This window comes from Somniosus microcephalus, chromosome 5, assembly GCF_052327205.1.
Source record: "Somniosus microcephalus isolate GS21.2 chromosome 5, FLI_Smic_1.0, whole genome shotgun sequence".
NCBI classification, from domain to species: domain Eukaryota; kingdom Metazoa; phylum Chordata; class Chondrichthyes; order Squaliformes; family Somniosidae; genus Somniosus; species Somniosus microcephalus.
In genome coordinates, this window is record NC_140991.1 from 261,658,013 (window position 1) to 261,769,691 (window position 111,679).

The 111,679-nt window shown below is 48.7% G+C and overlaps 1 protein-coding gene across 1 annotated transcript; it reads left to right on the plus strand.

Moving 5' to 3' along the window:
- The first annotated feature begins 37,064 nt into the window (after window positions 1-37,064).
- LOC147117690 (N-acetyllactosaminide beta-1,6-N-acetylglucosaminyl-transferase-like) lies at window positions 37,065-91,205 on the plus strand. Its single transcript, XM_085988889.1, has 3 exons — window positions 37,065-38,378; window positions 45,292-45,381; window positions 84,016-91,205. Exons 1-3 carry the CDS (start codon window positions 37,418-37,420, stop codon window positions 84,201-84,203), a joined length of 1,239 nt encoding a protein of 412 aa, XP_085845015.1. The 5' UTR covers window positions 37,065-37,417; the 3' UTR covers window positions 84,204-91,205.
- Window positions 91,206-111,679: the final 20,474 nt, after the last annotated feature.

The window sequence follows — 111,679 nt, forward strand, 5'->3', positions numbered from 1 at the left end:
TCAGCCCGACCGAAAGAGAGCAGGTGAGCGGTGGCGGCGGTCCAGAGCGGGAGCCGCCACGCACGGGGGCTCTGGGTCACCAAGGCCGGGCTCTGAGTCCTACCCCTTCCCCACAGTCTCAACCGCGCGGCCCGGGGGGCTCGGGGTGTGTGAGAGAGACTTGGCGCCATTCCCTCCTTCCTCCCCACCCCCAGCCAATCACCCCCCACACACCCGGGGGGGGGGGGGCTGGGCTCAGCTCACACTCAGTGTGAAAGACGAGGAGGAGGCCGGGGGTCCTCGGCCTACCGCCTCAACGTCAATCCCCGAGATCAGAGCTTTAGCAAAGCGCAGAGAGAGAGAGAGACTCACCTCAGATGGTGTCCGGCGGGGCTGCGGAGAGTCTCCTCACACAACACACACACAGCTCGAGCGATCAGAACCTCTGGCTTCACCTACATCTCCTATCTCTGGATCCTTTTAAAAACATTTTAAACCCACAATCTCGCCTTCTTCCTTCCTTCCTTCCTTCCTTCGGCTGCCGCGATTCAAACTTCCCGCCGACCTCACCAAATGGCGGCCGCCCTTCTTCACCCACCGGGCTCTGAGTCCAGCCCCTTCCTGATGCGCTATCAATTACTCATAAAAGACAGAGAGTTAGGAGAGTAACTAAAAGGCTTTTATTAACAAAGAACAGAGCATGCCTCTCGTGGTTGACTGGTTTCCAAAAAGGCAGGGGGCTGCAGAGCAGTCACCTTTATACCTGGGCGTGTGGGTGGAGCCAGGGGCGGAGCCAGCTGAGGCATGCATAGATACAACAGTGTGCAACAACAACAACAACGGTGAACAACAATAACAGTGGTTTACCACATTCACCACTTGTTTAAAATTGAGTCCGGCGGGGTGAAGTGTACTAAAGGTTCATGTAAGTAAGTCTATCAGGTGGCCTTGTATGCCGTCCTGATCGTCGTGGTGGCGGCGGTGATGGTGCAGCATCCAACGTTGAATCTGGTGTCTCATTGAGTGGTTGGGTGGTCAATGACGGGCCCTGGGGCTGCGGCATGCCATCTACAGGGGTTGGGTTGTGGGTAGTGGTGGATGGCAATGGTAGTGTTTCAGGGGCACCCGAAGGTGCGAGGTCTCGTATGGAGACTGTGTCCTCCCGCCCATCCGGGTACGCCACGTAAGCATACTGGGGGTTGGCGTGGAGGAGGCTCACCCTCTCGACCAGGGGGTCCATTTTATGGGACCTCACGTGCTTCCGCAGTAGGACGGGTCCTGGAGACGTCAGCCATGTTGGTAGCGAGGTCCCCGATGTGGACTTCCTGGGGAAAGTGAACATTTTTTCATGGGGGGTGGCATTGGTGGCCGTACAAAGCAGTGACCGAATGGAGTGGAGCGCCGCAGGGAGGACCTCCTGCCAGCGAGAGGTCGGGAGGCCCTTAGATTTTAAGTTTAAGAGGACGGCCTTCCAAACCGTCGCGTTCTCTCTTTCCACCTGGCTGTTCCCCCGGGGGTTGTAGCTGGTGGTTCTGCTTGTAGCAATACCTCTCATAAGCAGGTACTGACGGAGTTCGTCGCTCATAAAGGATGAGCCCCGGTCGCTATGGATATAGCTAGGGAAGCCAAACAAGGCGAAAAGGTCATTCAGACCTTTAATGACCGTGGTACTGGTCATGTCTGGGCAAGGGATGGCAAACGGGAAACGGGAGTACTCATCAATTGTGTTGAGGAAGTACACGTTGCAGTCAGAGGAGGGGAGGGGCCCTTTAAAATCGACGCTCAGGCGCTCGAAGGGGCGAGTGGCCTTGATCAGGTTTGCTCTGTCTGGCCTATAAAAATGCGGTTTGCAGTCGGCACGGATTTGGCAGTTCCTGGTCATGGTCCTGACCTCCTCGATGGAGTAGGGCAGGTTACGGGATTTGATGAAATGGAAGAACCTGGTGACCCCCGGGTGGCAGAGGTCATTGTGGAGTGTCTGCAGTCTATCAACCTGCGCGTTGGCGCATGTACCACGTGATAGGGCATCTGGGGGCTCATTGAGTTTCCCGGGCCGGTACAAGATATCGTAATTGTAGGTGGAGAGTTCAATTCTCCACCTCAAGATCTTGTCGTTCTTGATTTTGCCCCTCTGCTTATTGTTAAACATAAAAGCTACTGAACGCTGGTCAGTGAGCAGGGTAAATCGTTTTCCGGCCAGGTAATGCCTCCAATGTCGCACCGCTTCCACAATGGCCTGGGCCTCCTTTTCGACAGAGGAGTGTCGAATCTCGGGGCCCTGGAGGGTCCTTGAGAAAAAGGCCACGGGTCTCCCCGCCTGGTTATGGGTTGCAGCTAGGGCGAAGTCGGATGCGTCGCTCTCCACTTGGAAAGGGATGGACTCATCCACTGCGTGCATTGTGGCCTTCGCAATATCTCTTTTTATGAGAGTGAAGGCTGCACATGCCTCTGCTGTCAGGGGGAAGGAGGTGGACTTGATGAGGGGTCTGGCTTTGTCCGCATAGTTGGGCACCCACTGACCATAGTAAGAGAAAAACCCTAGGCATCTCTTCAGTGCTTTTTGGCAGTGGGGGAGGGGGAGCTCCATAAGGGGGCGCATTCTGTCGGGGTCGGGGCCGATGACTCCGTTCTCCACTACGCAGCCAAGAATGGCGAGGCGCATGGTGCGAAACATGCATTTGTCCTTGTTCTATGTTAGATTCAGCCGCTGGGCCGTACGGAGGAATTTCTCTAGGTTAACGTCATGGTCCTGCTCGTCGTGGCCGCAGATGGTGACGTTGTCTAGATAGGGGAAGGTGGCCTGCAGCGCGTTCTGGTCAACCATTCGGTCCATCTCCCTTTGGAAGACCGAAACCCCGTTGGTGACGCCGAAGGGGACTCTGAGGAAGTGGTAGAGATGACCGTCAGCTTCAAAAGCTGTGTACTGGCGGTCCTCAGCCCTGATGGGGAGCTGGTGGTATGCCGACTTCAGATCACTCGTCGAGAACACCCGGTATTGTGCTATCTGATTGACCATGTCAGATATGCGGGGGAGTGGGTATGCATCTAACTGGGTGTAGCGATTGATCGTCTGGCTGTAGTCAATAACTAGGCGCTGTTTTTCGCCAGTCTTCACTACCACCACTTGTGCTCGCCATGGGCTAGTGCTACCCTCAATAATCCCTTCCTTCAGGAGTCTTGCTACTTCGGATTTAATGAAGCTCCTATCCCCGGCACTGTACCGCCTGCTTTTGGTAGCGATGGGCTTACAGTCGCAGGTGAGGTTAGCGAACAAGGGGGGGGGAGACTTTAAGCGTGGAGAGGCTGCAAATGGTGCGCGGCGGGCGATTTAAAAGCCGCTGGCTGCAGACTGTGAGTGGGGGGAGGGGTCCGCTGTACGCTAATGTGACACTTTTAAGGTGGCACTGAAAATCCAACCCCAGTAGAACGGCAGCGCAGAGATGGGGCAGGACAAGAAGTTTAAAATTTTTGTATTCTGTGCCCCTTACTGAAAGGGTCAGTAACAGTAGCCACCGACGTCTGCTGAATGGGATTTGGAAGCCATAGAGATCCGATGGCGTGTTGGCAGGACCGGGAGAGAGTAACTGCGCACCGTGTCGGGGTGGATAAAGCTCTCCGTGCTCCCGCTGTCGAAAAGGCAGGTAGTGGCGCGGCCGTTTACCGTAATGTCCATCATGGACTTGGACAGTTGGTGAGGGAGAGATTGGTCCAGCGTCACGGAGGCCAGCGTATGGTCGAGCGAGTCGCTGTGGTCGTCAGCTGAGGCGGTGGTTGAGTCCGGGTCACCCGCGATTGGAGTTGGAGGCGTCCAAGATGGCGGACAAAATGGCTGCGCCCATGATCCCGATCCCCACGCGGCTGGAGGTGTCCAAGATGGCGGACAAGATGGCTGCCCCCATGGTTCACACGCGGCGCTGCTGGCGTTAGCGGTTTTACCTTTGCAGGCGCTGACGTAGTGTCCTTTCTTCCCGCAGCCAGAGCAGGTAGCGTTTTTCGCCGGGCAGCGTGCTCTGGGGTGTTTTGCCTGTCCACAAAAGTAACATTTCGGGCCCTTGGACATCGCTGCAGCAGTTGGTGCCGGGGGTGGCGGTCCCATGACCCAAGGTTGCGGCGTCCACGGTGCGGAGCGGTTAGGGGAGAATGCGTCCATATTCCGGTGGGCCGCATCTAGCGAGAGCGCGAGGGACACTGCCTTCTTCAGGTCGATTTCGCCCTTCTCCAGCAGTCTCTGCCGGGAGTAGTCGGACTTGAGGCCCGCAACAAAAGCATCTCGGATCAGTCCCTCCGTGTGTGTCGCGGCCGATACCTCTTTACAATCGCAGGCTCGGTCGAGTATCTGTAGTGACCGTAGGAATGCCTCCACCGATTCCCCGGACTGCTGTTTGCGGGATCTCAGGAGGTGTCTGGCATAAACCGTATTTACCGGGCGTGTGTATTGTCCTTTTAGCAGATCGATAGCCACCGCGTAGGTAGTCGCGTCCTGGATGAGCGTGTAGACTTGGTGGCCCATCTTGGAGGCCAGGATTTTTAGTTTGTTTCCATCTAGTGTCACGGCTGAGGCTTCCAGGTAAGCTTCGAAGCAACGCAGCCATTGTGCGAACTTGGTAGACGAACCCGCCTCTTGAGGGTCTAGGTCCAGGCATGTTGGTCTGAGGGCATGCAGCAGCGCCTGCTGCTCAGCGTTTGGTGCCGTCATTTGCTGCAGCGCCTGCTGCTCAGCGTTTGGTGCCGACATTTTGTTTTTGTTAATAAAATTGATGCGCTATCAATTACTCATAAAAGACGGAGAGTTAGGAGAGTAACTAAAAGGCTTTTATTAACAAAGAACAGAGCATGCCTCTCGTGGTTGACTGGTTTCCAAAAAGGCAGGGGGCTGCAGAGCAGTCACCTTTATACCTGGGCATGTGGGTGGAGCCAGGGGCGGAGCCAGCTGAGGCATGCATAGATACAACAGTGTGCAACAACAACAACAACGGTGAACAACAATAACAGTGGTTTACCACACTTCCCCAGGGTGCCTTCCTCTCTTCTCTATCTCCTTCCCTCACTCTCTCCTTCCCTCTCGCTCTCCTTCCCTCTCTCTCTCTCTCTCCTTCCCTCTCTGTCTCTCTCTCCTTCCCTCTCTCTCTCGCTCCTCTCTCTGTCTCTCTCCTTCCCTCTCTGTCTCTCTCTCCTTCCCCATCTCTCTCTCCTTTCCCCTCTCTCTCACCTTCCCCCTCTCTCTCGCTCCTTCCCCTCTCTCTCTCTCTCTCTCTCTCGTTCCCCCTCTCTCTCTTGCCGTGAGTGCGGGACCGGGAAAACAGATACACTGAGCGGGAGCTCAGCTGCGGTGAGTCGGGCCAGCCCTGAGGCGCTAGGCCGCGCACGGCGGCTCCGGGTCACCACGGCCAGGCTCTGAGTCCAACCCCTTCCCCGGGGTGTCTTCCTCTCATCTCTATCTCCTTCACTAACTCTCTCCTTCCCTCTCTCTCTGTCTCTCTCTCCTTCCCCCCCTCTCTCTCTCTCTCTCTCTCCTTCCCCTCTCTCTCTCTCTCCTTCCCCCCCTCTCTCTCTCCTTCCCCCCTCTCTCTCTCCTTCCCTCTCTCTCTCTCCTTCCCTCTCTCTCTCCTTCCCTCTCTCTCTCTCCTTCCCTCTCTCTCTCCTTCCCTCTCTCTCTCCTTCCCTCTCTCTCTCTCCTTCCCCCTCTCTCTCTCTCTCCTTCCCCCTCTCTCTCTCTCTCCTTCCCCCTCTCTCTCTCCTTCCCCCCTCTCTCTCTCTCTCCTTCCCCCCTCTCTCTCTCTCCTTCCCCCCTCTCTCTCTATTTCTCCTTCCCCCCCTCTCTCTCTCCTTCCCCCCTCTCTCTATCTCTCCTTCCCCCTCTCTCTCTCTCTATCTCTCCTTCCCCCTCTCTCTCTCTCTCTCTCCTTCCCCCCCTCTCTCTCTCTCTCCTTCCCCCTCTCTCTCTCTCTCTCCTTCCCCCCTCTCCCCTTCCCCCTCTCTCCCTCTCTCCTTCCCCCTCTCTCTCTCTCTCTCCTTCCCCCCTCTCTCTCTCTCTCCTTCCCCCTCTCTCTCTCTCCTTCCCCCTCTCTCTCTCTCTCCTTCCCCCCCTCTCCTTCCCCCTCTCTCTCTCTCCTTCCCCCTCTCTCTCTCCTTCCCCCCTCTCTCTCTTTTTCTCTCTCTCTCTCCTTCCCCCTCTCTCTCCTTCCCCCCTCTCTCTCCTTCTCCCTCCCTCTCTCTCCTTCCCCCCTCTCTCTCTCCTTCCCCCTCTCTCTCTCTCCTTCCCCCTCTCTCTCTCTCCTTCCCCCTCTCTCTCTCCTTCCCCCTCTCTCTCTCCTTCCCCCTCTCTCTCTCTCCTTCCCCCTCTCTCTCTCTCCTTCCCCCCCTCTCTCTCTCCTTCCTCCTCTCTCTCTCTCTCCTTCCCCCCCTCTCTCTCTCTCTCTCTCTCCTTCCCCCCCTCTCTCTCTCTCTCCTTCCCCCTCTCTCTCTCTCTCTCCTTCCCCCCTCTCCCTCTCTCCTTCCCCCTCTCTCCCTCTCTCCTTCCCCCTCTCTCTCTCTCTCTCCTTCCCCCCTCTCTCTCTCTCTCCTTCCCCCTCTCTCTCTCTCCTTCCCCCTCTCTCTCTCTCTCCTTCCCCCCCTCTCCTTCCCCCTCTCTCTCTCTCCTTCCCCCTCTCTCTCTCTCTCCTTCCCCCCTCTCTCTCTTTTTCTCTCTCTCTCTCCTTCCCCCTCTCTCTCCTTCCCCCCTCTCTCTCCTTCCCCCTCTCTCTCTCTCTCCTTCTCCCTCCCTCTCTCTCCTTCCCCCCTCTCTCTCTCCTTCCCCCTCTCTCTCTCTCCTTCCCCCTCTCTCTCTCTCCTTCCCCCTCTCTCTCTCCTTCCCCCTCTCTCTCTCCTTCCCCCTCTCTCTCTCTCCTTCCCCCTCTCTCTCTCTCCTTCCCCCCCTCTCTCTCTCCTTCCTCCTCTCTCTCTCTCTCCTTCCCCCTCTCTCTCTCTCTCTCTCCTTCCCCCTCTCTCTCTCTCTCTCCTTCCCCCTCTCTCTCTCTCTCTCTCCTTCCCCCTCTCTCTCTCTCTCTCCTTCCCCCCTCTCTCTCTCTCTCTCTCCCCTTCCCTCTCTCTCCTTCCCTCTCCATTAAAAAAAAACAAAGTTAAAGAACCACCTCCTGGGTGCTTAGGAAGAGTTCTTCAATCCCAACAGTTTCATAAACAGTTTTATAAACATGGCAGAGGTTTCTTCATTTCCCTCGGCAATGCCGGGTACTCCAGCTAGTATATACTTATAAAAACACCTTGGGATTTTCCTTTATTTTGCCCGCCAGTGTTCTTTCATGCCCCCTCTTCACTCTCCTAATTTCTTTTTTAAGTACCCCCCTGCACTTTCTAGACTCCTGTCGGGCTTCCATTGTTTTTAGTCCTTTGTATCTGCCAAAAGCCTCCCTTTTTTCCCAACCCATTCTTGTATATCCCTTGACATCCAGGGTTCTCTGGACTTGTTAGTCCCACCCTTGACCTTTACGGGAACATGTTGGCGCTGTACTCTATTTCCTTTCTGAATGACTCCCACTGCTCTGATGTGGATTTTCCTACAAGTAGTTGATCCCAGTCCACTTTGGCCAGATCCTGCCTTATCATATTAAAATCGGCCTTCCCCCAATTTAGAACCTTTATTTCTGGTCCATCTTTGTCCTTTTCCATGACTACCTTAAATCTCACTGAATTATGGTCACTGTCACTTCTACCACTTGCCCGGCTACATTCCCTAGAATTAGGTCCAGTACTGCCCCCTCTCTTGTAGGACCTTCTACATGCTGGCTCAAAATGCTCTCCTGGATGCACTTTAAGAATTCCGCACTCTCTAAGCCTTTCACACTCTGACTATCCCAGTTAATATTGGGGAAGTTGAAATCCCCTACTATTATTACCCTATTATTTCTACACTTCTCTGAGATTTGCCTACATATCTGTTCCTCTATCTTCCCCTGACTGTTTGGGGGCCTATAGTACACTCCCAGCAAAGTGCTTGCCCCCTTTTTGTTTTTAAGTTCTACCCATATGGCCTCATTAGTGGAACCTGCTAAGATATCATCCCTCCTTACTGCAGTAATTGACTCCTTGATTAATATTGCGACACCCCCTCCTCTTTTACACCTCACTCTGTCTCACCTGAAGATTCTATACCCCGGAATATTGAGCTGCCAGTCCTGCCCCTCCCTCAACCATGTCTATGTGATAGCAACAATATCATACTCCCATGTGTTCATCAACACCTTCAATTCATCTGCCTTACTCGTAAGACTCCTTGCATTAAAATAAATGCCATCCAGCCTTGCCATACTCCCTTGTGCCATTACATATTTGCTCTGACTTCCAGACTGACTTGTTTTTTCCTTTATATTTGGCTGTGCATCACCCCCTACTATAGCTCCACTCCATATCCCATCCCCCTGCCAAGTTATTTTAAACCCCTCCCAACAGCACTAGCAAACCTCCCCGCAAGGATGTTGATCCCGTTCCGGTTCAGGTGCAACCCGTCCAACTTGTACAGGTCCCACCTTCCTCAGAAACAGACCCAGTGATCCAGGAAACTAAAGCCCTCCCTCCTGCACCAACTCTTTAGCCATGCATTCATCTGCTCTATCCTCCTATTCCTATACTCACTAGCACGTGGCACTGGGAGTAATCCAGAGATTACAACCTTTGAGGTCCTACTTTTTAATCTGCTACCTAGCTCCCTAAATTCTTGTTGCAGGACCTCATCCCTCTTTCTACCTATGTCGTTGGTACCAATGTGAACCACGACCTCTGACTGTTCGCCCTCCCCCTTCAGAATGCCCTGCAGCCGTTCAGTGACATCCTTGACCCAGGCACCAGGGAGGCAACATACCATCCTGGAGTCACGTCTGCAGCTGCAGAAACGCCTGTCTGCACCACTCACTATTGAATCTCCTACCACTATTGACCTTCCACTCATACTCCTCCCCCCTTGTGCTGCTGAGCCACCCACAGTGCCGTGAACTTGACTCTGGCTGCACTCCCCAGAGGAACCGTCACTTTCACCGTTTTCCAACACAGAAAAATGGTTGTTGAGTGAGATGCACTCTGGGCCTTTCCTGACTACCTGCCTGCCCCCCTTCTTCTGACTGGTGGTCTCCCATTCCCTCTCTGACTGCACTTTCTTAAGCTGCAGGGTGACCATGTCTAAAAATGTGCTATCAACATAACTCTCAGCCTCGCGGATACACCGCAGTGCCTCCAGCAGACGCTCGAGCTCCGAAAACCGGATCCCAAGTCGGCCAAACCGTTGGCACTTACTGCACATGTGGTCATCCTGACTGCAAGAAGTGTCCAGTGGCAGGAGCGCTGATCACCAGGTACTCACTGGATCCTTGAGTCTTGGGGTGTTCTCAAGGCCATTACTGCTGCTCTCAAGACTTTCAGGCTTGCAGTAGATGGATTTCCACCCCTGATTCTCATAACAGGCATCTGCCAGGGGCAAGTTGGGCCCATGCTAATGACCTGAATCTGAAAATACAGGTGGGGTCAGGTCAAGCACATTGCATTTCTGGTGTACTCCAACTGACTAGTGCCCAGGCATAGGGAAGAGAGCAATATCTGGGCTGTTGGAACTGACAAAGGTATAAATTAAGGTTTCAATGGTGGTGGGGTTGAAGTAGAGATGAAGTTTGGCAATATTGTGAAGATGGAAATAGATGGTCTTGGTGATGGAGCTAATGTAGAGTTTGAAGCTCCGCATAGGAACGGTTGAGCAAACCATGGTTGTGTACTGTTGAGTCCAACCTTGATGAGTATCCACGAACAGCAATGGAATTGGGGGCCAAGGTGCAGAATTTCTAATGGGAGCTGAACATGATGGCTTCAGTCTTGCCAATATTGAGCTGAAGAAAGTTCTGGCTTATCCACAACAATTTTGAACTAGCTATTGGGCACCACAGCATCATTATGGAGTTGGGGTGGTGGCGGATTGTTAACTCTGAGTGTTTCTAGTGCACATATGGAAACGGATCCAATAGTTACAGGTGATGTTGCCAAAAGTGAGGCATTTCAATGAGCGGTCAGGACGGAATCTTGGGACATGCTATAAGTGACCCTGTGAACCTGACAGCAAAAGCCACTGCAGGCACCATTTTGCTTACATTAGAACAGGTAGGAATAGAAACTTAAAGGGTGGTGTTGCAGAGGTGAACTGTAGAGGAGAGGCGCCGTAGGAGGAGGATGAAGTAGTAGACCATATTGAAGACTGCAGAGAGGTTGAGGGAGGATAACATGCATAGTCACAGATGCACAGGCTATCACTGGCGACTTTAACCAGATCAGTATTAATGCAGTGATTTACACTGGAACCAGACTGAAGGGATCCAAGCAAGGAGTGGTGGGTGCACAGTTAGATGACAATGAGACATTTAAGGGCCTTGATGCAGAGAAGTAGGTTAAAGCTGAGTGGTAGTTGGAAATGATGGAACTTTTTATGAAGGGGATTATGATAGCAGTTTTAAAAGGGGGAGCAAAACCTAAGGAAAGGGTACTGACAATGTCAGCAAGCATGGGGTGAAGGAAAGATAGTTCAGTGGTTAAGAGTTGGATTGGGAGGGTGTTGTGTGTCTATGGAGCATGTGATGGGTCGCATGGAGGAGATGATGGGTGTAGGGAGAAATAGGGATGAAGCTACAGATTTAGAACAGAGGGAGATGGTGAGCAGAATGATATAAAAAGGATATAGAGGCATTGGTGAAGGTGCAAAAATGATTTACAAGAACGATACCAGAACTGAAAGGATATACTTATCAGGAAAGGCTGAACAGGCTCTTTGCTCTATGTAGTGTATGTACCTTTAAGAGAGAACTACTTTTACAGCTCCTGTATACTGTAGTACCAGCAGTGACCACACCTGTATATAAGCCTTGAGCATGCCTCTGTACCCCCAGTCTTGAGACTACCCTACTCCAGTAAATACCTGTTGATTGTTAAGTTACAGCATCCGTGTGGTTATTGAAAAACATCATACTCTCAGAATCACGGATCTAACAGTGGCGACGAGTGTCGATTCGAATCTACCTGCAACTCTGCATTTCCCTTCGAAGATTCGCCCCGGGAGGGCGGTGGAAGAAAGTTGAGGCCAGAAGCACGGGCGTCGACCACGAGCAACCGCCCAGTCATCCGGCAGAGAGTGAACATCGCAGGGGAGGCTGTGGAGAGCCGGGCTTGGTTCCCTAGCCACAATGATCAGCAACAGACTGACGACAGGTACAGCGCAGACCCTTCCCGGACAGCGGCGGCTGGAGCCGACCAACGGCGCAGAAAAAGCTGAGTAGCGTCGACGGGGTAAGATAGAGGGTGAAGCGCACAGGGCGCAGCCGGGGGTTGAAAACCGAGTGGCGTCGAGGAAAAACAAAACGGAGAGAGAGAGGGTAAAGCAGCAGCCAGGTTCAGGACTGAGCGGCGGAAACGGGAAAGGCGTACAGAAAAAAAACACGCAAAGCACAGCCAGGGCTCAAGGGCCGAACAGTGTCCACGGGGAGAAGAAGGGAGAGCGCGGGAGACGCCATTGAGCCGCGGAGAAGAAGGAAGAGCACGGGAGACGCCATTTTTAGAAGCCACAGCGGAGAAGAAGGGCGAGCGCGGGAAGAAAGGAAAGTGCGGGAGATGCCATTTTGTGCCAGCGGAGAAGAAGGGGAAGCGCGGGAGACGCCATTTTTGACAGTTAAATCACACCCAGGGATGCCGAAGAGTGGCAGTATCTCTACGTTCGACAATGAAGTCGAAGATTGGGCGACATATGTGGAACATATTGAGGTGTACTGCAAGGCGAATGAAGTGCCAGATGCTAGGAAAGCACTGGTTTTGTTAAATTCCATGGGTGCAAAAACTTATGGGTTACTGCGAAACCTAATAACCCCAGAGAAGCCTGTGAACAAGAATTTCAAAAGCCTAGTAGAAATCCTACAGGACCACTTAAACCCCACACCGCTGCTGATAGCAGAACGATTTAAGTTCCATAAAAGGAACCAACACAAAGACGAAAGCAATGCTGAGTACTTAACGGAACTGCGCAAGCTATCAAAACACTGCCAGTTTGGAGTGGGACTAGCAGATACGTTAAGGGACAAGTTTGTGTGTGGGCTACAAAGTGAAGGAACCCAGAAACGGCTTCTATCAGAAAAGGATCTTACGCTGGACAAGGCTTTCAGTATGGCAGTATCACACAAAGCAGCCGCAAGGGGCGCTGCAGAGATACAACGGAGACCGTAAGAATATGGCACCAATGAAATGTCCTATGGAACAGGGAAGTGTTATCGCTGCGGCAGAACAACACACGACCAGAAGGATTGTTGGTTCAAGGACCAAGTGTGCAGACAGTGTGGAAAAGCAGGACACATAGCAAGAGTCTGCAGGTCTGGGAAGAAAACCAACAGCAAGAAATCTCCACAGGAGAAGTACAAAAAGGTACACAAGGTGATGGACAGTAGTTCAGACGAACAGAAAAGTGACACAGACTCCGGAAGCAAGGAGCTGGGTTGTCTAAAATTACATAAGGTAACCAAAATGGAGGATCACCAGACTATCTGGGTTACACTCAAGATAGACGGAGTCCAAGTGAAAATGGAATTGGACACAGGATCAGCCCTAACAGTCATAAACCAAAGGGACTACAAGCGGCTATTTTCACACATACCCTTGAAAGCTACAGAGATTGTCTTGAAGACGTATACGGGGCAAAAAGTCTACCCCAAAGGAAAAATAAGGGTGAAAGTGATATACAAAGGCCAGGAAATACCTAAAATGGACATATATGTATTGCCAGATGGAGGACCACGACTGCTAGGACGTGAATGGATCCGGAAGATACAATTAGATTGGCATTCCATACAGGCACTGAAGGTTGAGGCCAAAAAGGATGATGACATCACACCTGGACGACTGTCAAAAATGCTAACTGACGCAAAAAAAGTGTTCCAGGAGGGACTCGGAACACTAAAAGGCATAACTGCAACGATTAAAATAGAGGAAAATGCAAGCCCAAAGTTTCTTAAGGCCAGACCAGTGCCTTATGCGATCAGACCAGCTGTCGAAGCAGAGCTGGAAGGGTTGGAACGTTCAGGAGTACTGTCCAAAGTAGACTGGAGCGAGTGGGCTACACCCATCGTTCCTGTAATGAAGAGGTCGTTGAGTAATACACCTGGGGAACCAAAGAGGGTCCGCATCTGTGGGGGTTTTAAGGTGACAGTGAACCCAGTCCTTCACACGGTACAATATCCGCTTCCACGAATTGAGGATATTTTCGCCTCGCTATCTGGAGGTAAATGCTTCACCAAAATTGATCTAGCCCAGGCGTACTTGCAAATGGAGGTAGAAGAAGCCTCGAAACAATACCTTACAATCAACACTCATAAAGGTCTCTATCAATACAACCGGCTGGTGTTCGGGGTAGCATCGGCTCCGGCTATTTGGCAAAGGGCGATGGATCAAGACCTGCAAGGGATTCCAGGGACCCAGTGTTATTTGGACGACATCCTGGTCACAAACGAAAATGACAGTGATCACCTCGCCAACTTGGAGAAGGTGCTCACCAGATTAAAGGAATATGGGCTACGAGCTAATCGCCACAAGTGCAAGTTTTTCCAGAAGCAGATCTCGTATTGTGGCCACGTCATCGATGAAGAGGGGCTACATAAGTCCCCTGAAAAGATTGAGGCAGTAGTCAAGGCTCCAGCACCGGAAAATGTGTCACAACTGAGGTCGTTCCTCGGGCTGGTAAACTACTACCATAAGTTCTTACCAAATTTGTCCACGGTATTACACCCACTGAACACCCTACTGCAAACAGGGGTACCATGGAAGTGGAATGACGAACGTAGATGAGCTTTCCAGAAGTGTAAAGAATTGATCACATCAAAAGAGGTGTTGGCCCATTTCAACCCAGCACTACCAATTCGTTTGGCATGTGATGCATCACCCTATGGTATTGGAGCGGTTCTGTCGCACAAATTCCCAGACGGGTTGGAGAGGCCAGTAGCCTTTGCGTCTCGGTCACTAACCTCAGCCGAGCGCAACTACGCCCAGATTGACAGGGAGGCCCTCAGCCTAGTATGGGGAGTAAAAAAATTCAACCACTATCTGCATGGGCAGAAGTTCACCTTGCTGACTGACCACCAACCACTTGTCTCCATCTTTAATCCTAAGAAGGGCGTTCCAGTGATGACTGCACAACGGTTACAAAGATGGTCCCTGTTTCTAGGGGCGAATCAATATGAAATAGAATATAAAGGCACGAAACAGCATGGAAACGCTGATAGGCTATCGCGCCTGCCACTGCCTACTGTGGAGGAAGCACCAGCAGTGGACCCTATCGAGATATTTTATTCGTCAATAATTGAACGATTGCCAGTAACGAACGCGGATATAGAGAAGGAGACCCGCAATGATCCGACGCTGTCTCGGGTATATGATTTGACGGTGAGGGGATGGCCAACACATGGCGACTCACTGTTGCCAGCATTCTCATCCAGAAGAGAACAGCTATCAGTATGCCAGCGGACAGTGATGTGTGGATCCAGAGTGGTGATTCCACCCAAGTTAAGAGAGAGAGTGCTAAATGAGCTTCATGAAGGTCATCTGGGGGGAGTGAAAATGAAAAGCCTTGCTAGGGCTTATGTGTGGTGGCCGGGAATCGATCAACAAATCGAAGACCTAACCAAGAGCTGCTCAGGATGCCAGAAGGTCCAAAATGCACCACCACATGCCCCTCTACACCCATGGGAGTGGCCCTCCTCTCCATGGCAACGGGTGCATATTGATTTCGCTGGTCCATTCATGGACTCAATGTTCTTAATAGCAGTGGATGCTCATTCGAAATGGCCTGAGGTGATAAAAAATGTATAATGGAGACTATGAAGGTATGAGAGTGGAATTGAGTAGAGTGGATTGGGAAAATAGATTAAAGGGTAAGACGATACATGATCAGTGGTGTACATTTAAGGAGTTATTTTACAACTTCCAAAAAATATATATTCCACTGAGAAGAAAAGAGTGTAAAAGAAAAGACAGCCATCCGTGGCTAAGTAAAGAAATTAAGGATAGTATTCGACTAAAAACAAGGGCATATAAGGTAGCCAAATCTAGTGGGAGGATAGAGGATTGGGAAAACTTTAAAAGACAGCAAAAAATAACAAAAAGATTGCTTAAGAAAGGGAAGATAGATTATGAAAGTAAATTAGCAAAAATATAAAAACAGATAGTAAGAGTTTTTATAGTTATATATAAAGAAAAAGTGTGGCTAAAGTAAATGTTGGTCCCTTAGAGGATGAGACCGGGAAATTAATGGTGGGAAATATGGAGATGGCAAAAACACAGAATGAATATTTTATATCAGTCTTTACAGTAGAAGACACTAAGAATATCCCAACACTGGACAAACAGGGGGCTAAAGGGGGGGAGGAGCTAAACACAATCAAAATCACTAAGGAAGTGGTACTCGGTAAAATAATGGGACTCAAGGCGGATAAATCACCTGGACCTGATGGCTTACATCCTAGGGTCTTGAGGGAAGTGGCGGTAGGGATTGTGGATGCATTGGTAATAATTTTCCAAAACTCCCTGGACTCGGCAAAGGTCTCGGCAGACTGGAAAACTGCTAATGTAACACCCTTATTTAAAAAGGGCAGTAGACAGAAGGCTGGAAACTATAGACCGGTTAGCCTAACATCTGTGGTAGGTAAAATTTTGGAGTCCATTATTAAGGAGACAGTAACAGGACATTTGGATAATCATAATTTAATAGGACAAAGTCAGCATGGTTTTATGAAGGGGAAGTCATGTTTGACAAATTTGCTGGAGTTCTTTGAGGAAGTAACATTTTGGGTGGATAAAGGGGAACCAGTGGACGTAGTTTATTTAGACTTCCAAAAGGCATTTAACAAGGTGCCACACATAAGATTATTGCTTAAGATAAAAAATCACGGGATTGGGGGTAATATTCTGGCATGGATAGAGGATTGGCTATCTAACAGAAGGCAGAGAGTTGGGATAAATGGTTCATTCTCAGACTGGCAATCAGTAACTAGTGGTGTTCCGCAGGGGTCAGTGCTGGGTCCCCAACTCTTTACAATCTATATTAACGATTTGGAGGAGGGGACCGAGTGTAACATATCAAAGTTTGCAGATGATACTAAGATGGGAGGGAAAGTAGTGAGTGAGGAGGACATAAAAAACCTGCAAGGGGACATAGACAGGCTAAGTAAGTGGGCAGGGATTTGGCAGATGGAATACAATACTGGAAAGTGTGAGGTTATGCACTTTGGCAGGAAAAAATCATAGAGCAAGTTATTATCTTAATGGCAAGAAACTGGAAAGTACTGAAGTACAAAGGGATCTGGGGGTCCTGGTGCACAAAACTCAAAAGGTTAGTATGCAGGTGCAGCAAGTGATTAAGAAGGCCAATGGAATGTTGGCTTTCATTGCTAGGGGGATAGAATATAAAAATAGGGAGGTATTGCTTCAGTTGTACAAGGTATTGGTGAGACCGCACCTTGAATACTGCATACAGTTTTGGTGTCCATACTTAAGAAAGGACATACTTGCTCTCGAGTCAGTACAAAGAAGGTTCACTCGGTTAATCCCGGGGATGAACATATGAGGAGAGGTTGAGTAGATTGGGACTCTACTCATTGGAGTTCAGAAGAATGAGAGGCGATCTTATTGAAACATATAAGATTGTGAAGGGGTTGGATCGGGTGGATGCGGGGAAGATGTTCCCGATGATGGGTGAAACTAGAACTAGGGGGCATAGTCTTAGAATAAGGGGCTGCTCTTTCAAAACTGAGATGAGGAGGAACTACTTCACTCAGAGGGTGGTAGGTCCATGGAATATGCTGCCCCAAAAAGCTGTAGAAGCTACATCATTACATAAATTTAAAACAGAAATAGACAGTTTCCTAGAAGTAAAGGGAATTAAGGGTTACGGGGAGCGGGCAGGAGTTTGGACATGAGTCTAAGTTCGGATCGGTCATGGCCCTGTGGGTAGCGGAGCGGGCCCAGGGGCCGTGTAGCCTGATCCTGCTCCTATTTCATGTGTCTAATTCTGTTAGATTCAGGAGATGGTTCTGTGATAGTGGATTGGCGGTTAGGATCAGATCAGCCATGATCTTATTGAATGGCGGAGCAGGCTCGAGGGGCCGATTGGCCTACTCCTGCTCCTATTTCTTATGTTCTTATGTCCTCAACCACTACAGAGAAAACGATTGCAGTCCTACGGACCATATTTGCCAGGAACGGCTTGCCAGAGCAGATTTGCTCTGATAATGGACCACAGTTTGTGTCCGAAGAGTTTCGAAAATTTATGAGAAGGAATGGGGTAAGGCATTACACATCCGCCCCGTATCATCCAGCCACAAATGGATTGGCTGAGAGGTTCGTACAAACCTTTAAGAAGGCGATAAAGGCCATGTGCGACGATGAAATTCCACTACAGCATAAGGTGGACAATTTCTTATTAGCCTACCGAAACACGACACATGCAGTTACCAACCAGACCCCGGCCATGATGTTCTTTAACCGAAGGTTGAGATCTCGTCTGGACTTCCTCAGACCAAATGTGCGAAGAAATGTTGAGGATAAACAATTCCAGCACATCAATGAGAAGCTGACAAGGAGCTTCAACATAGGACAACCAGTCTTGGCCCGTGACTACCGAACAGAGAAAAGGCAACCCGGAACAATATGCACAAGGCAGGGGCCATTAATGTACACAGTGGATGTCGGGGAGAACATTGTGAGACGCCACGTCGATCAGATCTTAGCGTCACAGGAACGAGTCAACCCCATGTCTCGCGTACCTGGGGATGAACCTGATATACCGGTAGCATTTACCTCCGAACCAGTAGGAATGGAAACCGATGAACTAACCGACGAAAAGGGGTCAGAATCGCCTCCGCACCAAGAACAAGAACCTCAGGAAAGGCGCTATCCCGAAAGGATCAGGAAGCCGCCCCAAAGACTGAATCTATAAATGGACTATTGTTGTTTAATGTACATGTTAAAGTGTTCATTGTTATTTGAATATTATGGGTTCTGCTAATCTAAAAGGGGAGGAATTGTAGTGTATGTACCTTTAAGAGAGAACTACTTTTACAGCTCCTGTATACTGTAGTACCAGCAGTGACCACACCTGTATATAAGCCTTGAGCATGCCTCTGTACCCCCAGTCTTGAGACTACCCTACTCCAGTAAATACCTGTTGATTGTTAAGTTACAGCATCCGTGTGGTTATTGAAAAACATCATACTCTCAGAATCATGGATCTAACACTCTAGAACATGGGTCGGGCACAAACGTAAATCGGGTGTGGACCTTTCCCCTGCTAAATTTGTCATTGTTACGCCCATTTTACGCCCATAAAAGGGGCTCAAGAATGTTGAATTTAGGCTCCTTAGAGTCAGGCCCCCTCGCGTCTAGTATCTAAATGTATTTTTGGGATGCTCTCCTTTAATACCAAAGTTACACTAAAAGGACAATGGCAAATAGTGTGGAATATGTCACATGGTTGCACAAGATACAGAAAGATTCCTGAGCGGTTATACAGTGATTCTGATTGCGGACATTTTATCGCGTTTCACACATAGTAGCTTCACGTAGGTTATAGAATGATGGGTACAGCTCTCTGCCGTCTATGGAATACAACCAAAGCAATTTGTGTGTGTCTATATGTGCACGTGTGTGTCCGTGTGTGCGCGTATGTGCACATGCATGTGTTGCTCACCACACGCGCATGTGTGTAAGTGCACGTGCGCGTGCATGTCTGCGTGTGTGATGAGCAACAAACAAACTGAGAACTGAAAAATATGATGTAACTGTTGGGGAACAGTTTCTTGTGGGACTGTGTGCTACTGAGATGCAACTGAAAATACAGATGAACTGTGAAAGAACCATGGCAAACTGCTGGTGCTTTCCTGCCTGACCAACCAAGCCCCTCTGAATATGCACTGTATACTAACAGACAAGGAAAGTAATCTGGCTCTTCTTTCAAAGTCATGATTCTGAACACAGGTCCCATCAAAGTCAATAGCACTTTTGCATTCAATGCCTGCCAACTATCCTATAATACAACTTGCCAACATCTTTATGCAATGAACTAGCGGTTATTACGGCACCCTTCAGCGCTCACAAGCAATTAGGATACATCATGTAAGCATTGGGGAACCAGTTATTCATTGTAACAGCTTAAGATGGAACAGGCTGCTAAAAACATTGGCCTAGAAATTCGACTACTTACCATCACCCATTACCAGCAGGTTACGGCGGCCGTCGCTCTAACGCCCGCCTCTGGCGCGGGATTCAGTGGCCGCCATTTTGGTGAGGACCATAGTGCTGCCTGGACATGCAAATTTGGAGAGTGTGATGTCAGTCGGCGTGCAATGCCGACTTAACACCAAGCTCTGTGAACTTGGACCTTTGTGCTGAGTTTGCGCCGGGCCCTAAGCTCGCTCTGAAAAGTGAGCATGCAGCAGACTTACAGAGACGCTGTCAGCACTTCTTAAAGAGACGCACACATCTCCAGGTAAGTTTGCATTTAAGCTTTTGGACTGGATATTTTATATTTTATTGAAGTAGTGGCTTAGTGCAATAGATGTTAAAAAGTTTTTTAAGTGTGCAGGTAGTGCGTGGAGTGCTGCTGGACACTTGCAAGGCCTTGGATGGTAAAGGAAGGCCTCTGAGAAGACAGAAAATGTTGGAAGTACTCAGCACGCCAGCCAGCATCTGTGGAGAAAGAAAAAGAGTTCATGTCTCAGATCGAGATGCTGTCTGACCTGCTGAGAATTTCCAGCATTTTCTGCTTTTATTTCAGATTTCCAGCATTCGCTTGCAGAGGGAAGAGGAAGACACAGAAGAGGAGGAAGCAGAAGAGGAGGAAGCAGAAGGAACGATGCAACCCAGACAGCCCCTTTCTGGCCGAGATATCCGGGATGGAATCATCCGCCTGTGGTACCAGTGACCACAACCCCAATTCCCCTTTCAACATTTGTCCCACACCTTACCTTCCCTCAGTTACTGACCATCACAGCGTCCTCTTGGCCACAATGCTGAAATAAAAGCCACCACAAAGCAAACTTTCCAATCCAGCTTTATACATCTATCCATCCAATATGATCAAGAAATCAACTCATCACCCTTATGCATTCCCTTAGTGACTGTCTTGTGTGTGCCTTTGCCTATCCTATTGATGTTACACAGTGCTACCCCAGTGGCTGCAGCATGGCTGGTGGAAGGCTGCTGACTTTCAGTGGGGGACACTGCAAATGGCCTTGCAGGTCGACCTTGAGAAGCTGGTGGCTGGGAGTGTAAAATCGAGTGACAGTGTTTTTTCTTCTTCACTCTCCACTGGCTGGGCAGGCTGCATTTCTTGGGTGTGTGAAATGAGGAAGGCACAAGGGTGGAGTTGTGGTGAGGGGAGGGTGGGAAAGCCAGCCTTACACAATAAGTTTAGCGCTGCGCTAATGTGCTGCCAGCGCCATTAATTTCGGCGGCCGTTAACTGCGGCCTGCTGTGCCACCGGCAGGTTTCCAGCGCTCTGGAATTTCCAGGCCAATGAGATTTACACAGGGAATGACATAATCAATCCAGGATGAGCTATTCTGAGCCTAAATGGAAATTCTCTGCTGCTAGATTCTGTACAAGTTCATAAGTACCCCATATAGTAACTCTATTACCACAATCAGCCTGATTCATTTGTAATAGTAGTGACGAACTACAAAAAGGTGTTGTCTTTATTGTAACATAGGCATAGAGCATAACCATAGATCGTAATGTGAACGGAGTGCATCGTAAACAGAGTGGGGAGTTGAGAATTTGGTGAGAGTGGGAATTTGGTCCACAGGAGGAAAGTGGTGCCTTTCACTCTTGTGGTGGTTTATGCAAGCTTGAGGCAGTAAGTATTTAAAACTAGGAACCTAGAACTAACACTTTATTAAATTAATAATTTAAACTAGTTAAATTAATTAGTTTAAAATAAAATAAACCAAGTGAATTAATTACAGTAAGCTTTAATTAATTAAATATATAAAACAAGGTTACATAGAGATGGCAGTGCAGGAGGTGTGCCGCATCTGCAGTATGTGGGAGTTTATGGAGAGCAGCGTGATCCCAGGCAACCATATCTGTAGTAAGTGTTTGGAACTTGAGCAACTTTGGGTCAGAGTTGTTGAGCTGGAGACTGAGGTGCAGATATTACGATGCATTAGGGAGGGGGAGAGTTACCTGGACATTCTGACCCAGGAGGCAGTCACACCCCTTAGGTTAGGTAGTGGTTTAGATTTGGTTAGTGGACAGGGACAGGTGGATGTGACTGCGACTCAGGCTGGTAAGGAGACTGCAGAGGCAGTGGTGGAGGAGCCTCAGCCTTTGCCATTGTTCAACAGGTACGAGGTACTTGCTACCGGTGAATGAGAACAAAGACTTCAGGGAGGATGGGCAAATTGACCATGGCACCATGGTACAGCAGCCCATTCAAGTGAGGGGGGGGGGGCGGTATGGAGCGAAAAGGAATGTGGTTGTATAGTATAGTCAGGGGGCTAGATACTGTTCTATGCAGCCACAACCAGGAGTCCCGAAGGCGGTGTTGCCTGCTCAATGCCAGGGTTAAGGACATTGCCTCACAGCGTCGGCGGGAATCTCGAGTGGCAGAGCGGGGCTATAAAAGGCCCCAGAGACCAGGTAAGGCCTCACAGCGTCGGCGGGAATCTCGAGCAGCAGAGCGGGGTTATAAAAGGCCCCAGAGACCAGGTAAGGCCTCACAGCGTCGGCGGGAAACTTGAGCGGCAGAGCGGGGCTATAAAAGGCCCCAGAGACCAGGTAAGGCCTACCAGTCTCCAAACTCAGAACTCGGAGGGAAAGAGAGAGGTAAAAAGTAATCCAAGTGTGACGTCACCAGAAAGCGGGTAAGTGATTGGATGGTAAGTATTTCTCTCTTTTTTAAGCTTAAACTCTGTGGTTTAATAGTTTCTAAGGTGCGATATTCATCATCTAGAATCGGGGCAGAGGGTATTTAAAAATAATATTAATAAATTTAATTAATTACATAGAATGGGAGATCAGGTGATGTGTTGCTGCTGCAATATGTGGGAGCTGGTGGACACCATTGATGCTCACGGTGATCACATTTGCAGTAAGTGTTGGCTGCTCGAGGAATTCCGGCTCCGTGTTGAAGAGCTGGAGTCCGAGCTTCAAACACTGAGACACATCAGGGAGGGGGAGAGTTACCTGGACTCTGTGTATCACGAGGTAGTCACACCAATTAGATTAATTAATTCAGATGTAGTCCGTGGCCAGGGTCAGGATGGTGTGACTAGAAGTGAGGCAGGTACGGGGATCCAGGAGGTAGTGTTGGAGGAGCCGCAGCCCTTGCTCTTGTCTAACAGGTTTGAGGCTCTTACTCCCTGTGAGGATGGGAACAGGGACTGCGGGATGAGCAACCTGGCCACAGCACTGTGGAGCGGGGGTCGATTCAAGTGGGGGGAGTTAAAAGAAATGTTGTAGTGGTAGGGGATAGTATCGTTAGGGGGATAGATAGAGTTCTTTGCAGCCGAGAGCGAGAGTCCCGAAGGCTGTGTTGCCTGCCCGGTGCCAGGGTTAAGGACATCTCCTCTGGGCTGGAGAGAAACTTGGAGTGGGAGTGGGAGTGGGAGGATCCAGTTGTCGTGGTCCATGTTGGTACCAATGACATAGATAGGACAAGGAAGGAGGTTCTGCTGAGGGAGTTTGAGCAGCTAGGGGCCAAATTAAAAAGCAGAACCACAAGGGTAATAATCTATGGATTACTACCTGAGCCACGTGCAAATATGGCTAGGGTAAATAAAATTAGAGAGTTAAACGCCTGGCTCAAAGACTGGTGTGGGAAAAATGGGTTTTGCTTCCTGGGACACTGGCATCAGTACTGGGACAGGAGAGAGCTGTTCCGTTGGGACGGACTTCACTTGGCCAGTGCTGGGACTAGAATCCTGGCGAATCGAATAACTAGGGCTGTAGAGAGGGCTTTAAACTAATTAGTTGGGGGGAGGTTTTAAGAGAGCGAAAAATAAAAATGACAGCGGAGAAGGCAATAGAGCAAGGTAGCAGTGGGGGAATTAAAAACCAGAGCATGTCAGGAAGGGACAGAATGTATAATGATAAAGGTAAAGTAGTAAAAGGGGTAAAAGCAGGAAAAAATTGTCAGAAAACATATTTGAAAGTTCTTTATCTGAATGCACGCAGCATTCGTAACAAAATTGACGAGTTGACGGTGCAAATAACTACACATGGGTATGATCTGGTGGCCATTACGGAAACATGGCTGCAAGATAATCATGACTGGGAACTAAACATACAAGGGTATTTGACAATTAGGAAGGACAGACAGGAAGGAAAGGGAGGTGGGGTTGCTATGTTAATCAAGGATGGAATCACTGCAATAGTCAGAAATGATATTGGGTCAAAGGATCAGGATAGTGAAACAGTTTGGGTGGAGATAAGGAATAATAAGGGGAAAAAGTCACTAGTGGGCGTAGTCTATAGGCCTCCTAACAGTTGCAACTCTATTGGTCGGAGTATAAATCAGGAAATAGTTGGGGCTTGTAATAAGGGAAGAGCTATAATCATGGGGGATTTTAACTTTCATATTGACTGGACTAATCAAATTGGGATTGGCAGCATTGAGGAAGAGTTCATAGAGTGTATTAGGGACGGGTTCCTTGAGCAGTATGTAACTGAACCAACCAGGGGGCAGGCAATCTTAGATCTGGTCCTGTGTAATGAGACAGGATTAATAAAAAATGTCCTAGTAAAGGATCCTCTTGGAATGAGTGACCATAATATGGTTGAATTCCAAATTCAGTTTGAGGGTGAGAGAGTTGGATCTCAAACCAGCGTACTAAGCTTAAATAAAGGAGACTATGAAGGTATGAGAGTAGAATTGACTAAAGTGGACTGGGAAAACAGATTAAAGTGTAAGACGGTACAAGAGCAGTGGTCTACACTCAAGGAGATATTTCACATCTTTCAAGATAAATATATTCCACTGAGGAAAAAGGGGAGTAAAAGAAAAGACAGCCATCCGTGGCTTAGTAAAGTAATAAAGGATAGTATTCGACTGAAAACAAGGGCATATAAATTAGCCAAATCTAGTGGGAGGATAGAAGATTGGGAAGCATTTAAAAGCCAGCAAACAATAACTAAAAGATTAATTAAGAAAGGGAAGATAGATTATGAATGTAAACTAGCAAAAAATATAAAAATAGATAGCAAGAGTTTCTACAGCTATATAAAAAGAAAAAGGGTGGCTAAAGTGAACGTTGGTCCCTTAGAGAATGGGACCGGGAAACTAGTGGTGGGGAACATGGAGATGGCAAAGACGCTGAACAAATATTTTGTATCAGTCTTTACAGTAGAGGACACTAAAAATATCCCAACACTGGACAAACAGGGGACAATGGGGGGGGAGGAGCTAAACACGATTAAAATCACTAAGGAGATGGTACTCAGTAAAATAATGGGACTTAAGGCGGATAAATCCCCCGAACCTGATGGCCTACATCCTAGGGTCTTGAGAGAAGTGACGGTAGGGATTGTGGATGCATTGGTGATCATTTTCCAGAACTCCCTGGACTCAGGAAAGGTCCCGGCAGATTGGAAAACTGCTAATGTAACACCCTTATTTAAGAAGGGAAGTAGACAAAAAGCTGGAAACTATAGACCAGTTAGCCTAACATCTGTGGTTGGCAAAATGTTGGAGTCCATTATTAAGGAAACAGTAACAGAGCATTTGGACAAACATAATTTAATAGGACAGAGTCAGCATGGTTTTACGAAGGGGAAGTCATGTTTGACAAATTTGCTCGAATTCTTTGAATATGCAACATACAGGGTGGATAAAGGGGAACCAGTGGATGTAGTGTATTTGGACTTCCAAAAGGCATTTGACAAGGTTCCACACAAAAGATTACTGATCAAGATAAAAAATCATGGGATTGGGGGTAATATACTGGCATGGGTGGAAGATTGGCTATCTAACAGAAAACAAAGAGTTGGGATAAATGGTTCATTCTCGGGCTGGCAATCAGTAACTAGTGGTGTTCCGCAGGGGTCAGTGCTGGGACCCCAACTCTTTACAATCTATATTAACGATTTGGAGGAAGGGACCGAGTGCAACATATCCAAGTTTGCCGACGATACAAAGATGGGAGGGAAAGCAGTGAGTGAGGAGGACATAAAAAAACCTGCAAGTGGACATAGACAGGCTAAGTGAGTGGGCAGAGATTTGGCAGATGCAATATAATGTTGGAAAGTGTGAGGTTATGCACTTTGGCAGAAAAAATCAAAGAGCAAGTTATTATCTAAATGGAGAGAAACTGCAAAGTGCTACAGTACAAAGGGATCTGGGGGTCCTGGTACATGAAACACAGAAGGTTGGTATGCAGGTGCAGCAGGTGATCAGGAAGGCCAATGGAATCTTGGCTTTTATTGCAAGGGGGATGGAGTATAAAAACAGGGAAGTCTTGCTGCAGTTATACAGGGTATTGGTGAGGCCACACCTGGAATACTGCGTGCAGTTTTGGTTTACATATTTAAGAAAAGATATACTTGCTCTCGAGGCGGTTCAGTGAAGGTTCACTCGGTTGATTCCAGAGATGAGGGGGTTGACATATGAGGAAAGGTTGAGTAGGTTGGGACTCTACTCATTGGAGTGCAGAAGAATGAGAGGCGATCTTATCGAAACATATAAGATTGTGAGGGGGCTTGATCAGGTGGATGCGGTGAGGATGTTTCCACTGATGGGTGAGACTAGAACTAGGGGGCATAATCTTAGAATAAGGGGCTGCCCTTTCAAAACTGAGATGAGGAGAAACTTCTTCACTCAGAGGGTAGTAAATCTATGGAATTTGCTACCCCAGAGAGCTGTGGAAGCTGCAACATTAAATAAATTTAAAATGGAGATAGACATTTTCCTAGCAGATAAGGGAATTAGGGGTTACGGGGAGAGGGCAGGGAACTGGACGTGAGTCTAGATTCAGATCAGCCATGATCCTATTGAATGGTGGAGCAGGCCCGAGGGGCCGTATGGCCTACTCCTGCTCTTATTTCTTATGTTCTTATGTTCTTACAGCTGGAGAATAACTTGGAGAAGGAGGGGGATTGGAGGGTGGCTAATGTTACCCCACTATTCAAAAAAGGTGGTAGAGAGAAAATGGGGAATTATAGACCGGCAAGCCTGACATCGGTAGTGGGGAAAATGCTAGAGTCCATTATAAAAGATGTAATAGCAGAGCACTTGGAAAACAGTGACAGGATCGGACAAAGTCAACATGGATTTACAAAAGGTAAATCGTGCTTGACTAATCCACTGGAATTTTTTGAGGATGTATCTGGTAGAATAGATAAGGGAGAACCAGTGGATGTGGTGTATTTGGACTTTCAGAAGGCTTTCAATAAGGTCCCGCATAAGAGATTAGCGTGTAAAGTTAAGGCACATGGGATTAGGGGCAAGGTACTGACTTGGATAAAGAACTGGTTGGCAGATAGGAAGCAAAGAGTTGGAATAAATGGCTCTTTTCCTGAGTGGCAGGCAGTGACTAGTGGGGTATCGCAGGGATCGGTCCTGGGACCCCAACTCTTCAGAATATATATAAATGATCTAGACGAGGGAACTAAATGTAATATCTCCAAGTTTACAGATGACACAAAGCTGCGTGGGCGTGTGTGCTGTGAGGAGGATGCTGAGAAACTCCAGTATGATTTGGACAGGTTGGGTGATTGGGCCGAAGCATGGCAGATGCTGTATAATGTGGATAAATGCGAGGTTATCCACTTTGGTGGCAAAAACAGGAAGGCAGATTATTATCTGAATGGCAATAGATTGGGAGAAGGGGAAGTGCAATGAGACCTGGGTGTCCTTGTGCACCAGTCGCTGAAGGTAAGCATGCAGGTGCAGCAGGCGGTTAAGAAGGCAAATGCTATGTTGGCCTTCGTAGCGAGAGGGTTCGAGTACAGGAACAAGGATGTCTTGCTGCAGTTGTACAGGGCCTTGGTGAGGCCACATCTTGAGTATTGTGTGCAGTTTTGGTCGCCTTATCTGAGGAAGGATGTTCTTGCCATGGAGGGAGTGCAGGGAAGATTCACCAGACTGATACCTGGGATGGCAGGAATGACATATGAGGAGAGATTGGGTCGATTGGGCTTATACTCGCTGGAGTTTAGAAGAATGAGAGGGGATCTCATTGAAACTTATAAAATTATAACAGGACTAGACAGACTAGATGCAGGAAGGATGTTCCTGATGGCCGGGGAGTCCAGAACCAGGGGTCATGTTCTAAGGATAAGTGGTAAGCCATTTAGGACAGAGATGAGGAGGAATTTCTTCACCCAGAGAGTGGTGAGCCTGTGGAATTCTCTACCACAGAAGGCAGTGGAGGCCAATTCATTAAATATATTCAAGAAGGAGTTAGATATATTTCTTAAGGCTAAAGGGATCAAGGGATATGGGGAGAAGGCAGGGACAGGGTACTGAATTTGGATGATCAGCCATGATTTCATTGAATGGCAGAGCAGGCTCGAGGGGCCGAATGGCGTACTCCTGCTCCTATCTTCTATGTGATCCAGTTGTTATGGTCCATGTAGGAACCAACAACATAGGTAGAACTAGGAATGAGGTTCTGCTGAGGGAGCTTGAGGAGCTAAGGTACAAATTAAAAAGCCAAATCTCAAAGGTAATAATCTTTGGATTGTTACCTGAGCCATGCACAAATTGGCATAGGGACAAGCAGATTAGAGGTTTAAATGCGTGGCTGAAAGAGTGGTGTGGGAGGCAGGGGTTTCAATTCATGGGGCACTGGCACCAGTACCCGTTGGGACAGATTCCACTTAAACCGGGCTGGGACCAGTGTCCTGGTGAATCGATTAACTGGGGCTTTAAACTAATAACTAACTGAGGGGGAGAAGTGGAAGCGCTTTGAGCAGAGTCCCCACTTCCATATCCCCTCTCACCATCATCCCTCTCATGGCCCACCCGCACTTTCCTGCTAGCAAGGAGCTGGAGATTACTTTGCTGCACATCAGTGGGGCGTTGAACAGCCATGTCTATCTTATGTTCATTAATAAATAGACATTCTTATTATGAACACAGCTAGCTTTTGCTAGACACTTTTATTGAGCACATGTGGACTAGGTACAGTATCTGTAGAGGCCTCCATCTTGACTGCTGCCTTGTGGGTAGCCTAGTGCCTCATGGGTAATGTAGTCTTAATATACATACAGCTGGGTAGTGTAGTCTTATACATACAGCTATATACAGCTCTACACAGCTCTACGGCTCCACCTAGTGTCCACTATAGAATGACATGTTATTGATCATTACATCCCCCTTTCTTTGAGGTTTAACAAAATCAATATCAATCAACTTTCAAGAAAACAATAAAGATAATATCAGTAACACTTTTGTTAGTGCTCTATAAACATAAACATTTTCAATACAGTCAACACATTTTCAAAGCTTTACATTGTACTCAAAGATGAAGTCTATCAGGCTTTTTTACTTCACGTGTGGATCTTCTCAACACGGATAAGTCTGATGTGTCTTCATGAGATTGTTCTGGCGGTGAATGACACGATGCAGTTGCGGCATTGTCATCAATCTGGTCTTGAATAGTCTCTTGTGTTTTTAGGAGGGAACGGCGGTTCCTCCTGAGAATCTGTCCTTCCTCAGTTCTAACAGTGTATGACCTTGGTCCTACTTCCTCAAGAACTGTAGCTTTCCTGTTCCATGCATCTGGATCCTCAATCCTGACAACATCATCCCTTGTCAATGGTTTTAGAGTTTTGGATGACTTGTCATAGTATGATTTCTGTTTCAGCTTTAACAGTTGAAGTCTCTGTCTTAGTTCCTCACTTTGCTGTTCTTTTGCACAGCAGGGTAGCGTGGTGCGCAACTTGCGACCCATTAGTAGTTCAGTAGGTGAAGAACCACAGTCTAAAGGTGAGGCTCGGTAGCTCAGCAGGGCGAGATAAGGATCAGACTTGCTTTCTGTCGCTTTCTTCAGTAGCTGCTTGAGAACTTGAACACCTTTCTCTGCCTTACCATTTGACTGAGCATACAAAGGACTGGATGTGATGTGCTGAAAGTCATAATGTGCTGCAAACTGTTGCCACTCCTTACAGTTGAAGCACGGACCATTGTCGCTAACGGCAATCCTGGGAATTCCATGTCTGGCGAAGATGGATTTCACATGCATTATGACATTGCTTGCTGTGGTGCTTGAGAGCAGCGCCATCTCAGGATAGTTAGAATAGTAGTCAATCACTATTAGATAGTCTTTACCATTTAAATGAAAAAGGTCCATACCAACCTTTTGCCATGGTGCTGTTGGTATGTCAGCTACTATCATTGGTTCCTTTGCTTGTTTGTTTTGGTGTTTCTGACATGTCTCACATTTGCCTATCATGTTCTCAATGTCCTTATTTATGCCAGGCCAATAAACAGTGTCTCTTGCTCTCCTTTTGCATTTTTCAATTCCGAGGTGTCCCTCATGAATCCTTTTGAGCATGTCTTGACGTAGAGCCTGTGGAATGACTATTCTGTTCTGTTTTAGTAATAGTCCACTTGCGACACTCAATTCTGACCTTATGTGAAAATATTTTGGACAGGAACCTTTTGGCCAACCATGATGAATGTTCTCTATTACTGTTTGTAATACTGTATCTTTTACTGTTTCTTCTGCTATTTGCTTTGATTTTGTGTCTGACACGGGCAGCGCAGCAGTGACCATACTCATATGAACATCCACGTCTTCTTCAGTAGAGCTCACATGACTCATTGTGGGTGCTCGGGATAGTGCATCTGCTAACACTATGTATTTGCCTGGTGTGTAGATCAGTTCAAAGTCATATCTTTGCAGCTTCATCATGAGTCGTTGAATCCTTGGAGACATCTCATTCAGGTTTTTTTTTATGATGGCAACCAGAGGGCTGTGGTCTGTCTCAACTGTGAAGGTGGGAAGTCCATATATGTAGCCATGAAACTTTTCTAGTCCAACTACCAAGCCTAGACATTCCTTTTCAATCTGGGCATATCGACACTCAGTATCAGTCATAGACCTGGAGGCATAGGCAACAGGCTTCCAATCTTCACCCTCTGCTTGTAGCAAGACCGCACCTAAGCCATCTTTTGATGCATCCGTTGACACTTTGATTCTTTTTGTTGGGTCAAAGAAGATGAGTACAGGTGTGGTTGTCAGCACTGTTTTGAGGTTTATCCACTCTTGTTCATGTCTTTCTGTCCATGCGAACTCATTTGTTTTATGTAGCAGGTCTCGCAGACAGGCTGTCTTGGCTGACAAGTTAGGAATGAACTTTCCAATGAAGTTTATCATCCCCATGATGCGTAGCACTCCTTTTTTGTCTGTGGGTCGGGGCATTTTGAGTATGGCGTTTACTTTTTCCATATCTGGCTCTATTCCTTTACCAGATAGATTATCTCCTAGGAAAGTGACTTCCTGGACGCCAAACTGACACTTGGCTTTGTTGAGCTTCAGTCCATTCCGGCGTATGCTCTGTAGCACTTTAGTCAGTCTCTCATTGTGTTCTTTCAGTGTGGAGCCCCAGATGATGATGTCATCAACATAGACCCGAACTCCTTCCAGACCTTCAATTATGTGTTCCATCGCTCTATGAAAGATTTCAGATGCAGATATTATCCCGAAAGGCATTCTGAGGAAACAATACCTGCCAAATGGTGTGTTGAAGGTACAGTATTTGGTGCTCTCTTCATCCAGTTTTAGTTGCCAAAATCCTTGTGAGGCATCAAGCTTTGTAAAGTATCTGGCACCTGACATTTCACTGGTGATTTCTTCTCGCTTGGGAATCTGGTAGTGTTCACGTTTTATGTTTGCATTTAAGTCCTTTGGATCCATGCATATTCTTAGATCATTGTTCTTTTTCTTTACACACACCATGGAGTTAACCCAGTCTGTTGGCTCTTCGACTTTCCTGATGACTCCTAGTGTGGTCATTCTGTCCAGTTCATTCTTGAGCCGGTCACGCAGCGGTGCTGGAACTCTTCGTGGAGCATGTACCACTGGCTGAGCATCCTCCTTTAGCTGGATCTTGTAAGTGAATGGTAGAACTCCAAATCCTTTGAACACATCCTGGAAATTATTCACTACAGAATCCACCAAGTCATGTGGTCTGCTTATGGCACAGTTTATACGGTAGACTCTCTTGACCAGTTCTAAGTCCTCACAAGCTTTGTCACCCAGTAGTGAATCAAGTCTTTCAGCCACAACAGAAAACATGAGATGATGCACTTTGTCTTTGGCTGTCACTTTAAGTCTGCATACACCTAAGCTATCTATTTTCTGTCCATTATAGTCCTTCAGTAGTACTGACTTTTTCTGTATTTTGGGCTTTTCTTTCATATTGGTAATGTCACTCATACTGATTAAGTTTGCTTTTGCCCCAGTGTCTAGTTTCAAGGTAACTAATGCTCCATTTACCTGCAGTGGGATCATCCATTTGTCCTCTTTTACTGCATTAACTTTATGTTCAGCATTGTCCATTTCTGAGGGCTGCACATTTTCTGTATCCTTTTTGATATTGTCACATGACACCATTCGTACAAAAAATGTCTCACTTAAATCAGTGTCCTCAATTACATTAACTCGTTGCCCTTTCTTAGTTTTTACTTTTGAAAAGCATTGTTTGGCAAAGTGATTCTTTCCATTACACTTTGTGCACATTTTTCCAAACGCTGGGCATTGTCTTAACTGGTGTTTGTAACCACAGCGTTTACAATTAAAAATTTCATCCTCCGATTGCTTTTCATTTCTGTTCTGCCCACGTTTCTTCCCCTTGTAGGACACAGCACCGACAGCAGCATTATCACTCATTACAATCGCATCATTATTGATTTCACTGACAGTCTTCACGTGCTTTCGAGCTAGCTCGCTGGCTTGGCATATTTTCACTGCATTTTCCAAATTTAGTTCGGTTTCTCTCAACAGACGTTCCCTGACTTTTTTATCATGAATACCAAACACAATCTGGTCACGAATCATGGATGCTTTGAGCTCAGAGAAATTACATGTCTGTGCTTTCAGTTTCAGATCAGTTATAAAGCTATCAAAAGTCTCATTTTGTTGCTGTGTCCGAGAACGGAAGATGTATCTTTCATAGGTCTCATTCTTTTTGGGAGAGCAATGTGCATCAAATTTTTTTAACACATCTTCTAATTTTTCTCTGTTCTCCTCTGGATTAAATACAAATGTATTAAATACCTCTATCGCCTGTGGGCCTGCAACCGTAAGCAGCAATGCTATCTTCCTTGCATCTGGCTTCGTACCGAATCCGATGGCTGCAATGTAGAGTTCGAATTGTTGTTTAAGAGTCTGCCAATTGTAGTCGATGTTTCCTGTGAGTTTCAAACGCTCTGGTGACTTCAAATTCTCCATGTCGCTTTTCACAATTTTCAGCAGATCTTCACCATCCTGGTACCATCTTATGTTCATTAATAAATAGACATTCTTATTATGAACACAGCTAGCTTTTGCTAGACACTTTTATTGAGCACATGTGGACTAGGTACAGTATCTGTAGAGGCCTCCATCTTGACTGCTGCCTTGTGGGTAGCCTAGTGCCTCATGGGTAATGTAGTCTTAATATACATACAGCTGGGTAGTGTAGTCTTATACATACAGCTCTACACAGCTCTACGGCTCCACCTAGTGTCCACTATAGAATGACATGTTATTGATCATTACAGTCTAGGTTTCTATCCATCCTCGATACAGCTGCAATCATAATCTGCAAGTTGTTGTTTACAGCAAGCATGCACTCATTCGACTGGTGCATTTGATGCTCCATGCAGGTCGCCACCCTTTCCATGGATGAACACATCATAACCATGGCCTGCGGTATCGTGCGGATCATGTTGGAGATGGACTCCCTAGAATTGAGCACATTGCGGCTGGAAAAGCTGCCAGAGCCTCCTGCATTTTCTGTTGCTCCTCAAGAATCATCCGCTTTGTCGACGGCCCCCGAGGTTCAGCAGCTTCAACCAGCTGAGCACTCCTTGGAGCGTTCTGTGCCCTCTGACAAAGACTTTCCACTGCTGTCCCTGTCTCCACCATCTGCTTTTGTTCACGTGATCTGTGAGACACCAGGTGACAACACTACTTTCTCTCTTACTGGACCCACCGATATGTGTGTATCTGCGATGGTGCTAGGTGTGCATGGGTTGTGTGATGGTGCACCCTCAGAGTCCGCGACCTCCTCGGAGGAGTCATCTTCCTCCTTTGGCTGGACAATGGCGGGGGGGGGGCACTTGATGGGCCTGTGGGAGAGTAAAGACATGAATTAGAGTTCTTATGATAAATATGTTTTAAGTTACCATTCTGCACATGATCATATTTCACTGGCTGCTGACATCAAGTCAACTTGAGTGACTGTTGTATGCCATGTGGCTGTGTGATATTTAATTCTGTCACCAGGTAGCTGGGAGATCCCCCTTCTCCATCTCCCACCGCCAGCAGCTCCGCAATGCGGCTCATCTCCAGGGCCTCCTCCTCTGCTGAAGTGAGCGGTGTTGTGATTGGAGGGCCACCACCAGTTCGCTGCCTCTCCCAGGTGTTCTGTGCTCTCTTCTCCTGGACCAGAGACCTTTGAGTGAGACTCATGGAGTGAGTGGAAGGGATGGATGGGCAACATCTGTTGAGAGTGACTATGAGGGAGAGGCATTACATGGCATTAAGATGAGGACGAGTGTCAATGGTAGATGGTCAGATAGGGATGTGAGTAAGTGCATCGACAGAGACAGCACCTGCAAGGTAGGTTGATGTGAGGACTGATGTGCAGGAGTAGGATTGGGAAGGCACAGTGAGGGGGTTGGTGTGACACGCACATCAGGATATAGGACAATGTAGCATTGTACTCACCTTTCCTGACCTCATGAGGTCATTAAAGCATTTCCGACCCTGGATTCAAGTCCTGCCAACAACACTCCTGCTGCTCACTTCGTCAGCAATCTGCAGCCATGCGTTTTTCATCTGAGCAGCTGGCCTCTTCCTTCCGTCAGCAGGGAAGAGGATGTCCCTGCGGGCCCTGACTCCTTGGAGTAATATCTCCAAGGAGGCATCACTTTGAGCCTGTATAATAAAGGTTTGAGTTTTACCAACTCACTTCTCTCACAACCTGGCTTCCACATCCATCAGCCTTCAAGTGACATCTGTGCATTGCTCCTTTAAATAGCTCAACTGAAGTAGAGTCCTCTGTGACGTCATCAGACCCGCTCCAGTTAATTGGTCGGGAAACCCAAAGTCTGACTCAATTCCCTTTCCAACTTCCAGGTTCCCGACGTGATCCACGCCCACTCCCCCCCATGAACCCCACCCCCCGCTACCATCCACACGCATAGGTAAAAATTCAGTCCTCTATCTCAGCCACAAATCAGAAATCATCATCAACTCCAACATCTGTATCTCTTTGCATTTATTTCTCATATTTACAACAGTCATTCATAAGATCTTTATTACCTCAAACTGTACATATCACTGGGATGATAATACAATGGCTGAAGCACGTCAGAAGTCTGCTGCCTGGAGACTTGGGCACAGCAGCTGAGGCCCACAACACATGCATGGGACCAGCTCTCAAGGGGAGGATGTTTGAATTTTTTTTAAATGGGCACTTCTGCCCTTTGCTTCTCGCCCCCACCCCCCTCGGCCCCATTTCTGGGGCCTCCCCAGCCACAGCAGGAAAGTGCCCAGAATGCAATCGGCAAGCCTTCACTGTCAGCAGGCACCCAACAATGTGCCCCCTGCCAACCAAGCAGCTCCTCCCAGCCATGCTGTCCTCCCCCAATCATACAGTTTCCCCCTAAGCAAGCGGCCCACCCCAAACATGCACCTCTCAACCAATGTGGCCCCCCCGAACATGCCCCCAAACCATGCTCCCCCAAACATGCGTCCCTCCACCATGCACCCCTCAACCATCCCTCCCCAAACATGCACCCCTCAACCATGCCCCCCCAAACATGCACCCCTCAACCATGCCCCCCAAACATGCACCCCTCAACCATGCCCCCCCAAACATGCACCCCTCAACCATGCCCCCCAAACATGCACCCCTCAACCATGCCCCTCAAACATGCACCCCTCAACCATGCCCCCCCAAACATGCACCCCTCAACCATGCACCCCAAACATGCACCCCTCAACCATGCCCCTCAAACATGCACCCCACAACCATGCCCCCCAAACATGCACCCCTCAACCATGCCCCTCAAACATGCACCCCACAACCATGCCCCCGCAAACATGCACCCCTCAACCATGCCCCTCAAACATGCACCCCACAACCATGCCCCCCAAACATGCACCCCTCAAACATGCCCCTCAAACATGCACCCCACAACCATGCCCCCCAAACATGCACCCCTCAAACATGCCCCCCAAACATGCACCCCTCAACCATGCCCCCCAAACATGCACCCCACAACCATGCCCCCCAAACATGCACCCCTCAAACATGCACCCCTCAACCATGCCCCCCAAACATGCCCCAAACATGCACCCCTCAACCATGCCCCCCAAACATGCCCCAAACATGCACCCCTCAACCATGCCCCCCAAACATGCACCCCTCAACCATGCCCCCCAAACATGTACCCCTCAACCATGCCCCCCAAACATGCACCCCTCAACCATGCCCCTCAACCATGCCCCCCTCAACCATGCCCCTCAACCATGCCCCCCTCAACCATGCCCCTCAACCATGCCCCCCTCAACCATGCCCCTCAACCATGCCCCCCTCAACCATGCCCCTCAACCATGCCCCCCTCAACCATGCCCCCCAAACATGCACCCCTCAACCATGCCCCCCAAACATGCACCCCTCAACCATGCCCCCCAAACATGCACCCCTCAACCATGCCCCTCAACCATGCCCCCCTCAACCATGCCCCTCAACCATGCCCCCCTCAACCATGCCCCTCAACCATGCCCCCCTCAACCATGCCCCCCTCAACCATGCCCCTCAACCATGCCCCCCTCAACCATGCCCCTCAACCATGCCCCCCTCAACCATACCCCCCAAACATGCACCCCTCAACCATACCCCCCAAACATGCACCCCTCAACCATGCCCCTCAAACATGCACCCCTCAACCATGCCCCCCTCAACCATGCCCCCCAAACATGCACCCCTCAACCATGCCCCTCAAACATGCACCCCTCAACCATGCCCCTCAACCATGCCCCCCCCAACCATGCCCCCCCAAACATGCACCCCTCAACCATGCCCCCCCAACCATGCCCCCCAACCATGCCCCCCCCAACCATGCCCCCCCAAAACATGCACCCCTCAACCATGCCCCCCAACCATGCCCCCCCAACCATGCCCCCCAACCATGCCCCCCCCAACCATGCCCCCCAAACATGCGATCAGCTCTCAATTTATGAAGGGTGAAGGAGGGCGGCCAGCCTGGAGAGCATTGGAATAGTCGAGTCTGGATGTTATTTTAATATTTATTTAAACCCTTACACTAGTAAAAGGCCGCGCGGCTGCTTTTACCGGGTGTAAGGGTTTCGTGGGCATTCGCTGGGCAGTAGTTGGGCAAATGACCCCACTCTGCAGCAGCGAATGTCCATTTCCTACGGATTCCTACGATCTGTCGAGCAGAAACTTGACAGATCGCAAGTTCCGGGTTTTCGCGCGTGTGCATCGCGTGCGGAAACCCGGAACTTGCGGGGCACTTACGACTGCTGTGAGTACACGGTCATAGGCCCCGGAAAATCCGGGCCTAAAAACTGCTTCTCGTCAACAAATATAATTACCAGACCCGCACACATTGAACAGTTTAAAAAACACTGTGGCCATTTCCCCTTCTCAGAACCCCACCTGTTCAGGGGCTGAAACAGGCAGTCTGGTTTTTTTAAGTGGGTGGGCTGTGTTGGCTTTTGCAAAATGTCAACCAGTCTGATTTTCAAAATAGGAGTCAATTTCCCCCACTTTGCTTCTATGTATAACCGTATGAATGCTTTACTTCTATTTTATATAATTTTATAAAACACCAGCATCAAGTCATGATCCCACTTCCGATTTTAGGGGTGGGGAAAAGTGTCCACTTTAAAAGTAACCAGCAGGTTAAATGATAGTTACCTCTGCACAAGTGTGTTTGGCTCCCGGAGTGGAAAGTGTTAAACTCTTAGAACTAGAAAGTAATGCGCTGTTCACTTACAGTGTGCTACAGTCTGTGCTGGGTGAGTGGGGCTCGCAGCTGCAGTGGGAAGAGTCGGCCTGAGACTCGCCTGGTGCGGGTCATTGGAGCGTCCCCTCCCGACCCAGGTCCGTCCAAATGCAGAAGAAACAGAAGTATAGAGGGGGCTCCTTTGCCGTCCATCGCCGCTTGGGCAGCAGCTGAAAAAGAGGGGGACTTTGAGGAATGGAGGTGAGACAGAGCATCCATGCCGCTTTCTTTACGCTGCTGTTGTTCGTTGTTGTGAGTTTCTACTGGTTTTATCGGATTCAGTCCAGCCGGAATTGGGAGAAATCCACGAATCCCACCAGACTCTCGCAAAGGGAGGGGTCTGGCTGGAAACCTATTTGCGACCCCTTCTTTCAAGGGAAGAAAGTGTTCCTTTGGAAAGGGAAGCCCCCGGCGGCTCTCCGGCTGAGCGATGGTTCGGAGCCCGAGTACTGCAGCGAGTTAGTGGCGCTGCTCCACTCTTCCAGAAGCTCGCTGAGCGCCGAGGAAATCAACTTCCCTCTGGCCTTCATCATCACCCTGCACAAGGAGTTCGAGACCTTCGAGAGTCTCTTCAGGGCCATTTACCGACCTCACAACCTCTACTGCATCCATGTGGACGAGAAGTCCCCCGGGCATTTCCAAAGGCAACTGCAGCAGCTACAGGGCTGCTTCCGAAATGTCTTCCTTGCCTCCAGGATGGAGCCCATCATCTACGGAGGGATGTCACGGGTGGAAGCGGACATCAGCTGCCTGACAGATCTCCTCAAGCTAAAGTCCAAGTGGAAGTATGTCCTTAACCTCTGCGGTCAGGATTACCCTCTGAAAACCAACCTGGAGATCATTCGTTACCTCAAAACCTTTAAAGGGAAGAACATTACCCCAGGCATTTTGCCTCCAGAACATGCCAAACTCCGCACCAAGTTTGTGTACAAGCAAGTTCTATCTGCCAGCAATTCCTATGTAATCAGAACTAAGAAGCATAAATCCTCTCCTCCCCATAACTTAACCATTTACTTTGGGTCTGCATATTATGCTTTGACAGCGGAATTCGTAGAATTTATTTTGAAAGACCAACGAGCCTTGGATTTGTTAAACTGGTCAAAAGACACATACAGTCCTGATGAACACTACTGGGTAACATTAAACAGGATACCAGGTATGTGCAACATCTGCATTTTCTACAAAAAAATTAGTGGGATTGAACTATGGGTTAGATTTCGCCTTTCGCCTCCTGAGAAGTGATTTCAAATCCAGGCCAGACTGATGGGATGAAAGTCTCCATGAGTGTTAGCCGTGGTTCAGTGGTAGCCCTCTAGCCTCTGAGTCAGAAGATTGTGGGTTAAATCCCACTCCAGAGATTTGAGCATAATCTAGACTACAGTGCAGTACTGAGGGAATACTGCGCTGTCGGAGGTGTCATCTTTCAGATGTGACGTTAAACCGAGGTCCAGTCTGCCCTCTCAGGTGGACATAAAAGAGCCCATGGCACTATTTCAAAGAAGAGCAGGGACGTTCTCTCCGGTGTCTTGGCCAATATTTATCCCTCAACCATCATCACTAAAAGACAGATTATCTGGTCATTATCATATGGCTGTTTGTGGGAGCTTGGTGTGAACATAAGAACATAAGAAGTAGGAGCAGGAGTAGGCCATTCGGCCCTTCGAGCCTGCTCCGCCATTCAGTAAGATCATGGCTGATCTTCTACCTCATCTCCTGCACTATCACCATATCCCTTGATTCCCTTAATATTCATAAAACTATCAATCTCTTTTGTGAATATACTCAACAACTGAAGCCTCCACAGTCCTCTGGGGTAGAGAATTCCAAAGATTCACCACCCTCTGAGTGAAGACATTTCTCCTCATCTCAGTCCTAAATGGCCAACCTCTTATTCTGAGACTGTGATTCCTATCCCTGGTTCTAGACTCCCCAACCAGGGAAACATCCTCCCTGCATCTACCCTGTCAAGTCCTGTAAGAATTTTGTATTTTTCAATGCGATCACCTCTCATTCTTCTAAACTCTAGAGAATATATGCCTAGTCTACTCAATCTCTCCTCCTAGGACAATCCTCCCATCCCAGGAACCAGTCTGGTGAACCTTCATTGCACTCCCTCTATGTCTTCTTCGTGAAGACAGACACAAAGTATTTGTTTAATTTCTCTGCCATTTCCTTATTCCCCATTATAATTTCTCCTGCCTCAGCCTGTAAAGGACCCACATTTATTTTTGCTAATCTTTTCCTTTTTACATACCTATAGAAGCTTTTACAGTCTGTTTTTTATGTCTCTCGCTAGTTTACACTCATTCTATTTTCTCTTTCTTTATCAATTTCTTGGTCCTCCTTTGCTGAATTCTAAAATCCTCCCAATCCTCAGGCTTACTGCTTTTTTTGGCAACATTATAAGCCTCTTCCTTTGATCTAAATCTTTAACTTCTCTAGTTAGCCACGGTTGGTACACTTTTCCAGTGGGGTTTTTGTGCCTTAAAGGAATGTATATTTGTTGTAAATTATGTATTAATTCTTTAAATGCTAGCCATTGCTTGTCTGTTGTCATACCTTTTAATGTTGCTTCCCAATCTACCATAGCCAACTCGTCCCTCATACCTATGTAGTTTGCTTTGTTTAGATTTAAGACCCTAGTTTCGGATTTAACTAGTACGATAGCAAAATACTGCAGATGCTGGAAATCCAAAGGGGGGAGGTATAGGGGCAGGTGTTACATCTCCTGCGCTTGCACAGGAAGGTGCCAGGCGAAGGGGAAGGGCTGTTTGGGGTGATGGAGGAGTGGACTAGGGTGTCTCGGAGGGAGCGGCCCCTATGGAATGCTGAAAGGGGAGGGGAAGATGCGTTTGGTGGTGGGATCACTTTGGAGGTAGCGGAAATGGCGGAGGATGATCCGTTGAATGTGGAGGCTGGTGGGGTGAAAGGTGAGGACAAGGGGAACCCTATCGTTGTTCTGGGAGGGAGGGGCAGGGGTGAGGGCAGAAGTGCGGGAAATAGAACGGACACGGTCGAGTGCCGTGTCAACCACGGTAGAGGGGAATCCTCGGTTGCGGAAAAAGGAAGACATGTCGGATTGGGTGACCGCTTAGCGGAACACCTCCGTTCAGTCCGTAAGGGTGACCCCGAGCTTCCGGTCGCCTGTCATTTTAATTCACCACTCCATTCCCACTCGAACCTCATCGTCCTTGGCCTCTTGCATTGTTCCACGGAAGCTCAACGTAAACTCGAGGAACAGCACCTCATCTTCCGATTAGGCACTTTGCAGCCTTCCGGATGAAATATCGAGTTCAACAATTTCAGATCATAACCTTGGCCCCTATTACTTTTTTACTTATAATTTTTTCCACCCCTTTGTTTTGGGTCTTCCTTCCCCCCCCCCCCCCCCCCCTTTCCTTTTGTTTCTCTCTCCCACCTGGCAGTTGTCTCCTATCCTGTCAGTACACTTCACACCTAATCTCAGCTGTCTTTTTTCTCCACTGGCCTATTACCATCTCGTCTGGTTTCGAATACCTTTTATTGTCTCTTTCTTTTACTTCTTTTGTTCGATCACAGCCCTGCCTTCGATCTATTTTATTTTATTTCCAGTTTTGAAGAAGGGTTTCAACCCGAAATGTCAACTCAAATTTCTCTCCACGGATGTTGCCTGACCTGCTGAGTTTTTCCAGCAATTTCTGTTGTTATTTTGGATTTAACTAAATCACTTTCAAACTCAATATAAAATTCTTCATGGTCACTCTTCCCTAAAAGTCCCTTTACTACAGGGTTATTAATTATCCCTTTCTCATTGCACAATACTAGATCTAAAATAGCCTGTTCCCCAGTTGGTTCCTCAAGAAAACAATCTTGCATAAATTCCATTAATTCGTCCTCCACACTATTACTGCAAATTTGGTTTGCTCAGACTACATGTAGATTAAAGTCCCCCATGATCACTACATTATCCTTGTTACATGCGCCTCTAATTTCCTGATTTATACTCTACCCTACATTACAACTACTGTTTGGGGGCCTATAAACAACTCCCACTAATGTTTTCTGCCCCTTGCTGTTTCTTAGTTGCACCCAAACTGATTTTACTTCTTGATTTTCAGAGCTAAGATCCTTTCTCTCTACTGTCTTTATCCCATCCTTTATTATCAGGGCTATCCCTCCTCCATTTCCATTTTGCCTCTCTCTTCTAAAAGTTAAGTATCCTGGAATATTAGTTTCCAACCTTGGCCACTTTGCAACTACATCTCTGTTATGGCTATTAGATCAAACCTGTTAATTACTATCTGCCCTATTAATTCATCTACTTTGTTGCAAATGCTTTGCAACATTCAGATATAGTGCCTTTAGCTTTGACTTATTTCTGATTTTCCCTGTCACCTTAGTCACTGATGCCTTACTACCTTTGTCACTCTCTCTGTCCCCTCCTGACCCACTCTGCTTATTTTTACCCAAAACTCTACTCTGCTCTAGAGCCTTGACATTTCCCTCGCTGCTTTTAAATTTACTCTTTCCTGAATCCTGCCCACCCCCCCACCTTCCTTAGTTTAAAGCACTGTCTACTGCCCTAGTTATTCGGTTCGCCAGGGCACTGGTCCCAGCCTGGTTTAAGCAGAGCCCGTCCCAATGGAACAGCTCCCTCTTTCCCCAGTACTGGTGCTAGTGCCCCATGAATTGAAACCCCTTCCTCTCGCACCACTCTTTGAGCCACGCATTTAAACCTCTAATCTGTTTGTCCCTATACCAATTTGCGTGTGACTCAGGTAACTATTACCTTTGAGGTTCTGCTTTTTAAGTTAGATCCTAGCTCCTCAAACTCCCTCAGCAGAACCTCATTCCTAGTTCTGCCTATGTTGTTGGTTCCTATGTGGACCACGACAACTGGATCCTCCCCCTCCCACTCCAAGTTCTTCTCCAGCCACGAGGAGATGTCTTTAACCCTGGCACTGGGCAGGCAACACAACCTTCAGAGTTCTCGGTCGCGGCTGCAGAGAACCGTATCTATTCTCCTGACTATACTGTCGCCCTGCTACAACTACATTCCCGTTCAGTCCTCCCACTTGAATGGCCTCCTGCACCATGGTGCCATGGTCAGCTTGCTTATCCATCCTGCAGGCTTTTCCCTCATCCACACAGGCAGCAAGAACCTCATACCTGTTGGACAAGGGCACAGGCAGAGGTTCCTCCAGTACTGCACCTTGGGTCCCCTTCCCTGCCTGAGTTGCAGTCACACCCTCCTCTCCCTGACCATGAACTAGACCTGTACCACTACCTAACCTAAGGGGTGAGAGTGTCCAGGTAACTCCTCCCCATCCTGATGCCCCGCAATGTCTGCACCTCAGACTCCAGCTCAAAAACTCTGAGCTGAAGTTCCTCAAGATGCAGGCATTTACTGCAAACACGGTTGTCTGGGATCACACTGCTCTCCACAAACTCCCACATGCTGCAGTTGCGGCACACCGCCTATATGACCTTGATTTATTTAATTAAATTTGTAATTAGGTTACTTAGTTTACAGTGTAGTTTCTTGACTACTTACTTGATCTAGATTAAGTTAAGGGTACTGAAATTAAATATCTACCTGTAACACACAGCACTACAAGTAGTTTCGGCAAAAAGCAACAACTCCTTCCCCCTCTTCTCCGAATTCTCACTCTTTCCAAATTCCCAAATAATTCCCTGTCCAAGTCCACTCCGTTTAATCCCACTCTGTGCAGACCGCATATTGGCTGCTGCATTTCCTACATTACAACAGTGACTACACTTCAAAAGTACTTCATTGGCTGTAAAGCACTTTGGGATGTCCTGAGGTTGTGAAAGGCGCTGTAGAAATGCAAGTCATTCATTCTTTCCTCTGTCTGTTGGCTGTGCAGGGATGCTATGCAAAGTGAGTTTGTGCAGTGTCATTCTAGTTTCTAGTGAGCATGGGCCTACAGTGCAAAACTGTCGGCACTAATCACACTCAAAAGGCCACAGGATGGCTAGTGTGGGAAATGGTGGTGGGGAGAGGAAATGTTACAGTGGTGCAGTAGTGTATGCTGTGAGACTGGTGTATGGATAGGGCTGAGACATGTTGGGCAGATTAAATAGCGCTTTACTCTCTTGATACTGATGCTGGGTGCTTCAGATAAGAATTCTATTCCCAGCACGAACACTCCTCACCTTACTGGCACACAAAAAACAAATAGGTGGGAGTAATGAGAGTCTCAGCAATGGGCTCAGGTGCTTTCATAAACCACAAGGGCCAAGTGCAGTAGGTGCTGTTGCATAAGATCCTCACTGTAGGATTAAACTTGCGAATTTGTAATTGGAATCTAATTCACTGCCGGTTACTGGAATATATTCTGAATGATTTTTATAAGTCATCTAAATCTAGAGTGCTGGGTCAAAGGTAAACAACAGCCAGAACTACATGAGGGAGTTGGCCAAGTTGTTTGGCAGGTTTTTCTACCCCTGTATTGAGTACATTTAAAATCGCCACCTATAGCCGTGTACCCAAAGAACGAAAAAAAGTCCAATAAGTGGAAGAGTCAATTCGAAGTGTGTTCCCGGTGCTCTAGCCAATATTTATCCATCAACCAATATCACTTAAAAACTGATTATTTGGTCATTTTATCTTATTGCTGTTTGTGGGACCTTACTGTGCGCAAATTGGCTGCCACATTTCCTGACATTACAATACACTTCATAAAAACTACTTAATTGGCTGTAAAGTGCTTTGGGATGTCTTGAGGTTGTGATGTCTTGAGGTTATAAATGTAGGTTGATTCTTTTAGCATACATGGATAACTGACTTTAAACTAGCTTGCTTCCGAATCTCTCTATTGGATGGTAAAAATTAACATGGTTGCTGAAGTGTAATTTTGGTCCACAGACTGTGGGTAAGGGTGAGAACATGTTCCATCGATTAGGAAGTAAGATTTCTTTGGATCAGGGTCTGCTGAATAAATAGAATCAATGCAATTTTCACAGCAACCTCCCAAGTTTCAAAAACATACGAGTTCTTGCAATGTGCCTTGTATTCCAGAGGCTTGCTACTCTCTGGGAAAGGAAGAACTGCCAGTCTATTCCTACTTGCATAATTTAAACTCGTGTCCCCTGCTGAATCCTCATTCTCTCTAAAATTACTTCTGTCTGGGTGTCCTTTTTATTATGTGCAATGCCTCCTTCTCTAAGATGAGTTTGTAAGTTGCGATTTTGCCTTTTGCCACATTGTGTATCAGTCTTTACCTTTCTCAATGACCATCTATTAATGGAAATAACTCTACAGTAATTGTATACCAGGAGCTTTCTGGGTCCCAGTAGACAGTTAGGTACCACCATAGTCCAGGAGGACCATAATCTGACCAGGTCAAAAATAAATCAAAATCCCTCGATGGGTACACAGTGGGGACCTTCCCAAAAAAATGAACATCAATTGTCCTTCCTATGAATTTGAGAACTTTGGAGACCTATAGCACCAAGCTTCTCCTCCAGTTCCACATCTCAAGCAGTGAGACATTCAAAATGTCTGTTCTTCCTCATCTACTTAGAGTCCAGTAAAGTCCATTCACAATTTTTATTAATAAAACTCCAGCCACACAATTCCATGGAAACTTCAGATTAATGGCTTCTGGCAATCCAATTAAAAAAAATCTAGGTCTTGTTCAGCTAGTTACTGTACTTTACTCTTGTCACAATTTATTTTACATGCTGCTACCAATATACAGCATGAAGGGTCAGCTTTAAGCCAATATGCTTCAATGCTTTATGAAGTGGTTAATGTGTCTGAATATTAATTCATCACCTCAAATTGCTACCATGATGATGACCACCAGTGAGAGTTCTACATGCTTCTTCGAGACACATATTTGGAAGAATAAAATCTATAATTGTACTGCTATTTTTATACTTTAAGTGGAAATTTCACACACACATCATGGCACTTTACAGAAAGTCAAGCGGAAGAAAGAATTTTGCACCACTGCTGTGAAAACTGAGTGAAATGCAAGTTTTTTTTTTTAAAGAGCTATGATTCATTTTCAATATTTTGTAACTGCTGTTATCAGTATTAATGCTAGATGTCCATCCTTCAGGTGTGCCTGGTTCAATGCCATCAGCAGCCTGGGAAGGGAGCTTGCGTGCCATAAAATGGAGTGATCAAAAAGACCATGATGGTTGCCACGGTAATTTATTTAAATTTAAACTTTGAACCTTACTGCACATTGCTTGACTGGGTAAAATTTACATGTATGCATTCTCATATTAACTGTAATAGCAGCTTTATTATTCTTGTATACTGAAGTGTAACTGCATCTGTTGATTGTATTTAAACATTAACTGTCCTGTACGTGTGCTCTAATTCCCTTCTTTGAATTATATTTTTCCACGTTGGTTATGTTATAGAGGTGAGAGCAGCCTTTCTTTTTGGGTCGATGTGCACATGACGCATTCCTTGTGCTTTCCTCCATCTGTTTTCTATTATGAGACAAATAATGTATTTATAAAAAGTAACGGAGTGAGTACTTACATCAAGAGCCATGTCAGAATGCCCAGCAGTTGCAGGGAAATTGTAGTGTTTGTTCTGATCAGATATCCATGTGATGTGTGCCCAAGTGTATTTGTTTTTCCTACTTCTGTTGGCATGAAGTTTTCAATAAGGCTCTTGAACATTGATGTCAGGTGTTATAAATTTATTAAGCATACTGTACATGCAATAGTACTTAAATGTACACTTCTCAGGTACTGTTCCTCCTCCTTCAAATCTGCCATCCTCACTCCTCTCCTCAAAAAAAACAACCCTTGACTCCATCTGTCCTTGCAAACTACCGCCCCACCTCCAAGCTTCCTTTCCTCTCAAGTCCTTGAACATGTTGTCACCTCCCAAATCTGTGCCCATTTACAAATCTAAATGGGGTAGAAGAGCAAAGGAGTACAAATACACAAATCACTAAAAGTAGCAACGCAGGTTAATAAGGCCGTAACAGAAGCAAACCAAGTACTAGGGTTTATTTCTAAAGGGATAGAGTTGAAAAGTACAGAAGTTATGCTAAATTTGTATCAAACTTTGGTTAGACCACACTTGGAGTACTACGTACAATTCTGGTCACCATATTATAAAAAGGATATAGAGGCACTGGAGAGGGTGCAGAGAAGATTTACAAGGATGATACCAGAAATGTGAGGGTATACCTATCAGAAAAGGATGAACAGGCTGGGTCTCTTCTCTCTTGAAAAGAGAAGGCTGAGGGGTGACCTAATAGAGGTCTTTAAAGTTATAAACGGTTTTGATAAAGTAGACAGAGAGAGTGTTGCCACTTGTGGGGAAGAGCAAAACCAGAGGCTATTAATATAAGATAGTCACCAAGAAATCAAATGGGGAGTTCTGAAGAAACTTCTTTACCCAGAGACTGGTGAGAATGTGGAACTTGCTACCACAGGGAGTGGTGGAAGCGAATAGTATCGATGCATTTAAGGGGAAGCTAGATAAGCATATGAGGGAGAAGGGAATAGAGGGTTATGATGACAGTTAGATGAGGAAAGACAGGAGGAGGCTCGAGTGGAGCATAAACGCCGGCATGGACTGGTTGGACCGCATGGCCTGTTTCAGTGCTGTATATCCTATGTAATCTTTCCCGGAACTCCATGTTTGAACCCCTCCAATCAGGTTTCTGCCCCGCCACAGTACTGAAATGGCTCTTATCAAAGTCACAAATGGCATCCTATGTGACTGAGACAAAGGTAAACTATTCCTCCTCGTCCTTCTTGATCTGTCTGCAGCCTTTGACACAGTTGACCACACCATCCTCCTCCACCATCGTCCAGCTGGATAGGACTGCATTTGCCTAGTTCCATTCTTATCTATCTAATCGTAGCCAGAGAATTCCCTGCAATGGCTTCTCTTTCTGCTCCCGCATTGTTACCTCTGGTGTCCCTCAAAGATCTATCCTTGGCCTCCTCCTATTTCTCATCTACATGCTGCTCCTCGGTGACATCATCTGAAAAGACAGCGTCTGTTTCCACATGTACACAGACAACACCCAGCTCTACCTCACCACCACCTCTCTTGACCCCTCCATTGTCACTAAATTACCAGACTGCTTGTCTGACATCCAGTATTGGATGAGCAAAAATTTCCTCCAATTAAATATTGGAAAGACTGAAGCCATTGTCTTCGGTCCCCATCACAAACTCCGTTCTCTTGCTACCGACTCCATCCATTTCCCTGGCAACTGTCTGTGGCTGAGCCAGACTGTTTGCAACCTTGGTGTCATGTTTGACCCTGAGATGAGCTTCCGACCACATATCCATGCCATAACTAAGACCGCCTATTTCCACCTCTGGAACATCGCCCAATTCCATGCCTGCTTCAGCTCATCTGCTGCTAAAACCCTCATCCATGCCTTTGTTACCTCCTAAACTTGACACTTCCAACGCACTTCTGGCTGACCTCCCACAGTCCACCTTCCATAAACTTGAGGTCATCCAAAACTCTGCTGCCCATGTCCTAACTCGCACCAAGTCCTGTTCACCCCTGTGTTCACTGACCTACATTGGCTCCCGGTTAAGCAACATCTCTTTTTTAATAAAAAAATGTTAATCCTTGTTTTCAAATCCCTCCATGGCCTTGCCCATCCCTTTCTCTGTAACTTCCTCCAGCCCCACAACCCTCTGAGATATCTGTGCTCCTCTAATTCTGGCCTCTTGAGTATCCCCGATTTTAATCGCTCCACCATTGGTGGCTGTGCCTTCAGCTGCCTAGGTCCTAAGCTCTGGAATTCCCTCCCTAAACCTCTCTGCCTTTCTACCTCTCTCTTTTCTCCTTTTAAGACGCTCCTTTAAAAACTACCTCTTTGACCAAGCTTTTGGTCATCTGCCCTAATATCTCCTTGTGTGGTCCAGTGTCAAATCTTGTTTTATAATGCTCCTGTGAAGTGCCTTGGGACGTTTTATTACATTAATGGTGCTTAAATACAAGTTATTATTGTTAATAAGGGTAGTACTTACAACCACACCTAAATGATGATTGGTTGGGGATTCAAATGTGTTACAGTTCTGAGCTCAGTATCTAGGGCCTTTATGAATCCAAATACTCATTACAAACGGACAGTTTTTATACATTTCTCTTACTCCCTCTACGTGACAGTTTATACAATTCTACATTGCGTAACTATATAAAAGTTTAATATGCAACTCCATATAAGGAGAATTTAATTGACATCCCTTATCAATAACTTTTATTTTCCTTACTTAACAAGCTCATAATTCATCGAGCTAACCAGTATAACTCCTTTATCTTTTTATCCTATCGATAGTTTAATTCTTGTTCCATATAATTGTTATTCTACCAAATGAAACCTTTAATTATAAGCCTGTCCTTGTTTCTGTATCGTTGGTGCCAATTAAAAAGGATGCTTTGCAGGTCTAACAGTTTTCCCACACTGCTATAACCAGTATGCAATCGCATCTCTTTAATTAAGTCTCATAACTTAATCCTGAAACTGCCCATTGCTGCAGGGTCAGTCCTGGCCCAATAGTCCAGTGGTACTTTAAATTGACTTGTAATTCCTTGCTTAACAGGCAAAGGCTAAAGATTGACGAATTAACCCTTTCCTTACACGTCAATGCACATTCATACAAATGTGTTCATTCACCAGATGGCTTCTACCTTTTTCATCTTTTCTTCAGAAACATTAATGTATTCACGATTTAAAAAAAAATGAAAATGGGTCAAAGCATCATGCGTGCACGTGTTCCTTTTCTGAAGTCTTCCCTGGTTTAGAACTGTATCCATTTTCCAGGATCTGTTCCCCTTAGAAATTGTGCAACAGTACTCCAGGTTAATGGAAAATACCTCTCTGACACCATTTCCTGGTGACTACTAGCAAGTGATAAACCGTAACTAATTCTGTTCTGAAAACCTATTATCTAATGACTCCTGATAAAGTTGAATGCATCGATGTTCTGCAAAGCACAGCATTGCCTGACTGATAATAAACCCAGGAAGTATAAAAAAGAGAGATGGGTTTGACGGGGGAGGGGGAAGAGAGAGACTGAGAAAATGGGACAGTGTTTTCCAAAGGCGTAACCACATAGAGATCAGGGGCCCAATTCTGTGATTTGGAGATGGGGACATATCCCATGTCAAAAAGTGTGTCAGTCAGATTTGGGTGGGAGGGGTGGGGTTGGAGAGGTGGAAGGAAAGGGGAGCACTTTCCCGTGCTAGTGTTTGCACCTATGCTGTGTCCTTTTAGTGATTAAAGTAACCAAACTCACTAATAACCAGTTGAATTTGAGGATTTGATTAAATGTGTCTGTTTGTCTCTGAAATTCAAGTCTGCTAAAGTCAGCATTTGGGGACTGCAATCTACCAAACAACATAACCATACTTTCTTTTGTGCCACTTTCCTTTGTGCTACCTTTCTTCAAAGCAAAATATTGTTGGTTTTGCTGTAGGAGCCAGTACAGTCAGAGCAACTTTCAACAATTCCAGTCACCTAAGCAATTAAGGTTTCAGTGATCTTAGTCTTATGGGTAGTAAGGCTTCTCCGTGCATTCCATTCCTTTTGTTCCTGGCATCATTCACAAGATTTCTTCAATAATGCTGGTAACTTTATACACGTAACTGAGAAAAATTTGGCTGTTAGACTATTGGAACGGAGTGCCAAACAGATCATAGTAATTCTGTACAGGCAGGGTCTTTAGCACGGGTGACCTCTCAAAAGTAGTTTGACAGCTTTGGGGTCAAAGGGACAGTGTCACCATCTTGGCTTTTACACAGGCTATCCCCTTGGGTTCAGTTAGTGAACACTGCTGTTATCAGACCTCTCACCTTCTATGATCCAGCGTGTCCTTTTCTCTGACCAATATCTAGATCAACAATAGCAAGACCCAGAGATTGTAACAGGAAACATTACGCCGCACACTAGCTACTGCAGTGTGAAAGGCCATGACTTGGGATGTAAACCAACTGATAATTTACTGTACTTAAATAAAACAGGTAAATGAGCGGTGTAAAACAGTGAATCATACACTTCACTATCCTCTTTGATTTTAAATAGAAAGAAAAAACTTGTCTTTCATGACCTCAGGACGTCCCAAAGTGCTTTACTGGCAATTAAGTACCTTTGAGCTTCAGTCACTGTTGTAATTTAGGAAAGGTAGCAGCCAATTTGCGCACAGCAAGGTCTCACAAACTGTAATGTGATAATGACCAAATAATCTGTTTTAATGATGTTGGTTGAGGGATAAAATTGGCTAGGATACCAGGGTGAACTCCCCTGCTCATCTTAAATAATGCTATGGTATCATTTACATCCACCTGAGAGGGCAGACGGGGCCTCATTTAACACCTCACCTGAATCTCTGACAGTGCAGCACTCCCTCAGGACTGCACTGGAATGCCAGCCTGAATTATGTGTTCACGTCCCTGGAGTGGGGTTTGAACCATTGCCCTTCATGACTCGGGGGCAAGAGTGCTACCACTGAGCCATGGCTGACACCAGCAAAGGAAAGCTATGTGACCATTGGTCAATACCCCATCCATGTTTGTTTCCAGCAATAAAAAAATACAAGTTTAATAATTCAATACAGACAAAAATCCATTTTTTTTGACAGTCTGTCACCATTGCATCTATCTTAAAAGCTTACACTATGGAGATGAAAAGGTTTTGTTTGTTAATATCAGGATAACAATTTCAGTCTCTTGGGGTGTGTGATTATTCAGCTATTCCCTTGTGTTCAAGCTTTGTTTCCTATGGGGTTGTTTCCCAGTTTAAAAGTTTTCATGTCAGTCCTTGCAGCTTAAGGAGAAAATTCAATTGGCTAAAGTATCCACTAGTATCCAGTTTCTTAAAAGGGGCCTGGAATCTTAAAGCAGTTCTCCTGTAACACCTACCTGAGACCTCTGTCTGGTTTATGTGTCAGCTGTGGCTCAGTGGGTAGCACACTTGCCTTTGAGTCAGAAGGTTGTGGGTTCAAGTCGCACTCTAGGGACTTGAGCAGAAAATCTCGGCTGACACTCCAGTGCAGTGCTGAGGGGAGTGCTGCACTGTTGGAGGTGCCGTCTTTCGGATGAGACGATAAACCGAGGCCCTGTCTGCTCTCTCAGGTGGACGTAAAAATTCCATGGCACTATTTCGAAGAAGAGCAGGGGAGTTATCCCCGGTGTCCTGGCTAATATTTATCCCTCAATCAACATAACAAAAAACAGATTATCTGGTTATTATCACATTACTGTTTGTGGGAGCTTGCTGTGTGGAAATTGGCTGCCGTGTTTCCTACATTACAACAGTGACTACACTTCAAAAGTACTTCATTGGCTGTAAAGTGCTTTGAGACGTCCGGTGGTTGTGAAAGGCGCTATATAAATGTAAGTCTTTTTTATTGTATATTGATGTTTGATCTATTTTAAGCTTCAGTTCGTGTGACTCACTAATAGATCTGTTTTATCGTAATCTGGTTACTGATGTATTAATCGTATGCTGATTTTAATTTTAGAAGGGGGCGGGGGAAATGATTTTGTAAGCACTTATATACCTTACATTTAACCTGAGTAACTGAGGACATCACAATTTGATGACTTTGCCATGCTACTTACAATTGTGCCCTTTTAATAATCGCATAGACACCAATCACAACTGAGCCACGGAGGAAGCTATATTTTCCATTTGCAAACTGTCACATGTTCAACATTATGCTCCAGTGAAATCCTACTTGGTGGGGGTGGTGATGAGAGAGGAGAGAGATGGCTTCTGTGTGACGCCACTAAAAATTCACACGCTATACTGCAACCTGAATGACAATGTTGTTAGAATTGCAGGCCCGCACAGTCTCTTAACTCTGACCATAACATTAAATGAGCTTTGTGCTGTTGGTGTCAGGCTTGGCTCAGTAGTAGCCCTCCCGTCTGAGTCGAAGTCATCGGTTCAAGTCTCACATGCAGGGATTTAAGCATATAATCCAGGTTGACTCTTTGGTGCAGGTCTGAGGGAGTGCTGCAGGTCTGAGGGAGTGCTGCACTGTTCAAGGTGCTGTTTTTTGAATGAGATGTTATGCATACTCAAGTGAATGTGCAGGATCCCATGGCACAATTCAAAGAAGAGTGGAGGAGTTCTCCCTCGTGTCCTACCCAAAATGTATACTTCAACAAACATCATGCAAACCAATTATCTAGTCATTTATCTCATTGTTATTTATGGGACCTTGTGTGCAAATTGGCTGCCACATTGGCCTAACTTGCAACAGTAACCACACTTCTAAAGTACTTAATTGGCTGTGAAGCACTGTGGGATGTCCTGAGGATGTGGAAGGTGCTATATAAATGTATTTGTTTGAACTTAATCATGGATAAATTTTGTATTTGGTATTTGAATAGGGCAAGATTTTCAAAAGCTGCATCATGATGTTTTGTATTTGATCCAACATATGGCTAAAGGGGTCATTAAAGCATCTCCTGGTGCTTTTTAGCTGGTTGAAAATCACTGGGGAAGATACAGGTGCTTCACCCAGTTCATGATGATATAAATAGTTCATAAATATTGAGAAGAGCGAAGCCATTGTCTTCAGTCCCTGCCACAAAATCCATTCCCCAGCCACGGACACCATCCTCTTCCTGGCTACTCTCTAAGGCTGAACTGGACTGTTCGCAACCTTGGCATGCTATTTGACCCTGAGCTGAGCTTCCCACCCCATATCCTCTCCATCAAGGCTGCTGACCTCCACCTCCGCAACATCGGCCATCAAATTTTGTTTGATAACGTTCCTGTGAAGCACCTTGGGACGTTTTGCTATGTTAAAGGCGCTATGTAAATGCAAGTTATTTTTGTTGTTGCTGGGCGTTACAAAGTGTTGCAAGCACAGAAACAGGCTATTCGGCAACAGATCCATGCCAGTGTTTATACTCCACACGAGCCTCGTCCCACCCTTCTTCATCTAACCCTATCAACATATCCTTCTTTTCCTTTCTCCCTTAAATGCATCTATGCTATTCACCTCAACTACTCCATGTGGTAGCAAGGTTCACATTCTAAACAGTCTCTGGGTCTTGCTTGCAAGTGGAAACATATTCTCTATGTCTACCCTTTCATAATCTTAAGGCCTCTATCCTGACGGTCACCCTAGAGTCTTTCTTTCTAGAGAAAAGAAACCCAGCCTGTTCAATATTTCCTGATAGGTATAACCTCTCAGTTCTGGTATCATTCTAGTAAATCTTTTTTGTACCTTCTTCAGTGCCTCTATATCCTTTTTATAATATGGAGACCAGAACAGTTTACAGTACTCCAGTGTGGTCTAACCAAGGTTCTATACAAGTTTAACATAATTTCTCTGCTTTTCAATTCTGTCCCTCTAGAAATGAATCCCAGTGCTTTGTTTGCTTTTTTTTATGGCCTTATTAACCTGCCTCACTACTTTTAGTGATTTGTGTATCTGTACCCCCGGATCCATCTGTTCCTCTACCCCATTTAGACACTTATTTTCCAAGGAGTAGGTGGCTGCCTTATTCCTACCAAAATATACTACCTCACACTTATCTATGTTGAATTTCATTTGCCAATTACAAGCCCATTCTGCAAGTTTATCAGTGTTTTCCTGTATTTTGTTGCAGTCCTCCTCTGTACCAAATGCACCCCCCAATTTGGTGTCATCTGCAAATTTTGAAATTGTACTTCCAATTCCCGAGTCCAAATCGTTCATGCAAATGGTGAACAACGGTGGTCCTAGCACCAATCCTTTTGGAACACCACTTCCCACCATTTCAACCTTTCACCCCTACTCTCTGTTTTCTGATTTGAAGCCAGCTTGCTATCCATTCTACTACTTGGCCCCTGACTCCACGTGTTCTGAGCTTAGTAATGACTATTGATAGTCACATCAAAATACTTCGATATTTTTGGCTTTGTCATTAGCGTTAGCTGGTAGCACTCTCACACAGGGCAGTTGAGGCCACTTCATTAAATATATTCAAGAAGGAGTTAGATATATTTCTTAAGGCTAAAGGGATCAAGGGATATGGGGAGAAAGCAGGGACAGGGTACTGAATTTGGATGATCAGCCATGATCTCATTAAATGGCGGAGTGGGCTCGAGGGGCCAAATGGCCTACTCCTGCTCCTATCTTCTATGTTTCTTCTGAGTCAGAAGGTTGTGGTTTCAAGTCCCACTCCAAAGAATGGAATACAAAATCTAGGCTGACGCTCGAGTGCTGTACTGTCTGTAGTGCTGTCTTTCGGCTGAGAAGTTAAATCGAGGCCCCCTTCTGTCCTCTCAGGTGGACATAAAAGATCCCATGGCGCTGTTTTGAAGAAGAGTAGAAGAGTTCTCCCCGGTGTCCTGGTCAATATTTATCCTTCAACCAACATCACTGTTGTATCTATGCTTTAATGCGTTCAATCAAGCATGTAGATACGTCGAATTAAATCCGAGTCAGGCAGACAGGCTTATAACTGCGATGTTCACTTTATTGCGTAAAATGGCCGACTGCCGTTTTCCCGGGTAATTCCCCTAATGCAATGCACATTACATTACCGTATTGACTGGTGTCAAACTCGCAATCAATACACGACATCCCCCTTTTCCTTGGAAGCAAACTTGCAGTTTACAAACAGTTGCTTACAATAACACTGCATAACTTATTTGGTTTATAAACTTTTTATAAACTTGTGTCTTACCACCCAACTAAATAATTCCCAGGTTTAAACATTTAACATCACCCATGCAGTTCTCGCACAGTTTATGTTGTGACATAATCAGACAGTCTTTGGGGTTTTCTTTTAACCCTTTGAGGTCTGGCTGTATTGGGTATATCTGACATGTTGGTGTCAGTTTGTATTGTCTGTGTCACAGTGGTATATGTGTCAGGGTCTACTATACTGTCCTCAGTCCCTTGTGTTTCCTACTGCTCATGGAGTGTCTCCTTTGGTCCATTGGTTCTGTATTTCTTCACAAACGTAGTGTTTCTCGAGTAGCGTGCTCCGTCTGGAGATTCTACTACTTGACTCCCTGTTTTACTCAAAACTTTGTGGGGTGTGGCATTAAAAGGAGTGGTGAACTTGTCCACTTTGTCCTGCCGTACCAGCACCATGTCGCCAACTTCCGCCTCTGAGTATTGTGTTCTCCGCTGTTCATCTGTGTACAGTTTGGACTTGCCTTTTTGTTCTGCGTCCCGGTCACGTACTTCCATGTCTGCACACGACTCTGTGATGTCTGGCAGCTTTCCTCTCATTTTCCGTTTAAAGAGCAGCTCTGCCGGGCTCTTTCCTGTCGTGGCATGGTCAATGCTCCTGTACACAGTCACATATTTTCTAAGTTCACGTTTCCAATCTAGTCCTTCTGACTGAGCAATTCTGATTCTCTTCATCAGCGATGCATTCTGGCACTCGACTTCTCCGTTAGCCTGAGCCCGTTTTGCTGTCGTTTTCAGGTGTTTGATCCCGTTGTTTTCACAGTATTCTTTGAATAATTCAGATCTGAATTGGGGACCATTATCAGATTTGCAGGTGATTAGCAAACCATGACGGCTGAAGATTGACTCTAAACTATCAATAACCTTCTCTGTTGTTGTGGAGGTCATGATGTCGTATTCATAGTAGCGACTATAATAATCAACTACCACAAGAATGGAGTGGTTGGATGGCAAGGGTCCCAGTAAGTCTATAGCTACATCCTGCCAGGGGCCCTCCGGTAATGGTGTTGATCTCAACGGTTCAGGTGGGTCGGGTCTGGCTGCTATCTGACAGCCGTGGCACGCTTTACAGTGTTTTTCAGCTGCCTTGTCCATGCCAGGCCACCAAACCTTGGTTCTGAGATGTTGCTTTGTTCCAACTATTCCCAAGTGTCCTTCATGTGCTAACACCAGGGCTCGTGCGTGTAACACTGTGGGTAGCACGATGTGTGTTCCCCGAAGAACTAGGTACCCCACTACGCACAGCTCGTTTGCAATTGCTGCATAAGCTTTACAGTTCTCAAAATGTCCGTTTGTGATTGCCTTCCGTACCTCAATCAGCTCTGGGTCGGTAGCAGAGGCTTCCTCCACCTCTGTAGTAGTGAGTGCTTTTGGTGTCTCACTCACAGCTACAAATCTCGCGTATTCTTCTGAGCCATGAGAATGTCTCTCCTGTTTTGCTGTCTCCCCCAGCAATCGTGACAGTGGGTCTGCAATGTTTTGCTTGCCTGGAATGTGTATCGCCATAAAATCATACGGCTGTAATCTAAGTACCCATCTCTCTATACGGGCACAGGGTTTAGAGTGTGGGCCGTATATCACTTGCAATGGCTTATGGTCAGTTACCAAGTTAAATTTTCGGCCATACACATATGGATGCAGCCTCTCACAAGCCCATACAAGAGCTAAGGCCTCTCTCTCTGTTTGAGAGTAATTCCTCTCAGTCTGTTAAACTACGACTTACATAGCATATTGGCACCTCTTGTCCCTGTTGGTCCTGAACTAGTACTGCGCCTAAACCTTCAGGACTGGCATCTGCTATCACCTTGGTTGGTGCGTCCTTATCAAAATATGCTAAAGTGCTGGCTCTGGCCAACTCTTCCTTGAGTGCACTGACTGACTGTCTCTGTTGTGATCCAAATTTAAATGGTGTGTCTTTTCTCGTCGGGCGTCGCAGTGGCTCTGATAGCGTTGCAAACTGCGGGATGAATCTGCTACTGTACCCAACAAGTCCCAAGAAACTCCTCACCTCTGTAGCATTCTCTGGTTCCTGAGCTTCTGCCACCGCTCGCACTCTCTCTGCTGTTGGTCCGATGCCCTTTTCAGACAACCGGATTCCCATGAAAATCAATCGGTCCATGTTGAATTGGCACTTCTCTGAGTTTAGTGTCAGTCCACTTTCCATTAGTCTGGTCATGACAGCGTGCAGGCGTCTGTCGTGTGTTTCCTGGTCGTGTGCATGCACGATAATGTCGTCTCAGATGTTTTCAACACCCTCTATTCCAGCTAAGGCATTAGCTATCTCATGCTGATATTGCTCACTAGCTGAAGATACACCGAATATCAGCCTCTTGTACCTGTATACACCGTTATGTACTGCAAACATTGTGATTTCTCGTGACTCGGGTCAGTTCTAGCTGGTGATAACCCCATTTCAGGTCTAGCTTACTAAACACCGTCGAGCCGTTCATACCTTGGAGTATCTATCTCATCAACGGTGGGGATTGGATATCGTTCCCTCTATTGCCTGGTTTGCTCGTCTCATGTCTAGGCATAACCTTACATCCTTATCTCATCTGCTTTTGGTACAATAACCACAGGATTAACCCATGGGGTGGGACCAGTTACAGGTTCGATAATGTCCATGTCCCTCAATTGTTTTATTTTGGCCTCTACTGCCCCCCTTAAGTTGAATGGTATACGCCTGAGTGGCTGGGCCACAGGCTTCACTTGTGGGTCGATATACAAATTGATCTGTTTTGTGTTCAGCCTTCCGACTCCCTGGAACACCTTTGGATACCGCTGTTCTAGTAGCTGTCTTACATCTACCACAGCTGAGACATCTGCACCTATTTTTAAAACTCCCAGTTTCATGGCTGTCTCCCTTCCTAGCAACAGCTCTCCATGGCCTTTAACCACAATGAACTCTGCCTGCTCAGTTCTCTTACCTATTGTAATCCCACATGTGAATACACCTTTAACTGACAGTGGTCGGCTAGAAGCATAAGATAATAACTTTCTCTCTGTCTTAGGGACATGTGACTGACACTTAATGTGTTCTGACTTTAATCCTTCCCATGTATTCTCATCTATCACATTACTAATTGCACCTGAATCAATTAACATTCTCAGGTTTACTCCCCCCACACAAAAGGTAAATCTCTGTCATGTTATTTCCAGTAACAGCAAATGCAAAGTCATTTTGTTCCTCTACATTGTTCACACTGTGTTTCTTTGTACCCTTTGTGCGGCATACTTTGGAGAAATGATCCTTTCCCTTGCACTTATGACATGTTTGTTCGCGTGCTGGGCATTTCGGATCTCTGCCCATGTGGTCTGTGTGTCCACATCTGTAACATTTCCTTTCGTTCCTATCGCCATTTCCCTTTGGTTTCTCTATCGAGCTTTTCACATAATACCCTCTTTTTTTTGTGTAACACGACGAACAGTATCTGTCTCCGCCTTCTCTGTGCATGACATGGCTGACATTTGCTCCTCGACGTTTTCACATTGTGAGGCCAATTGTAACGTGCGGGCGAGCGTTAGACCTTGCCCTTCCTCTAGCAATTTCCTCAGGATAGCATCTCTTATTTGATTATCCGCATCCCCCCCCAAAAGCACAGTCTTTAGCAGCCTGCCGCAAGTGAGTAGCAAATTGTTGCACAGTCTCGCCTGTCTTCTGGGACAACTTATAAAAAGTCTGTCTAGCAAAGGCTGCGTTGACCTGGGGCACGAAGTAGTGATTCAAAGCACTAACCGTCGCCGTGTAGTCTGCTGGCTCTCCTGAGTCCGGTAGAGTCGAAAAGATATCCTGGACATCTGGTCCTGCTAGGTGTAGAAGTAGAGCTCTTCTCCTCTGCTTTGTGGCACCTGTAGAGGTATCGTCGATAATGAGTCCTTTGCCATCGGCATAAAGCTCAAAAGACATTAACCACCTCGCCCATCTTGGACCCAACGTGGCTGGCTCGGCGAAGCATGCAAAATTTTGAATGCCGGTCTTCTCCATCCAAGCTAACTAAAACTTGGGCAACTACCTATCTAAAATGATTCCATTTGTTATCCTCGTCGCCAATGTTGTATCTATGCTTTAATGCATTCAATCAAGCATGTAGATACGTCGAATTAAATCAGAGTCAGGCAGACAGGCTTATAACTGCGATGTTCACTTTATTGCGTAAAATGGCCGACTGTCGTTTTCCCGGGTAATTCCCATAATGCAATGCACATTACATTACCGTATTGACTGGTGTCAAACTCGCAATCAATACACGACAATCACTAAAATCAATTATCTAGTCATTATCATATTGCTGTTTATGGGACCTTTACTGTGTGCACATTGGCTGCTGCGTTTCACTGTTCCTACATTTCAACAGTGACTATACTGCAAAAGTACTTCATTGACTCTAAAGCACTTTGAGACAGTCTGAGGTCGTGAAAGGCGCTATATAAATACAAGTCTTTCTTTTCTTCATGATTTTAAAAAGTATTATTGCCTTGACCTTAAAGCTCAAACCAATACTTTGATATTTTTGGCTTTGTCATAGTGTCCCACTTTTGTTTGGATGTAATTCAGCCTCCAAATACAAAATGAATTGAGCTTTTTAAAAAAAAAAAAAAAGCCCTGATGATTGAGGAAGGCCATACTGTAAGTAGATCACTGTAAATTGTTCCTCTTTTATTCAGACATTGTGTTTGAAGTTTGTAGTGTATGTACCTTTTTAAGAGCCCCTGTGTACTGTAATACCTGTAGTGACCACTCAGGCTATATAAGCCTGTATAGTGTCTTGTATATTTTAGTTCACCTCCAGACTTTGTTCAGTAAACACCTGTTAAACCAATTCCTGCATTCCGTGTCTCCATTAACACACGGATACAACAGTGGCGACGAATTGGAAATGGACTTCCCTGCAATTCGGCAGCACCTCAAAGAGATCGATTCCTTAGACGAAGGTCGAAGAAAAGAAAAAAAAAACTGTGGTTTCACCAGCTAGCCGGGCTGGTGGCAGGTACTGCACTAATCCTTCCTGGGCGGTGGGCTGGGGCTCGATCGGGTGGCTCTGCAGCGGGGCCGAGCAGCGAGTCGGAAGGCGGAGGCAAACCGAGACGCAGGGTGGAGCACTCTGGAGACGGCCGGCGCTGCAAAGCAGGTCGGCGTTCGGACCAAGCAGAGGGAGGGAAAATTCCCAGAGAGTCCGGCGGGAACGAGTCTCCAACTATTAAAAATATCTGTGTAAATAAAAACCGTGGAGAACAGCGTTGTCAGCAGCGGCGGGAAAGCGCGGGAGGCTCCATTTTTTCTCGGCAGGGAAGAAAGGAAAGCGCGGGAGGTGCCATTTTTGATTTTCAGGATGCCTAAGACTGGCAATACAGGTAGACTACCCTTTATCCGGACTTCCGAAAACCGAAGCCCTCTAAAAACCGAAGGTTTTTTCGTTCAGCGTAAGTCGTGCGTACGACTTACGCTGAACGAAAAAACCTTCGGTTTTTAGAGGGTTCCGGTTGCGGAAGTTCGGATAAAGGGTAAGTCGTGCGCACGACCCCCCGCCAGCCCCGACAACCGCCAACCCCGCCAGCCGATGACCCCGACAACCGCCGACCCCCCCCCGCGGACCCCGCCGGCCCCAACAACCGCCGACCCCGCCAGCCCCGACAACCGCCGACGACCCCGCCAGCCCCGACAACCGCCGACCCCGCCAGCCGCCGACCCCCCCCCCGCGGACCCCGCCAGCCCCGACAACCGCGGACCCCCCCCTCCGCGGACCCCGACAACCGCCGACCCCGCCAGCCCTGACAACCGCCGACCCCCCCCCCCCCCGCGTACCCCGCCGGCCCCGACTGACGCTGAGCGTCAGCGTAAGTCGTGCGCACGACCCCCCGCCGACCCACCATCCGAAATTCTCCTTTATCCGAAACTCGGCTGGTCCCGAGGTTTTCGGATAAAGGATAGTCTACCTGTATTACTGCTTTCGATAATGATATAGAGGATTGGACCACATGTGGAAAGAGTGGAGGTATATTGCACAGCGAATGAAGTAGAGGATGATAAAAAGGCATCGGTACTTCTAAATCTGATGGGCGCAAGGACATACGGGCTGTTACGAAACTTAATCACTCCAGCCAAACTGATGGACAAGAATTTTAAGGAGATTGTTGATACCCTACAGGAGCACTTAAACCCAACACCGCTGCTGATAGCGGAACGATTCAAATTCTTCAGGAGGAATCAGCACAAGAATGAAAGTAACGCTGATTACCTCACCGAATTAAGAAAGCTGTCAAAGCACTGCCAATTCGGGGCAGGACTGGCAGATTCTCTACGAGACAAATTCGTCTGCGGTCTCCTAAGTGAAGGAACACAGAAAAGGCTACTTTCTGAGAAAGATTTGACACTGGACAAGGCTTTCAGTGTGGCTGTATCATACGAAGCAGCAGCAAGAGGAGCTGCAGAGATGCAGCAAAAGCCACAGGACTTCGGCACCAATGAAATGACACGGGGTTTCGAGAGATGTTATCGCTGCGGCAGATCCACCCATGACCAGAGGGACTGCTGGTTCAAGGACAAAGCATACAGGCAATGCGGAAAGATGGGACACATTGCACGTGTATGCCGATCTGGAAACAAAAAATCCACTGACAGAAAAAAAATCAATAAGGAAAAGTACAGAAAGGTACAAATGATGACGGACAGTAGCTCCGAAGACCAGAAGAGCGATAGCGACTCCGGAAACAAGAGACTAAGCTGTCTCAAATTACATAATGTAATTGCCAAAGAAGATTACCAGACCATTTGGGTTACCCTCACGATAGCGGGGTCCCCAGTTAAAATGGAGCTAGATACAGGATCAGCTCTGACCGTCATGAGTCGACGGGATTACGAGCGGCTATTTCCGCATATACCTTTTGAAAGACACATCCATTATCGTGAAGACATATACGGGGCAGAAAGTATACCCCAGAGGGAAAATAAGGGTGCCTGTTGTATACAACGGCAAGGAAATACAGAAGTTGTATTTATACGTTCTGCAAGATGGTGGTCCACCGCTGTTGGGACGTGAATGGATCAGGAAGATACGTTTAGACTGGCACTCCATTCAGGCACTGACGGTGACCAGTAAGAGGAAAAAATGATGACGTCATACCTGAATGATTAAAAGACATCTTGGCCAATGCCAAAGAAGTGATTCAACAGGAACTAGGAACCTTGAAAGGTGTCACTGCCTCAATAAATTGGAAGATGCGGCAAGTCCCAAGTTTTTTAAGGCAAGGCCGGTGCCATACGCAATTCGTCCAGCAGTCGAGGCAGAGCTGGAGAATTTGGAAAAGGCAGGCGTGTTATCCAGGGTAGATTGGAGCGAGTGGGCAATACCCATCGTCCCGGTCATGAAGAAAATGTTGAATAATTATAAATCTGAAGAACAGAGAAAAATTCGCATCTGTGGGGACTTCAAGGTGACTGTAAACCCGGTCCTTCACACGGTACAGTATCCTCTTCCAAGGATAGAAGATATTTTCGCTTCACTATCCGGAGGGGAAACGTTTCACCAAAATTGACTTGGCACAGGCATATCTACAGATGGAGGTTGAGGAGGCCTCTAAAAAGTATCTCACGATAAACACACACAAAGGCCTGTACCAGTACAATCGACTGGTTTTCGGAGTAGCATCAGCTCCAGCTATCTGGCAAAGAGCTATGGAGCAAGTCCTGCAAGGGATTCCGGGGACTCAATGCTACCTAGACGACCTCCTTGTAACAGGAGAAAATGACAACGAGCACCTTGCCAATTTGGAGCAGGTGCTCACTAGGCTGAGAGAACGGGGCCTACGAGCAAATCGCCCCAAGTGCGAATTTTTCCAGAAACAAATATCATATTGTGGCCATATAATTAACGAAGAAGGGTTGCATAAGTCACCTGAAAAAATTGAAGCGGTCATAAAAGCCCCAGCACCTGAAAATGTCTCACAATTAAGGTCGGTCCTAGGATTGATAAATTACTATCATAAATTTTTACCGAACTTGTCAACTGTTCTGCACCCTCTTAACGCACTGCTACAAACGGGAGTAATTTGGAAATGGAGCGAAGACTGTAAACGTGTCTTCCATAAATGCAAAGGCTTGATCACATCCAAGGAAGTGTTGGCTCATTACAACCCATCACTGCCAATCAGACTGGCGTGCGATGCATCCCCTTACGGCGTAGGAGCGGTATTATCGCATACATTCCCTGATGGCTCGGAGCGGCCGATAGCTTTTGCGTCACGCTCATTGAACTCAGCTGAGCATAACTATGCCCAGATCGACAGGGAAGCACTCAGCCTGGTATGGGGAGTGAAGAAATTCAACCATTACCTACACTGACAAAAATTTACCTTGTTGACTGACCATCAACCCCTCGTCTCCATATTCAACCCTAAAAAGGGCGTTCCCATTATGACAGCGCAAAGGCTACAGAGGTGGTCCCTTTTCCTAGGGGCACACCAATATGACATGGAATACAAAGGATCAAAACAGCATGGGAATGCTGACGGTTTATCGCGCCTACCGTTGCCAACGGTAGAAGAGGCACCTATAGTGGACCCAGTGGAGATGTTCCACTCAACCATAGTGGAATGTCTACCAGTAACAAATTCTACCATTGAAAAGGAAACGAGAAATGACCCGACTCTCTCACGAGTCTATGATTTAACAGTGAAGGGATGGCCAGCACATGGCGAACCACTGTTGCCAGCATTCTCGCAAAGAAGAGAACAGCTGTCAGTGTGCCGAGGAACCTTGATGTGTGGATCCAGAGTGGTGATTCCACCCAAACTCCAGGATAAAGTGCTAAAGGAGCTTCATGAGGGGCATCTGGGTGGAGTGAAAATGAAGAACCTAGCCAGAGCGTTTGTGTGGTGGCCAGGTATCGATGGAGACATCGAAGAAATGACCAAGAGCTGTCTAGGATGCCAGAAGGTCCAAAACGCCCCGCCACAAGCCCCTCTACATCCATGGGAGTGGCCCTCCTCTCCATGGCAAAGGATACATATCGACTTTGCTGGTCCATTTATGGATTCAATGTTCTTAATCGCGGTTGATGCACACTCCAAGTGGCCGGAGGTAATAAAGATGTCCTCCACCACCACGGAAAAAACCATCACAGTATTAAGGACCATATTTGCCAGGAATGGGCTGCCTGAACAGATCTGTTCTGATAATGGACCGCAATTTGTGTCCGAAGAATTCAGGAAGTTCTTAAAAACAATGGGGTTAAGCACTACACGGCCGCCCCATACCATCCCGCCACCAATGGATTAGCTGAAAGGTTTGTCCAGACCTTCAAGAAGGCCATAAAGGCCATGGGTAATGAAGACATAAATCTACAACATAAGGTAGATAACTTCTTGTTTGCATACAGGAATGCAACACGTGGTTACAAACCAAACTCCCGCCATGATGTTTTTCAATAGAAGACTAAGATGCCGGCTGGATTTGATCAAGCCAAACATCAGAAGGGACGTAGAGAACCGGCAATTTCAAGGCATGAATGAAAGGCCAACTAGAACCTTCCAGATAGGTCAACAAGTTTTGGCCCGGGACTACCATACCGAGAAATGGCAGCCTGGACCTATTTTCACATGACTAGGACAGCTGATGTATACCATGGACATTGGAGAAAGCATAATAAGGCGCCAGGCTGACCAGATCAGAGTCATCCGAAAAAGGACAACCTACACCACAACTCTATACGCCTAATGATGAAGCAGAGATACTCATAGTATCTACCTCCGATCCGGTGGTACTGGAACCAGATGAACCCGACACTGGCATTCAAGCCGAATCAACCTTGCCAAAAGAACCTACTACACCACTGAGGCGTTATCCGGACCGAGTCAGGAAGCCTCCAGAGAGACTGACTTATAATTGATTAACTGCAGCAAATGTGTAGATTATTGTTCTTGTAAACATGTTAATTAATGATTACTTAAAATGTTATGTACTAATTATCTAAAAGGGGAGGAATTGTAGTTTATGTACCTTTTTGTAATACCGGTAGTGACCACTCGGGCTATATATCTTGTATCTTTTAGTTCACCTCCAGACTTTGTTCAGTAAACACCTGTTAAACCAACTCCTGCATTCTGTGTCTCCATTAACACACGGATACAACGAAGTTCACCTATTTACTTCTGTTTCCCGATAGAATTTTGTTCTTATTACCATTTTCGGTATTGGATCTTGTGTCAATTTGGTCCCATTGCTGCCGCACAGTCACAAACTGAAATGTGACACTTGAATGTTTTTTTGGGGAGGTCGGGGCGCGAGCGCGAGGGGGGAGGTCGAGGGGGGAGGTCGGGGCGCGAGGGGGGAGGGGGGAGGCCGGGGCGCGAGCGCGAGGGGGGAGGCCGGGGCGCGAGCGCGAGGGGGGAGGCCGGGGCGCGAGCGCGAGGGGGGAGGCCGGGGCGCGAGCGCGAGGGGGGAGGCCGGGGCGCGAGGGGGGAGGTCGGGGCGCGAGCGCGCGGTGGGAGGTCGGGGCGCGAGGGGGGAGGTCGGGGCGCGAGGGGGAGGTCGGGGCGCGAGGGGGAGGTCGGAGGGGGAGGTCGGGGTGTGAGGGTGCGAGCGTGAGGGGGAGGTCGGGGTGTGAGGGTGAGGTCGGGGCGTGAGGGGGAGGGGGAGGTCGGGGTAAGAGGTGCGGGTGAATGAGTGTGAGGAGGAGTGGGGTATGCCGTTGATACCAAAGCGCTGTACATGCAGCACTCCTCTATGTAGGCTTGTGGGGGAGTTGTTTGGTGGGCTAAGTGATTCAATTGGGCATCGTCATACAGTCCGAGTGAGGGGGAAGGGCAGGGCAGGGCAGAGACTTGCCTGCTGATCTGTGGTTCTGTGCTTGCACCATCATGCTATTTTGTGTTGCAACATTGCTGTACAACACCAGATTAACCTGAGTAGGCCACAGCTTGGTATTCCAATGGTAGGTCAGGAGTTCCTTGTAAAAGTAGGTTCCTGATGTCCTCAGCTGATTGGCGGTTGGGTCATTTACATTTGCCAGCATTAAAGTGCTTCCTCTGTTTTTAATGAGGAGGCTGAACGAAGGACCCATGATCACGTTTCAACGCTTCTCGTTATTTGGCATGCAAGGTTCTGGGTATGATTTATATTAAAAGGTTACTTTTAAGTTACGTTTACCTCCTTAAGGTGTGAAATGCTCTGAACAGGAGAGTAGGAAGATGTGTATTAATGTTTAACAATCCCATCTGGAGTACTGTTCCTTGTATGCCAATCCAGCCTGAGAAAATAAGATTCATTAATTTATCCCCGACAAAAGACTAGGGCCTAGAAATTCACTAGCCTTAGCGCCGCTTTTGAGGCGCTAGAGGGACTAGCGCCAGAGTTATGGCCATTTGAAAAATTGAGTGGGGCCCTAAAGCGGCGTTGCACCGGTAGCGCTGCGCCGGCACCGATGACGTCATCGGTGTGCGCAGCATCCCGGTTGCCGTGGTAACCCGCCCGAACTCCAAAATTGAGTTGCGGCCGCCTCGCCCGTGGCAGCCGCAAGCAACGTTCTGTAAAAGGTGCCTTGCTGAAGTTAGCGCCGGCGCATTAAGGTCGCGCGGCGGCCGGCCGCTTCCCCGGCGGCCGCCTGCCCGCACCTCCCTCCCCGGACTCCTCCAAGACCCCCCCGCGGCACAGATGCATGTGGGCCGCGAGCCCGGCACTTCTCCGAGGTGCCGGGCTCATTTTTATTCAGCCGTCAACGGCCAGCGGTCGGGTGCAGGCAGCTCCTCCTTAACGGAAGGAGGAGGCCTGCACTTCCCCAGCCTGCCGCACCGCATCGGGCGCCGCAGCGCCGGAACAGCGCTGCAATGGGGCAGGTAGCGCCCATTGGGAGGCGCTGAAACCCTCCAGTAGCGCCGGCAGCCGTTTGGGCGCGGCGCTACTGAATTTTTGGCGCGCGCAGGGGGACTTAGCGCCGGCACTAACTTCCGGCGCTAAAGCCCTGGCTGCGCCAAAACCCAATTTCTAGGCCTAGGTCATTAGGCTGTTGTGGCTTCTTTCCTGTGAGCCATTCAAGCTCATTATGTCTGGATTGTCTTATTAAATTGAGAAAAAGTAGGAGATAGTAGCCGGTTAATGAGCTGTTGTACTGGACAAAGAGAGTCAGAAGTCAAACTCTGGCTTCCTGTCCTGCTAGGAACCAAGGACACAAACAAATGGACTGAAGTCAGTTCTAGAAGGTATGCTGAGGGTTATAGGCGGGAGGGAAGTCTGCCTTAAGATTAGAGCTGACCTGACCCAGAGCAGACCTTGGTCAGAAAAGTGAAGTTTAGTCCATCAACAGATATGATGTGGCCTATTTCATTTGTTATGAGGAGTGATGCAGAATCAAGTAGCAGTGTGGTGAGATTTACTGCAGATGGTTTTCTCTTCATTTAGCAATTGAAAAATAACCAAGGAAGTTGATTTGCATATGACTAGATACTGGGCAGTTGAGGTAGACTCCCAATTTATTTTTACAGGAGAGACCAGAGCTGTTGAACTTGAGTGAATATCCAGAGCAGAGCTGAAATTTGTAAAATCCACCTATCCCTACAAAAATGGCTAATCCATTAGGAAATATTTACCTTTTGATATGATTTTCCTCATTGCAATTCTTGCCTCTTTCTAAGAGGTTCCTAACCTGGTCATCTTTCTGTGTTAGTTGGCCAGAAGGAGCCAGAGTTATGTCGAAGGGCTACTGTCACATTTTGGAATTTTTGATCTTTTTTTCATGGAAAGTATTTGGGAATGAGTTGCATGTGTTGTGTCATGTGTTTTAAAACAAAGTGAATTTGCACAGATTTGAAAAAGCCACCAAAAGACAGGGGTGGGGGTTATATGCTTGATGTGTTAATGAACCAACTGTTCTTGCTGTTTTCCATAACTTCTATGGGACATTAAACAATTTGTTATCTCATCGTGGAGGGCCTAACACAACATTCACACCTGTTATGGTGGGCATGATGCCATGATCTTGGTGTGAAGCGAAATCCTGACTAAATGCAATACAAAAGCACTCAGTTCTATAGAACAACAAATCCATTCAACTAAACTCCTGACCAATTAAACGAAGGGACAAACTTCATTGCTGTGACAAAAATGCTAACATTTAGCATGGAGTTGGTTTCTTTAATTCTACCTAGGTACATAAAGAGGAAAAATATATTCTGTTAAAAAACGAGACCAAGCTAAACACTAATGAGACACCATAGATGAATAAAGACTTGAGGGAAAACTTGAGGTTAAGGAAAGCAGCAGGGGAGAGCACGGCAAAGGAGAATACAAAGAGATTAGGAGAGAAGTGAAAAAAACAATTAGGAAGGCAAAGAGGAGCTATGAAATTAAATAATCAAGGAACATAAAACAAAACAGTAAAATATTCTGCAGGCACAAATGAAAAAGGAAACTCGGGATGGGAATAGGACTACTAAGGGATGAACAGGATAAAATAATAGGCAGCAATGGCGAAATTGCACAAGTATTAAATAATTACTTTGCTTCAGTATTTACCAGATCAGTTGGACATGACATCAGAAGATGAGATTAGAAATGAGATTTTTTTTATTCGTTCTGGGATATGGGCGTCGCTGGCAAGGCCAGCATTTATTACCCATCCCTAACTGCCCTTGAGAAGGTGGTGGTGAGCCGCCACCTTAAACCGCTGCAGTCCTTGTAGTGAAGGTGCTCCCACAGTGCTGTTAGGGAGGGAGTTCCAGGATTTTGTCCCAGCAACGATGAAGGAATGGTGATATATTTCCAAGCCAGGGTGGTGTGTAACTTGGAGGGGATCTTGCAGGTGATGGTGTTCCCATGCTCATACTGCCCATGTCCTTCTAGGTGCTGTGTCTCTATCTCTGATGCAAAAAGAGTTTTACCTTTTAAACTGTGGTTTTGTCTCTGCTGAATTGATTCTACTGGTTTTTCAGCTCTGCTGGTTGTAGGTAGCAGCTGCTGCTCCACTTGCTGTCTAGTGACTCGTTCTACCGGTTTTCAGCTTTGCTGATCGCTGGCTTGTGATTTTACTTTTTCTCCGCCGCTTTGATCTACGGTGACCTCCAACTTGCGTCAATTTAGCCATCATCTTTCTGCACCACTACCGACTCTCATAACTACAGCAACAACGTCCATCCTCGAACTCTCTACCCTTCAAATAGATTCGGGATTTCACTCACCTGCTTTAGACAGCAGTTTGTCGATGCACCGTACTGGCCCCATCCTGCTTACGTCGGCTTTGTCCTTCCATAGGACCTCTGACTTTGACCCTGGTCTCCCTACTATTGTCTCCAATCTATTCCCTGCTACCAGGAAATATGTATTCCATTAATCATTACATTTAAACAGGCCTTTGTAACCTGAGCTTTTCCCGTGTCCATTCGAGTGTGCACTTTGGCTGCCGCTCCAGACCCGAGCCATTTAATACCTTGCCACTTTTTTCCTGACTGCTCTTTCCTGTCGTCATGCCTCCTTTCATCTCTCCTCTCTCGGACACTCTGCTCTCCAAATCCCTACCCCAATCCTTCATTACTCTTCGACCTTCCTACTCTCCTGCCGCCATCCCAGGCTTGACTCCCTCTTCGATAAGCCTACAGCTTCCCTCTGTGCCTCTCTTGGTATCCTATGAAGTGCCCATCGAGGCACTCATCACTGCCGCCTTACGAGCAGCAACCCCAACTGTCCCATCCTACTCTCTCACCGACCTGCACGCCCACTGGGGGCAAATCTTGCCAATCTCCTCCCCATCCAACTCACCACCCCCCCCCCCCCCCCACCCCAGCGCTGACCCTGTGGACACTGGCAGTGGGGCAGGCATCACCGGCCCCCTCCGCATCACCCTTCAGAATGTCTGTTCACTTGTGAACAAGGCCCTTGCCATCCATGAGCTTATCGTGGATGATTGCATCGACATCACGGCCCTGACAGAAACTTGGTTGAGGGGTGATGACACCTTACCCTTAAATGAAGCCTCCCCGCCTGGCTATACCTTCCACCACTTGCCCTGCTCAGACCGCCGTGGTGACGATGTGGCTCTCATCACCAAATCACACCTTAGTCTGTCCCCCTACTCCTCTGTCACTTTCTCCTCCTTTGAGCATCTCGCGTTATTCCACGCCTCTCACCTCTCATTTAAAATTCTTGTTCACTACCGCCCACACAAGTACCATAAAAATTTTTATTACTGAGATATCTTCACTGCTTTCCTCCCTCAGCCTCTGCACTGAACGACTTCTCATCCTCGGTGATTTCAACCTCCATCTCAATTCATCATGCTCTCTCTCCTCTGAGTTCTCTAGTCTCCTATCCTCCCTTAATCTCTCCCTCCATGTAAACTCCCCAACCCATATTCACGGCCACCCCCTCGACCTTGCCATCTCTCATAGTACTGAAACGGCTCTCATCCAAGTCACTGTGACAAAGGTAAACTATCCCTCCTCGTCCTTCTTGACTTGTTTGCAGCCTTTGACACGATTGACATTTTCATCCTTCTCCAACACCTCTCCACCATCGTCCAGCTGGGTGGGACTGCACTCGCCTGGATCCATTCTTATCTATCTAATCGTAGCCAGAGAATCACCTGCAGCGGCTTCTCTTCCTGCTCCCGCATCGTTCCCTCTGGTGTCCCCCAAGGATCTATCCTTGGCCCCCTCCTATTTCTCATCTACATGTTGCGCCTTGGCAACATCATCCAAAAACACAGTCAGTTTCCACATGTACGCTGACGACACCCAGCTCTACCTCACTACCATTTCTCTCGACCCCTTCACGGTGTTTAAATTGTCAGACTGCTTCTCCGACATCCAGTTCTGGATGAACAGAAATGTTCTCCAGTTAAACATTGGGAAGAATGAAGCCATTGTTTTCAGTCCCCACCACAAACTCCGTTCCCTGGCCACTAACTCCATCCCTCTCCCTAACATTTGTCTGAGGCTGAACCACACTGTTCGCAACCTTGGTGTCATATTTGACCCTGAAATGAGCTTCCGACCACATATCCGCAGCAAAACTAAGATCGCCTATTTCCACCTCCGTAACATCGCCCGTCTCCGCCCTTTCCTCAGCTCATCCGTTGCTGAAACCATCATCCATGCCTTTGTTACCTCTAGACTTGACTATTCCAATGCACTCCTGGCTGGCCTCCCACGTTCTACCCTATGTAAACTTGAGGTCATCCAAAACCCGGCTGCCCATGTCGTAACTCGCACCAAGTCCTGTTCACCCATCACCCCTGTGCTCGCTGACCTACATTGGCTCCCCGTTAAGCAACGCCTCGATTTCAAAATTCTCATCCTTGTTTTCAAATCCCTCCATGGCCTCGCCCCTCCCTATCTGTAATCTCCTTCAGCCCCACCCCCAAGATATCTGCGTTCCTCTAATTCTGCCCTCTTGAGGATCCCTGATTATAATCGCTCAACCATTGGTGGCCGTGCCTTCTGTTGTTTAGGCCCTAAGCTCTGGAATTCCATGCCTAAACCTCTCCGCCTCGCTACCTCTCTTTCCTCCTTTAAGACACTCCTTGAAACCTACCTGTTTGACCAAGCTTTTGGTCACCTGCCCTAATTTCTCCTTATGTGGCTCGGTGTCAAATTTTTTGTCTTGTAATACTCCTGTGCAGTGCCTTGGGACATTTTACTACGTTAAAGACTATATAAATACAAGTTGTAGAAGTAGAAGTTGCGGGTTTGGGAGGTGCTGCCGAAGAAGCCTTGGTGAGTTGCTGCAGTGCATCTTGTAGATGGTACACACTGCAGCCACGGTGGTGGAGGGAGTGAATGTTTAAGGTGTTGGATGGGGTGCCAATCACGCGGGATGCTTTGTCCTAGATGGTGTCGAGCTTCTTGAGTGTTGTTGGAGCTGCACTCATCCAGGCAAGTGGAGAGTATTCCATCACGCGCCTTACTTGTGCCTTGTAGATGGTGGAAAGGCTTTGTGGAGTCAGGAGGTGAGACACTCGCCACAGAATACCTAGCCTCTGACCTGCTCTTGTAGCCACAGTATTTGTGTGGCTGGTCCAGTTAAGTTTCTGGTCAGTGGTGACCTCCAAGATATTGATGGTGGGGGGATTCGGCAATGGTAATGCCATTGAGTGTCAAGGGGCAGTGCTTAGGCGCCGCTTTCTGGAGATGGTCATTGCCTGGCACGAATGTTACCTTCAGCTGCGGCTTCATAGGGTCAGAAGTGGGATTGTTCGCTGATGATTGGACAGTGTTCAATTTCATTTACAGCTCCTCTGATAATGAAGGAGCAAGAACTGGACGACATTTCGTCTTGGGTTGATAAGTAGCAAGTAACCTTTGCACCATACAAGTGCCAGGCAATGACCATCTTCAACTAATCACCGCCCATTGACATTCAACAGCATTACCATTGCTGAATCCCCCACCAACATACTTTGGGTCACCATTGACCAGAAACCTAACTGGACCAGCCACATAAATACTGTGGCTACAAGAGCAGGTCAGAGGCTGATATTCTGTGGCAGGTGTCGTACTTCTTGACTCCCCAAAGCCTTTCCACCATCTACAAGGCACAAGTAAGGAGTGTGATAGAATACTCTCCACTTGCCAGGATGAGTGCAGCTCCAACAACACTCAAGAAGCTTGACGCCATCCAGGACAAAGCAGCCCGCTTGATTGGCGCCAGGTCCACCATCTTAAACATTCACTCCTTCCACCACCAGCGCACCATGGCTGCAGTGTGTACCATCTACAACAGGAGTGGGCAATTATTTGGGCTGGAGGGCCACTTAACAAGTTCTGGTGAGCTGTTGAGGGCTGCACGCCAATTTTCTCCTAAGGTGCGTAGCCGCACGATTGCGCACCAATTGCAAAGTCCCACTCAGGCCACGCACCAGCTCCTGCCGCTGGAAGAGAGACCGCACAGCAAATTTAAAGGGACAGTGCACATTGGTGAGAGCAAAGTGTTAAATTGATCATTTGAAATAGGCCAACCCATAGTGTTGATCGTTACTCCCACTTCTACCCTCCCAATAATTTATAAACATAAATTCAGATACTATCTGAAATACGCAATGTAATGTAAAATCTTCCGTTACTAAATGAATGAAATGATAGATCAATCAATAGAGAAAGTCTACATGGCTATTTGGCAGAGTGGCTCAAGTCTGCGGGGCTTCCGACGTGAGAGGTGTTCTCTTTTTAGTGTGCTGAGTACGGGAGCCTAAGGCTTCGCAAGGCCTGAACTACAATCGTGTACCGTTACCTGGTGCTCTGTTATCCACTCCTGTGTCGAAGACGGCGATGAGAACCCCCACCCCCTGCCGTCGTACTCTGGGTACCGAAGAGGAAAGACACCGCGCCGGTCTCTTTCTTTGGTAAGAGTCATTGAGATGAGCAGCCATGACTCGACTCCGAATAATGTGCAGCTCGAGTTCCGGCTCGCGTTCTATTGCTGTCCCATCCAGCAAGCGGTTAGAATGAACTGGCGGGCTATATTTTGCCCCGCACTGGGCTAGAAGCTCCCCCGCTCTTTACTGAGGAAACAGCAGGGACCCGACATAACTGGGTCTGTGCCAGAGTTACGCCGGGAGTCTGGTGGTACCCCCGCGGAATTCAGGCAACACCTTTCACCCAACTGCACCAACAAACAAAAACAGCATTTTATAGAATGAAATCAAGCCGAGGACTCATTTTGAATTGGTCGCTAAAATTCAAAACAGACGAGTTGAGACTAAAAGCTCGCTGCAAGTTTTTTAAAAAAGTTCTAATTAAACAATCTTCCAACCGATTCGATTGTGGCAGTTCTGAGTCATGCTGCCAATTGTGTCATTTTGTAGTAGTTTTTGTGCATTTATCTGGAAAGTTTGCACAGATTTATGGAAACTGAACCCACAAACTGTGAGTAACTCCGCTCTCGCGTTGCAATGACAGAGCAGAAACTGAGGTTTCGGTTGTGATAACGACGCATTGATGCAACGAATGGCAGACTCGATTTGCCTGCCTCTGTTTTTGGTTATGACTCTACTGCTGCCTCAGAGACAATGATCCGCCTCCTGATGTGCGTGGGGTGGGGTCAGGGCGGCAGATGTTCGGCCCTTGGCGGGCCGGATACAGGCTACATCCTGAAGTTGCGGTCAGTTTCAAAGGGGTAATAGCAGCGAATGCTGTTAGTTTGCTCTTATTGCCCACTGCAAATTCCAAGCCATTGTGAATTACTTCCATTTCTGACAGTAGGCAAGGTTTGTTATTATGGTAAATTGGTAACAAACTAGAAGAGACTTCAGGGCTTGTCATTTAAAAAAAAAAAAAAAAATGTGGCTCAGCCAGTTTACATAGAATTTTGCAACACAGAAACAGGTAATTTGCCTAACAGGTCTATGCTGAAGTTCATGTTCCAAACAAGCCTCCACCCACCTTACTTCATCTCGCCCTCTTTCTATTCTTTTCTGCCTCATGTGTTTATCTAACTTCCCCTTAAATGCATCTATGCTTATCGCCTCAATCATTCTATGTGGCAGCAAGTTGCACATTCTCGCCACTCTCTGAGTAAAGAAGTTTCTCCTGAAATCCTTTATTAGATTTATTAGTGATTATCTTGTATTTACGGCCTTTAGTTTTGGTCACTCCCATAAGTGGAAACATCTTCTCTACGTCTACCCCATCAAACCCCTTCATAATTGTGAAGACCTCTATCAGGTCATCTGTCTTTTTTCTAGAGCAAAGAGCTCCAGCCTGTTCAGCCTTTCCTGTTATTTGTACCCTCTTAGTTCTGGGATCATCCTTGTAAATCTTTATCGCACTGTCTCCAGAACCTCTCTATCCTTTTTGTAATATGGAGACCAGAACAGTGCACAGTACTCTTAAGTGTGGTCTAACTAAAGTTCTATATAGGTTTAACATAACTTCTGCTTTTGAATTCAATTCCTCTAGAAACAAACCCAAGTGCTTTGATCTAAAATTTTTTATGGCTTTGTTAACCTGCGTTGTTACTTTTAGGGAAGAATTTTAACAGGCAAGAACGGCTGGGTTGGGGTCGGGTTCATACTTAAAATCGGAGAAAAATGAAGCACGACCACAACCTGGCTCCAACATGCTGATTTCCGGGTTTAACTGAGGTGCATTTGGCTGCATCCGAGTAACATGCTCGCCGCAGTTGTGATCCTTATCACAGGCAATTAAGACACCATTTAATCTCATAATTACATGCAAATGAGGGGCCTTTGAAATTAATTTAACTTTCCTTTGGATTCAACGCCTCCAGCATGGGTTTTCCGGGGCTCAGGAAACTCGCCAGTGAAAAGCAGGCGAGTTCCAGGTGCGGTTCATCGGGATTTTAAACTTTCAGAATGCCTGATCTCAGTAAAGGCTCAGTTCGTATAGTTGCTTTGTCAGTTCCCTCTGGCAAACGTTTAGCAGAGAGTTCTTGTCAGCATAGAGGTTTTGGAGAAGTTTGGAGCTTATCGAACCGACACCAGCAGGGTGGGAGGCGTCATGTATATTTTTGACACTACATCAGAAGAGGAAGGGAATCCACGGCAGCGACGACGTGCTGTGGTGGGCTCAGCAGGTGCAGAGGAGAGAGGTGACCAACAGAGGCGCCGAGGTCGCAGGAGGCACTGCCCATGTAATGGGGTGTACAAACAGAGGCTCCGCTTTCTTAAGCTCTCGGAAGAGCAGTGCTTCTGCAGGCTGAGATTGTCATGCCAGGTGGCGACAGACATCTGCAGCCTCCTAGAAGAAAACTACCTGCTGGACCTGGGGGCCGTGCATTACTAGTGGTTGTGAAAGTGACCATCACCCTCAATATATTTGCCTCTGGTAACGCCCTGGAAGAAACCAGAGACACATCGAGGGTCTTGCAGTCCATTGCACATAAATGCATAAGGCAGGTGATGGATGGGTTGTTTGCCAGGGCTGTTGTGTAAACTTTCCCTGTGATGACAATAGCTAAAATGAGCGGGCACTGGGATTTGCCTTTCTGGCTGGCTTCCCATGGGTACAGGGTACCATTTATTGCACACATGTGACAATCCGAGCAGCACCACAGCAACTAGGAGTTTTTATCCACTGCAAGGAATGTTATTCCATCAATGTACAGCTGGTGTGCAACCAGAAGAAGAGGTTCATGCAGGTGTGCACCACATTCTCTGGGAGCTGCCGTGATGCTTTCACACGAGGCAGTCCAACAACACAGACCTTTTCGTTCCAGGAAGCAGGCTTCAAACTTGGTTCATGACACCTGTGAGGAATCAACCAATGAGGCGCAGGGGTGCTACAACGAATGCCACATGATCACCAGGTATGTCATAGAGCAAGCCATTGGAATGTTGAAGATGCGCTTCAGGTGCCCAGATAGGTCTCGAGGCGCTCTTCAGTAATCGCCAGCGAGGGTGTCCAGAATAATAGTGGTGTGCTGCGTCCTGCACAACATTGCACAAGAGAGGATTGCAGGTGGAGGAGGACAAAGAAGCTCATCAGGTACCTTTTGGATGAGGAGGAATATCAAGATGGGGCACTGATCGCTCGACCAACCACGTACATTGCTCATTGCTGCCAGGAATGCCCTCGGATAGCTAGAAGGTTCAGTTAATTATTGCGACGGGAACAAATACCACCACCAGCATCAAACACCCCCGCCACTTTGCATGAAACAGTCCTTCAACCGTGCATCCACCCACTAAATGCAGGAAGGATGTTCCCGATGGCGGTGGAGTCCAGAACCAGGGGTCACAGTCTAAGGATAAGGGGTAAGCCATTTAGGACTGAGATGAGGAGGAATTTCTTCACCCAGGGAGTGGTGAACCTGTGGAGTTCTCTACCACACAGGGCAGTTGAGGCCAATTCATTAAATATATTCAAGAAGGAGTTGGATATATTTCTTGAGGCTAAAGGGATATGGGGAGAAAGCTGCGACAGGGTACTGAATTTGGATGATCAGCCATGATCTCATTAAATGGCGGAGCGGGCTCAAGGGGCCGAATGGCCTACTCTTGCTCCTATCTTCTATGTTTCTATATACCACCCAATGGATTCTGTCCTGTATTGACAGTCATCATGAAAGAAGTGAAAGGGCCAGTTGGCACTCTGGACACAATAATGGGCAAGATGTGGCAGTGGTGCTAAATACATTTTATGTGACATTATGAAAAAAAAGAAGCATAACCCATTTTGTCAAACACCCATATGCATAACATTGGTGATTTACAATTGCCTTAATGTATGCTTCCTACTGCTTCTACATGGTGCAACCTCTGCAGCTTGAGCAGAGGTAGTGGCAGGCTGCTCCGATCCCTGCCCTGACAGCTGAGATGCGTTTGGCCTATGCCCTCTGGGTTTCAGAGCCCTGACAAAGATTGCTCCACCTGCACCTGTAGAGGCAGACTCGGACATCAGGAGACAAGGCAGCATGTTAGGTACCGGCCAGGGGGGCAGTGGGTGAGAAGTGGGAGCGCTTTGAGTGGAGTTCCCACTTCCATGTCCCTTTTTCCCCCATCATCCCTCTCCTAGGCCAGCACCACATCACCCCTACCACTCTGCTAAAGACCAGCTTGGTGAAGATCAGTGACTCGCTGTAAGGCCATGGATAAGGTATCTGTCATCCTGTTTAAGGTGAATAAACATGTTGGCATCTAATGTCTGCACAGTCATGGTCATGGCCTGTATGGACTCAATTGAGAGCCATGCTTGAAGCTCCATGCAGTTGGCCATTCTCCCCATGGCAAACATTCTTGCAATGACCTGCTCCACCAATCCACTAGTGTTCTGGTTGGACTCCTCCATCCTCTTGGCTATTGTGGAGAGTGTGTGTGGCACGTCTGTCAGTACTTTGCAATGCTGCTGATGCACCTCTAGCGTTTGCCTTCTCAACTATAGCCCCAGGGGTTCAGCATTTGTATCCAACCGAACAGAGCTTGGAGAGGATTGTGATGCCCAACATCGACTCTCCAGAGCTGTCCCTGCCACCAGTGTCTGCTTGTGCTCACTTGTGAAGTCTAAATCACAATGTGAAAACCCAACTAACTGTCTAACTGGACCCACTGAAGTGCAAGTAGTTGCATGGCTGTACGTCTTGTGACCGTGTGCCCACAGAAGGAATTAGGTCCACTGAGGAATGGTCCTGATGCATGTCCAGTGACACTTGCTGTACGCAAGGAGGCAAAAAAGGGATATGAATTAGTCATTACAAAGTAACGATCACCATACTCTGGCTTCTCATAGTTCAGTCATTGATGAAAGAAAGTAATTCTGTCACCAGCAATCTGCAAGTCCCCTGTCTCTCCATTTTTGACTGAGAGGGACGCAAATGTGCCATTTATCTCCAGGGTCACCTCCTCTGCATCTGAGCTGGACTATTTCTGGTGGCCCACCTCCAGTCCTCTCCCTTGGGTTTTGCGTGCCCTTCTCCTACAAGGGGTGAAAAATCAGACTGAGTGACTTATTCACCCAATGGATGCAGTGCATTCAGTGCGGATGACTGAGACAAATGCATCACAAAGCATAAGGATTGGGGTGAGTGGCAGCGGTGGATGGATACATAGGGAGCTGAGGAATTGCATAAAAGTGAAGGATGGATGTGAGGCGTGATGAGATGGAGAACACTTGGCAAGACAGAGTGAAAGGGGGGCAGGGTTACACCACAGGATGTAGGTGAATCAACAATTCCCTTTTCCACACCTGGTTAGGTTATTAAACCACTTCCTGGACTGTATCCAAGACCGGGGCACAATGCTCCTGCTGCTCACCACCTCAGCCACCTGCAACCACGCCGCCTTGGTGACAGCTGCAGGTTTCTTCCTCCCATTGCTGGGGGATGTCTCTCCTGCTCCTGACTGCACCCAGTAATTCAAGGGAAGCATAATTGAATCTGGGTGCTGCCCTTGCTCTATGTGCATCCATTCTAAACACCACCTGGCTCCTCCAAATTCCATTTCTGCATTGGCCCTTTAAATAGTGGACTTCAGATTGCATCATGCGGATATGCATCACACCCGCTGTGCAGCTTGGAGATGCAAAAGCTGGAAGGCAAAATTTATTGCCTCAATCAATCTGAAATCGCCCGCTGACTTCTTCCGGATTTCACACATGCGTTCAACCCCGCCATTACCCCCCCCCCTCAGAACCCGCCTTTACATTAATATTGACGCCTTAATGATTTGTGAATTAAAATCATTGAAGTAACTATGCAACTGTCAATCATGTAGACACTTTCGTGTGGGATCTGAAGCCTTCACACTGGTAGAATAACCTATTATTTTGTTCTCCACACCCTTTACGTACCAGGGTAACAGTTCAGCCATTGGTGAGAGCTTCTGTGGCAGAGCCACCAAGGGGTTCTTATATTGTTGTACATAATTGCCTGTAACAAAGTCAATCGGTATCTGTATTCGTTTGCTGCATGTTTACAGCGCGGTCTCTAAAGGGTTAAGACCAAGCGCGATGACGTCATCACATGGGTCACGTGACATTCCCAACGGCGGGAAATGTGATGACGTCATGACGTCAGACTGAGGGGCCTCCCCTCTCAGTCCTCGTGGAGCCAGCTTTAAGCAAAGACCTGTGTTTGAGTTCTCCTGTGTTTTTGAATGTTACTTCCACCAGTTTGCATTAAACATCGTTTTGGTTAGCTGATTGCCTTGCTCTTAGTAATTTCGTCAGGAATTCACGAATTCCTACAGTGGTGACCCCGATTCTTCGCGGACGATCTTCGTGGAGGAAGCGAGACGCAGTGACATGATGGAGGCCAACGCAGTGGCTTTGAAGCTCCCTCAGTTCTGGGAACAACAGGCGGCCTCCTGGTTTGTGCAAGTGGAGACTCAGTTCGAACTTTGGAACATAGTGCAGGATCAGACCCATTACCTCGACGTGGTCTCCGCACTCGACAGCTCCACGGCTTCGACGATCATCAGCCTGCTGGAAAATCCCCCCGGCCGACAGCAAGTACGACGCCCTTAAGGCGCGGCTTATCCAGGTATTCGGCCTCACAAAGTCGGAACGCGCCCGACGGTTACTCACGCTGCCCGGGTTAGGCGACTCCAAGCTGTCGGAGTTAATGAGCCAGATGCTCACACTCCTTGGTTCAGAACCGCAATGTTTCCTCTTTCGGGAATTGTTCCTGAGCCAATTGCCCGAGCAGGTGCAGGCAGCCCTCGCGAGGTCGGAAACTGCGGATTGTGTGGCGCTCGCGACCGAGGCTGACTAAATTTACGCCGTCATGCAACAATACTGCGCTGCCTCGAGGCCTCCCTCCCAGAAAGGCCCTGCCCTGCCGCCTCCACCATCCGGCTGGTGTTATTACCACGCCCGTTTCGGCCCGAAGGCCCGATGCTGCCGTCCTCCCTGCGGGTTCAAGCCTAAAGCAACGAAGAGACACCAGCACCAACTGCGCGACGGGAAGACCAAACCTGAAGTAGGCCCCATGGCCGCGATGGCGATTGGCGATTCCGGGAAGCTACTCTATGTCACCAATTCCATCTCAGGCCGGCAGTTTTTATGCGACATGGGAGCGCAGTGTAGCATCCTTCCCGCATCGGTCCTCGACATCCGGACTGGGAGGCGCGGTTGTCCACTCCAAGCTGCCAACGGCGGCGCTATTCATACATTTGGGAAACGGCGGGCCCAGGTGTGTTTCGGCAGTCAACGCTTCCAATGGGAGTTTATCACCACCAAGATTGCGCAAGCGATCCTCGGCGCCGACTTTTTATGTGCCAACAGCTTGTTAGTAGATTTGAAAAATCGTCGACTGATCAACGCCGCCACGTTCAACTCCATCCCGTGTTTTCAAGGTTCTGCCGCGTCGCACGCGGTTTCCTGCGCCTTGCCAGCGTCCAACGATTTCACCCGCCTCCTTGGGGAATTCCCAGAGTTAACCAGGCCCACCTTCTCTGCAACGACCGCCAAGCATGGGGTGGAGCACCATATTACGACGACCGGCTCCCCGGTTTACGCATGGGCTCGGCGATTGGAATCCAGCAAACTCGCGGCCGCGAAGGCCGAGTTCGCCACAATGGAGCGGTTGGGGATTATTCGCCGGTCGAATAGTCCCTGGTCCTCGCCGCTCCATATCGTCCCTAAACCCGGTGGCGGATGGCGGCCCTGCGGTGACTACCGACGGCTCAACGAGGTCACAACTCCTGATCGGTATCCCATACCACACATTCAGGATTTCTCTGCACATTTGGCCGCGAATTCGATTTTTTCCAAAGTCGACCTCATCCGTGGGTACATCAGGTGCCTGTGCACCCCCAGGACATCCCAAAGACGGCGGTTATTACCCCTTTCGGCCTATTTGAGTTTCTCCGAATGCCATTTGGGCTCAAGAATGTGGCACAGGCGTTTCAGCGCCTTATGGATTCGGTACTGCGGGACCTTAAGTTTTTATTTGTGTACCTCGATATTCTAATCACCAGCGCCACTAAAGAGGAACACATCACTCATCTGCGCTTACTCTTTCACCGCCTCCATCAACATGGCCTGATAATCAACCCGGCCAAATGCCAGTTCGGGCTGCAGCAGTTGGACTTTTTGGGCCACCGCATCACTTCGGAAGGGGGCGTTGCCACTTCCATCACAGGTGGAAACGATCGCAGCATTTACGTGGCCGCAGTCCGTCAAGGCCCTCCAGGAGTTCTTGGGTATGGTGAATTTTTATCATCGGTTTGTGCTCAGGGCCGCACAACTAATGCAGCCACTCTACGAGGCTCTCAGAGGAAAGCCGGGAAAGGGACCCGTGGTTTGGACGCCGGAGATGGATTGTGCCTTCGGGGACACGAAGCCCGCTCTCGCGAACGCAACGATGCTGGCACACCTGCCTGGCGCCACCATCGCCCTCACGACCGACGCTTCTGATTTCTCGATAGGAGCCGTGCAAGAGCAGTGGGTCAACGGTGCGTGGCAACCACTGGCGTTTTTTAGTCGCCAACTGCGCCGTAATGAGCGCAAGTACAGCACGTTCGACAGGGAGTTGTTGGCGTTGTTTCTGGCTATCCGCCATTTTCGTTTTCTTTTGGAAGGGCGCCATTTCACCGTGTTTGTGGACCACAAACCGCTGACGTTTGCTATGGCCAAGACTACCGAACCGTGGTCTGCTCGGCAGCAGCGGCAACTCACCTTTATTTCAGAGTTCACCACAGACATCCGTCATGTGGCCGGCAAGGACAACGTGGTGGCCGATTGCCTCTCGCTCCAGGCCGTCCAGCTGGGAATAGATTATTTACACATGGCTGCCGACCAAGCAGCTGACCCAGAAACTCAACTCAAGCTTTCCGTACCGACGACTCCTGCCTTCAGCCGACGGACGTACATTTCCACTCCGGCACCTCCTTTGCTCTGCGACGTCTCCATGGGGCCTCTCCGCCCGATCGTTCCGGTTTCCTGGCGTCGCAAAGTTTTTGACGCCATACATGGACTTTCACATCCTGGCGTGAGGGCGTCTCAGAAGTTACTGGCATCCAAATTCGTCTGGAGAGGGATGCGCACAGACGATCGTGACTGGGCTAATACCTGCGTCGTTTGCCAAGGTGCAACGTCATGTTAAAGCCCCCTTGGCCACCTTCGAAGTGCCGGAACCCCGTTTCGACCATGTCAACGTCGACCTCATTGGGCCACTTCCACCGTCACACGGTTTCACTCACCTCTTGACCATGGTCGACTGCACTACGAGATGGCTGGAGGCGGTTCCACTGATGTCCACTACCACCGTGGATGTCGCCAGGGCTTTTATTTCCTCGTGGGTGGCACGGTTCGGCGTCCCATCGGATATTTTGTCCAACCGCGGCCCACAATTCACGTCCGAGCTTTGGAATGCTGTGGCTATTGGTTTGGGCACCAAGCTCCATCGCACCACGGCCTACCACCCGCAGGCCAACAGGTTATGTGAGCGCTTTCATCGGTCGTTGAAGGCGGCGCTCAGAGCCAGCCTCCAGGGCACCGCATGGGTAGACAGGCTGCCTTGGGTTATGCTTGGTTTGCGTACGGCACCAAAAGAAGACCTGCAGTCGTCTGCCGTGGAACTGGTGTACGGCCAGACACTCCGGGTGCCAGGCAAGTTCCTGCCATCACCAACGCAGCCGTGGTCCGCAACCGAGCAACTCTATGCTGCCCGGATGTTCCAGCCGATTCCGACGTCACATCACGGTCTTCCGGCCTCCCATATTCCAGTGGAGCTAATGCGGGCCACGTTCGTTTTTGTTCATCACGATGCCCATCGCAGTCCACTCGAGCCTCCTTACGCGGGGCCTTTCCGAGTATTGCGGGTGGGTGCCAAGAGTTTTTTGGTCGACATCGGCGGCAAACCCGACCACATTTCAGTGGACCGCCTCAAGCCCGCGCACCTGGACCTCGAACAGCCAGTCAAAACCGCACAGCCGCTGCGTCGTAGTCGGCCGCCCGTCGCTGCCACGCCCGGCCAGATCGTTCCACCTGCCAGTTCATCAACTGCCCAGCACATTCCTCTCCTGGAATATAGGAGTCGTTCGAACAGGCTTGTCCGACCTCCTCTTCGATTGGCTGCCGTTGTTAAGGACAATTCTGGGGGGGCGCATGTGGCAGAGCCACCAAGGGGTTCTTATATTGTACATAATTGCCTGTAACAAAGTCAATCGGTATCTGTATTCGTTTGCTGCATGTTAACAGCGCGGTCTCTAAAGGGTTAAGACCAAGCGCGATGACATCATCACGTGGGTCACATGACGTTCCCAACGGCGGGAAATGTGATGACGTCATGACGTCAGACTGAGGGGCCTCCCCTCTCAGTCCTCGTGGAGCCAGCTTTAAGCAAAGACCTGTGTTTGAGTTCTCCTGTGTTTTTGAATGTTACTTCCACCAGTTTGCATTAAACATCGTTTTGGTTAGCTGATTGCCTTGCTCTTAGTAATTTCGTCAGGAATTCACGAATTCCTACACTTCCATTATTTATCAGTTGTGGCACTTTGCCATCTGCTGCATTTTTTAAACATGCAACAGCTGCTGATAATTCTGTCTGCTAACTTATTGCAGTTGTATTTAATTTGCTTGTATGTTTGAGGAATGTAATAATTGATTTTAAAACCAGGAACTTGCAGTTACTGTATTGGGGGAAAAACCTGAACTTGCTTACCCATGTATGGCACAATTGAGTGATTAATAAATGCCTTTCTACTGCAGTTGCGAACTTCTGTCAGACTGTAAATAATGGACTTTTGTATGTCTTGCAGGTCACTATGTCAGAAATATTTGTATTTATGGACCTGAGGATTTGAAGTGGTTGAGTGAAAAAAGCAGCTTGTTTGCTAATAAATTTGAACTCCATGCCTATCCACCAACTCTAGAATGCCTTGAATACCGGATCCTCAACCGAGCTCTGAATCAGAGCACCATTGCTCCGCGTTCAAATTTCTGGTAGCAACTTCAAATGGATTGTAAGCATCGCAGGACATGAGATCAAGAAAAATGCCATAAACTGAGACACGATCTGGGATAAACTTGATTTTTTTTTACTGCTTGAATATGTGTTTTTGTTTAAATGGGTTACATTCACATCTGTTTTTTCTTTTGACACCATGGAAATGTTGAGTATACCATTAAAAGTCCTGGGTAGGGATAAATTCAATAGTAAGAGAGCATTTGCCACCATCTGTAGCTGTATATGGTGAGTGTAACCAATTCCCTCACACTCCCATTTTATTTAAGAGAGGGGGGGGGGGGGGGCGCGGTTAACTCGTCAATTTGGGTTGCATAGAACTTAAGTTATAAACTTTATGTACTGTAAGAGATGCCAGTCGGTTGCGCACAGGCTGTGTTTGCACTTTCCGTGAACAGCTGCTCGTTGAATTGTAGGCACAGCATGAAAATGTCAAGCGATCTATCTTGTTGACATTTTATATGAAAGCCACCTACTCTTTTTTTTTTTGAATAGCAATATCTTTTACGCGGCTCTGATGCCGGCCTAGGGGCATCAAGTTGATGGGAGCGCCGGTCGGAAATGGGGCCTGTGACATTCAAGTCGTTTCTGTGCCCCCCTCGCACCAGGAGTGGGATATCCCAACATTACCCCCTTAACTACTGCGCGCCTTTCTTTTTAAATCTGATTTTTGAATTGAAGTACTGTAGCAAAATGAAGGTGTCTGGGAACTAAGCAAACTGCTTGAGAAGTGAAATAGTTCCACAAACAAAATGGCTGCCCTGCGTCTTAGAATTTTTGATGCTCAGACTTGCATGATCTGTTCAAGTAAATGTTTTTTTTAAAGGACCATAGGATTCTTGGAAATATTCTCAAATTTTATTTTTCCAAGAGTTCTCAAAGGCAATAGAGATCAAAAGAGTCTGGAAATGTTGGAAATCCGTACATTTAATTTCAGGTCGGTCAGCAGCTGAATGAAGAGAATAGGTTAATGTGTTGGGTGAGACTCTTCATGGCAACAGAGCGCTAATGAAGTATTCCACCTGAAGCACTAATCGGCCCTCCTCCTCTTCAAGATGCTGGTTTGACCTGCTGTGTCATTTTCAGGATTTTCTATTATTACTGAAGCAAATCAATCTTGTTTTTTGGTTGTGTTGAACATTAGACTACTGTAATTTTCGAGCTTTGTAACAATCATCGGTGACTGTTGCACACAAGAAGGCCCTATGGAGTAGTGAATCACTGTAAGCACAAGAGAAATGCAGTTCCTTAATGAGATAGAATAGACTAGGCACTATAGAAACAAAGAATAGCAGTAGGGACCAGTGTAGTGCGTTATTAAATTGCAATGTATATTTTATCAGTGCAAAGAATTTTCTCCTGGAAGTTTGTAATGGTTTAATTTAAGCTTGTAAATCAGACAATCTTTGTAACTATCTTTTTGTCACAGCCATCTTACTGACCTTATTGATTATACAACTAATTACATTTTACTAAATAGATCTATTCATGGTTCATTTAGGTGCAATATTCATGGTGGTCCCTTTAAGAAATAAAGAATGGTCTCAGGATTTTTTTAATGTCCTTTAAATATGTATGTAACCGTTGCATGTTTAATATTTGTTCTTCCAGAAATCTACTTTTTACAGTAAAATATTTCCCAAAGTTGGTCTTTGGCTAATTTTAGTGGGAAAATAACTTGAGAGTTTTAAAAAGTTTTGTAATGCAAATAATTTACCTATATTCAGGGCTGATCTGATCATTTACCCATCTCCAAAAAAAGGAGTTGGTTAATTGGGAGAGCGCCAAATTTTGCTTGCCAAGGCCAATAATGACCAGCTTGTGCAGTATTCCACAGCTACAGAATCGATTCTGAGAGCGAGAGCTACTGTTTCTGCAGAAATGTTGCTGAATTAGGAGTTCAAGTACCCATGTAAAGTCTTTTAATCAGAATGTCCATTCACTGGTGAACAAGGCCCTTGCCATCCATGACTTTACTGTGGACGATTGCATTCATATCATGGCTTTAATGGAAACTTGACCTTGCTCTTTTATAGAAGCCTCTCCACTGGGCTATACTTTCCTCCCCTGCTGCCATGGTGGGGGTGTGGCCTTTATCACCAAATCACACCTTGTTCTCTCCCCCTCTAGTAGCTTCTCTTTCGAGCACCTGACCTTGTTCTACCCCTCTTCCTTGTCCTCTACCTACCCCACAAGCTCACGCGGCGTTACTCAGAGATATCCTCCCTCCTCTTTCCTCAGCCTCTGTACAGAGCGATGACTCTGCCTTGTTGATTTCAATCTCCATCACATCTCACCTCGCCACTGTTGTGTATGTACCTTTAATAGAGAACTGACTTTATACTGTAGTACCGGCAGTGACCACACCTGTATATAAAGCCATTGCAGGCTTCTGTACTTACAGTTTAAGCTTACCCTCTGTTCAGTAAATACCTGTTATTATTGTTCTCCTGCAGTCCGTGTATTATTGATACGCGGACACTACACTGGCGACGAGCAGGTTCGAACTCACCTGCAGTACTGCATCACCTCACGGGGATCTTTCCCTGAAAAGAAGCTTCTTGGAGGTCGAAGTCAGAGCAACGGGCATCGACCGCGGGCAACCGCCCAAAGATCCATCGGAGTTCGGAGAATTGCAGGGGAGGCTGTGGAGAGCTGGGCTTGGCTCCCCAGTCAAGGTGTTCCAGCAAGTCGTGCTGGTAGCAGGTAGTGCACTGACCCTTCCAGACTGTGGCGGGCTCGAGCTCGATCGAGTGGCTCTGCAAAGGGGCCATGCAGCGTCGTCGGGAGGAAAAGAGAGAGAGAGCGAGAGGGTGGTGCTCAAGAACCGGGCAGCGTAGAGAAAATAAAACCAGGGGAAGGAAAAGTGAGACACGCCGAAGCCGCGGGTCGCTGCCATTACCCTGTAGAACGCTAGGAGCAGCGTGGCAGCAAGGGGAAGAAGGAAAAGCGCGGGAGGCGCCATTTTATTCCATTGGGGAAGAAGGAAAAGCGCGGGAGGCGCCATTTTAAACCACCCAAGATGCCAAAGAGTGGCAGTATCACTGCTTTCGACAACGAGGTAGAAGACTGGACCACGTATGTGGAAAGAATTTAAATGTACTGCAAGGCAAATGAGGTGGCCGATGGAAAGGCGGCGTCGGTATTATTAAATTTGATGGGCGCGAGAACGTACGGACTATTGCGGAATTTAATTACCCCAGCTAAACCAATGGAGAAAAGTTTTGAAGAGATTGTTAATATCTTACAGGAACACCTAAACCCTACACCGCTGCTGATAGCAGAAAGATTCAAGTTCCATAAAAGAAACCAGCACAAAGATGAGAACAATGCTGACTATCTTATGGAACTACGCAAGTTATCGAAGCACTGCCAGTTCGGAGCAGGACTGGCAGACACCTTTTAAGGGATAAGTTTGTCTGCGGGCTCCAGAGTGAAGGAACCCAGAAACGACTACTTTCTGAAAAGGACCTGACGCTAGAACAGGCTTGCAGCGTGGCAGTATCCTATGAAGCAGCAGCACGGGGAGCTGTGGAAACAACAGAAACCACAAGAATACAGCGCTAACGAAATGGCGTATGGAGCAGAAAAGTGCTATCGCTGCGGCAGAACAACCCATGATCAGAAGGACTGCTGGTTTAAGGACAAAGTATGCAGGCAATGTGGGAAAATGGGACACATAGCAAGAGTCTGCAGGTCGGGAAAGAAAACCAACACTAAAAGAACTACTAAGAAAAAGTACAAGAAAGTAAAAAAAATGACAGACAGTAGTTCAGAAGGTCAGGAGAGTGATAATGACTCCGGGAGCAGGAGACTAAGTTGTCTAAAGTTACACAACGTGATTGCAAAGGAGGATCACCGAACCATTTGGGTCACCCTCATAATAGCAGGGTCCCAAGTAAAGATGGAATTGGACACAGGATCAGCCCTAACTGTCATGAATCAACGAGACTATGAGCGGCTATTCTCACACATACCCTTGAAGGACACGTCCATTGTATTGAAGACATACACGGGGCAAAAAGTCTACCCCAGAGGAAAAATAAGGGTGCCCGTTAAATACAACGGCAAGGAAACACAGAAACTGTATCTATATATACTGCAAGATGGAAGACCACCATTATTGGGACGTGAATGGATCCGAAAAATACAATTGGATTGGCATTCCATTCAGGTGCTAACGGTGACTGACAAAAAGGATGACGACGTCACACCTGGACGACTGTCAAAAATTCTAACTGACGCGAAAGAGGTGTTCCAACAAGGACTTGGGACTCTAAAAGGAGTAACGGCAATGATAAAAATCGAATATAACGCAAACCCAAAATTTTTTAAGGCCAGACCGGTACCGTACGCGATCCGCCCAGCCGTTGAAGCAGAGCTGGAGAGTCTGGGTGTGCTGTCCAAGGTGGACTGGAGCGAGTGGGCCACACCCATCGTTCCTGTAATGAATAAATAGTTGAGCAGCACGCCTAGGGAGCCGAAGAAGGTTCGCATCTGTGGGGTCTTCAAGGTAACTGTGAACCCAGTCCTGCACACAGTACAATATCCACTTCCACGGATAGAAGATATTTTCGCCTCACTATCTGGAGGGAAACGCTTTACGAAGATTGATCTGGCCCAAGCGTATCTACAAATGGATGTGGAAGAAGCATCTAGGAAATACCTCACGATAAACACTCACAAAGGTCTTTACCAGTACAACCGACTGGTATTCGGGGTAGCATCAGCCCCGGCTATTTGGCAGAGGGCGATGGAACAAGTCCTGCAAGGGATCCCGGGGACCCAGTGTTATTTGGATGACATCCTGGTTACGGGCGAAAATGACAGTGAACACCTTGCCAACCTGGAGCAGGTGCTCACTAGATGACAAGAATATGGGCTACGAGCCAACCGCCCCAAATGCGAGTTCTTCAGGAGACAAATCTCATATTGTGGCCACATGATTGATGAGGAAGGGTTGCATAAGTCCCCAGACAAGATTGAGGCAGTAGTCAAGGCTCCAGCACTGGAAAATGTGTCGCAACTGAGGTCGTTCCTCGGGTTGGTGAACTACTACCATAAGTTCTTGCCGAATTTATCTACAATTCTGCACCCACTGAACGCCCTCCTTCAAGCTGGTGTAACATGGAAATGGAGTGATGAGTGTAAGCGTGCCTTTCAGGAATGTAAATGCCAATTACTCTGTCCGGGCAGAAATTCACCCTACTGACTGATCATCAGCCTCTGGTCTCCATTTTTAACCCAAAGAAGGGCGTTCCGGTGATGACGGTGCAACGGCTGCAAAGATGGTCACTTTTTTTCTAGGGGCACATCAGTACGACATAGAGTACAAGGGTACGAAACAGCATGGAAACGCTGATGGGCTGTCGCGCCTACTGTTGCCTATGGTGGAGGAAGCACCTGCAGTGGACCCTGTTGAGATATTCCATTCGACCATAGTCGAATGTCTACCTGTTACAAACTCAAGTATAGAGAAGGAAACCCGAAATGACCCGACACACTCTCGGGTCTATGATTTGACGGTGAAGGGATGGCCAGCACATGGTGACTCACTGTTGCCAGCATTCTCGCCAAGGAGAGAACAGCTGTCAGTGTGCCGGGGGACCTTGATGTGTGGATCCCGAGTGGTAATTCCACCCAAGTTAAGGGATAGAGTGCTCAATGAGCTTCATGAGGGTCATCTGGGAGGGGTAAAAATTAAGAGCCTAGCCAGGGCGTTTGTGTGGTGGCCGGGAATCGATAAAGAAATCGAGGATATGACCAAGAGATGCACAGGATGCCAGAAGGTCCAAAATGCTCCACCACAGGCCCCGCTACACCCATGGGAGTGGCCCTCATTTCCATGGCAACGGGTACACATTGATTTTGCTGGTCCATTTATGGACTCAATGTTTCTAATCGCCGTGGATGCCCATTCAAAATGGCCAGAGGTCATCAAAATGTCCCACCACCACCACGGAGAAAACTATTGCAGTCCTACAGACCATCTTCGCCAGGAATGGCTTGCCAGAACAGATTTGCTCTGACAATGGGCCACAGTTTGTGTCTGAGGATTTCCGGAGGTTTCTGAGGAATAATGGGGTGAAACATTACACATCTGCCCCATATCATCCAGCCACAAATGGATTGGCTGAGAGGTTTGTTCAGACCTTTAAAAAGGCAATAAAGGCGATGTATAACGACTACACACCACTACAACACAAGGTGGATAATTTCTTGTTTGCTTACCGGAATGCGACACATGCAGTCACCAACCAAGCTCCAGCCATAATGTTCTTCAACCGAAGGCTAAGATGTCGCCTGGATTTGCTCAAACCAAACATAAGACGAGATGTTGAGGTTAAGCAATTCCAGCCAACCAGGAGCTTCAAGATAGGGCAACCAGTCTTGGCCCGCGACTACCGAACAGAAAAATGGCAGCCAGGAACGATATGCACACAGCAGGGACCACTAATGTACACAGTGGACGTTGGAGAGAGCATCGTGAGACGCCACGCTGACCAGATTCTAGAGTCACAGGAACAAGCCAAACCCATATCACGAGCATATGCACCTGGTAATGAACCCGAAGTACAGATTGCGTCTACCTCAGAATCAGTGGTATTGGAAGCTGACGAACCAACCAATGACAATGAGCCAGCATCGACTCCGCCGCAAGAACAGGATACTCGAGAAAGGCGCTGTCCAGTCAGGATCAGGAAGCCTCCTCAAAGACTGAACTTATAAATGATTATTTCAGTTGATGTGTACATAGTACAGAGAAAATTGTAATTGTAATTAGTTATTATTTAATTGTTAAATGAATGTTATGTACTGTTGATCTAAAAGGGGAGGAATTGTTGTGTATGTACCTTTTTAATAGAGAACTGACTTTATACTGCAGTACCGGCAGTGACCACACCTGTATATAAAGCCATAGCAGGCTTCTGTACTTTCAGTTTAAGCTTACCCTCTGTTCAGTAAATACCTGTTATTATTGTTCTCCTGCAGTCCGTGTATTATTGATACGCGGACACTACAGCCACCACTCCTCTGAATTTACTGATCAAAGTCCTCTCTTAAACTCTCCCTTCATATAAACGCTTACAGCCGTCCCCTCAGCCTTGCCCTCTCTACTCACATGGTTTCAATCAAAGACAAGGCCACTTCTGACCACTTCCTTGTATTCCTTAGCACCCACAACCCCCAACCTCTTCCAACCCCATTTCCTTCTGCATCCACCCCTAGAATAAACTCCTCCCTTCCCCCCCCCCCCCCCCACCCACTCCCAAATGACTTGCAAAAGCACTTTGGCCTTCCGTTCATAACGATATTGATCTACTTAACCACTCCCTCTCTTCCACCTTTTGGACTCCTCCAACACTAAGGGCCATAACTACCTCTACCCTATTGAACCCTTTCATAATTTAAAGATCTCTATTTGGCCACCTCTGTTTTCTCTTTTCTAACGAAAAGAGCCTCCGCCTGTTCAATCTTTCCTGATAATTGTAACCTCTTAGTTCTGGGATCATCCTTGTAAATCTTTTTTGCACTTTCTCCAGTGCCTCTATATCCTTTCTTTATAATATGGAGACCAGAAATGTTCACAATACTCCAAGTGTGGTCTAAACAAGGTTCTATACAAATTTAACATAACTTCTCTGCTATTCAATTCTATTCCTTGAGAAATGAACCCCAGTGCTTTTGTTTTCATTTTTATGGCCTTGTTAACCTGCGGTGCGACATTTAATGATTTGTGAATCTGAACCCCGAGATCCCTTTGCACCTTCATCCCATTTAGACTCTTACTTTCCAATGAGTATGTGGCCGCCTTATTTCTCCTACTAAAATGCACCACTTCGTACTGGCCTACATTGAAATTCATTTGCCAATTACCCGCCCATTCTGCAGGTTAGTTAACTTCCTCTTGTATCCCTCTAGAGATGAACCCCACGTTTTCTACGGTGATCCAATTCCATGTGGTTAAAGAGGTGGACTTCCTCAGTGGCCCTGATGGACTTGTTCTGTTACTGCTTTATCCACAGGCCTTGGTCTTTAACCATTTTTACCACCTTCTCACAGGCCTTTCAATGTTAATTCCTACATTGTGCCTCCACCATGATCACATTAAAAGGTGGTGGTTTTGTCTCCCAATCATCGCAAGTGGGCTAACCACCATCTTCAGCTGCAGTCTGTTGGTGCTTCTGCCATCACCCTACTCCTGCCTACCCACCCCTCCCCACACCCCATTCATAGGAACAGGAGTAGGCCATTCAGGCCCTTGCGCCTGTTCTGCCAATCAATTAAATCAAAGCCCCATTTACCCGCCTCTGATCCATATCCCTTAATATCCTTTCCTAACCAGGTCTACCAATCTCTGTTTCAATTGCCCCAGTATCCGCAGCCTTTTGGGAGAGAGAGAGTTCCAGATTTCTACAAACCAATTACTGATCCATGTCACAAAGTTGCCTCCAATTCCTTGCACTTCCATTTTTGCTAATGTCTTGTGCGGAACCTTATCAAATGCCTTCTGAAAGTCCATATAGACACCATCCATGGATATTCCCCTTGTGCCCTCAAAAAATTCACCTAGATTAGTCGGACACGTCTTGCCCTTCACAAATCCACGCTGACTCTCCCTGATCAGCTCAAATTTTTCCAAGTCTGTAACGTGCTTTGAGGGCATGATTGGCACTATATAAGTAGAATTTCTTTTCCTTCTTTTCAGCTCTGATGCAGAGTTACACATGCAACACGTTAATCTCATGAACCTGCTATGTCTTACCAATATTTTATTGGCTATGAACTAGTTGGCTTTGGCCGCTCCTCAACTACATACCTGCACCATATTCTAGCATGAAATTCAGGATAACGAGGCAACCATTTTCAAAGCTTTTAGGTAAAAATGGCCCTAGGGAGGGATGGAAATCAGGCAGGGTTCCTTATCCTGGTTGCATTTCAATGACAATGGACGGGCAGGGATGATGGAGGCTGGTGTGTGGAAAGTGCTCAAGTATGGACATTGGATGAGACAGCATCCGGGGTTGCATATGGTGCTTCCATGTTTGGATCTTGCCAACACTCACTTTCTAGGCTGTTGACCAGTGTATCAAGAGGGATGCTGATGCCCTGTGGAGCTGCCTTCAGGAAAGGAGGGAAGAAAATTGAGGACGGTTAAAGCCATCAAGGGGACCTCACAGCTGACATCATTTGGCTACAGGTGGCTCCTTACCACCATCTAGTGGTTAATTATTTTATTACCGTGGATTTATTTTTCCACAGTAGTGAAAAAGGATTCTTCTCTATGCTGAACACTGTTTCCTGCCATCAGTGAACTGGTGACTGAGTGGATATTAACTGAGTTACTTTCTTCACCTGCACATGCTTGTTGTCAGGAAGCAAACACTCTTATGGATCCCTTTTTCCACTCACAAGGATGTTGCCTCAGGAAAGCTGGAGCAGCAGTGGCCCCTGTGGAGCACAAGCTTGAGGAATTGATTTGCAAGCTTAAAATTGGTGTCTGCACGAAGGTTAATGCAGTACCGACTAGCAAAGTGGTGAGTGTTGTGTATGTACCTTTAAGAGAATAACTGGTCTCAGACTGCAGTACCGGCAGTGACCACCCCTGTATAAAAGGCGCTAGTGAGCCTCTGTTGTTTTCAGTTTCACTATTGACTTCCATCAGTAAAGACGTGTTTTGTTCAACTCCTGCTGTCCGTGTCTCAATCATTCACGGACGTAATACTGGCGACGAGCAGATACGAACCTACCTACAGTCTGCACCACCTCCTGGGATCCATTCCTACAGCGAAGTGAGCAGAGGTCGAGGCCAGAAAGAAAAGAAAGTAAGAGGCAGTAGAAACGGGCGTCGACCGTGGGCATCCACCCCTGTGTTGCGGAGTTGAAGATTGCTGGAGAAGCTGTCGGAAGCGGGACCTGGTACCTGTCGACGGTGCTTCAGCTAATCGGGCTGGTGGCAGGTAGTGCACTGATCCTTCCTGGGCTGCGGCGGTCGCGAACTCGAGCGGGTGGTTTGCAACGGGGCCGAGCAGCGTTGTCGGGAAGAAGAGAGAGAGAGGGTGGAGTACACAGGGCGCGGCCGGTGCTACGAAGCCGGGCTGCATATAGACCCGCGAAGAGGGAGGCAAGAGTCCCACAGGGTTGTTCCACGACGGGAAAATAACAAAAAAAGAAGAAATATTAAACGCGCAAGAAACCGCGAGGAGCTGCAGGTTGCAACGGGAACCGCGGAAAGCAGCGCTAGCAATAGCGGGGAAGAAGGCAAAGCGCGGGAGGCGCCATCTTAATCAGCGGGGAAGAAGGCAAAGCGCAGGAGGCGCCATTTTGTTAAATCGGGGAAGAAGGCAAAGCGCGGGAGGCGCCATTTTAGATTTGCAAGATGCCGAAGACTGGCTGTATCACTGCTTTTGATAATACAATAGAGGACTGGACCACGTATGTGGAAAGAGTCGAGGTATATTTCGAGGCAAACGAAATAGCGGAGGAAAAAAAGGCATCGATATTGCTAAACTTAATGGGCGCTAGAACGTACGTCCTATTACGGGACCTGATTACTCCAGCCAAACCGAAGGCGAAGAGTTTTAACGAAATTGTTTCTATCCTACAGGAACACCTAAACCCTGCACCGCTGTTGATAGCAGAAAGATTTAAATTCCACAGGAGAACTCAGCATAAAGATGAGAGCAATGCTGAGACCTTACGGAACTACGCAAGCTATCAAAGCATTGCCAGTTCGGAGCAGGACTGGCAGATACCCTACGGGACAAATTTGTCTGTGGACTCCTGAGTGAAGGAACCCAGAAGAAGTTACTCTCCGAGAAAGAGCTGACGCTAGATAAGGCTTTCAGCGTGGCAGTATCGTATGAAGCAGCAGCCAGGGGAGCTGCAGAAATTCAACAAAAACCACAGGAATATGGCACCCACAAAATGACACAAGGATTTGCAAAATGTTATCACTGCGGCAGAACTAACCATGACCAGAAGGACTGCTGGTCCAAAGACAAAATATACAGGCAATGCGGGAAGATGGGACACATTGCACGAGTTTGCAGGTCTGGGAAGAAGATCAGCGACAACAAAAAGGCTACTAAGGAACCATACAAGAAAGTACAAAAGATGACGGACAGTAGTTCCGAAGACCAGATGAGCGATAGTGAATCCGGGAACAGGAGACTAAGCTGTCTCAAACTTCACAATGTAATCGCAAAAGAGGATCACCGAACCATTTGGGTCACCCTCACGATAGCAGGGTCCCAAGTTAAAATGGAATTGGATACAGGATCAGCGCTAACCGTCATGAATCGACGAGACTACGAGTGGCTATTTTCTCACACACCCTTGAGAGAGACATCCATCGTCTTGACGACGTATACGGTGCAAAAAGTATACCCCAGAGGAAAAATAAGGGTGCCTGTCAAATACAACGGCAAGAAAATACAGAAATTGTATCTCTACATACTGCCAAATGGTGGACCACCGTTATTGGGACGGGAATGGATCAGGAAGATAAACTTAGATTGTCACTCCATTCATGCAATGATGGTGGACGGTAAAAAAGATGAAGATGTCACTCCTGGACGATTGTCAACAATCTTAGCTAACGCCAAGGAGGTATTTCAACAAGAACTGGGCACGCTTAAAGGCGTAACCGCCTCGATAAAAATTGAAGAGAATGCAGTTCCCAAGTTTTTCAAAGCAAGACCGGTACCATATGCAATTCGCCCAGCCGTCGAGGCAGAGCTGGAGAATCTGGAGAAGGCAGGCGGCGTGTTGTCTAAGGTCGACTGGAGCGAGTGGGCGACACCCATCGTTCCTGTCATGAAGAAAACGTTAAGCAATAAGTCCGGGGAGCCAAGGAAGATTCACATCTGTGGGGATTTCAAGGTGACGGTGAACCCAGTCCTTCACACAGTACAATATCCTCTTCCAAGGATAGAAGACATCTTCGCCTCACTGTCTGGAGGGAAGCATTTTACAAAAATTGACCTAGCACAAGCATATTTGCAGATGGAGGTTGAAGAGTCCTCTAGGAAGTATCTCACGATAAACACTCACAAAGGTCTTTACCAGTATCATCGATTGGTATTCGGAGTAGCATCGGCTCCGGCGATATGGCAAAGAGCGATGGAACAAGTCCTGCAAGGGATTCCGGGGACTCGGTGTTACTTGGACGACATCCTTGTGACAGGTGAAGATGACAGTGAACACCTTAACAACCTAGAACAGGTGCTCACTAGACTACGGGAACATGGGCTGCGAGCCAACCGCCCCAAGTGCGAATTTTCTAAGAAACAGATATCGTATTGTGGCCACGTGATTGATGAAGAGGGGTTACATAAGTCCCCTGACAAAATTGAAGCGGTTGTTAAGGCCCCAGCGCCTGAAAATTTGTCGCAACTGAGGTCATTCCTCGGATTGGTGAATTACTACCATAAGTTTTTGCCGAATTTGTCGACAATTCTGCACCCACTGAACGCCCTGCTGTGAACGGGGGTAGCATGGAAATGGAGCGATGATTGTAAGCGGGCCTTTCAGAAGAGTAAGGAGTAAATCACGTCAAGGGAAGTATTGGCTCACTACAACCCAGCACTGCCGATCAGACTGGCGTGTGATGCGTCTCCCTATGGCATTGGGGCGGTACTGTCACATAAATTCCTTGATGGTTTAGAGAGGCCGATAGCTTTTGCGTCACGCTCGTTAACTTCTGCCGAGCGTAACTACGCCCAGATTGACAGAGAGGCCCTCAGCCTAGTGTGGGGGGTGAAGAAGTTCAATCACTACCTGCACGGTCAAAAATTTACTCTACTAACCGATCATCAACCTCTTGTCTCCATTTTCAACCCTCAGAAGGGCGTACCGATAATGACAGCACAGAGGCTACAGAGGTGGTCCCTTTTCCTAGGGGCACACCAATATGACATCGAGTACAAAGGAACTAAACAGCATGGAAATGCTGATGGATTGTCACGCCTACCGTTGCCGACGGTGGAAGAAGAAGACCTTGCAGTGGATCCAATGGAGTTATTCCACTCGACCATAGCCAAGTGTCTCCCTGTGACGAATGCAAACATAGGAAAGGAAACACGGAATGACCCGACACTATCACGGGTCTATGATTTAATGGTGAAGGGATGGCCAGCACATGGCGAACCACTGCTGCCAGCATTCTCGCCGAGAAGAGAACAGCTGTCAGTGTGCAGAGGAACCTTGATGTGTGGATCCAGAGTAGTAATTCCACCTAAGTTGATGGATAGAGTGCTCAATGAGCTTCATGAGGGTCATCTGGGTGGGGTAAAAATGAAGAATTTAGCCAGAGCGTTTGTGTGGTGGCTGGGAATCGATAGAGAAATTGAAGAGATGACCAAGAGCTGTGCAGGATGCCAGAAGGTCCAAAACGCCCCACCACAAGCTCCTCTGCATCCATGGGAGTGGCCCTCATCTCCATGGCAAAGGGTGCACATTGATTTTGCTGGTCCCTTCATGGACTCGATGTTTTTAATTGCGGTGGATGCACTTTCAAAGTGTCCAGAGGTAATAAAAATGTCCTCAACCACCACGGAAAAAACGATCTCAGTTTTACGAACCATATTCGCCAGGAATGGGCTGCCTGAACAGATTTGCTCTGACAATGGACCACAGTTTGTGTCTGAAGAGTTCCGGAGGTTCTTAAAGAACAATGGTGTTAAGCATTACACATCTGCCCCATATCATCCAGCCACTAATGGATTGGCCGAGAGGGTTGTCCAAACATTCAAGAAAGCTATCAAGGCAATGTGTAATGAAGATATACCCCTACAACACAAGGTGGACAACTTTTTGTTTGCCTACCGGAATGCGACACATGCGGTTACCAACCAAACTCTAGCCATGATGTTCTTCAATCGAAGACTACGATGCCGCTTGGATTTGGTTAAGCCAAACGTCCGAAGAGATGTGGAGAACAGGCAGTTTCAGAATATGAATGAAAGGCCGACCAGGAGTTTTAAGATAGGTCAGACCAGTTTGGCCCGGGACTACCGCACTGAGAAATGGCAGCCAGGAACGATTTGTACACGACAAGGACCTCTCATGTATACCGTGGACGTTGGGAGAGCATTGTAAGACGCCATGCTGACCAGATTCTAGCGTCACTGGAAACATCAACTCCACACCACGATCTGATACACTGGTAATGAAATCGACGTTCCAATTGCAGCTACCGCAGAACCGGTAATATTAGAAGCAGATGAACCAAACAACGACATTGATCCCGACTCAACATTGCCAGAAGAACCTGATACCCCAAAGAGGCGTTATCCAGACAGAATCAGGAAGCCTCCTCAAAGACTGAACTTATAATTGCTTAAACTTAACCAATGTATCAAGCAACCGTAATTGTGATTGTAATTAGTTATCATTTAGTTGTTACATGAATGTTATGTACTGTTCATCTAAAAGGGGAGGAATTGTTGTGTATGTACCTTTTTAAGCGAATAACTGGTCTCAGACTGCAGTACCGGCAGTGACCACCCCTGTATAAACGGTGCTATTGAGCCTCTGTTGTTTTCAGTTTCACTATTGACTTCCATCAGTAAAGACGTGTTTTGTTCAACTCCTGCTGTCCGTGTCTCAATCATTCACGGACGTAATAGTGAGTTCATCATGTAGTGCGATTCCTGCTGGATCCACACTGAGCACTATTAGACCTAAGCCAAGTGTTGGTTTTGTTGTGCTGGTTATTAACAAAATTGTTGGTGATTAAGGGGGAAGCGCAGAAAAATCCATTTTTTGTGCATCACATGTATAATGTGCTCCTTGTGCCCATTTAAAACATGCATTGCAGCTGAGGCAGGTTCTCAGGATTCAGAAGGGAACTGTTGCAGAGTTTCTGATGACAGAACATTCACTACAATTGGGATTGCTTCAGTTACCACTCTGGTACTTAGCAGAGAATGACGGGCTGGAGCAGGGGCGTCAGATGGCACCAGTGCGGCACTACCTGGATCCGCTACTCAGGAAGTCCAAAGGCGGAAGTCACACCCCCATCCACATCAATGGGGCGGAGGTGGAAAGGGTGGCCAGCTTTAAGTTCCTCGGAGTCCACATCACGGAAGACCTCTCCTGGTCCCTCAACACCACCTCTCTGGTGAAGAAGGCCCAGCAGCGCCTATATTTCTTGAGGAGGCTGAAGGGATGTAATCTGTCACCCCCGATCCTCTCTAACTTCTACCGCTGCACTATAGAGAGCATCCTGACAAACTGTATCACGGTATGGTACGGCAGCTGTAGCTCCCATGACCGGAAAGCCCTGCAGCGGGTAGTCAAAACTGCCCAACGCATTACCGGCACCTGGCTACCGACCATAGAACATATATATCAGAAACGCTGCCTACGGAGGGCACGGTCCATCATCAAAGACCCTACCCACCCCAGCCACAGTCTGTTCGCCCTCCTACCATCTGGAAGACGCTACAGATGCATTCGCACCCGTACGACCAGATTTCGGAACAGCTTCTTTCCCAGGGCTGTCATCCTACTGAACTCCACAAATAAACACTAAAGCCTGCACACCTGCCGATGCACTTTATTATGGTCATATTTATGCTAATATATATGTACAAATGTATGTTGAAATGTTTAAGTGTCCTAATCCAAATTGTACACTCTCGGGAGCCGCAAGCCTACATTTCGTTGTACTGCACTTGTGCACTAACAATGACAATAAAAGTTGATTTGATTTGATTTGATCCACAGGCAGAGGCTCAACTTCTTGGCAATGATTGAAGAGCCATGTTTAACAGGAGGGCGTGTAGAGAGATGTGCCATTTGCTTCAGGCAGACTCGCAGACACCTCAAACACAAGGACAGTAACGTGTCCAAGACCCTAAACTTTATGCCTCCATGCTCCTTCCATATTGGTGTGTGGGGTATCAGTCAATTTGCTGACCATATGTGCTTCAACAACTTCCATTTATATAGCCAAAGAAGGATACATTAGAACAGGTTACCAAACCCTTGGTCAAAGAGGAAACATCTTAAAGGAGGAGAGAAGCGGAGAGGTTTAGGGAGGGAATTCTAGAGCTTACGGCCTAGACAACTGAAGGTGTGGCTACCAATGGAGGGGCGAACGAAGTGTGGGATGCACAAGAGGCTAGATTTGGAGGAACATAGAGTTCTTGGAGGGTTGTAGGGTAGTAGGAGGTTACAGAGATAGGGAGGGGTGAGGTCCCTCAAAGAGGTAACTAATATTTTATTGAATACGACCAACACCTCCATCTCCATTCCCACTTAACAGTAGCTTGATGAGGCTGCCCAATCCTACCAGACTGTTGGAAGCACTAAAATACAAGAGCTGATTGTACACACAAAACCATTTGGCCCCTAGCCATAATGCAATGGGCTACATGAACAGAAAAGGGTTCTACTTCATTGATATGCAGCTGGTGTATGACCACCAAAACCATATTGTGCCAGTCTCACTGAGGTGAGGGCGGGCAGAATGATTAAAAACACTCACACTGAATGCTGGTAGATGTTAAGTAAATGTATAGGTGAAGTACATTTGCATGTATTGCATTTAAAGTTATTTTCTACTGAAATTAGTGCTGCCTAAAATGGTGTCTCTATGGTTACGACTGTGGCTGGTCATAGAATCACAAAATCATACAGCACAGAAGGAGGCCATTCAGCCCATTATGTCTGTGCCAGTTCTTTGAAAGAGCTCCCAGTAAAATAAAATGTCAACGATTTCTACTGGGGTGCTCAGCCACAGATACACTATTAAATGTAAGAGATTTAGAATAGAGTACAAGAGAAATTTCTTTACAGAGTGTTGTGAGGCTGTAGAATTTACTTCCAAGATTAGTTGTTGAGGCAGAAACTCTGTCAACGTTCAAGATCAGCTTGGATAGGTGGATGAAGGAAAAGGGGATGAACGGATATGGGAAGTGTGTTTAAATGGGAGTAGAACTATTTGCTTGCTTGGAGAGTAAACACCAGCATGGACTGGTTGGGCCTAATGGTCTTTTTCCATGTTGTAACTTATATATCTATCTATCTATCTTCTATCTATCTCTTCTCTATCTATCTATCTTCTATCTATCTCTTCTCTATCTTCTATCTATCTATATCTGTCTACTATCTATCTATATATATATATAAACGGATCATCTGTCTGTCTGTCTGTCTATCTGTTTGTCCTTCGATGTGCGTCTGTCCGGCTATGCACTCGAAAGTTATAGAGCGTACCTACACGTGCGTTACATCAAAAGAAAGCTTACGATTCCAAAACGGTCGTAAGCATATTTACGTTTCGGCCGGACAAAAATTGTGCCCGCGGTATCCAAAAAACGTTCAAAATTCCGCTCATTAGCATCTCATTATCCGCTCATTAGCAATAGAGTGACCTCGAGGTCGACCAATCACAGGCCGGGTTCCTGGCGCGTGCGGGCGGGCCCTCCTACAGTCGAGTGACGGGACGATTGACCAATCCTATGCTTCGGTGACCTGACGGTCGACCAATCGGTGCGTGTGTGGGCGGGCCTTATCGTTCTGAACCGAGGTGAGTCGCCGCCATCTTGATTCCAAACTTTTCATTTCTTTTTCCCGCTTTCTGCGTGTTTCTTTTCAAATCTACATTTCCAGCAAAAAAAAAGCTGCTTTTAAAACACACATTGTTTTTAAAAAAAGTTAATTAATTTGTAAATCTTTTCTCTAACCTCTATAATTCTCCTACCTTTCACCGTTTTTCCAGGCCCGGGGCCTAGGCTTCTCCAACTGCCAGCAGTGCAACTCTAGACCCAGGCTCCCGGCCTAGACAGAGACAAAGACTGGCAGAGGGGAGAGGGTGTGCTGCCTCAGCTTCATTCCCGGGGTCAGTAGGTGGGGAGGCTTCATAAGCAACTGGGGTAGGTCGCAAGCCCCGAATAATAATCTGAAGATCCTGTGTTTGCAGCTGAGGAAATTTCTTCTGCTGACAACCCCAGGTTAACGGCAGCCATCTTTGCCAAGGAGGGCGAAAAGTTTCAGTGCGACACCATTTTGATTCAGTGTGTAACAGAGTGCATGCGCGGCCATCTTAGTACAGGAACATAGAGTGGGTGGGCTTCTGTGCTCCAAATCGGGTGCTGGTGACCGAGACAGACAATCGACTGTGTGGGCGGGGCCTAATCTTTCCAACTGAAAAGCAAGCGCAGCCATTGTTTGTGATACAACACACTGAGAGGTGAGCACTCCTTTTTTAATAAAAAGATTGGTGAGGTTGTAAAGTGTATGTTACAGAAAGATTTACCAAAAATGTTTTATAAGTACTTTAAGTTTCATGTTTCCCCACCCCTTGCTCCCCCCGCTCCCTTCCCCCCCCAACCCCCCTCCCTTTCCCCCCCCTCCCTTTCCACCCTTCCCACTTCCCCCCCACCCCCCTTCCCCCTTTCCTCCCCAGAGATCGGGCGGCGGAGAGGGGAGGAGGGTTACCAAGGCAACCGGGGCTCGGGAGGGGGAGCGGAGAGGGTTACCCCGGCAACCGGGCTCGCCAGCCGCAATCGGCCGCTCAGGCCCAGGCCCGGAGATCGGGAGGCGGAGAGGGGAGGAGGGTTACCAAGGCAACCGGGCCCGGCCAGCCGCAATCGGCTGTCTCAGGCCCCCCTCCCACCCCCTCCCTCCCCCTCCCCTCCCTCTCCACCCTCCTCCCTCTTTCCCCTCCCTCTCCCTCTCCCCCTCCCCCATTTCCCCCCTCTTCCCCCCCTCCTCACCCTCCCCCTCCCCCTCCCCTCTTTCTCGCTCTCTCTCTTCCCCCCCAGTCGCTCTCTCTCTCTTCCCCCCCCAGTCGCGCTCTCTCTCTTCCCCCCCCCAGTCGCGCTCTCTCTCTTCCCCCCCCAGTCGCGCTCTCTCTCTTCCCCCCCCCAGTCGCTCTCTCTCTTCCCCCCCAGTCGCTCTCTCTCTTCCCCCCCAGTCGCTCTCTCTCTTCCCCCCCAGTCGCTCTCTCTCTTCCCCCCCAGTCGCTCTCTCTCTTCCCCCCCAGTCGCTCTCTCTCTTCCCCCCCAGTCGCTCTCTCTCTTCCCCCCCAGTCGCTCTCTCTCTTCCCCCCCAGTCGCTCTCTCTCTTTCCCCCCCCCCCAGTCGCTCTCTCTCTTCCCCCCCTGTCGCTCTCTCTCTTCCCCCCCCAGTCGCTCTCTCTCTTCCCCCCCAGTCGCTCTCTCTCTTCCCCCCCAGTCGCTCTCTCTCTTCCCCCCAGTCGCTCTCTCTCTTCCCCCCCAGTCGCTCTCTCTCTTCCCCCCCAGTCGCTCTCTCTCTTCCCCCCCAGTCGCTCTCTCTCTTCCCCCCCAGTCGCTCTCGCTCTTCCCCCCCAGTCGCTCTCTCTTTCCCCCCCAGTCGCGCTCTCTCTTCCCCCCCCAGTCGCGCTCTCTCTTCCCCCCCAGCCGCTCTCTCTCTTCCCCCCCAGCCGCTCTCTCTCTTCCCCCCCAGCCGCTCTCTCTCTTCCCCCCCAGCCGCTCTCTCTCTTCCCCCCCCAGTCGCTCTCTCTCTTCCCCCCCCCAGTCGCTCTCTCTCTTCCCCCCCCAGTCGCTCTCTCTCTTCCCCCCAGTCGCTCTCTCTCTTCCCCCCCAGTCGCTCTCTCTCTTCCCCCCAGTCGCTCTCTCTCTTCCCCCCCAGTCGCTCTCTCTCTCTTCCCCCCCAGTCACTCTCTCTCTTTCCCCCCAGTCGCTCTCTCTTTCCCCCCAGTCTCTCGCTCGCTCTCTTCCCCCCCAGCCGCTCTCTCTCTTCCCCCCAGTCTCTCGCTCTCTCTTCCCCCCAGTCTCTCGCTCTCTCTCTTCCCCCCAGTCGCTCTCTCTCTTCCCCCCAGTCTCTCGCTCTCTCTCTTCCCCTCAGTCTCTCGCTCTCCCTCTTCCCCCCAGTCGCTTTCTCTCTTCCCCCCCAGTCGCTTTCTCTCTTCCCCCCCCCAGTCGCTCTCTCTCTTCCCCCCAGTCGCTCTCTCTCTTCCCCCAGTCGCTCTCTCTCTTCCCCCCAGTCGCTCTCTCTCTTCCCCCCAGTCGCTCTCTCTCTTCCCCCCAGTCGCTCTCTCTCTTCCCCCCAGTCGCTCTCTCTCTTCCCCCCAGTCGCTCTCTCTCTTCCCCCCAGTCGCTCTCTCTCTTCCCCCCAGTCGCTCTCTCTCTTCCCCCCAGTCTCTCGCTCTCTCTCTTCCCCCCAGTCTCTCGCTCTCTCTCTTCCCCCCAGTCTCTCGCTCTCTCTTCCCCCCAGTCGCTTTCTCTCTTCCCCCCCAGTCGCTTTCTCTCTTTCCCCCCCCCAGTCGCTCTCTCTCTTCCCCCCAGTCGATCTCTCTCTTCCCCCCGTCGCTCTCTCTCTTCCCCCCCAGTCGCTCTCTCTCTTCCCCCCCAGTCGCTCTCGCTCTTCCCCCCCAGTCGCTCTCTCTCTTCCCCCCCAGTCTCTCGCTCTCTCTCTTCCCCGCAGTCGCTCTCTCTCTTCCCCCAGTCTCTCTCTCTCTCTTCCCCCCAGTCTCTCGCTCTCTTTCTTCCCCCCAGTCTCTCGCACTCTCTCTTCCCCCCAGTCTCTCGCTCTCTCTCTTACCCCCAGTCGCTCTCTCTCTTCCCCCCCAGTCTCTCGCTCTCTCTCTTCCCCCCCCAGTCGCTCTCTCTCTTCCCCCCCAGTCTCTTGCTCTCTCTCTTCCCCCCAGTCTCTCGCTCTCTCTCTTCCCCCCCAGTCGCTCTCTCTCTTCCCCCCCAGTCTCTCGCTCTCTCTTCCCCCCAGTCTCTCGCTCTCTCTCTTCCCCCCCAGTCGCTCTCTCTCTCTCTTCCCCCCAGTCTCTCGCTCTCTCTCTTCCCCCAGTCGCTCTCTCTCTCTTCCCCCTAGTCTCTCGCTCTCTCTCTTCCCCCCAGTCGCTCTCTCTCTTCCCCCCAGTCGCTCTCTCTCTTCCCCCCAGTCGCTCTCTCTCTTCCCCCCCAGTCGCTCTCTCTCTTCCCCCCAGTCGCTCTCTCTCTTCCCCCCCAGTCTCTCACTCTCTCTCTTCCTCCCCCCAGTCGCTCTCTCTCTTCTCCCCCAGTCGCTCTCTCTCTTCTCCCCCAGTCGCTCTCTCTCTTCCCCCCAGTCGCTCTCTCTCTTCCCCCCCAGTCGCTCTCTCTCTTCCCCCCCAGTCGCTCTCTCTCTTCCCCCCAGTCGCTCTCTCTCTTCCCCCCCAGTCGCTCTCTCTCTTCCCCCCCAGTCGCTCTCTCTCTTCCCCCCCAGTCGCTCTCTCTCTTCCCCCCCAGTCGCTCTCTCTCTTCCCCCCCAGTCTCTCGCTCTCTCTCTTCCCCCCAGCCTCTCGCTCTCTCTCTTCCCCCCAGTCGCTCTCTCTCTTCCCCCCCAGTCGCTCTCTCTCTTCCCCCCCAGTCGCTCTCTCTCTTCCCCCCCAGTCGCTCTCTCTCTTCCCCCCCAGTCGCTCTCTCTCTTCCCCCCAGTCGCTCTCTCTCTTCCCCCCCAGTCGCTCTCTCTCTTCCCCCCAGTCTCTCGCTCTCTCTCTTCCCCCCAGTCGCTCTCTCTCTTCCCCCCAGTCTCTCGCTCTCTCTCTTCCCCCCAGTCTCTCGCTCTCTCTTCCCCCCAGTCTCTCGCTCTCTCTCTTCCCCCCCCAGTCGCTCTCTCTCTTTCCCCCCCAGTCGCTCTCTCTCTTCCCCCCAGTCGCTCTCTCTCTTCCCCCCAGTCGCTCTCTCTCTTCCCCCAGTCGCTCTCTCTCTTCCCCACCAGTCGCTCTCTCTCTTCCCCCCCAGTCGCTCTCTCTCTTCCCCCCAGTCGCTCTCTCTCTTCCCCCCCAGTCGCGCTCTCTCTTCCCCCCCAGTCTCTCGCTCTCTCTCTTCCCCCCAGTCGCTCTCTCTCTTCCCCCCAGTCTCTCGCTCTCTCTCTTCCCCCCAGTCTCTCGCTCTCTCTTCCCCCCAGTCTCTCGCTCTCTCTCTTCCCCCAGTCGCTTTCTCTCTTCCCCCCCAGTCGCTTTCTCTCTTCCCCCCCCAGTCGCTCTCTCTCTTCCCCCCAGTCGCTCTCTCTCTTCCCCCCGTCGCTCTCTCTCTTCCCCCCAGTCGCTCTCTCTCTCTTCCCCCCAGTCGCTCTCTCTCTTCCCCCCCAGTCGCTCTCTCTCTTCCCCCCAGTCGCTCTCTCTCTTCCCCCCAGTCGCTCTCTCTCTTCCCCCAGTCGCTCTCTCTCTTCCCCCCAGTCGCTCTCTCTCTTCCCCCCAGTCGCTCTCTCTCTCCCCCCAGTCGCTCTCTCTCTTCCCCCCCAGTCGCTCTCTCTCTTCCCCCCAGTCGCTCTCTCTCTTCCCCCCAGTCGCTCTCTCTCTTCCCCCCAGTCGCTCTCTCTCTTCCCCCCAGTCGCTCTCTCTCTTCCCCCCAGTCGCTCTCTCTCTTCCCCCCAGTCGCTCTCTCTCTTCCCCAGTCGCTCTCTCTCTTCCCCCAGTCGCTCTCGCTCTTCCCCCCCAGTCGCTCTCGCTCTTCCCCCCAGTCGCTCTCTCTCTTCCCCCCAGTCGCTCTCTCTCTTCCCCCCAGTCGCTCTCTCTCTCTTCCCCCCAGTCGCTCTCTCTCTTCCCCCCCAGTCGCTCTCTCTCTTCCCCCCAGTCGCTCTCTCTCTTCCCCCCAGTCGCTCTCTCTCTTCCCCCCCAGTCGCTCTCTCTCTTCCCCCCAGTCGCTCTCTCTCTTCCCCCCAGTCGCTCTCTCTCTTCCCCCCAGTCGCTCTCTCTCTTCCCCCCAGTCGCTCTCTCTCTTCCCCCCCAGTCGCTCTCTCTCTTCCCCCCCAGTCGCTCTCTCTCTTCCCCCCCAGTCGCTCTCTCTCTTCCCCCCAGTCGCTCTCTCTCTTCCCCCCCAGTCGCTCTCGCTCTTCCCCCCAGTCGCTCTCTCTCTTCCCCCCAGTCGCTCTCTCTCTTCCCCCCCAGTCGCTCTCTCTCTCTTCCCCCCAGTCGCTCTCTCTCTTCCCCCCCAGTCGCTCTCTCTCTTCCCCCCCAGTCGCTCTCCTCTCTTCCCCCCCAGTCGCTCTCTCTCTTCCCCCCAGTCGCTCTCTCTCTTCCCCCCCAGTCGCTCTCTCTCTTCCCCCCCAGTCGCTCTCTCTCTTCCCCCCAGTCGCTCTCTCTCTTCCCCCCCATCGCTCTCTCTCTTCCCCCCAGTCGCTCTCTCTCTTCCCCCCCAGTCGCTCTCTCTCTTCCCCCCAGTCGCTCTCTCTCTTCCCCCCAGTCGCTCTCTCTCTTCCCCCCCAGTCGCTCTCTCTCTTCCCCCCCAGTCGCTCTCTCTCTTCCCCCCAGTCGCTCTCTCTCTTCCCCCCCAGTCGCTCTCTCTCTTCCCCCCCAGTCGCTCTCTCTCTTCCCCCCAGTCGCTCTCTCTCTTCCCCCCAGTCGCTCTCTCTCTTCCCCCCCCAGTCGCTCTCTCTCTTCCCCCCAGTCGCTCTCTCTCTTCCCCCCAGTCGCTCTCTCTCTTCCCCCCCAGTCGCTCTCTCTCTTCCCCCCCAGTCGCTCTCTCTCTTCCCCCCCAGTCGCTCTCTCTCTTCCCCCCAGTCGCTCTCTCTCTTCCCCCCCGTCGCTCTCTCTCTTCCCCCCCAGTCGCTCTCTCTCTTCCCCCCCAGTCGCTCTCTCTCTTCCCCCCCAGTCGCTCTCTCTCTTCCCCCCCAGTCGCTCTCCCTCTTCCCCCCAGTCGCTCTCCCTCTTCCCCCCCAGTCGCTCTCCTCTCTTCCCCCCCAGTCGCTCTCGCCTCTTCCCCCCAGTCGCTCTCCCTCTTCCCCCCAGTCGCTCTCCTCTTCCCCCCCAGTCGCTCTCCTCTTCCCCCCAGTCGCTCTCCCTCTTCCCCCCAGTCGCTCTCCCTCTTCCCCCCCAGTCGCTCTCCCTCTTCCCCCCCAGTCGCTCTCTCTCTTCCCCCCCAGTCGCTCTCTCTCTTCCCCCCAGTCGCTCTCTCTCTTCCCCCCCAGTCGCTCTCTCTCTTCCCCCCAGTCGCTCTCTCTCTTCCCCCCCAGTCGCTCTCTCTCTTCCCCCCAGTCGCTCTCTCTCTTCCCCCCCAGTCGCTCTCTCTCTTCCCCCCCAGTCGCTCTCTCTCTTCCCCCCAGTCGCTCTCTCTCTTCCCCCCCAGTCGCTCTCTCTCTTCCCCCCCAGTCGCTCTCTCTCTTCCCCCCCAGTCGCTCTCTCTCTTCCCCCCCAGTCGCTCTCTCTCTTCCCCCCAGTCGCTCTCTCTCTTCCCCCCCAGTCGCTCTCTCTCTTCCCCCCAGTCGCTCTCTCTCTTCCCCCCAGTCGCTCTCTCTCTTCCCCCCCAGTCGCTCTCTCTCTTCCCCCCAGTCGCTCTCTCTCTTCCCCCCAGTCGCTCTCTCTCTTCCCCCCCAGTCGCTCTCTCTCTTCCCCCCCAGTCGCTCTCTCTCTTCCCCCCAGTCGCTCTCTCTCATCTCTCTCCCCCCAGTCGCTCTCTCTCTTCCCCCCCAGTCGCTCTCTCTCTTCCCCCCAGTCGCTCTCTCTCTTCCCCCCCAGTCGCTCTCTCTCTTCCCCCCCAGTCGCTCTCTCTCTTCCCCCCCCAGTCGCTCTCTCTCTTCCCCCCCAGTCGCTCTCTCTCTTCCCCCCCAGTCGCTCTCTCTCTTCCCCCCCAGTCGCTCTCTCTCTTCCCCCCAGTCGCTCTCTCTCTTCCCCCCCAGTCGCTCTCTCTCTTCCCCCCAGTCGCTCTCTCATCTTCCCCCCAGTCGCTCTCTCTCTTCCCCCCAGTCGCTCTCTCTCTTCCCCCCCAGTCGCTCTCTCTCTTCCCCCCCCAGTCGCTCTCTCTCTTCCCCCCAGTCGCTCTCCTCTTCCCCCCAGTCGCTCTCTCTCTTCCCCCCAGTCGCTCTCTCTCTTCCCCCCAGTCGCTCTCTCTCTTCCCCCCAGTCGCTCTCGCTCTTCCCCCCCAGTCGCTCTCGCTCTTCCCCCCCAGTCGCTCTCGCTCTTCCCCCCCAGTCGCTCTCTCTCTTCCCCCCCAGTCGCTCTCTCTCTTCCCCCCAGTCGCTCTCGCTCTTCCCCCCAGTCGCTCTCTCTCTTCCCCCCAGTCGCTCTCGCTCTTCCCCCCCAGTCGCTCTCTCTCTCCCCCCAGTCGCTCTCGCTCTTCCCCCCCAGTCGCTCTCGCTCTTCCCCCCCAGTCGCTCTCTCTCTTCCCCCCCAGTCGCTCTCTCTCTTCCCCCCCAGTCGCTCTCTCTCTTCCCCCCAGTCGCTCTCTCTCTTCCCCCCCAGTCGCTCTCTCTCTTCCCCCCCAGTCGCTCTCTCTCTTCCCCCCCAGTCGCTCTCTCTCTTCCCCCCAGTCGCTCTCTCTCTTCCCCCCCAGTCGCTCTCTCTCTTCCCCCCCAGTCGCTCTCTCTCTTCCCCCCCAGTCGCTCTCTCTCTTCCCCCCCAGTCGCTCTCTCTCTTCCCCCCAGTCGCTCTCTCTCTTCCCCCCAGTCGCTCTCTCTCTTCCCCCCAGTCGCTCTCTCTCTTCCCCCCCAGTCGCTCTCTCTCTTCCCCCCCAGTCGCTCTCTCTCTTCCCCCCCAGTCGCTCTCTCTCTTCCCCCCCAGTCGCTCTCTCTCTTCCCCCCAGTCGCTCTCTCTCTTCCCCCCCAGTCGCTCTCTCTCTTCCCCCCCAGTCGCTCTCTCTCTTCCCCCCAGTCGCTCTCTCTCTTCCCCCCCAGTCGCTCTCTCTCTTCCCCCCCAGTCGCTCTCTCTCTTCCCCCCCAGTCGCTCTCTCTCTTCCCCCCCAGTCGCTCTCTCTCTTCCCCCCAGTCGCTCTCTCTCTTCCCCCCCAGTCGCTCTCTCTCTTCCCCCCAGTCGCTCTCTCTCTTCCCCCCCAGTCTCTCTCTCTTCCCCCCCAGTCGCTCTCTCTCTTCCCCCCAGTCGCTCTCTCTCTTCCCCCCCAGTCGCTCTCTCTCTTCCCCCCCAGTCGCTCTCTCTCTTCCCCCCCAGTCGCTCTCTCTCTTCCCCCCCAGTCGCTCTCTCTCTCTTCCCCCCCAGTCGCTCTCTCTCTTCCCCCCCAGTCGCTCTCTCTCTTCCCCCCAGTCGCTCTCTCTCAGTCTCTCTCTTCCCCCCCAGTCGCTCTCTCTCTTCCCCCCAGTCGCTCTCTCTCTTCCCCCCCCAGTCGCTCTCTCTCTTCCCCCCCAGTCGCTCTCTCTCTTCCCCCCAGTCGCTCTCTCTCTTCCCCCCCAGTCGCTCTCTCTCTTCCCCCCAGTCGCTCTCTCTCTTCCCCCCCAGTCGCTCTCTCTCTTCCCCCCAGTCGCTCTCCTCTCTTCCCCCCCAGTCGCTCTCTCTCTTCCCCCCAGTCGCTCTCTCTCTTCCCCCCCAGTCGCTCTCTCTCTTCCCCCCCAGTCGCTCTCTCTCTCATCCTCCCCCAGTCGCTCTCTCTCTTCCCCCCCAGTCGCTCTCTCTCTTCCCCCCCAGTCGCTCTCTCTCTTCCCCCCCAGTCGCTCTCTCTCTTCCCCCCAGTCGCTCTCTCTCTTCCCCCCCAGTTCGCTCTCTCTCTTCCCCCCCAGTCGCTCTCTCTCTTCCCCCCAGTCGCTCTCTCTCTTCCCCCCCAGTCGCTCTCTCTCTTCCCCCCAGTCGCTCTCTCTCTTCCCCCCAGTCGCTCTCTCTCTTCCCCCCAGTCGCTCTCTCTCTTCCCCCCAGTCGCTCTCTCTCTTCCCCCCAGTCGCTCTCTCTCTTCCCCCCCAGTCGCTCTCTCTCTTCCCCCCCAGTCGCTCTCTCTCTTCCCCCCAGTCGCTCTCTCTCTCCTTCCCCCCAGTCGCTCTCTCTCTTCCCCCCCAGTCGCTCTCTCTCTTCCCCCCAGTCGCTCTCTCTCTTCCCCCCAGTCGCTCTCTCTCTTCCCCCCCAGTCGCTCTCTCTCTTCCCCCCCAGTCGCTCTCTCTCTTCCCCCCCAGTCGCTCTCTCTCTTCCCCCCAGTCGCTCTCGCTCTTCCCCCCAGTCGCTCTCTCTCTTCCCCCCGTCGCTCTCCTCTTCCCCCCAGTCGCTCTCTCTCTTCCCCCCCAGTCGCTCTCTCTCTTCCCCCCAGTCGCTCTCTCTCTTCCCCCCCAGTCGCTCTCTCTCTTCCCCCCAGTCGCTCTCTTCTTCCCCCCCCAGTCGCTCTCTCTCTTCCCCCCCAGTCGCTCTCTCTCTTCCCCCCAGTCGCTCTCTCTCTTCCCCCCCAGTCGCTCTCTCTCTTCCCCCCCCCAGTCGCTCTCTCTCTTCCCCCCCAGTCTCTCGCTCTCTCTCTTCCCCCAAGTCGCTCTCTCTCTCCCCCCAGTCTCTCTCTCTCTTCCCCCCAGTCTCTCAGCATCTCTTTCATCTCGTCTTCCCCAGTCTCTTTCCCCCTTCCTCCTTTCCTTTCCCTTAGCTCTTCTCTTCCTTTTTCTCTTCTTCCCCCCAGTCTCTCGCTCTCTCTCTTCCCCCAGTCTCTCGCTCTCTCTCTTCCCCCCAGTCTCCTCGCACTCTCTCTTCCCCCCAGTCTCTCGCTCTCCCTCTTCCCCCAGTCGCTCTCTCTCTTCCCCCCCAGTCTCTCGCTCTCTCTCTTCCCCGCAGTCGCTCTCTCTTCCCCCCAGTCG

What these genes read in the sequence shown, in the direction of transcription:
- LOC147117690 (XM_085988889.1), top strand. Translation starts at nt 37,418, where the DNA reads ATGGAGGTGAGACAGAGCATCCATGCCGCTTTCTTTACGCTGCTGTTG. An exon ending in AACATTAAACAGGATACCAG is followed by an intron (nt 38,379 to 45,291) that starts GTATGTGCAACA and finishes TCCATCCTTCAG; the next exon opens with GTGTGCCTGGTTCAATGCCA. An exon ending in AGACCATGATGGTTGCCACG is followed by an intron (nt 45,382 to 84,015) that starts GTAATTTATTTA and finishes TATGTCTTGCAG; the next exon opens with GTCACTATGTCAGAAATATT.